The 143771-nt window shown below is 49.3% G+C and overlaps 1 protein-coding gene across 1 annotated transcript; it reads right to left on the bottom strand.

Moving 5' to 3' along the window:
* Positions 1-81572: 81572 nt before the first annotated feature.
* Positions 81573-143165, bottom strand: WNT7A (Wnt family member 7A). The gene is made up of 4 exons (XM_030801733.1): positions 142792-143165; positions 138008-138234; positions 117999-118270; positions 81573-82938 (listed from the first exon to the last, which is right to left on the bottom strand). The coding sequence occupies exons 1-4, from the start codon at positions 142860-142862 to the stop codon at positions 82459-82461; spliced, it is 1050 nt and encodes a 349-aa protein (XP_030657593.1). The 5' UTR covers positions 142863-143165; the 3' UTR covers positions 81573-82458.
* Between the last annotated feature and the right edge of the window lie 606 nt (positions 143166-143771).

Below are 143771 nucleotides of genomic sequence, written 5' to 3'. Positions count from 1 at the left end.
GTGTTTGAAAAAAACAAACATTTTGTACTTGTAGATGCAATGTTGTATGTGTTAGGCAAATCTGTTTCTTGTAGAAAGCATACAGTTGGATGCATATAGGATCATATTTGTATCTACCCTGCCGATTGGTCTTAATTTACATTTAATATAATGCCATTTAAATTTAATGTAATTAATTATTGCCTGGTAAGAGCTATGTCTGCCATTTTCTTTTCCATTTTTTCCCTCTGTTTCTATTTCTCCATTTTTTCCTTCATTTCCTGTGGTTACTTAAACAATTATTAGAATCACATTTTGATTTATCTACAGTGTATTTGTGTATATCTCTTTGTATAGATTTTTTGTGGTTACTATAGATATTTTATGGTACATACATAACTTATCAGAGCCTATTACTATTGACATTTTACCAACTTGAGTAAAGTGCAGAAACCTATCTCTCTTCACATTCCTTTGCCCTCTCTCATTTATAATTTGTCTAAATATTTGCTCTGCCTACATTGAGAACTACATCAGATAATTTTAAAAGTTTTGTTTCAATCTCCAACAAAATTTTGAAAACTCAAGAGGAGAAAGAACATCTACTGTATTTACCCATACTTTCATTCTTTCTTCTCTTTCTTGATGTTCCACAATTCCTTTTTTTAAATTACTTATTTTCTCTTTCAAGAACTTCCTTTAGCCATTATTTTAGGTTAGGTCTGCTGGTGACAATCTCTTAGTTTTACTTCATCTAAGAATATTTTGATTTTCTCTTCGTTTCTGGAGAATAATTTTGTTTGGTATAGGATTCTGAGTTAAGCGTTCTGTTCTTTCAGCACTTTGAAAAATGTCATGCCAATTTCTTCTGGTCTCTATGGTTTCTGATAAGAAATCTACTGTCATCTGAATGGTTTTCTCACATAGGAAAGTGTCATATTTCTCTCACAGCTTTCAAGATTTTTTCTTTGTCTTTTGTTTTCAGGAGTTTAATTGTGGTATGTCTTGGTGTGGATATCTTTGAGTGTATCTTATTTGGCATCAGCTCAGCTCTTGAGTATTTTCAGTCATTATTTCTTTGGATACTTTTTCATCCTCACACTTTTTCCTCTCTCCTCTGGGGACTTTGATGACATGTTAGATTTTTTGTTTGTTTGTTTGTTTTGATAGTCCCATAGGTTGCAGAGGCTCTGCTTTTTTTTTTCTGTTTATTTTCTTTCTTCATGCAGATAAGGCAATGTCTATTGTTCTATCTTCAAGTTCATGGATTCTTTCCTTTGCTCCCTCCATTCTGCTGTTGAACTTATCCATTGAGTTTTTAATTCAGTTATGTATTTTCCAGTTATAAGATTTCCATTTTGTCCTTCTATATGTCTTCTATTTCTTTGTTGAAATTTTCTATTTTTTCTCTTATTTCAAGTATGCTTATAATTGCTAGTGGAAGAATTTTTATGACGGCTGCTTTAAAATCCTTGTCAGATCATTCTAATTTCTGTGTCATCTTAGTGTTGACATTTGTTAATGTCTTTTCTCATTCTAGTTGAGTTTTTCTTGGTTCTTGATGTGATTGTATCCTGAACATTTTGTGTGATACATTAAGAAGCTCTGAATCTTCAATTAGGAGTGGAGGTCCAGGTTTTTTTTGTTGTTGTTGCCTTTTTTTTTTTTTTTCTTGAGACAGAGTCTCACTCTGTTGCCGGGCTGGAGTGCAGTGGTGTGATCTCAGCTCACTGCAACCTCTGCCTCCCAGATTCAAGAGATTCCCCTGCCCCAGCCTCCCAAGTAGCTGGGGTTACAGGTACACGCCATCATGCCTGGCTAATTTTTTGTATTTTAGAAGAGACGGGGTTTCACCACATTGACCAAGATGGTCTCCATCTCCTGACTTTGTGATCCGCCCACCTCGGCCTCCCAAAGTATTGGGGTTACAGGCATAAGCCACTGTGCCTGGCCGGTCCAGGTTTTTTAATAGGCCTCTGTAGACATCCCCCAGAGCGGACAGTTTGTTACTGCTGGGCGTGGAAGGTCTTCAGTAGGCCTCTGCCAACACAATATGGCTTTGAGGGAGAGGGACACTTTGTTACCTCTCACGTGGCTTCCACTGACATAATTGGGCAGGTTTCTCATTACCACTAGGCAATGGTGAATATCTTGTTTTCCACTTGGCCTTCTCTGACAACACCCAGAGGGGAGAAGGAGGGACACCTTATTATTACTGGGTGGGGACAAATGTCCTGGCTCCCTACTCAACTTTTGCTGATAAGAGTGGGCCTGAGTACACAGGTTTTTTTGTTTTTTGTTTTTGCCATGTAGGAATAGGGCTGTTTGGAGGGCAGTTATTTTCTTAAAGTTTTCTGTCTGGCTAGGTCGCTTCTTTCCTGATCCTTTGGCTACAGAAATCAGGCTTTAAGAAGGACTTTAAAATGTCTATAACCTTTGGTGTTTCTGGTTTTTCTAGCACACAGTCCGAGATCTAGCAGGCAAAAGGACACTTCAGGGAGTACACTGTTATGTTGCCCCTTGGGTCTCAAGATCTTTAGCTGGTCTGCTCTCTTCTCTCCACTTTCTGGCTTCCTACCATTGTTTTACATATGAAATGAGGTTTTTAAGCTGTAGTTAGAGAAGAATAGGCCAAATTGCAACTACTCCATCTTGTCCTGTATGAAGATTTTCATTCTTAATTCAATTTCTTTATTATAGTTGTATTCAGATTTTCTATTTTTTCTTTAATCAATTTTGTTTATTTGTGTCTGTTGGAAATTTGCCTATTTCCTCTAAGTTGTCTAATTTGTTGGTATAAAGTTGCTTATAACATTTTCTTATAATCCATTTCAGGGTAAGTAGGAATGTCTCCTGTTTAATTCCTGATTTTGGTAATTTGTGCCTTCTGTCTTTTTTTCCAGGTCAGTCTAGCTGAAGGTTCATCAATTTAATTAATCTTTTCAAAGAACCAAATTTCGGTTTTATTGATTTACTGTACTATTTCTTATTGATTTCTGTTCTAACCTTTGTTATTTTCTTTCTTCTGTTTTCTTTGCATTTAGCACACTCTTCATTTTCTAGTTTCTTAAGATGGAAACTTTAAATGTCCTGCTAAACACTAGTTTAGTGCATCCCATACATTTTGATATTAAAAAAATTAGGTCAAAATATTTTCTAACTTTCTTCGTTATTTATTTTTTCACTCATGGGTTATTTGGAAGTGTGTTAATTTCCAAATAGTTGAGGATTTCCCAGGTTTCTTTCTGTTGTTGATTTCTAATTTAATTTCTTTGTGGTTAGGGAACATATTTTGTATGAATTCAATTTTAAAAATGTATTGGGACTTGCTTGTGGCCTAATATATAGTCTATCCTGAAAAATGTTCCATGTGCATTTGAGAGGAATGTATAGTCTGCTATTGTTGGGTGGAGTGTTCTATAGACGTCTGTTAGATCTAGTTGGTTGTTCATGTCTGCTATTTCCTTGTTAATCTCCTTCCTGAGTGTTCTATCCATGATTAAAAGTGGAGTTTTAGGTCCAGCTATTGTTGACTTGCCTATTTCTCTCTTCATTTCCATTAGTTAAGGTTTGTGTATTTTAGGGCTCTGTTGTTGGAAAAAATATGTTTACAGTTACATGTTCCTGATAGAATGACCCATCTATAATCATAAAAATGTCCTTCTTTGTCTCCAATTATTATTGTTGAATTGTCTATTTTTTCTTTCAATTTTATTAGTTTTTCCTTCATTTTGAGGCTCTTATTAGATGTCTGTATGTTTATAATTTTAAAAGTGAGGCAGTTATATCTTTCTGATGTACTTAATTTTTTCATTCTGACATGTCCTTTTTGTCTCTAGCAATATTTTTTAGCCTGAAGTCTATTCTGTCTAATGTTAATGTAGCCACTGTGGCTTTGTATGGTTATTATTGTACAGTATGGATCTTTTTCCATCCCTTTGCTTTCAACTAATTTGTGTCTTTAACTCTAAAGTTTGTCTCTTATCAACAGTTTATAGTTAGATCTCACTTTTTTAATGCAATCTAACAATCTGTGCCTTTATATTTGGGTATTTAAATCATTTGCTTAATGTAACTATTAATATGGCTAGACTTACATTGGCCATTTCGCTATTGTTTTCTGTCTCCTGCTTTTTCTATTTCTCTGTTTTTCCTTGACTGCTTTCCTTCATGTTAAGTGAATATTATTTAGTGTACCATTTTAATTTCACCATTGATTTTTTTCTATATTTTTGATTATTTTCTTAATGATTGTTATAGAGATTTCAATATGCATCTTAACTTATCACGGTCTACTTCAAAAATTTTTTAAAATTATACTTTAAGTTCTGGGGCACATATGCAGAATGTGCAGGTTTGTTACATAGGTATACACATGCCATGGTGGTTTGCTGTACCCATCAACCTGTCATCTACATTAGATATTTCTCCTAATGCTATCCCTCCCCTAGCCCCCTATCCCCTGACAGGCCCCGGTGTGTGATGTTCCCCTCCCTGTGTCCATGTGTTCTCATTGTTCAGCTCCCACTTATGAGTGAGAATGTGTGGTGTTTGGTTTTCTGTTCTTGTGTTAGTTTGCAGAGAAGATGGTTTCCAGCTTCATCTATGTCCCTGCAAAGGACATGAACTCATCCTTTTTATGGCTGCATAGTATTCCATGGTGTATATGTGATACATTTTCTTTATCCAGTCTATCACTGATGGGCATTTAGGTTGGTTCAAAGTCTTTGCTATTGTGAACAGTGCCGCAGTAAACATACATGTGCATGTGTCTTTATAGTAGAAGGATTTATAATCCTTTGGATATATACCCAGTAATGGGATTGCTGGGTCAAATGGTATTTCTGGTTCTAGATCCTTGAGGAATCACCACACTGTCTTCCACAATTGTTGAACTAATTTACACTCCCAACAACAGTGTAAAAGCATTCCTATTTCTCCACCTCCTCTCCAGCATCAGTTGTTCCCTGTATTTTTAGTGATTGCCATTCTAACTGGCATGAGATAGTATCTCATTATGGTTTTGATTTGCATTTTTCTAATGACCAGTGATAAAGAGCTTTTTTTCATGTTTGCTGGCTGCATAAATATCTTCTTTTGAGAAGTGTCTGTTCATATCCTTTGCCCACTTTTTTATGGGGTTTTTTGTTTTTTTCTTGTAAATTTGTTTAAGTTCTTTGTAGATTCTGGATATTAGTCCTTTGTCAGATGGATAGATTGCAAAAATTTTCTCCCATTCTGTAGGTTTCCTGTTCATTCTGATGATAGTTTCTTTTGCTGTGCAGAAGCTCTTTAGTTTAATTAAATCCCATTTGTCAATTTTGGCTTCTGTTGCCATTGCTTTTGGTGTTTTAGTCATGAAGTTTTTGCCCATGCCTATGTCCTGAATGGTATTGCCTAGGTTTTCTTCTAGGGTTTTTATGGTTTTAGATATTATGTTTAAGTCTTTAATCCATCTTGAGTTAATTTTTGTATAAGGTCCAGTTTCAGTTTTTTTGCATATGGCTAGCCAGTTTTCCCAATGCCATTTATTAAATAGGGAATCCTTTCTCCATTGCTTGTTTTTGTCAGGTTTGTCAAAGATCAGCTAGTTGTAGATGTGTGATGTTATTTCTGAGTCCTCTGTTCTGTCCCATTGGTCTATATATCTGTTTTGGTACCAGTACCATGCTGTTTTTGTTCCTGTAGCTTTGTAGTATAGTTTGAAGTCAGGTAGGGTGATGCTTCCAGCTTTGTTCTTTTTGCCTAGGATTTTCTTGACTTACAGGCTCTTTTTTGGTTCTATATGAAATTTAAAGTAGTTTTTTTCTAATTCTGTGAAGAAAGTCAATAGTAGCTTGATGGGGTTAGCATTGAATCTATAAATTACTTTGGGCAGTATGGACATTTTCATGATACTGATTCTTCCTATCCATGAGCATGGAATGTTTTTCCATTTGTTTGTGTCCCCTCTTATTTCCTTGAGCAGTGGTTTATAGTTCTCCTTGAAGAGGTCCTTCATATCCCTTGTAAGTTGTATTCCTAGGTATTTTATTCTCTTTGTAGAAATTTTGAATGAGAGTTCACTCATGATTTGGCTCTCTGTTTGTCTATTATTGGTGTATAGGAATGCTTATGATTTTTGCACATTAATTTTGTATCCTGAGACTTTGCTGTAGTTGCTTATCAGCATAAGGAGGTTTTGGGCTTGAGACGATGGGGTTTTCTAAATATACAATCATGTCATCTGCAAACAGAGACAGTTTGATTTCCTCTCTTCCTATTTGAATACCCTTTATTTCTTTCTTTTGCCTGATTGCACTGGCCGGAACTTCCAATACTAGGTTGAATAGGCATAGTGAGAGAGGGCATCCTTGTCTTGTGCTGGTTTTCAAAGGGAATGCTTCCAGTTTTTGCCCATTCAGTATGATGTTGGCTGTGAGTTTGTCATAAGTAGCTCTTATTATTTTGAGATACGTTCCATCAATACCTAGTTTATTGAGAATTTTTAGCATGAAGGGGTGTTGAATTTTGTCAAACACCTTTTCTGCATCTATTGAGATAATCATGTGGTTTTTATCATTGGTTCTGTTCACGTGATGGATTACATTTGTTGATTTGTGTATGTTGAACCAGTCTTGCATCCAGGGGATGAAGCTGACTTGATCGTGGTGGATAAGCTTTTTGATGTGCTGCTGGATTTGGTTTGCCAGTATTTTATTGAGGATTTTTGCATCAATGTTCATCAGGGATGCAGGCCTGAAATTTTCTTTTTTTTAATTGTGTCTCTGCCAGGTTTGGGTATCAGGATGATGCTGGCCTCATAAAATGAGTTAGGGAGGATTCCCTCTTTTTCTATTGTTTGAAATAGTTTCAGAAAGAATGGTACCAGCTCCTTTTTGTACCTCTCATAAAATTCAGCTGTGAATCTGTCTGGTCCTGGACTTTTTTTGGTTGGTAGGCTATTAATTACTGCCTGAATTTCAGAACTTGTTACTGGTCTATTCAGGGATTCGACTTCTTCCTGGTTTAGACTTGGGAGGGTGTGTGAGTCCAGGAATTTATCCATTTCTTCAAGATTTTCTAGTTTATTTGCATAGAGGTGTTTATAGTATTATCTGATGGTAGTTTGTATTTCTGTGGGATCAGTGGTGATATTCCCTTTATCATTTTTTGTTGTGTCCATTTGATTCTTCTCACTTACCTTCTTTATTAGTCTTGTTAGTCGTCTATCTAGTTTGTTGATCATTTCAAAAAACCAGCTCATGGATTCATTGATTTTTTGAAGGGATTTTTCGTGTCTCTATCTCCTTCGGTTCTGCTCTGATCTTAGTTATTTCTTATCTTCTGTTAGCTTTTGAATTTGTTTGGTCTTGCTTCTCTAGTTCTTTTCATTGTGATGTTAGGGTGTTGATATAAGATCTTTCCTGCTTTCTCTCTTGGGCATTCAGTGCTATAAATTTCCCTCTAAACACTGCTTTAAATGTGTCCCAGGGATTCTGGGACGTTGTATCTTTGTTCTCATTGGTTTCAAAGAACTTACTTATTACTGCCTTAATTTCGTTATTTACCCAGTAGTCATTCAGTAGCACGCTGTTCAGTTTCCATGTAGTTGTGCAGTTTTGAGTGAGTTTCTTAATCCTGAGTTCCAATTTAATTGCACTGTGGTCTGAGAGACTGTTATGATTTCCATTCTTTTGCATTTGCTGAGGAGTGTTTTACTTCCAATTATGTGGTCAAGTTTAGAATAAGTGTGATGTGGTCCGGAGAAGAATGTATATTCTGTTGATTTGGGGTGGAGAGTTTTCTAGAGGTTCAGCCATGCACTCCACTTTGGGGTAGTTTGGCCTCAGTCAGGAGAATCTAAGACTAGAACCCCCACCAAGGCTGTGTTTCTACACTCCCCAGGCAGCCTTCATGTAATAATGGCCTCCCAGGCAACTCATGGCACTGAGGTCTGCAGTCTATGTGATGAGCCGAGTGAGAAGGAGCATGGACTTTGGAGTCAGACAGACTGGAGTCAACTTCCACATACAACTTGAACTTGCTGTGTCGTTAATGAACTTGCTGTGTCATCTCAGAAAGTTACTTAACAAAAAAATAAATAAACAAAGGCAGGGTACGGTGGCTCACGCCTGTAACTCCAGGACATTGGGAGGCCAAGCCACACAAAACAATATTAACCTTAAATGTAAATAGGCTAAATGCCCCAGTTAAAAGACGCAGACTGGCAAATTGGATAAAGAGTCAAGACCTATCAGTGTGCTGTATTCAGGAGACCCATCTCACTTGCAAAGACACACAAAGGCTCAAAATAAAGGGATGGAGGAAGATGCACCAAGCAAATTGAAAGCAAAAAAAAAGTAAGGGTTGCAATCCTAGCTCTCTGATAAAACAGACTTTAAACCAACAAAGATCAAAAGAGACAAAGAAGGGCATTACATAATGGTCAAGGGATCAATGCAGCAAGAAGAGCTAACTATCCTAAATATATATGCATCCAATACAGAAGCACGCAGATTCAAAAAGCAAGTTCTTAGAGACCTACAAAGAGACTTAGACTCCCACACAACAATAGTTGGAGATTTTAACACCCCACTGTCAATATTAGATCAATGAAACAGAAAATTAACAAGGATATTCAGAATTTGTACTCAGCTCTGGGCCAAGCAGATCTTAAGCTCAGAGGTTTGAGACTAGCCTGGGCAACATAGTGAGACCCTGTTTCTATTAAAAAAAATAATAAAATAATGAAAAAAATAGTTGCTTAATCTCTCTGAACATCATCTGTAAAGTGGGCTTATGATAATACTGACCTCATAGGGTTGTGAGAATTAAGTGAAATAATCCATGCAAAACCCTCACGACAGTGCTTGGCACAGAGGACGAACTTAGCAAATGAAAACTATTATTATCAATTTCATTATCTGGAGCCTGGTCTCTCTGTTTCTCATTGGGAGTTGTTGCCATCTGGTCAATCTGAGAATGAGGCACTCCAAAGATGAATATTTGAGGTTCTGGTGGGCTTTGTCCTCTGGTGAGTTTCCTCTCAAGGGACTGATTATTTTGTTGGGCATCTCCCAAATATCAGTATGTTGAGATTTTTCCTCTGGTTTTTCTCTGAGTCTGTTCAGTTTTCCTGAAGAAAGATCTTTCAATTTCCTGTGTGGAAGTTGTCCTGCTGATGTCAGTGTGGGGCATGGAAAGGGGACAAGTGTCTGACCATCTTTGTGCTGCACTGTAATTAAGCTCTTTTCAGTTCTCTGTCTTCTGTCACCTGAGGTCCTGAGCCCCTCCCTGTCACCTGCTCCAAGGAGTAAAGCTCTATTCTCCTGTCCGGATGAGGCCAGGGGGGTGGCAGTCAGGATAGATGGGCACCTGGTTCCTGGGGTCTCTTGCAGGTGTTGGGGACACAGGTAGATTATTCCAGTGCAGAGACCTTCAACTTCTCCTCACACCCCACTCCCATTGTCTGCTGGATCTGGGGCTCCCACATCCTGAGGCTCCTGGGGCCTGTGGGGGAACCGGTCCTCTTTGGTACCCTCCTTCACAGGTACTTGGGATTATAGTTTCTCTGTCCCATTGAACTTCCTTCCATCCGTTTTTCATCTCTTTCAAAAATCTGTTGAGGTCTCTTGCCTGTTCCCTTTCTCCTGGTGGAGATCAGAGATGGGCACTGGAGTCTCAAGACTTTGCTTCTCTGTGCTGAGCAGGCCTCACTACCTTAGACCCTCCATGAGATTATCAATCCCCACACATCCCTGACCACCTTCTCTGGACACTCTTGGTCTATTCCCGGGCAGGGCCTGGAGCTAAGCACAGGATTTGGAGGAAAGTTTGAATAGCACAGACTAGCGAAGGTCCCTCCTCTCTTCTGGGCATCAGATCTTTGTTAATGCAATTCACATATATAGTTTGCTTTTTGAACTGGTACCTCCCATGGGCTAGTTAGTATGAGCCAAGGGGAGGCGGGGCAGCACCAGGGGTGGGAGACCATAGGACAGAGCCAACACGAGCAGACTTGGCAGGGAGGGAACCACAAGGAGCAGCTTCCAATTTAGTGTGAGAAAGAGATTCCTTCCCCTGGAGCTGTCCAGGGAGGATTTCCCAGGTGGGAGGAAGCACTTTACCATGGCAGGTGGGGAGCAGGGTTTGGGTGCTGGAGGAAGTGCAGGGGGGAATTTGGGCATTTAATGGGGTATGAGAGGCAGGGAACTGGATTCCTTTGAAGGCCTATGAGGTTCTATGTCTTCCTGGCAGAAAGAATTCCATCTGATTAGTGAGAAGCTCCCCCAGGCTGCCCCTTGAGAGCACAAATGCCATTTGTGTCACCTTAGCACTCAACCCATTGCTGTGGGAAACTCATTTCCCAGCAAAGGGAAAGGCATTCTTTTTAATTTTAATTTTAGATTTAGGGGGTACATGTGCAGGTTTGTTATATATTACATCATGCTGAGGTTTGGGCTTCTATTGACCCCGTCACTCAGATAGTGAACACTGTACCCAATAGGAAGTTTTTCAGTCCTTGCCCTCTCCCTCCTCCTTTTGGAGTCCCTGCTGTCTACTGTTGTCATCTTTTTGCCCATGTGTACCCAGTGTTTAGCTCCCACTTATGAGTGAGAATGTATTATATTTGGTTTTCTATTTCTGTGTTAATTCACTTAGGATAATGGCCTCCAGCTGCATCCATGTTGCTGCGAAGGCCAGGATTTTATTCCATTTTATGGCTGTGTAGTATTCCATGGTGTACATGTACCACATTTCTTTATTCATTCCACCACTGATGGGCACCTGGCTTGATTCCATGCCTTTACTATTGTGAATAGTGCTGTGGTAAACATACCAGTGTAAGTGTCGTTTTGGTAGAACAAGTTATTTTCCTTTGTGTATATGCCTAGTCATGGGATTGCTCGGTCTAATGGTGGTTCTATTTTCAATTCTTGGAGAAACTTCCAAACTGCTTTCCACAGGGCTGATTTACATTCCCACCAACAGTGCATAAGCATTCAGGAAGGTAATTTTTTCTTTAAATGAGGCGCAGGACAAGGATCCTGGCTGTTTCCCTCAAGGCCAGCTACCCCATTGCCCATCTTGCCAGCCCCTCCACCTCCCTGAGCTTGGCTCTAGCCTGTCTTTGATCTTTGCACAGCTGGGCTTGGTCCAGCCTCAGGGCCTTTGCACCCGCTCTTCTCTTGCCTGGGGTGCTCTTTCCCCAGTTCCTCACAGCTCTCGCCTTGAATGTCATCTGCTCCTGGCCACCCAGTCTAAGGTGGATCTCCTTCATTCTCCATCACAGCAACCTCTGCTAGTTCCTCTTTTTTATTTCTCAAATCCTCATCTGCAATTATTTAAATTATGTAAGTATTTGTTTCTGGTTTCCCTCTCCCTTTATAAAAGGAAACCCCACAGGCTCAGTGTATTAGTCTGTTTTCATGCTGCTAATAAAAACATACCTGAGATTGGGTCATTTATACAGGAAAGAGGTTTAATGGACTTACAGTTCCACATGGTTGGGGAGGCCTTACAATCATGGCAGAAGGCAAGAAGGAGCAAGTCATGTCTTACATGGATGGCAGCAGGAAAAGAGAGAGCTTGTGAGGGAAAATCCCCCTTATAGAACCATCAGATCTCGTGAGACTTATTCACTGTCACGAGAACAGCACGAGAATGACCCACTCCCATGATTCAACCTCCCACTTGGTCCCTCCTACAACACCTGGGAATCATGGGAGTTACAATTCAAGATAAGATTCGGGTGGGGACACAGCGAAACCATATCCCTGGGAACGTGTCTATCCTTCACATCGCACTGGGACTGCTGCAGAGCTAATACCCATGCTAACAAATGCAGAGAGAATGGGTAAGTGAATGAGGGAGGTAGAGAGGGAATGAATAAATGAGTCAGTGAGTAGTGCCTGTGATCTTAGAGCACCTTGATGTAAAGCTCCTGGGTGGGGGCAAGAGGAGGGGGCATTTGGGCCTGCACCCTGCCGAGAACCAGGGATTCACATGTGTGTAAACCCAGGCTGTGTCTAATTGCCCAGAAAGCTTTATTGGGGGCCTATGATGTGCTGGGAGTGAATCAAAACTGACTGAATTTCCTGATGCTTTGGCAAACACAATAAATAACTCCATTATATACTGTCATTTAATATCCTCTATGATAAAACAGCTCCTCTATGTTAGAAATAAAACAGAGAGAGGGAGAAAATGCTGGAAGGACCAGCTGCAATTTAAAATCATGTACATGTCTCCCCAGGGTTATTACAGAAAAATAAAATATAAAACATTGCACGTCATATTCATTCTAATATTACAGACAATATATCCCTTGTTATATTTACATGTTATAACACTGTAATATCATGTAATACAGTAATATGACATATGATACAATATGTTATATGACAACATGTAGGTAATTATAACATAATTATATGATATAATAAATTATATGTGATGATGATATATAATGATATATTGTATTATGTGCTCTATTACTTATATTCATATGGAATTCTGACCTCCTGCAGGCAGGCTCAAGGCTGACTTCCATGGGAACATGGGGAGTGCCTTAGGCCCCCTAAGACTAAGATACCAGGTAGCCTCAGTTCTGGTCCCGTGACCATCATTGCATGTCTCTGAGACTCAGCTGCTCACCACAAGGGTTGTGGGGATGATTACATGAAAAGGGATGAGGGAATTATCCTTAATAAGCACCTACTGGATGCCAGTTAATTTTCACACCCAGCAGAATGAGTCTTCCAACATTGCAGGCTGACATTCCTTTTAACTTATTATGATTATTATTGACATGAAAAAAGAACTGAGAATTGGAGGGCCCAGCATAATCATTATACAGACACGAACTCTCCAGCACCTCTGCCCCAGCAGCAGCCATTGTTGTCCCATTCTGCTGCTCTCATTTCATCCCAAAGTCTTTAGGTGTGTGTGTGTGCACGCGTGCGTGTGCCTAGGGGGAGGGGCTGGAATGTTTTCAAGGAAATCCTGGACTTTACAGATAAGGATTTAAAAAAAACGTAACCACGAAACCCTTATGGCATCCAAAAAAAATTGACAATAATTCCTTGCTATCTTCTAGCTTAGTCCATGTTCAACCACCCATGGTCCTCTCAAGGGTGTTTTTTCACACCCAGTTTATTCAAATCAGGATCCCCGTAAGATCCATATAGTGCTTTTGGTTGATAAGTCTCTTAAGTGTCCTTTATAACATGTGCTTCCTCTGCTTTTCATTTCCATGCCATTTATTTCTTAAACAAGCAGGGTCAAAGTGTGTCCTATGGACATGCTTTGGAAATGCATGATAGCTCACACTCATTCTCTTGGGGCATCTTTGCAGGAAAAGTGGACAAGTTTTGAGTTCAACCTGAGGCCTCAAGGATGTGTGCAACCCATGGTACTTGAATTTACTTATTGACTGTTTTTTTGGAAATCCTTATTTCCCAAAACCTGTGGAAGGAGCTGGCTTCTGGCAGGAAATGTGGAACTGGCAGCGTGTTGTGCAAGCATCTGCAATCCCAGTCCTGAGCTGGACTTCTCAGAGAGGCTGGGCATTATTTATGGAGACATTGGAGTGACAGGGGGAACTTCTGGCCAGGAACTGCCGGTGGTGTCATATCCTTAACCTGGCTGACATCGGAACACCCTGGGGGGAGCATTTCTCCAGGAAAGGATGGTGGGTCAGGAGCCCCCATGGTGTCTTTTCAAAGCAATAATAAAGATATCAGAAGGGCAATCTGTCAGGCACAGACACTACTGGGCCTTGCTGAAGCTGGGCAGATGGTGCAGAGGAGAAGAACAGGGCTGGGAACCAGATGTTTCATTTCCTGAAAATAGACATGTCAGGTCTTCAGGGCTGTCAGATGCCCCCTCATTAGCCCATCAGCCTAAATGGAGCCATTGAGCACTGACATCTCACTCAGCTGTGGCACCTGGCAGAGGACCCAGGCCCAGAGCTGTCCAGCCTGGGGCCCTGGCCTGGGGTCTGAAAAGGCTGGGAAGGGGGCAGCTACAATGGACAGTCCTTTCTCCTCTACAGATGAGGAAACTGAGGCCAAGAGAGGGGACGGTGCTTCAAAGAGTGGCAGTGATTCAATGGCAGAGATGGAATGGACCAGGTTTCGGCTCAGGGGTTCATAGAATTTCAGTGCTCAGAGTCTTTGGGAACCCACACAGGAGGGCTTCTGGTTGGTTCAGATGCTCCTGAATTGTTCTGGAGCTGCCCTGCCCCTTCCTATTTTTGCCATATCCTTGGGAGACTTGTCTTTGGGCTCATCTTACTTCAAGCACACTCACGTTTTTCCACTTAAGCAAATGGAAACTTGATAAACCACCTTAAACAACAACAACCCCAAACCCAGCATCATACACCATGCATGCAAGGCAGTGTGTGATGAACACACTGAACAATGAACCCAGTGATTTCTAAGGAGTGGTGACGAATGCTGGTGAGCATGTGTCTCAGGATGCCAAGCCTGAGGTCCGTTCCCTTGGCTAATAAAGGAGGTGGGTGGACATTGGAGGGCACTAGAGACAGGCTGGCAGCAACCGAGACCTTCCCTATGCAGCAGTCAGCGGGAGGAGGAGATCATGGACCTTCTTGTCAGGCGGGCTCACATTACTTAGTGTTCTGGTCCCATCTAATGGCATATTTTGGGAAACTTGGGGAACCCAGGCCCAAAGAAGAGGGGGCAAGTGCTTGAAGACCCACAGCAGGAGGCTGGTTCTGAAAGACTCATGGCTAGGGGGCTGGCTCTGCTTTCCAGAGACCACCAGGTGCTGGTGACCACACAGAGAGACACACAGACAGACACACAGACACAGACACACACAGACACAGTCACGCACACACAGAGACACATCCACGGAAGCACACAGACGCACACACATGCACACAGACACAGACACACACACACAGGTACAACCAGATGCACAGACACAGATGCACATGGACACACACACAGACACAGACACATGCACACAGATGCACACAGATACACACACAGACACACAGGCACACAGACACACACACACACCACGTGACCGTGACCCTGGGAGAAGCGCCTGCCCTCTCCGGGACTCAGTTTTCCCATCAGTACAATCGGAACAATAACTCTCCCTTTTCTAGGTTGGTCGTGAGTTGTCATTGGGTCATTCAACAAATACTTGCTGGACATTGGATGTGAGGCATGTAGTAGGTGCTCAACACACAGAACCTCCTTCACCTCTCAAAAGAGGCTCTGACCTATGAAGCACCAGTTATTAGCACCCACTCTACAGCAGCACGTGGCCAAGGCTTTGCCTGCCTGTGCTCATTTGTCTGCCACTCCTTATGCTGGGTGCCTTCTAACCATCTAACCCATGAGGAAACTGAGGCTGCCAGACCTGAAGTCGTGTGCTCAGGCATGAACAGGCGCTCTGGACAGTAAATAAGCTGGAGGCTCCTGGCGGGCAGAGGCAGCTCTGAGACTCAGACCCGGACCTTGGGACCCAGGAAATAGAGGCCCAGAGAGAACAGCCTCGCCTAGGGCCACCTACCCTCTATGGGAGCATCCAAGCTGCCTGCTGGTAATTCCAGATTCAGGGAGCTGAATTTCCAGCCCTGGGAGAAGAGCAAAGCCTGTCTCCGAGCCCCTTGGGGGAGAAGATGTGTAATTATTTCTGCCGATTGAATACTCTGACAAAAAGAAAGAGGGAGGAGGGAACAATTAGCCCCGCTTTGCAGGCCGCTGGTATTTCTCTTGCAGTGAGCACTGCAGCCCGAGACGCTGTAATTAGGCTTTGGTAATAACAGGCTCGGTCGCTCCCGCGCCCTGTCAGGGAGAAGAATCCATCTTACGGGTAATTGTAGGGTTGGCGGTCTCTGAACGTCTCTTTCCGCTAGCCTGGGCCTTTCCTGGTGGTGGCTGGCAGGGCTTTCTGAGCGAACACTGCCTGGGCCGGGATGCAGGGAGGGGTGGGGGTGGGGACAAGTCTGGAGGAGCCTCCCTAAGAGTTGGGATGAGGGGCTTCCCTGCCCCACTCCTGGTTACCTCCTGGTAACCAGGTGAAAACAGGTACTGTTTTCACCATTGGGGGTACAGCAGTGAACCAGCCAGACAAAAACCTCTGACCTCATGGAGCTGACAGCCTTGTGGGGAAGAAAGTTATGAGTAAAATATATGGTGAGTTAGGGGTGAGAACTACGAAGGCTGAAAATAAGACAGCCGTATATTGAAACACAGACACTATTCTTCAATGCAAACACATTTTTAACTTTTCAACAAACTTAAAATGGCCTTAGCAGAATTTGATACTAGCAAAATCATGGATAGATATAGCAACTCTAAAGTATTTAGGTTTTTTTAATTATTTTTATTTTTCAGAAATTTTATTTTGTTGATTAGGAAATATAACATGGTTCCTTCAAATTTTAGGTGGATAAATTATAAAACAATATGCCCTTTGTTTACTTTCTTTTTTGTTTGAAGGTTTTTTTATTATTATACTTTAAGTTCTAGGGTACATGTGCACAACATGCAGGTTTGTTACATATGTATACATGTGCCATGTTGGTGTGCTGCACCCATTAACTCATCATTTACATTAGGTATATCTCCTAATGCTATCCCTCCCCCCTCCCCAGTATTTAGGTCTTTAATTGCCTAGAGTCCCTCAGCGAAGGAGCCTGGCCTTGGTAAACCCTTTCCTCCCTCATTAGTGCATTATAAATAATTTTTAATTGGGCAAAAGGGCATCCTGCAGGTCCCTTGATGGGAGCTGTCAATAATAAAATAGGAACACACTGAAGAAAATGGGAGCCTGGCACTTGGTATCATGAGAACAGTCTGAGCATACTCCAGAGTGATTTGAAGTTTTTCCACGTGATTTTTTTTTTTTTTTTTTTTTTTTTTTTGAGACGGAGTTTTGCTCTTGTCACCCAGGCTGGAGTACAGTGGCATGATCTTGGCTCACTGCAACCTTTGCCTCCTGGGTTCAAGCGATTCTCCTGCCTCAGCCTCCCAAGTAGCTGGGATTACAAGCACCCACTACCATGCTTGGCTAATTTTTGTATTTTTAGTAGAGATGAGGTTTTGCCATGTTGGTCAGGCTGGTCTTGAATTCCTGACCTCAGGTGATCCGCCTGCCTTGGCCTCCCAAAGTGCTGGGATTACAGGCGTGAGCCTTGGCCTCCCAAAGTGCTGGGATTACAGGCATGAGCCACCATATCCGGCCTCCGAGTGATTTTTAAAATGACTTTATGCAAAGCACTCATTGCATCTGTGATGATCCTGACAGTTTGACTGAAAACATTTCTTAGGCTTTCACAGCAAATATGATTGAAACAACATTGCAAAAGAATACTTTGCCCTTGAAATCTTGTTCTAAGTGTATTTACACTTAGAGTACTTACAATATGAAACACTCAGTGAACAGGACCTTTAAAAATCAGCCCCAAATCAGGGCTTTGGCATCCTGGCTTTCTCTGGAGTAACGGGCAGGCTTGGATGATGCAAAAAATTTCTGTGACATCATCAGAGCCCATCAAAATTTTGGCCAGGCGAATTTGGGATGTGGGAAACACGAGGTTTAAAAGATCCTTTTCATGTAGCTCGTAGGAAGACAATAATATTATTCTTTAGGCATTGATCCACGATTCCAAAAAAGTCCTGTCCACCCTTTCATTCAAATGTCTTGTCCAACGGCTGTTACATCTGAAGCAATTTGTCTTTTCTAATATTTTCGAAGTCTACCCGATGCTTTAGGTCTTCAACATGCTGGAGAAATATACATGCAGCCTCTTTGCACCTCAAAGAAATCAAGGCAAGCTACACTCTTCCTGGATGATCTGAAGAGGAGTTCTAGCTCTGGGACATTCAGGGTGAACTTGGCTGTCCAGTGGCTCATGGATATAACCTTCATAGCAGTTGTTCTTTGTGCCTTTCAGAAGAATCACACAGTGAGCCCACTATGTTGGGATTTGTAATTTCCACCTTCAGAATTTCAGATACAGGAGGTTTGGAGTGGGGCCCTGAAATCTGCAGCTTATCCCAAGTCTCCTAGTGATTCCTAGACAGGAGGCCCGCGAACCACACTTTGGGAAACAGCTATTTGCCAACTCCTGTCTATATTTCCTTCAGTACTGGGTGTGTTTAGCCCATTAAAGTTCTGGGGGAGGGGTCTTTAACATACTGCACCACTGACAGGATGATTGATTACTCTGTGGGTCACTGGAATAGAGATGCACACAAACATTTGTGGAATGTCATCAACGGTATTTTCAAGAAGGCCCATCGGAAATGAAAATATGTGCAGTAGCGTGATAATACCATTGCCGGATTTTAACGAAAACTCAGGCATCGCTATTTTAATTACAAGAGTTTTAGAACACATTCTGATATCTGATAAGGCAAGCCTTTAATCTTCTTCAGGTATGTCCTGTCCTGTTTCTTCTTGTCATATGTATATGTATATGTATGTACATATATATGTATTTTTATATATGTAAATGCTATATAAAATATATATAAATAAAATTTTATATATGTAAATACATATATGTATTTTTGGTATTTATCCTTTTTAAAAAAATTGAGATATATTACACAATTCAGGGGCTTTTAGTATATTCACAGGATTGTGTAAGCATTACCACAACCAGAACATTGTCATCCCAAAAAGAAACCCTGTCCCTATTAGCAACACTCTCCATTGCTCCAAGCAACCATAAATCTATATTCTGCCTCTATGGATTTGCCTATCCTGGACATTTCACATAAATGGAATCGTACTACATGGCCCCTGTGTCAGGCTTCTTTCATTCAGCATCATGTTTTCAAGGTTCTTCCTGGTCACGGCGTGTGCCATACTTCATTCCTTTTCATGTCTGCATAATATTCCAGTGTGTGGATAGACCACATTTTGTTCACCTGTTAATCAGTTGATGGATATTTGGCTTGTTCCCACCTTTTGGCTATTGTGAATAGTGCTGTTATGAACATTTATGTACAAGTTTTTATGTGAATATATGTTTTCATGTCTCCTGAGTATACACCTAGGAGTGGAATTGCTGGGTCGTATGACAACTCTAATGTTTAACTTTTGAAGAGCTGTCATATTGTTGTTCATAGCTGTCACACCATTTTACATGGTCACAAGGAATGTATGAAGGTTCTAATTTCTCTACACTCTTGCCAGCACTTGCTATTATTTGTCTTTTTTATTGCAGTCATCCTAGTGGGTGTGAATGGTATCTCATTATGGTTTTGATTTGCATTTTTCTTATGACTAATGATGTTGAGTATCTTGTTATGTGTTTTTGACCATTTGTCCTATTTGGAGAAATGTCTATTCAAATTGTTTGCACATTTAAAATTAGACTATTTGTCTTTTTATTGTTGAATTGTAAAAGTTTTTTATTTATTTATTCTGAATACTAGACCCTTATCAGATATGTGATTTACAAATATTTTCTCCCATTCTGTGGGCTTTTTCACTTTTTTTCTTTCCTTCTTTTTTGGGGTAGGGGAAATGAGGCCTTGCTGTATTGCCCAGGCTGGCCTTGAACTTCTGGGTCCATGTGACCTTTCCACCTCAGCCTCCCAAGTAGCTGGAACTACAGATGTGGGCTGCTGTGCCTGGCTGCACTTTTAAAATGGTATCCATTGAGGCATAAAAGTTTTAAATTTTGATGAAATCTAATGTGTCTATTTTTTCTTTGGTTACTTGTGCTTTAGGTGTCACATATAAGAAACTGTCATCTAACTCAAGATTGCCAGAATTTACTCCTATGTTTTCTTCTCAGGGTTTTATAGTTTCAGCTCTTACAGTTAGGAATTTGACCCATTCTGAGTTAATTTTTGTATATGGTGTGAGGTAGGGGTCTAAATTTATTCTTTTGCTTGTGGATTTGTAGTTACCCCAGGACCATTTGTTGAAAAGACTGTTCTTTCTCCATTGAATTATCTTGACATCCATGTTAAATATCAATTGATCATAGATGCATGAATTTATTTCTGGGCTTTTAATTTTTTCCTATTTATCTATATATCTGTTCTTATGCCAGTACCACACTGTCTTGATTACTGTAGATTTATAGTAAGTTTTGAAATTGGGAAGTGTGAATTCTTCAACTTTGTTATTTTTCAAGATTATTTTGGGTCCCTTACGTTTGTTTGGGTTCCTTACATTTCCATATAAATTTTGGGATCACCTGGTCAATTTATGCAAAAAAGGAAGTTAGAATTTTTATGGAATTGTGTTGTATCTGTATATCAGTTTGAGGATTATTTCCATCTCAACAGTATTGTCTTTTGATAGATGAACATGGGATGTTTTTATTTTTTTATTTAAGTTTTAGGGTACATGTGCACAACATGCAGGTTCGTTACATATGTATACATGTGCCATGTTGGTGTGCTGCACCCATTAACTCTTCATTTGACATTAGGTATATCTCCTAATGCTATCCCTCCCCCCTCCCCCCACCCCACAACAGGCCCCGGTGTGTGATGTTCCCCTTCCTGTGTCCATAACATGGGATGTTTTATGTTAATTTAGGTCTTCAATTTCAACACTGTTTTATAGTTTTCAGCGTACAAGTCCTGTACTTCTTTTATTAAGTGTATTTCTAAGTATTTTATTCTTTTTGATATTATTAAAAACAGACTTGTTATCATATTTTCATTTTTTGATTATTCTTTGCTAGTTATAAAAACATAACTGGTTTTTGTATATTGATCTTGTTTCTTACAATTTTGTTTAACTTGTTTATTAGCTCTATTTTTTTGTTGGCCAAGTAATATTTTGAATCAGCTTGCTAAGGTCCCCAAATAAATCTGTTGGGATTTAATTGGAATTGTATTGGATCTATAGACAGTTTGTGGTTACATTGACATCTTTGCAATATTATATATCCCTATTTATGGTCATAAAATATCTCTCCATTTATTTAGGTCATCTTTAATATCTTTTAGCAACATTTTAATTTTCTGCATACAAGTGTTGCACATAGAAATTTTTTCTTAGATTTATTCCTAGGGAGTTTGTATTTTTTCTACACATTTACAAATGTGTCTTAAAAGGCAACTTTTAAAAACCATTTAGTTTCAGGGGCACATGTGCAGGTTTGTCATATAGTGTCATACAGTTACGTGTCACAGGGTTTTGGTGTACATATTATTTCGTCACCAGGTAATAGGCATAGTAGCCATAGGTAGTTTTTCAATCCTCTCCCTTCTCCCACCTTCCACCCTCAAGTAAGCCCCACTGTTATTGCTCCCTTATTTCTGTCCATGTGTACTCAATGTTTAGCTCCTATTTATAAGTAAGAACATTTGGGATTTGGTTTTCTATTCCTACATTAGTTCAATTATGGTAATGGCCTCCAGCTCCATCCATGTCCCTGCAAAGGACATGATCTCATTCTTTGTCATGGCTGCATAGTATTCCATGGTGTATGTATAACACATTTTCTTTATCCAGTCTACCATTGATGGGCATTTAGGTTATTCCACATCTTTGCTATTGTGAATAGTGCTGCAATAAACATATACATGTATGTGTCTTTATGGTAAAATAATTTATATTCCTTTGGGTATATACCCAGTAACAGGATTTGCTGGGTTGAATGGTAGTTCTGTTTAAAGTTCTTTGAGAAATCACCAACTGTTTTCTACAATGGCTGAACTAATTTTTATTCCCACCAGCAGTGTATAAGTGTTCCCCTTTTCTCTGAAACCTTGCCAGTATCTGTTATTTTTTTGAAAAAGATAATGTTTTGAAATGTTTTTTGTTGGTATACAAATATAATTGCCTTTTTCATATTGATCTTATAGTTAGTAACCTTGCTAAGCTTTTATATTATGTTTAGTAATTTATCTATAGACTCTTTGAGTTCCGAAGAATTCAGGATTAAGATTAACCAGATTCTGTGTATTTGAGAATAGGACAAAGGGAAAGAACCAAACTGATGTCAATTTAAGTAAAATATTATTTGTTTCCTGATGGCATCACACTGAACTTAAACACAGTAAGCCATGCAATAGCATGATCTATGCTATTAAAACCTTCATCTCTATTGGTTCTTTTATTGATCATGGGCTTGGATGTAATTCGAGAGGTGCAGAAGCTTATCCTCATCATGGGTGGAAGCAGAGTCTACAGAGGGCAGAACAGGAAGAGCAGAATTTCTGCTCTGTCCTGAATTTCTCCTAGTAAAAGTTGAGGGGGGCAGTTAATGGAGTTAGACAGGAACTGTCATGGCACCATGCAATGGAGGATTCATTTTGTGTTTGCACTCAAGCAGGAAGAGACTACTCCTCAAAGCCACTGAACAAACCTATTTCCTGGTACAGAGATTTCGGGGGACACAGTCCACAGGCATGGGTGAGTCTGAGTGAGAAGACAGAAGACATAATCCTCCACTCACCAAGCCAAGACCTAGAGCACCCTGAATTTGGAATTAAGGCCTGAACCGAGGAAGTATGTAGGGCTATTTCCTTGCATAACTCAATCTGGATACACAATCCACATTGCATTCTAGAATTACCATTTACTGGGCACTTACTCTGACCCAGTCCTGTTCCAAGCCTTTTACTCCAAGGGCTTATCTCATCCTGCCCACATCCTTACTATTCTATTATATTATCCCTGTTTGTGTAATGAGCAAACTGAAGCTTGGAGGAATAAAAGGGCATATTTAAAATCGTCATCTAGTAAGCAGCAGAGCAGGGGCAGATTCTAGAACCCTGGCTCTCAGTGGCTGTACTATATGACTTCCCAGCCAGGAATAGAGAATATGAAACAGAGAAAGCCCCAGGGAGAAAGAAAGAGAGGGGCTCTGTCCGGATTTCCCCTGAATTTCCAGGTCTTAGCTCCTTTCACTTCTCAACCATTCTAATAAATCACTTTAAATTACTTTTTCTTTTTTGAGACAAGGTCTTGCTCTGTCACCCAGGCTGGAGTGCAGTGGGGTGATGACAGCTCACCGCACTCTGGAACTCCTGGGCTGCTCAAGCAATTCTCCCACATTAGCCTCTCAAGTAGCTAGGACTACAGGTGTGCAACACCATGCCTGGCTAATTTTTTAATGTTTATTTTTTTAGCGATGGGGATCTCGCTATGTTGCCCAGGCTGCTCTCAAGTCCTTTCTTGTCCATACCTCTTCATGACGCTGTCTCCTCCATCTGAAAAGTGTCGCCACATTTCTCTTGCTGAAAAACCTACTTCAAAATCTGGTGTACCATGGAACAGAATACAGAGCCCAGAAATAATGCCACACACCTACAACCACTTTATATTCTACAAAGGTGACAAAACCAAACAATGGGGGAAAGGACTCCCTATTCAATAAATTGTGCTGGGAGAACTGGTTAGCCACATGCAGAAGATTGAAACTGGACCTCTTTGTTACACCATATACAAAAATCAACTCAAGATGGATTAAAGACTAAATGTAAAACTGAAAACCATAAAAACCCTGGAAGATAACCTAGGAAATACTACTCCAGACATAGGCAGCACCAAAGATTTCATGACAAAGATGCCCAAACCAATTGCAACAAAAACAAAAATGGACAATTGGGACCTAATTAAACTGAAGAGCTTCTGCACAGCAAAAGTAATTATCAACAAATAGACAACTTACAGAATAGGAGGAAATATTTGCAAATTATATATCCAACAAAGGTCTAATACCCAGAATCTATAAGAAACTTAAACAAATTAACAAGAAAATAGTGAACAACCCATTAAAAACTGGGCAAAGGACATGAACAGACACTTTTCAAAAGAAGGTATACTCGTGGCAAACAAGCGTATGAAAAAAATGCTGAACATCACTAATCATCAGAGAAATGCAAATCATAATCACAATAAGATTCCATCTCATACCAGTCAGAATGACTATCACTAAAAAGTAAAAAAAGTAACAGATGCTGGTGAGGTTGCAGAGAAAAGAGAATATTTATATATTGCTGGTGGAAATGTATATTAATTCAGCCATTGTGGAAAGTGGTGTGATGATTTCTTAAAGAACTCAAAACAGAATTACCATTCACTGGGTATATACCCAAAAGAATAGAAATCATTCTACCATAAAGACACATGCACTTGTATGTTCATTGCAGCACAATTCACAAGAGTAAAGACATGGAATCAGCCTAAATGCCCATCAACAGATAAAGAAAATGTGGTTCGTATACACCATGGAATAGTACACAGTCATAAAAAGGAATGAGATTATGTCCTTTGCAGCAATATGGATGGAGCTGGAGGCCTTCATCCTAAACAAACTAACACGAAAACAGAAAATCAAATACCAATTGTTCTCACTTATAAGTGGGAGCTAAACGTTGAGTACAGATAAACACAAAGAAGGGAAAAATAGATACTGGGGCCTATATGAAGGTGGAACGGGGGAGGAGGGAGAGGATAAAAAAAAAACTATCTATTGAGTACTATGCTTATTACCTGGGTGATGAAATAATTTGTACCCAAAACCCCCACAACACACAACACCTATATAACAAACCTGCACATGTACCCCTTAACCTAAAATAAAAGTTTAAAAAAAGTCTGGTGTATTCCATTGAGTCTAAAACGTCACTGATTGTAAGATGCACCTTTATTATATACACATCTGAGGAAAAAACATTCTGCCACTTAAACTTTGATGCAATGATTTCTTTTGAAAGCATTGGCATAATGCTTATCTTAAAAATTCACTTGGAATTTTTATTTCATTAAAGAGCTCTTATAGACATAGATTTTTTCATTCATCCCTCTGGTGCATAAAAAGAAAGAGAGTAATACATTGGTTAGTTAGTCCTAAAGCTTTTTTACACTCAGAGTCTGAGTGTTTTGAATAATTTTTGACTCAGTCGTTGATGTCTGGTTTTCTATATAGTATTGTCCTCTGTGTCATCAAGGTCATTGATGCTGCAGCGTTTTTAAAAACCTCTGACGCCCATTCTGCAAGTTCCCATGCTGGTGTTTTCTTGCCTGGTGTGTGGTGGTCAACCAACTCACATGGTTCAGTAACAGAAGATGACAGAGCTTTGTCTATTTGTGGAGATCTTCCCTGTTGGGGCCTGGTAAAGTACTTGGTGGTCACTCTTCAAGAAAATATGATGATTCCTCCTATGGTAAACATTTGCTTCACTAATGTTGCCTTTATACTCTATTTCCAGAGGCAGTGGTAGCCACACTCCACATATACCTGGTGATGAGAATGGTGAGCTGCTGAGGTTCCTTCTCAGAGATGTTAGAGAAAAACAGGTGCATGGCAGAATTAACAAAATACACTGTCAGATGCTGCCTGCTGCCAGAAGGTGCCTGTGCTGGCTGGCATTCTGTTGTCTTGTGGCTGTGTGTTTACCTGATGAGCCCTCTGAAGATGGTGAGCTCCTGTGGGCAGGTGATATGGCCCATTTTTCCTGGTACCCCCCAGGGCCTGGCCCAGGGAAATGTTTTGGGGCAAATAGATGAATTGAGTTAGACACACAGTAGCTGAGGGCAGAGATGGTGTAGAAAGATTCCAGAAAACACTACAAAGCAGATGTAAGAACTCAAATCACAGAAGTCTGGGGCCAGGTTGTGTAGGGTCAACATGCCCACTTTGCCTGAAATAGACTCTGAAAGTGTCACAGATTTCCAGCACAGAAAACAGTTGGTAATGAGATAAAGGCAGACCTGAGAGGCTCTGAAGAGATCTTGTCGAACCCTCACCAGATAATTTATGGGGGATCCAAGATTCAAACCTAAGTGGGTCTGGCTCCAATCATGGTGCCACTGTTCGCCACCTCTGGCCAAGCAGGGCTGCCTTGGGTAGCACCCAGCTCCCTGACACTTGAGGTTTACAGGTAGTGGCAGGAAACTTGGAAACTGGACCGAGTTCCACCTTTGGCAGTAGACAAAGAAGGCTATGAGATATCCAGCATTTCGAAGTCTTATCAAATAAGTTTAGCCCAGATTGAATGTTTTATGGATGAGAAAATGGGCTCAAATATCACCTCCTTTAGGAAGCTTCTCCTTCCTCTTCCAAACACCCTTCAGTGCCCCAGGCCATTTGCCACTCGGTTGGTGGTTTGCCTGTTCCTCTGCCATAGTGTACCAGCCATTCATGTCTGAATTTCTCTCCCTGACTACATGATAAACTTCAGTAAAGACCCCATCTCCTTAGAATGGCCACATGATCTGGTGGAGGGAGGGTTGACTTTGAATCACTTACACAGCTGTGTAATATTGGGAAAGTCACCCATAATATCCACGCCTCAGTTTCTCCCATCTGTAAAATGGGGACTAAATGAGTGGACTAAATGAGATTAATAGTAGGAAAATGCCCCAAAGAGTGCAGGCATTATGAAGTGAGTTCTCAGTAAACGTGAGGTTTGAGTCATCATCACCCTCATCATCATCACTATCATCATCTAGGCTTTCTCCACAGTGTGAAGCAGGTGTTTGTCTCTGCAGCACCCATTACTCCTACTCTGGCATGTGTCCCATCTTCTTGTGTAAATTCACTCCTCTACATACAGTGGCTAGCCCCCAGGCTCCTGGTGGGTTCCGCCCTAGCTCAGTGGCTCTGGCCCCATACAATCTGTGCATCACTTCCTCAGCCACAATGATTGGCTCAAGGATTATCACATAACTGAGGTCTAGCCAATCGGAAATTACAACAATTCTGGTCTTTGTGCTGTCTTTGCCCCCAGGGACTTTGAGCTGGGAAGATGTAGTGTTGACACCTCTACAGTCCTTCTTTCGCCCCAAAAGAGGAGCCTGCCTGAGAATGGAGCCAGTGCAGAAGGTGTAGACCCCATAGAAGGAGTAAGAGACATCAGTGCCAGTGACATAATTTGACCCTGAAGGCAGATCTATACCTTTTAAATTATGTGAGCAAAAGAATAATAAAATAAAATAATTAAAACTTGTTAAAAATCCCTTCTAGATTAGGTTAGGTTTTCTGTCACATGCAACTAAAAGGGTCCTACACAATAGTTATTCTGAGTCCGTATGACAAATTTACATATATTCTAATTGAATTTTTAAAAGAACTTATGCACATATGTAAAATACAGTGCAGTCAGTGTGGAGATCACAAGATACTTGGCCTTTGACTGGCTTATACATACAAATGCCTGGCTCTGTGCCTGCCTGGAAACCTGGTCGCCTGCTTCCCTCCACATCCTCCACAGGGTCTGAGCTGCAACCAAGCTGTCTTGTGCTAACACTGCTACCCTGTGGCCAAGGGCTGACTCAATGTCCTTCCCACACCTTTCTTCACTGTGTCCCAGGAGGAAATTATCATCATCTGTAACCTTGTAGATCTTTTTATATATAGTCATCTCAGCTCAATCCAGGCAATTTGGTAAGTTGTGGTTTGCTTTAGGAGCTCCCTTCATCTTCTCCCATCTCACCTCTGCCCGTACCTGTTCCCTAGACAGTGTCACTTTGAGCCACCTTCTGGGCTAGGCTCCCATGGCTTAGAGCTCAAACTGCCATCTCCCTTTCAAACAAGTATATTGTAATGGTTCCTTTTCTCTCCAGAAATCAAATTCATGCATAATATTATCTACTTGCAACCCATAATTGAAACAAATCAACATAATTCCCTAGTTGTCTTATTAAAGTGAAATAATAAGAAAAATAACCCGTGAGAAAATAACATATATTTCATTATATAAATGCTTGATTAAGACTACCCCAAAAGGGAGGATAAAGTTGTCAAATGACTGCGCCTATTTAATAATGAATACATGTAGATTTAAGAGAAATAAGACTCTCTAACTGAATAATGTGACCCTTTGAAATAAAGGGCTAAAAATATACATTTATACATATGCATAGAATTCACCATGAATACAACAACTGCAAACACAGACAGACACAGGGGTGGTTCATTGGTTACTGAGGGCTGCAGGTGATTTTCTGAAAGAGTGAAGCATTCTTGGAAAAGTCCGAGGAATAGAAAGCATAGCTATCCTTGGATACCTGATATCATACCTGGTAAGTTCATGTGCATTAATAAACCTTGCAAATAATAAAGCTACTCTGTTTAAATGGAAAATTGAGTGAAACTCTGGACACTGGTCACCATAAGTCCAATGTCCAGCATCCCAGGATGCTCTTTGCAAACTGGGAGTAGCTCTACCTGCCAAACACTGGTCGACATAGACACCCCATAAATGTCCACATGCCCCTGGGGCGATACAACTGCCTTTGAAAAGCTCTAGTCTAGGAAAGAGTCTGACAGCTGCAGGAACCAGGGTGGACTCTGTGTAGCCATGGGCCGACAGCTCCCTGCGCCTTGGTTTTCTGCTCTGTAAAGTAGGGCTTTTTAATGTCAGGTAAGATGGTGCATTCACACCAGGCAGGCACTCAGCAGACAGTTCTCCTCTTGTCTGTTCTGTGGTCCTCAGCCAGGCCCTCCATCCCCCACCCTTTCTTGCACTACAGGATGCTGGGCATCAGGCCCTCCTAGCCCTGCCTGCTTTAGCAGCCTCCGTGGGTTGCCCCACATTGCATCTAAGCTCCCTCATCCTGGAGGATGAGGAACTGAGCAGGGCCCTGAGGGTGAAGAGGGCTTAGATGTGGAGCTCTGAGAAGGACATTCTGGGTAGAAGTGTTGGAGCTAACATCTGAGAGGCTGGAACATGGAAGGGAATGGAAAATCACTCTGCTTACTACCTGCCTGTTTCAGGTGATAACCACTCCGATCTGCACTATTGCAACAATGCGTCCTGGCCCCAGCTGTGCCCCTCCAGTCCAGCCCCGACACCTTCTGCCAAGAGGAAATAGTCCCTAAATTCACGGTTAACCTTGCTTGTCTAGCCCCTGCTCAATCAAACCCTTAGTCGCTCCCATCTCTCGTTGGACACTCAGGTCCTTGGTGCCTTGGACGCACTGATTGTTCCAGATTCTACCCCATTACTTCTTGCCCTCACCTGCTAGTTTATTCATTTCTTCATTCAACAAATACTTACTGAGCACCTACTGTGTGCCAGACCCTGCTCTAGAGGCCAGGTATAGAGTAGTGAATCCGAACAGAGAGATTCCCCGTCTCATGAAATTGATACTCCAGTTGGGAGATAGAAGATAAAGCAAACAAAAAAATATAAGATGACGTGGAGTTAAGAGCAGATTAAAAAAAATATAGCAGGATCAGGGAGCAGAATGTGAGAAAAGAGGTTTTAAAAATGTATATTTTAAAATGTAAGGGTTGATCAGAAACTATTTTGTTTTTGCTGGTTTAAAGAATACAGATTGGCTGGGTGCAGTGGCTCACGCCTGTAATCCCAGCACTTTGGGAGGCTGAGACGGGCAGATCATCTGAGGTCAGGAGTTCAAGACCAGCCTGGCCAAGATGGTGGTGGAACCCCATCTCTACTAAAAATACAAAATTAGCTGGGCGTGGTGGCAGGCGCCTGTAATCCCAGCTACTTGGGAGGCTGAGTCAGGAGAATTGCTTGAACCTGGGAGGTGAAAGGTGAAAGTTGAAATGAACCAAGATCATGCCATTGCACTCCAGCATGGGCAACAGGAACGAAACTCCATCTCAAAAAATAAAAATAAAAGAATCCAGATTTTGTTGCTGTGACTGTTTGGTGGCTAATTCTGAGAATATATTCTCATTGGATTTGGCTGATTTTGGCAGGCCCAGTCTCCTTTGCGAGGGATGGGTCCAGGGATGGTCACGAAACTCCGCTTTGGCCAATAGGGCTTAAGGGAAAGACCTCCAGGGGTTCCTGGGAATGAGTTTCTTAGAAGGGGACATGTGTGGAGAAAGCCCTTTTTTCTCTCCTTACTTTTTGCTTTGAGCTGCTATCATGCAATGATGTTTGGAGCTATAGCAGCTATCTTGTGACCATGAGGTCTTGTGATATCATGGCATGCAAAGAGTAGCAGAGTGTGGAATTAGAAAGACTTATGTCCTCAGGGACAACACTGAACCCCTCAACAAGCCCAGGGACCTTATCTTGGAACTTCTTATTCGGTCAACACTAATGTTTTAGACAAAACTTCCTAACCAGTGGGTGACAAACAGCTTTTAGTGTACAGACAGTCCTCAACTTATGACGGTTGAACTTAGGACTTTTCAACTTTCCAATGGTGCTACTGAAAATGCATTCAGTAGAAACCATACTTTGAATAACCATATGACCATTCTGCTTTTTACTTTCAGTACAGTATTCAGTACATCACATGAGATATTCCACACTCTATGATGAAATAGGCTTTGTGTTAGACACTTGTGCCAACTGTAGCTAACGTAAGTGTTCTGAGTGTGTGTAAGGGAGGCTAGCTAAGCTACCATGTTTGGTAGGTGAGGTGTATTTTTTATTTATGCTGGGTTTATTATAAACCATGGAGCATTTGTACTGAGTTGACTCCAGGTAGCTGGAGGGGGCCAAGTGGCCTCAGTGCCTTCTATTTCCCACCAATGATGAGATGAGCCAATGCATGCCATCATCTCTCTGCACACCATGGTAGGACGGGGTGAAAGCTGGGAAGCACTGCTTGAGGCCCCAAGAGTTGCATGCCCCACCATGGACAATCCCTCCCCATCTTCACTCCCTCCACTCCTCCTGCTTCCCAGACACCTCAGACTCTATCTAACTCCATGTTTTTGCACTTTCTGTCTTCTCTACCTAAATGCCCTCCCTATCTGCTCATATCTTCCTGGCAAACTCCTACTTACCCCTCAAAGCCCAGGTGTTGCCTCTTCTGTGAAACTCCTCTGAGCCTCCAAGCCTCCGAGCCTCTGCCCCATCTCTCATTTGTGCTTCCTGCTGCCCCACTGTTCATTCCCACTGACTGATGGTCTATCCTGCTATAGACTGGGCCCTCCCCAGAGCTAGAGACTGGGTTTCATTGGTGTTTGTACCCCCTGTTCCTAATGCAAGGCCTGGAAGGCTCAGACCAGGGGCTAACCATTTTTGTTGGTTAGCTAAATGAGCAAGGTGAGTGAATGAATGAGCAAATGTTTTCAGCTGCCAGACCTAGGGCAGAGGCCAGGATGGTCTCTCCCCTGAGCAGGGCACAGTCCAGAGGTGGTGCTGGCACAATGGATGTTCCAGTGGTGGAGGTGACTCTGCAAAGGTGGGCCAAGTGCCTGCTGCCGATGGGCGGGTGGAGGCCTGTCTGCTCCCAGCCCTCCTGCTTCCTCTAATCCCGCTTCTCCCCCTGCACCTCGGGCTGCCTCCTGGGGGCCAGTCCCACCTTCATTCCTCCCCCAGGCTTCTGCCAGCTGAATTATTCTCTCTGCCATCTCCTTCCCTCAGATGTGCTTGGGGGCTGGGGTGGGACACTGGGGTAGGAGACAGGTGATAGCCCTCACTGCTCTGGGGAAAATTAATTAGCCTGGGTTCTGCAAGTCACTTTGAAGACAAGAAAAAAAAAAAGAAAAGAAAGGAAAGGAAAGAAAATACTCACATGGGCCAACTATTATTGTGAGGTGAGGCTCATCGCTCCCCTATGCTAGGGCAGGGTACACACCCATCATTCCATTCCATACCTGTTTTTTTAGAAAATCCATCTTCTGAATCTCAGCTCTCTGGCGCACGGTGAAAAAAGGCACAAGGAAAGCTGCACTGGTGCCCTCTCTGGGCAGGCCCCACCTGCGGAAAACTGATTCCCAGTTGCTGCTGGGATCCAGAGCTTCAGAGCTGGGTTAGAATTCCCAGCCTCCTGACGCCTGCCTGGGGACCGGCCTCTCTAAGCCTCAGTGTCTCAGCAAAGTGACGACCTCAGTGCTTCTGGCATACAACAGGTGCTCAATAAACAGAGCTCCCAGCCTCCTGTCACTGTCTTGGGATGGAGCCGACAGCATCCGCACAGCTCAAGGCTGTGCCTGCTGTCAGGTCAAGGCTGAGCCTGCTATCAGGGCCTGGTTTTCCGGCTGCCTCCCTAGGGACCACCCAGCCAGCCTGCCTGCTGCACTCCACTCCAGCTCAGAACCGCAGAGCAGCTGACAGCCCTGGGCGTGAGGATGCCAGCTTCCTCTCCACAACCGGGAAGGCCTCGCCAGGCCACGCTGGGCCAGGGCAGACCTCAGGGTGGACCCTTGGCATTAACACCCCCAGACTGGAGTTGTCTCCTTGACATACCCTGGAATGCTCTCCCTGCCCTTTCCCAAGGTGGAAACTGAGGCTCGGAGGGGTCTGGTCTCTGGTTAACAGATACCCAGCCGGGCTTCCGGGCTTCCAACCCCAGCTGGGCTGGGGGAGGGGGTGGCTGACAGGCAGGCAGGTGAGGTTTGGCAGAGGGAAGGTCTGGGAGCTTTTTAGGGCTTCAGAAGTTTGGCATAGGGAGCTGGAGGTGAGCGACGCTTCCTTCTTGGGACCCTCCTGCTCTCTGGTCTTGGCAAACCTGCCAGGCACAGGTGGGCCTCAGAACCAGCCCGTTTATGGCTCCAGGTGAGCGCTCATGGGGCCCCCCACTGAGGAGTGGGGGAGGAAGGCCGGCCGTGGGCTCCAGATGAAAGGCCAGAGGCGCCTCTGCTATCTCCGCTGCTCCTCACCTGGTGTTCCTGGCTGGCTTCATCACCTGGAAAACCAGAGGGCTTCTCTTTTCTCCACCCCTACCCCCACCCGGGCTCCGCCCTCTCCAACTGAGTCTCCTTTGCCTTGGAAGATGTATTACAGTGCCCAGTAGGTGCCAGGCCTGCACAGGGCACTGCAGGGGACCCTTGACAGAAGGACTGGGTTGGTGGGCTTCATCTAGAGCAGGCCCTTCACCCCTTCGAGCCTCAGTTTCCTCTTCTGTAAGGTGGAGATAAGAGTCGCCTCCCTCACAGAGTTCCTGGGGAGACAAGAGAGAGAAATAGCTGAGTGGAGTTGTGGCCCTATCTTCAGGGGACCCCCAGGTGTTGGTTCCCAGCAGCCATGGGCTTGACCTGTGCAAGGCACCTCAGATAAAGAGAGGAGGGGGCCTTGGACTCTGTCTCTCGTGGGAAGGCAAGATGGCTGTTTACTCCTTTGTCTGACAAGTAACTCTCGGCACCTACCTGGTGACAGACCCAGTCTGAGCTGGTCTTTGCCTTAGAGAAACTTTCAAAGTGATACAGGAGATTAAAACATGCTGATGCTATGGGGAGGGAATAACAGTGACCAGCATTTATTAAGCACTTACTGTATGCCAGGCCCTGTTTCCAGTGCTTTTCATGTTTTAACTCATCTAAGGCTCTCAGCCAACCACAAGGTTGGTATTTTCACAGGCTGAGGACACAACACGCAGCTAGGAAGTGGCAGACTTAGGATTTGAACCCGGGCTGTTGGGCCTGAGAGCGCCTTTCAGAGAAGGCTGAGGATTTCTAAACTAAAGAAGTGTGACTGCAATGCCATAAAGGAGAATGGAAGAGGAACTTGGGAGAGGCCTTGCTGTTCCTTCTAGGCCACCACCCTCTCCTGCTCACATGCCTTCAGTGACTTCCCAGTGCCTACAGGACCAGTGCAGGGCCTGGGGCTCCTGACCCCATGCCCTCCGCTGGCCTCACCCTTCACCACTGGCTGTGCCCTTGCCTCCCGCACAGGGCTGTCCTGCCTTTTCTCCCTTTCCACAGGCCCTGCTCTGGTGTCCAATCCCAATCTCCCAGCTCCCTGGGTTAGGGTCAGTCTGAGCAGTGGCACCATCTCGTGAGTTTCTGGTCCTGCCAGCCAGACGCACTCATGCCAGGAGGTTCAAGGGGTGCTAGTTTTTTAAAACTGGGATTGTCTTATCACATTTTATTGTCTTTCTTGGTTAAACCCTTGAGTATACAGTAGATATATATGCATAGCAGAAAACCTGGAAAATAGGACAGTAAAAGACTAGCAAAGACTCAGAATCCTGCAGCCCTCCCCAAGAGTTAGCTGCTAGTAAGATATGGGATCTGGCCAGTGCACCTTTTCTTTCCTTTTTTTCTAGTAATGCATATTTTCAAAATGCATTTTCCTTTCCTATTTCAGGGTTTGTTCCCCAGGTGATCAGTGAGTCCTTCTTGCTTCTAGCCTAAAACTCTCGTATGGGGTTTTCTCTCCAGAGTGGGGAAGCCCCGAGAAGATGCCATTCTGGGTTGCAGGGTGGGCAAGAAGAGGGTCTTCCCTGACATGCGGTCAGAGAGACCAGGGGTTCTGAGTATCCCATGAAATGAGGACTAGGGGGTCGCTAAGTGACCTCTACAACCTGGAAGGCCCATTCCACAGGGCAGGTGCCTCTGTCTGTCTCGTCCATTCCTTAATCCCCGTAGCTACAGCAGTGTGGGCTAGGAACAGGCACTCACTAAGTATTTATTGAATGAACAAGGCCGTGCGTTCTGTACAGAGCAGAGAATATGCAGACCAGAGGGGAGAAGGCCTTGCCCATGGCCCTATGCTCAGGAGTCAGGAATCAGAGGCTGGGTTGTCCCTGCACGATGGGGTGGGGGTCGGGAGCCCTAAGGCCAGGATAGGGTGCTGCAGCTTCCTGGTGGGGTCAGAGGCCCTGCCCAGCCCCCTCCCACCATAGGGCAGAGGAAGTGGAGGCTGCATGTCAGAATGCCTGAGGACAGCCTGGCTGCAGAGCCATTTATCACCTGCAGCAATTCCAGGAATGTGGAAATAGGCCAAAGTCAGAAAAGCTTGGAGGGTGGGAGGCCAAGGGATCCCCCCAACCCCTTTTTTCAAGAAATAGAGAAGCCTAGAGCCTTGGCACCTGGGATGTGTGTTCCCTGAAGAATCAGACTCATGGAGCATGGGTTAACTTTTGCTTTTAGAGGATACCCACCATGTGCCTGGCACTGTGCAGTGTACTTCACACCTGGTCATCTGGGGCTAAAGCTTGTGCAGTGACGCCCTGTGCTTTCTTCAAACCCAAGCCAGGCTGGGGCCAAGCTGTCTGCCTAACACCCTGCATAGCTCCCGGCTACTGAGAGGAAAAGTGGAATTCTCACAGAGGCCACAGTCCTGACTGAGCCAGGCCTCCTCCAGTCTCCTTCCTGCTCACTCTGCTCCAGCTGCCGCCCTGAGCCTGCCTCAGGGCCTTTGCCCCTGCTGTTTCTTCTGCCTGGGATAAGTCTTCCCCATTCAGCTGCTTGGTTTATTCCTTTGTTCCCAGGGCCCTGATCAGAAATCACTTCCTCCGAGAGGCCTTCTCCAACCACCCTTGTATGAGAAACACCCCTAGCTGCTCCCCAGTTGCGTAGACCAGCACTGTCCAATACAGCAGCCACAAGCAATGTGTAGTCTTGAGTACTTGAAATGTGCCCAGTGACAATCCAGGTGTGCATAATGTCCAGTACGCACTGATTTCACAGATATGGCGTGAAAAAAATAACTTATTAATCATTTTTTACATTGATGGCATGTTGACATGATAATATTTGGACCTAGTAGGTTAAATCACCTATATTGTTAATATTAGTTCCATCCGTTTCTTCTTGCTTTTGTTCAAGCAGCTATGAGAAAGTGTAGAATTACACAGGTGGCTCACACACTGGGGCACCATCACCTGATCTGGTTTTCTTCCTGACCCTCACCCGTCTGCCACCTCGCAGGTTTACTTGTTCATCTGTTTATTATCCACCCTCCCCCGGAAAACGCCAGCTCTGTGAGGGCAGGGATTTGTGCCCGTTTTGTGGCTGCTGTACCCCACACATGTAGAGACTATGAATGAATGAAGGGGTGCCCTGTGCCCGCATTGTGCTCAAGTGCTTAACCTTGAGGGAAGGTGGGGAGGAAGGGAGGCGTGAGCCCACGGTGGGTGGCCAGAGTACTACCGGGAGATGAGACCTGGTCTCGGGTCCAGACACTGCCTCTGCCTATGGGTGGCAGAAGCCTCAGTTTCCCTGTCTGTCCTATGAGGGTCTTGCTTTCTGCCTAAAGGTTCAAATGGGGGGGTCCTCCATGAGGCTGTCTTGGGAGCTCCAGCGGGCAGGGGAGCTGGGGACAGCCCTCTGCTGACTCGCACCAGAGCTGGACAGCGGATGAAAGGAATCGCCTCCAGAGTGAGCCCACTGTCTTCATCATTCCTACGGAGGTGGTGGGAATGCAGGAGCTGAGACTGGCTTGGGCAGGAAGTCTCCATGCCTCAGGGTGGGGGTGGGGGCCAGAGGGGCTTGGGGACACAGAAGTGGACATGGCACGGTCCAGGTTCTTGAGAGAGATGTCAGATAGCTCCAGTGAAGCGAGGTGGATGATGGGAGGGTGTCAGAGGGGCGCTGTTGGCTTCCAGGGCAGGGGTGGCCGCTGCTGGGGTTGATGGAAGAAGGACTGATTCCCAGGGGCAGAGGCGTTCCCACTGGTGAGAAGTCTGCATGGGTGTCTGCAGGGCAGGGCAGCCCAGGGGGAGAAGAGCTGGGCAAAGGTGTAGCGGTGTTTGGGGCAGCAAGGAGGCCGATGAGGCTGGCAGCTGGGGGCCCTGGGTAGTGGTGGAAGCTGGCAGGAGGGCTTCTCAGGGGCCTGGCTGCTCCCGAGTGGATGTGGCCTTCCATAGACTCTGTGGTCATGGCGGGCATGGTGGCTGCTGCTCCCAGTGTACTCAGAATGGGGCCACCTGGAGTGATGAGGAGAACAAGGGACCCTGGGTATCCCTGCTTCAGGGGTGCTGGAAAGTCAGCCAGCCACCAATCCAGCTAAGATAGCACCCCCCACCCCCCCGCAGAGGATGGCTGGCCAGCCCCAGCTTGCACACCTCCCAGCACGAGGCAGTTGCTTCTTCACGGCGGCTCAGGATGGAGATAGCTGTTCTCCACAGGGCAAATTGAGTTTGTCTTCCTGTGACCCTGCCCCTTCCCAGGCCAGGGCTCTGTCCTTGGGGACAGAGATGTAAAACAGCCCTACAGGGACTGGGGACCATGATGAATTATCCAGCTGCTCCTTGAAGCCTATCTCCAGCCTGGTTCCTCCTCCGGTGACTCCCTGCCTGTCTCTGCTCTTTCTGCTGGGAGATGCAGAGGGGGAAGAAGCCCCGTTCTGCAGAACCAGGGGGTGGGGTGCCCCAGATTACCTGTGACTTTGGGCATGTCACGGCCCTGCTCACAGCCTTAGTTTCCTGCTCTGGGAGGTGGGTATGAATCACAGAGCTTCCCTCGCAGGGTGAGCATGAGGCCCTTGCAAATGGCGCCAGGCCTGGCCCCATGGGATTGCTGGGCGTGCTCCCCTGCTTTCCTAGGGAGCTAGGTTTTGAGTTTGGGCTGCCAGGCGGGCAGGCAGGCGGGCAGGCCTGGCCCGTTACAGGGATTAATGGGTGGCTGGCTTTGGAATGATCACCCCCCATACATGGGAGGTAGGGTGGGGGGCAGCCAGGGAGCCAGGAGTGATTTCACACCTGCACATAATTACCAAAGGATCTGCCTCCTGGGAATTATTTTTATCTTAATATTTTATGTGGTTCCAAAAATTGAAAGAGGGTTGAGCAGGGCCTGGGACACAAGCAGCAGGAGTTGCTAGGGCACCAGGAGGTCACTGCCCCTCATGGCCACCTGTCCAGGTACCTGGCACTGGAGTTTGCCTGCCATCGGGAGAGGATGCCCAGCTGCTCTGGGGCCTGCAGTTCATCCAGGAAAGGCGAGAGCCCATTGAAGGCAATGGAGGCCCTGTGCGGCTGTGGCTGGGAGAGCACGTGTGTGCACACATGTGTGTGCAGTATAGTGGCTGCACACTGTAGTGGCTGAGCGGAACTGGATGTGTGAGTGAATTTAGATGGGACATATCTGAGCAGGTGGGTGTGCGTCTGAGTGTGCTAAGTGTGTGTGTCAGGGCAGTGTGTGCCTGCGCATCTGAGTGTGTCTTGGAGGAGGGCTGGGGTTGATCTTTAGTGGAGGTTGGCTGTGGGTGCGCGTGCACCAGTGTGATGGTGTGTGTCTGTGCTGTGGGGTTGTCGGTGCATTTGGTTTGGGCGTGTGGCAGTGCTAGGCTGTGAGTGTGTGCCTCAACTGGGCAGCTACTGGAAGAGGTGGGGAGATTGTGTGTGGGGTGGGATGTGTACACGGTGGGTGCTTAGCACCATAGGGAGGTGCTGAGTCAGTGGCAGTGAGGGAGAGAGCTGTAAGTGCGCAGGGGTGAAGGTGTGAGGGCTATTTGTGTGTGACTGGGTGGGTATGAGTATCTATATTTGGTCTGAGCCCAGATAGGGTATGTGTGTGTGTGTGTGTGAGAGAGAGAGAGAGAGAGAGAGAGAGAAAGAGAGAAAGAGAAAGAGAGAGATGAATATGTGTGTGGGATGAGTGGGTGGGTGTATTTACATCTGTGCAGTTTTATGGTTCCTACCTGGGTTGAGGGACTGGTGGCTGAGTGCCTGTGCGATTGCCTGGCTGGGGCTGACCACCAGTGGGTGTGGGATCGCCCAACCAGTGAGGTGCCTGTAAGTGTTTAGCAAGGGTGCGATCTGGGCTCACTGTGACCTATACCTCCTAGGGTCAAGTGATCCTCCTACCTCAGCCTCCCGAATAGCTGGTACCATAGGCATGCACCACCATGCCTGGCTAATTTTTGTATCTTTGTAGTGTTGGGGTTTTGCCAGGTTGCCCAGGCTGTCTGGAACTCCTGGACTGAAGTGATCCACCCGTCTTGGCCTCCCAAAGTGTTGGGATTACAGGCGTGAGCCACTGCGCTTGGCCGGATTGTTATAAACTTAATGAGATGGTGGCTCAATCGTGGCAGCTGCCTCATGCTTGTTTGCTTGTTTTTAACGTAGAGTAAATCAGTATAGCCCCTTGCAGCTGGTGGCACCTGCTTTCTTTGCTCTCCTCATTCAAGGGGCCCTGGAAGGCTCTGGCTGCCATCTGGAAGGGCAGCAGCACTCCTGCCCTTCTTGCCCTCAGTGTTCTAACAATTTACCAGCCCTCCCTTGAAATCCAGAGCACTCAGCCATCCTGCAGGCCACCATGCTGGTCTGCTTCATTGATGACATGCCATTTGGTCCTGGGAAATGAGAACCATGAACATCTTAGACACCTTAGTCAGATCCATGTTGTGAGGAGATAGGAAAGAAGCCCCAGAAAAATTCAGGAAGCTGCCACCTTGGTGAAACGTCTAGGGGTCCCATAAGTTGAGGCCTGTCAGGGTATCCCTTCCTGGGTGAAGACGGCTAGATGGCTGCACCTCGCTCCTCTTGCCACTAAGGAAGAAGCCATGCCTAGTGGGGCTTTGGATTGTGAGGACAATGTTGAGTGTGTGGCTGTCACCCAGATTGCTGCCAGTTTTGAATGTGACTCCAAACAAGAAAAGGCTCTGCAATAGGTCCAGGTTGCTGTACAAAAGGCCTTGTCACTTGGGCCATATGACCCAGCAGACCCAATGGTGTTTGGAGTGGCAGCGGCAGATAGTGAAGCTACATGGAGCCTTTGGCAGCTCCTATAGGTGAATTGCAGGGAGGATCCTTGGGGTATTGGAGCAGAGCCATATGATCGTCTACAGAGAATTGTTTTCCCTTGGAGAAAAAGTTTCTGGTTTGTTACTGGTAGAGCTGGGAGAGACTGAATGCTTGATCATGGGCCACAAAGTTACCATACCGCCAAGCTGCCTGTCATGGCTTGAGTGCTGTCTGGCTCACCAGGCATAGGGCTGGGTGAACTCAGAAGCATCCCATCTGAAGGTGGAAATGGCACATACAACACTGGGCTGGAACAAGTGCTGAAGACACAAGTGAGTCGTATAAACAAGCAACTCAGACTCCCGCATCACCTGCTTCTCCTCTCGTCATACCTATGTTTTGTGGGGAGATTGCTACGACTACTTGGCGGTGGAAGAAAACATTCACCCCAGTTTACAGATGACTCTGCATGATGTGTTGACACCACTCCACAGACAGCGACAGCACTATAGCTCCACTCAGGGTGGCCCTGAAGGACAGCGGTGAAGAGAAATTCTCTTTGTGGAAAGAACTTGAACAGTGTATCTGGATGGTCATTTTGCCTTCAGGGAGAGATAAAGGTATGGATCTACATAGGTTCATGGGCAACGGGCTAATTATTTGGCTGGATGATCAGGAACATAGTAGGATGGAAGGAACACTATTGGAAAATGAGTGACAAGGAAGCCTGGGATGAAGTATGTGGCTAGACCTTTGCAAATGAGCACACACTGTCAGGACATTGGTGTCTCATCATTGTGCCCACCAAAGGGCAAGCTCAGCAGAGGAACCTCCCAGCAATCCAGTGGCAAGATGACCTGTTTTGAGGATGTCAGTCAGCCTCTTTCCCCAGTCACATCTGTCATTAATGGCTTTATGAACAAAGTGGCCATGGTGGCAGAAATTGAGGTTCTGCTTGAGCTCAGAAAAACATGGATTTCCACTCATTAAGGGTGATCTAGCTGCAGGCACTGCTGATATTCCATCCCGCCAACAGCAGACACCAACACTGAGCTCCTCTATGCCCTTATTGGCATAACACCAGCCAGACACCTAGTGGCAGGTGGATGACATTGGACCACTTCTATCATGGAAGGAGAATGATTTGTCATCACTGGAATTGTCACTTTTTCTGGATATGTATTTGCCTTCCGTCTGCACTGCTTCTTCCAAAGCCATCATCTGTGGTCTACAGAATGCTCAACCCATTGTCCACAGTATTCTACACAGCACTGCATATGGCCAGGAGAACTCATTTTACAGCGCATTAAGTGCAGCAACAGGCTTGTGTTTGTGGAATTAACTGGTCTTTACATCTCCCCATCTCCCTGAAGCAGCTGGCCTGATAGAACTGTAGAATGGTTGCTTAAAGACTCCTAACTGCATGACAACAATTTGTGGGGCGGAGGGAAGTCCTACAGGATGTGGCATGTGCTCTAATACAGTGACCAATGTATCTGTGTGGTTTCTCCCACAAACAGGATTCACAGATCTGAACATCAAGGGCTAGAACTGGGAGTGGATCTTCTCACCATGATCTCTAACATCCCATTCACCAGTTGCTTGCTTCCTATCTCCACGACTTTATGCTATACTGGTTTAGAGATTTTGATTCTCAAGGAAGAAATGCTTCCACTAAGAGACATAAAAAAATCGTTCCATTGATTGGAAGTCAAAACCACCACCTAGCCCTTCATACCACTGAACCAATGGGCTTAGAAAGGTGTTTTTCTAATGACTGGGGCAATTGACATGGATAATCAGAAACAGAGGGCAGGCAGAGGGGAGTATAGCTGGTACAAGTGTTCTCTGGGGCACCTCTTGATACTCCTGAATCCTGTTGTTACTAGAAAACTATAGCAGTGTGGTATAGGCAGAACCATAAATAACATCATCCTTCCAGGAATGTAGCCATCAGCCTAGGAACTAAGCTGAGATGAGGGCAAAGGGGATACGGAATAGGGAAGGAAAGATGGAAGTTACAAATACAGCCATGTGACTAGTTGCAGAAACAGAGGCTGCAGAATTTGTGTGTGTAGTGTGTTTCTTGCTTTTCTATGCATATACCTGTATAGATTCATCCACCATCTTTCTCTTTCCTTCCTCTCCTATTTCCATACTGTTGAAATACAAAGTAGATGAATAGTAATGAACCTGTATCTTTGCATTAAAGTTATACACATCAAAGGGGGCATGTGCCTCCGCTAGCAGAGGGGAAGTGACATGTGTAACATGTGTCTCCTCTTGGGGGAGAAGGTGGTTGCTTCCAGTTGGTTGAGAGGTAGTTGCATTGGCTTAGACATAAGTGCAGTGTTATGGTCTTCATTCAGAGGTTAAATGTAGTTAAAACAGGTGTGCGGGATGCTGACTGGACAGAGTGTGGTCGTGTTGGATCATCTGTCATTCAGCTTGGCACACTACAAAGGCTGGGAGCAATGTTTTCATGGATCCCTTCCTGTTTGGTCCAGGGAAGAGTTTTTCCAATGAGTGGTATCCATGTGAGGTTGGGAGGTAGAACAGACGTGGCTTGGATGTGGCAGGGTCAGATGCTGTGGCCTGGGCAGACGTGGTGGCTTCCACGAACCTCTGCATGAGCTCTCATTTCATGGCCCCCTCTTGGGAGGCAGACCCCACAGGTTATCAGATTTCTTGACTTTTCCTATATGGAAATGTATTGATCGGCTGACGTGTGATAAATGCCTAGTGCTATGACCTGAGTATTTGTGATCCCCCGCTGAAATTCATATGTTGAAATCCTCACCCCGCAAGGTGATGGCATTAGGAGGTGGGGCCTTTGGGAGGTGATTAGGTTATGGGGCAGAGTTCTTATGAATGGAATTAGTGCCTTATGAAAGAGGCCTGAGAGAGCTCCCTGGCCCCTTATGCCATGTGAGGACATAGTGAAGGAAGCCATCTGTCAACCCCAAAGTGGGCCTTCACCAGACACCCAATCTGCAGGCTCCTTCATCTTGGACCTCCAGCCTCCAGAACTATGAGAAATAAATTTCTGTTACTTATAAGCCACTGAGTCTATGGTATTTTTTTTTTTCCACAGGGTCTCACTGTGTCACCCAGGCTGGAGTGCAGTGATGCATTCTCGGCTCACTGCAGCCTCGATCTCCTGAGTACAAGCGATCCTACCAGCTCAGCCTCCTGAGTAGCTGGGACTATAGGCGCACACCACTGTGTCCGGCTAAGTTTTGTATTTTTTTGGTGGAGACAGCGTTTCTCCGTGTTGCCTAGACTGATCTCTAACCCCTGAGCTCAAGTGGTCCACCTGCCTTGGCTTCCCAAAATGCAGGGATTACAGGCGTCAGCCACCATGCCTGGTCTTATGGTATTTTGTTATAGCAGCCTGAGTGGGCTAAGACACATCTACAAGCTGCTGAAGGGACAGAGGTATCTCCACATGGGTGGGGACCCCAACATTGCAGAATTGCTAAATTGGTAGCACCCAAGTCCTCACCCCAAAGCTACTAAATAGGCCAGAATTTCTTGGTGCCAAGAAATCTGCATTGTTAGCAAACTACATCCCTTCAGGCAATTGTGGAGGCTGCGCAGACAGGCTGGGAAACTGAGACAGAAGCCTCAGACCTTATCTCCTAATCGTGGTCAGCATACCACACTGAAGAAAGATCGAGCCATCCAGTGAAGAGTTCTGATGGTTCTGATGACTCTTTGAAAACAACGGCAGTAATAATCATCAATAAACCAAAGCAGCACTTTGCACTCAAAAAAATCCTAAATAACAGGGGTATCCAATCTTTTGGCTTCGCTGGGCCACATTGGAAAAAGAAGAATTGTCTTGGGCCACACATAAAATGCACTAAGACTAATAGTAGCTAATTTGCTTAAAAAAATCACAGACAAAAAATCTTATAATGTTTCAAGAAAATTTATAAATTTGTGTTGGGCCACATTCAAAGTTGTCCTGGGCTGCATGCGGCCTAAGGACCGAGGGCTGGACGAACTTGCTAAATAATATAAAGCAGTGTTGGTCAAAAATGATATCTGTAGCCTTGGAGTTCATTGAGACAATTTTAGGTGGCACAGGGAAAAAAATATTTTCTATTTTAGTAGCTGTAGCATGTCAAACCTATCACAGTTTGAGGGATGTTCTTGCTTATGGTTACATTAAATCAGGCAGCAAGTTTAAAAGAAGAGGGTTGGTTTAGGCAAAGACTAGGTGACAGGAGAGGTGGGCAGCAGTAAGACACACCATTGTGTACACCCCTGTGCAAGGCCTTGGGAAGCACCCCACGTCACTTCTGTGACATTCTTGCCAAAAATACATAACCTCTTTCTGATCATGAGTAAACATCAGACAGATCCAAACTGAATCCAAACTCTACAAAATAACTGAGCTGTGTTCTTTAAAAACATAAAGTAAAACATAAGTGACCAATCGCGACTGAGGAACGGTCCCAAGTTGGCAGAGACATGACAACTAAAGGCGATATGGGATCTGGATCTGATTTGGGACCAGAAGAAGGACATTTCGGGAAAATTGGCAAAATTCAAGTAAGGTTTTTATGTTGGTTAACAGTATTTTATTCATGACAATTTCCTGGTTTCAATCATTGTACTTTATTGTGCAAGATACAAACATGGGGGAAACTGAGTCAAGACTATACAGGAAAACCTTGTGAGTCTAAAATTATTCCAAAACAACAAATTAAAAAGGAAGATAAATGGTATCTGATTGAATTGAAAAATGAAAGAAAAACAGTAGGGACTATGTGGAGTGGGCAGAAGTTTTGCAGGATGTGTAAGGGTGTCTGACTCAGGAGAAATTCACTCAGAAGTGTCTGCTCATTCGAAAGTTTGAATAATTCTTTAAAAATCAAAACACTTGGAAGTTCTAAGGATTCCAAACATTCTCCCTTCCCTCCCAAATCGAATATTCCCCAATTCTAAAGATTGGAGAATCAATTATTGCAAAGTTCTCAAACTGCCAAATATTCTACAATGTTAGAAGCATTGCCTTTTTTAGGCAATGCTCTTCAAACTGGAGGATGCACGGGGTCACATTGTTTAAAATACAGATTCATGAACTTTGTCTCCAGAGATTTGGAATTGGTAGGTCTGGAATAGGGCCCAGGAATCTGCGTGAATGCCCCATCTGTGAGCTTGTTGTAAGCACCCCAGAGGCCCCTCTGAAATCTCTGCTCTAGGGGTCCCCAGCTGCCCTCCAGATCAGCCCAGTAGTAGGGACCAGCCCGACTGGGAAGGGGTCTGTGTGGAGCAGAGGATGGAGCATTCTCTGGTGGGTACTGGACAGCAGCCCAGCAGACCTCACCTGTCCCAGGCTTGAGCCTGGCTGTGCCAGGGGGATGGGGAGATGGGGTGCGGTCTCTGGGGACTCAGGGTTCCTGTCCCCTCCTGATCCTTGTCCATCTGCTGCCTGGGAAGCCAGGCCACTTGTGGGGCTGGATGTGTGGGGCAGACAGCCTGACTGGGTTGCCACAGGTGCCCTGTATCTTGGGGATGAAGCAGGCATGCTTCCTGCCACAGGGTCAGGAAGGAGCCAGGGAGGGAGCAGGGGGGCCTGCAGCAACAGGCAGGGTGGTGACACAAAGACCCATTCACCATCTCCAGGGCAGTGGCGACTCTCAGGGGAATCTCTCAGTGGCTGAGGGTGGAGAGAAGCCAGTTCCCAGCAGACAGCTTCATGCCTGTGTGGTGTGACATCTCTATTTCCTCCCGAGATTCTAGAACACAGGAGCCTGCAGCTTAGGCCCCTCCACCCCGCCATCCTAAATAATGGTGGCAGGCGCTATTCTCAACATCTTAGCTGCTTTTACTTGCTGAATTCTCACAACAACAGAGATCTCATGGGGAGGTGAGTAGAGGGACATCACTGGGTAAGGACGTCATGGATCAAGGGCTCAAACCCCAACCCTGGGCTGCAGTCTGCTCCCCAGCACCTCTATGCAGGCTGTCCTGCTTGCACCCCACCCCCAATACCATGGCTTCCCATTCAGTCCCACACAGCTCTGGCAGTGAAAATGCTCTTTCTTGCAGGGAGCTAGAGTCTGCCTCCCTGTGAGTTTCCTTATGGTTCTGGCTCCTCCCAGGCTGGAGTCTCCAGCCCATCTCCTCCTCTCTTCTAAATGTACCTAGGATATTCCTGCTTCTCCTCAAGGGTAGGACCCAGTTCTTTCCAGAAGACTCTGCATTGTACAGAATAAAACTGAACAATCCCTCCCTTATGCTGGGTATAGGTCTTGGTTAATGTGATCTGAACTACTCACTTCTTTAGAGAAGCTATCCCACTGTTGATGCCAATCAGTTCTCTCAGGTAGGCCTTAAAGTGTTAATGTTTTTCACTTGGCTTTACTATGAAGTCTGCATTCTGTGCATTTTCCTTTTGCCTCTTTTTAGCTCCATCATGCTCAAGGGAATCATGGGGCATTCTTGCAGGGCCTGACTCTGTGCCCTCATCCCGGCAATAACCAACACCAATAGCACCCACCACATACTCACCACTTCACGCAAACCTGCTTTCCCCCACTGGTATCTCACGAACACCTTGCAAGCATCAGGAAACTGAGGCTTGGAAACATGGAAGGACTTGCTCAAGGTCACACGGTGGAGAGGAGCAGAGCTGATGACAGCGCTAATGACCACTTTTTAGCTTTGCGGTGTGCTAGATATTGGGCGGGGTCTCTCTTACAGCGACCTACAGAGGTAGACTCCATGCCACCTCCTTTGTATAGGTGAGGAAACAGGTGCAGTGTGGTGTAATCACCCATCTGCTGCTTCGGGTGCACAACCAGTGTGAGATTTGAACCTGATGGGCAGGTTTGGGTCTATACTCTTCATTCCTGAGCTGTTCTGCCTCCCAAGGCTGTGAGGCTTCCTCAACCATGCCGGGCCCCTCTCAGACTCTTTCCTCACTGTGATTTGGGGAGAGCAGTGGCTTCCCCATGGGCTTAGGGGCTGATGTGCATCAGCTGACCTCCCTCCCCACACAGAGCAAGTGGTCAGGGAATGAGCGTTTATAATGAAAGGAAAAGGAAGGAGTATTCAAAAGCCTTTTCTGATCCCTGAATGGAGTTAGACTGCCTCTCAGGTTCCCTCCAGCTCCCCCAGTTCATTCCTTTGACAAATATTTTTCAAGCACCCACCCAAGTCCCTAGTGGCCTATAAGGCCCCTGTGATCTGGGTCCTGTGACCTCTCTCACTCCATTCCCTTCACCCTCCTGCAGTCACTGCACTCTGGCCACACGCTCTCAGCTTTGCCTGGCATTCTCCTGCTCCAGGCATTTGCACTGGCTGTTTCCTCTCCCAGAAATCTCTTCCCCCAGATGTCCGGTTGGCTCACTGCCTCAGTTCCAAAGACCTTTCATTTCTCAGGGAGATCTTCTGTGATCACTGTGTCTAAAATTTCCACACCTGGCCCACGCAGCACGTCTCGTCTCCCTTCCCAGCGTCACGGTTTCTTGTTAGTATTTATTGTGCTCCCCCACACCAAATACCTTCCTCATGTTTGTGGTTGTTGCTGTTTGACTGTCAGCTCAACTGGGAGGGGACTGTTGCGTGGTATACTCACGGCTGTAACCTCAGCCCCTAGCCAGTGCCTGGCACCCAGAAGGTTCTCCGTGAACATTGATGGGGTGAGTGCAGGCTGTGTGCCTGGAGTAGATGTGTGAGAAGCAGATTATTCTTCAAGGAGCTACACCTATCTTTGTTCATTTGTGAATATTTCTTGGACATCCTCTGTTTCAAATTTCACAGCCCTCCTCATTTTGTTTTGGTGATCACGCAGTGTCCCAAGGCATGGATGGATGGCTCATGACTTATTTAGCCAGCCTACTGTTTCTGTTGGATATTTGGACTGTTTCTGATTTTCACTGTCACGAGCTACAAACCCCCACACTGGTGGCCACCATCCAGGAGGTGGCAAAGCCCCTGCTGAAGCCAGCTGAGGTCCTCAGAAGAGCTGAAGCGGACCTTGGGCCCTTGGCTGGCTAGGAAAGGGCATCAGAGTTGGGGGAGGGGCAGAACTTACAAATTTGCCATTAATACCTCAGGACCTAATTCATAAAGGCATCTAATTATGGGGTGCCAGTGTTTAATTGTAATTTTGGTAATGACCTGCAACTGCATACAAATTATAGGGTAATCAGCTCAAACGTGCTGACAGCTGTTATAAATGCCATTTAATTTGACGTGGAGCACCCAGCCAGTGTCTCTGGGACTCAGAAAAGGGCAGGGTGTGGAGGATGGTCTGCATTCGGCTTATAATACCAAGACAACGGGAATGGCATAAGGCCAGACTGCAAACACCAGCTGCCACACAGCCCCTGCCCATGAAGTTTGGCCCGGGAAGGACTGCAGCAAGAGTTCAAACCCAGATTGAACCTGGAACGGTTTGGAAGGTGGAAGAGGAAGGCTGCCTCGCTGGGCTGGCTTGGGGCAGGATAAGGAGCTCAGAGACTGGGGCATGGCAGAACTGGCTTCCTCTGCACCTTTGGCAGGGGGTTGGCCAAGTCGGAGTTTAGAAATTGGTGGCCGCTGATGTGTTTTATCTGGCCTCATGTGCTCTGAAATAATATATCTGGAAACCTTAGGTGAGGCACATGCTGCTTTTTAACCACACTCCCCACCATTCTCTATCATCTTCCCTGTAGCCTACTCTCTTCCACTTTCACCTTTACCACCTGGGTCCTGTTGGCATTGAGCTGCCAGCACCTTTCCAGAGATAGTGTCTGTGGTCGGGGAACATGGGCTTTGGAGCTGGACACGCAACTTTAAAGTCTGCACTCTGTCCGTTGCCGGCTGAGGGGCTGTGGGCAAGGAAGAGATCTCTCTGTGCCTTTCCACGTGACAGAGAGAGTGTGCACACATGTATAATGCCCCACTTGAAGGGTTCAGTCAACAAATTCTCCAGCTGCGAGGGTAATGTAGCGCAGTGTGGGCTCTGGTGCAGACTGCCCAGGTTCCCATCCCAGCCCAGGCACCAGCAAGCTTCTGGAACTTGGGTTAGCTGCTTCAGCTCTTAAAGTCACAGCTTCTTTATCTGTAGAGTAGGGAAACTAATAAAGAGTGCTACCTACCTCAGAGGGTTATGTTGAGTTCACGAATATGAAGGGACACAGCTGGCACTTCACAAATGGTAGCCAACACTGATATATGCAATGTTGGCTTTTGACATCTGATGTGTCTGACACTTGGAGTACATCTCGATAAGTACCTACCATCTGCTGGGGAATTGAGGACAGGGTGAAGGACAAGACAGACAAAGACTTTCACATACACACACCATCCTCTTTTCCTCTCCCTCTCTTTGAAAACTTTTCCTTATTGATCTGTCCTGCAAACTCATATTCATCCTTCAAGACCCAGCTGGTTTCTCCCCCTTTGCCCAGTCTTTGCTGCTACCCTCCCTCCTCTGGGGCAATATCTGTTGAGCACTGGCTGCCTTTGTGGCATTGAGCTGAGGAGGCCATTGGCTTGTCTCTGTCTCTGAGTGGGGGTGTTTTGGTGGCTGGATTATGACCACACTGAATATGGCTCTCTAAAGAACTTGCTCAATATGGGTTGAACTGATCCTATTGAAATAGCAAGTCAGGAGGACTTTAGAGGACTTCTGTGCCAGGGCGGTTGCCTTTCTACTAATTTGCTTTAAAAGGAAATTATGTTCATAGGGTAAAAAAATCTATTACACTAAAGAAGTACATAAGGTACAAAGTGAAATTTTCCTTTTCAATCTTTTGAATTTTTTAGAGATTACCGATGTCAACAGTTTTTTGTGCTTCGTTGCAGACATTCTCTATGCATCTCCACACTGTCTATTTCCCCTCTAAACACACTCATCTGCACTTTTCTTTGTTCATTTGCTAATATTTCTTGGACTTCCTTCCATTTCAAATTTCACAGCCCTCCCCCATTCATTTTAGTGGCTGTGAGGGGTCCCAGAGTATGAATGGTTGGTGATTTATTTAGCTGGTCCCCTATTTATGGGCATTTGGGCTGTTTCTGAGTTTTGCTATCCCGAGCCTCACTGTGTGAGTGTTTTGGTATGAACCTTCCCATGTGTAATCTGCTGCTGGTGATATACTCAGCGGGGGTGAAGTCCCCTGAGTGAGCTGGCCCGTCCTCTATTGTCGGGCCTCTCGGTTGCTTTCAGTCCTTTTGTATTTCACACACCTTTCAGGGGCTGAGTGCTGCTACTAAACCGCTTTAGAAACAGCCTTATCCCATGGGTCCCTCCATGGTTCAGGATCTCCAGAATTTTGCTGGGAAACACCCCGAAGGATGGACAGACAGGCACATCCCTGCCACCCTCTTGTCCTGCCCCCACCCAAGTGGGACAGCTGTGCCTTGTCCTGTATTGCATGCATTTTTTACTGTCAACTTGGAGTTTCTCAGCTACAGAACTAAGTCTGAAGGCACTCATTTAGTTGGGAGCCTTCCTCTGCCTCCCCATTTCAGGTCTAGGGAAGCTGAGGCCCAGGGAGGGGGCTATGTGCCCCCAGGTCATCTGGAAACCTCAGCTGCAGGTTTGAGGCCTGCCTGGTCTGGGTGGGCAGCGGCTGACACCAGCCTTCCCTGGTGTGGCCCCCCCAGAGGGGCCTTCAGCCCCGTCCTTGGCCTAATCCCGTTTTCTGCCCAGCTGAACAGCCGAGAAGGCTTATTTCTCGTCCCATTTTAATGCAAAGGAGGCTGCCTGGCCTGGCCTGGCTTGTTCTGAGTGCAGTGACAGTGGCCGTGAATGGGGACCCCAGTAACGGGGACAAAAATGTGACAGGGCCCTCCATCATGGCATTGTACGACAATCGGGACATTATGGTTGCTCCTGGAACCCTCTCCAGGAAGGGGTGGGAGCCTCCGCCTGGTATGCTAAGCAGACAGAGGCCAGGCCTGCCTTGGGCCCCCGGCCTTGGCCTGGTCAGTGATTCCATTGTGTGAGGCGCTTGGACCTGAGCAATTCAAAGGGTTCTCCAGCTGCCTCCCTCCCTCCCACCTCCTGTTACTGAGGCCTGGGCATCTGGGGTGTGGGTGGAGGGGCTTTCAGATCCCACTGCTGGTCCCACCATCTTGCTGTGTGTCCCCAGGACAGCTGCTTCCCTCTCTGGGCCTAAGCTGGTAATAACAGCAGCAGCAACAACAACCACGTAACAGGGGACATTTGAATGTTGGCCATAGCGCTTGACACGCATTCCCTCTACCATTCCCACTGCCTTCCGCTGATTGAGGAGGCCATCGAGGCCCCGTATGTTAAGTGACCAGGTGTGAGAGGCACAGTATGACATAGGGGATGGGCCTGGCTGTCCCACAGAAACACAGGGCAAGCTTCACATGTGATTTCCAACTTCCTGGAAGTTACGTTAAAGAATAGATCAAAAGGAACAGGTGAAATCAAATTTAATTATCTAATTTACATAACTTAATCTACCCAAAATATTATTTCAACATGTAATCTGTATTTCAGCTACTACGAATGAGACATTTTGCATTGTTTTTCATGAAGCCTGGTGTGCATTTGACACTTAGAGCACAGCTCAATTCAGCACTCACCACATTTCAAATGCTCAGGAGCCACACGCGGCTGGTGGCTGCCAGGCCGGACAGCGCAGCTCTAAAGGGGACCAGGACACGTGCTCACTTCCAGCCTGTGCTGCTCACTCGCTCCATGATGCCAGGCAGGTCACTCTGCCTCTCTGAGAATCAATTTCTGGGTGATGAAGAGGAGCAAAGTAATCTCTGGGGTCCAGGCTGCTTGGGGACAGGTACCCTGAAAGGGGCTCTCTGAGGCCCCTGGGTCATTCTTCAGCCCCTCTACCCACAGGGGTTTTCCTCCCAGACCGTGGCTGGGGTGATCTCTCTTCCATTCAGGCACCAGCAGAGCCCAGGCACCTTCAGTACGTTTTGTCCTGGGATGGGGGTCAGGGGTGACCTATATAGGTCCTAAGTCAGGGAGAGGGTCCCCAAAAGATTGTTTCCCTATGTTAAGCCTCCCCACAATTAACCCATTTTGCAGCAGTGGAAACAAAGGCCTCTTCACCTAAAGACACATAGGGAGGGAGTGGCTGAGCAGGACTTTCTCCTGCCTCTTGTCAAAACTTTAGCTAGGAGCGTTTCCCTGTCCTCAGGTCCCTCAGGGCTCCATGAGATTCTCCCACTGACAAACGGAAATGCTCCTCCCCTGGATGAAAACCAGGGAAGAATTTTCCACTGGGAATTGAGGCTGCCCCACCTCAGCTCTGGCTGGGTCTATCTGCTGAGCAACTTCCAGTGGATCGTTTCCTCTCTCTACCCCAGTTTTTGCGTGGGCAGGTCCAGGGTCCCTGCGGGGAGGGGGGGGTGCGGAAGGGGGGTTGGTCAGGAACCCACCAAGGGCGGGTTCCAGGTCAGGGGTTGGAGGCCAAGACAGGGGCAAGATGTGGCTCTTTCCTCTCCCGCAACAGCATTCTCCCCAGACCCCACTGATCAGAGGAGGCTCCCATCCTCAGAACCACAGACTCGCCTGCTCTGCCAACCCCTGGCGCCTTTCTATTTGTGACTGGACAACTTCCAGGGCCGGAGTTGGGATAGGCGGTAATGGACCACAGAGTGATTTATGGAGCCGTGCAAGGCGACCTCAGAGGTAATGGGGACTGGGTTGCAAAGGACACAGTCCCAGGGCCCCCATGCAGCTAAGGGGTGGTGCCCCACCTGTCCTTACTCCCTCAGCCCCCAGCTCCTCCCCTGCGCCTAGTCCTGTGCCTCAGCTAAGCCTCTCTCCAGCCCTCCTAGGTTAGCTCGATGGCTCCATTGTCCAGAATTGGGAACTGAGGCCTGGAGGAAGAAGGAGCTTGTCCAAGGTCACATCGTAAGTGAATCTGGAGTCCAAGGCCCTTCTCCCCCTGGTCTGGAGGTCCCAGCAGCCCAAGCCATGGGCCGTCTCTCCACCCACTCCAGTGCTAAGGGGTCCAGCCTGAGGCTCCCAAATCTGTTCTTTCCCTGCCTTGGATTGGCTCTGCCTGCTCTGGGATGCTGGTCCTGCTGCTTCCAACCTTTATGTGTTGTGGCTTTGGCCAGGTCACTTCTCACTGAGTCTCAGTTTTCTCACCCATAAACTGGAGACAGGCACCCTGGTAGGGCCTCTGTGGGATCCCTGGGTCACAGAGTAGTCAGGGACAGTGTGAGAATTACCTTGGACATTCAGGAGATGCGGGAAGATCCCAGAGGATAATCAGGAGCTTCGTATCAGCCTCATTATGTTGCACATGCATGTGAGACCCTCAGTGGACAGGACAATGGAGACAACAAGGCAGTAATCCCATGGCTGGGCCAACTTGAACTCAGGTCCAATTAATCAAGGTCTACGCCAAAAGTGAGGGAGGTGAATTTTGTGCTTTACGCTGCTTAGACTTTTCCTGGATTTTGTCCTCGGGGCTGGTTGAGAGAAACCGAACATTTGGCTTCTCCATTTGGAGAATGTACTCCGAATGGAGAAGGGGTTGCTGGCAGTCACTGCAGGCTGTCCTAGGGCAGGGGAGGAAGTAGGGTTGTGGGTAGAGAGGGTGGAGTTGGGCTCCAGTGGCCAGAGCAAGAAAGGTAGGCTCCAGGTTGTCGAGAGGGAAAGCTTGCTCCCAGGCAGGCCCCACAGGGCTGGGGCAGGCTGGCCCAAAAGGAGGTAGCTTCCTATTCAGGGAGCTGTGTGAGCTGTGGATGGACAGCTCTGCATGGAGGGGGATGCAAAGGGTCTCAAGCATTGGATCGGGGCTGGACTCTGGGATCTGCAGGGCTCCTCCTGTTCAGAGATGCAGACTGGGAGCAATGTTCCCAGGGAGTAGCAAGAACCATGGCTGATTACAAATTGCTCCATGATTTTCTCCTGTTACCATGGTGACAGCTGGTCTAGCATCTTAAGCAGCAGCAGGATGCAAGTGGATATTTTAAAGCCCTTCAGGCTTCTTCATCCTCCCTTTCCCCTTCCCCTCCCTGCCTCCTTAACACTGTTGACTCACGCCCTTATTCGCCCATGATTACTCACCCTCTCTGTGCTTGGCATTAGGAATCACATATTTCCTGCTCACCTTCCCAATCCTGTACTTTCTCCTTGTAACTCATGCCAAGGCTTCTTGCTCACTTATCTGGGCCTCAGTTTCCCCATCTGTAGAACAAGGAGGGCATGAGCCTGGGTGACCCTATCTATCCCCACATGTTCAAATACAGCTCACCCTTGGCTATCCAATGCCAGTAATTCCTCCTCTAGAAAGCCTCTTGATTTCCCCAGCCTGAAGCAAACTCTCAATCATTCATTCATGGTTGCATGCATTCATGAGCCTGCACTATCTCATATGGTAGCTGCCAGCCATGTGTGGCCACCAAGCACTTGAAATGTGGCTGCTGCTGGGTATTGAAATACTATTTGGGGCATATTGGATTAAATAACATACTAATATTATTAAGATTAATTACACCTGTATCTTTTTTGCTTTGTAGACAATTTCAAATTACCTATGTGACCTGTATTTTATTTCTATTGGCAATGGCATTAAACTAACATTTGAGAATGCATACAGGGTTGCAAGGACAGTAGCAGCTACTGTTGACAGAGTGCGGTGACTCATTTCATCCTGACAAACCCTGAGAAGTGCATTCTGTGAGTATTTTTATTTGACAGGTAAGAAAAAGGAGGCTCAGAGAAGGGGAGTGGCTTGCCCAAAGGCACACAGCTCTGGATTGTGGCAGGTGCTCTAGTCTAGAAAATAAACTGGACAGCAATATGGTGTAAGGAAGAGACCTGGCAATTTCAAAGCTGGGGGTGGCAGTGGGCTCAGCTCCTGCTGCAGGCACCCAGGTTAGTAGTGGCAGCCAGTGTTCTCCAGGAGTCTGGGGTGTCAGAAGGTGGTAAGCCCCACCAGGGTGAGAACCAAGCTGGTCACGGCACCCTGAAACTCCAGCTTAATTTCATCCTGTGCTTGGATCTAACATTCAGGTCCCACCTGCCATTCTGCCCACAGGTGCAGTGATGGTGGCTGAGCCCCACACCTATGCAACTTCATTGCAGTTTCGGTAGCACACTGGCCTGCCAATCATGCTTGTCCCAAAGTCTCTGAGGCCACAGTCACCAAGGGGAAGCAGCAGGGCCACAGCCCACCTTAGTGTGGAGCTGTCACCCAGACCTAGTCTAAATGGCTCCACAGAGCCAGCTGGGCTGGCTACTTTTTACCTACCCACCTCCAGCCCTGCCCTCCACACTGCCTGCCCTGCACCCAGGAGGCTGACCTCCCGAACCATCAAGGCCTCCTGCCCTCCTGCTTCCCGTTGGGTTGAGCCTCCCAGGGTCCCAGCTCTTGCTGGGTTTTGGAACCTTCCCTCCCCTCCCCCTTCAGGCCCAGGGTGGTGGTGGCTCCCCACTGCTCCTCACTCCCCACTGCTCCTCACTCCCTACTGTGCTGGCCCTGCTCCTTTCTGCGTGGGATCCCTGAGCCTGGCCCACACCCCTCTAAATAGCACTCCCCACAGGGCTCTTCAGCCACCTCTCCTGAAGGAGCCGTGTGCTGCCTGTCTGGTCCCATCTTAATCCACCCACTGCCGTTCGTGGCCTGGAATTCGGTTCTCCCTCCTGGTAGAGTCAGCAGTGGCTTCCCCTCCCAGTCTCCAGGGCCCTGAAACCACCTTTCTGTCTGGTGTGCAGCATGTCTTGCCTCTGAGCATGGCCAGCTCCCGTGAGTCTTGGCTTCCTCACAGGCTTTGAAGGCCTGAGGAGGGGGTCCTGGTTTTCTCCACAGCTCTGGGAACACCATGGCTTGATGCCGGGGTCTTTGGTGCAAAGGGCTTCTCAGACACCATTGTTCTGTGCCCAGTTCTTCTCTCCACCTCCTTTTTCCTGGGGCCTGGGACTCGGCTGACCTCAGGGCATTTTGTTCAATGACTAAGTGAAGTAATAATCCAGGACATCCACGAAGTCTGGAAACACAGATGGATATGTGTGTGTGTGTGTATGTGCATATATGTGCATATATTATGATGTACATGGCTGTTACACATATTATACATATATGAATATAGTTAATGTTGTCTAAGACATCTGTGGCTTGTAAAACCATCTAAAAATGTCATGTAAGTATATATCTAGACGCTCTGGCCATCCTGCAGGTGCTGATCGGATAATGTGCACTTGCAGTGGATGGAGGAGAGAATGCCTTCAGCAGCCTCCAGAGTTGTCTGGTTCACCCTGTATCTGCAAAGCATCTAGCCTGAAGCCTCCAGCCTACTCAGCATGAAGAGCGTTTAGTAAAGGGATGGATAAGCGCTTCCTGGATGGAGGCACTTTATCCTTGTGACTTGGCATCATCTCTGTGGCCAAGGCCAGGTCTGAGGACTGGGGCTGGTCCCAGGCGAGCTGGTGGACAGATGGAAGCCTGCAAATGGGTAGGTACGTGTGCTCTGTAGGAGCCCGGCTCCAGTTTTGTGGAGACAGCTGGCTGGCTCTTCCCTGTCAGCCCCTCCAGATCCCTTCTTAGTCCTTCACCCTTCTCCGTGCCCTGGGGGCTGACCCTGGGGCTGTGTCCACAGGCTCCCAGCCTGCTGGCTTCTGTGGGCCTGAAACGGGGCTGGAGGGTGAGCAGAGCTCCCGCACCGCAGGGTTGCAGGTGGCTGGGGCTGCGTCCACCGAAGCTGCAGCTGTGGGCGGCTGCCTGCTTCTCTAGCCTCAGCTCCCTGAGCAGGTTCCAGGAACGGCTCTATTCCTGTGTCTCAGGCCTTGGGAGGGAATGCTCCCTACTGCCACCAGCCCCAGGGCGCCTCACCATTTCCCTTAACCCTTCATGCGCCTCTGTGACAGGTCCCTTTTCTCATCACCCATTTGTGCTGCTTCCTGCCAGGGCCCTTCCTGATTCACCAGGAGTAACCACCTTAAAGGGCGGTTGAGCAAGTTAAGTGAGAGAATCCACCCAGGAGTCCAACTGGCTCATTGCTAGTGCTCAGTAAATGGCTGTTACTAACCGTGCCGTGGAGGGCAGGGTAGGGTAGAGGTTAAAACCATGGATTCTAGAGCCGGATGGGTTCAAATCCCAGCTCTGCCGCATCCTGGCTGTGTGACCCTGGGCAAGTTGCTCAACCTCTGTGTGCCTCCCCCGTGGGAGTTACCGTAACACTCAGCACACGGGGCTGTAGTGAGGATTAAACACTTTAACATCACTAAACACGTTAACAGCAAGCGCTGGCACCCACTCAGTAAACCTTAAATAAGCACTCAGTCCACCACCGTCACCTGGCGGACTCACAGTCCCCACGTGTGCTGGTTAGAAGTGGAGTCTCAGCGGCGTGCTGCAGCCAGTACCTCTGAGATTTACCCTTTGGGGATCGGCAGGGATGGCAAAGGCGAGAGCTGGTTCCCAACGCGGCTGGAAACCTCCTGCCCGCTCATCTCCACTCTCCACTCACAGTTTTATTTCCCCATGTTCTCCTCAACTTCCCCTTCCTTTCGGAAGTTGGACACAGTCAAGCAGTCCCAAAAGTGTGCTCCCAGCCCCTCCTTCCGAGGTGAGCTCACACCTGGGGGAAGGCTCACAGGGCCGTGCCCTCTTCACACCTCACATCACCTCCCAGCCTCGTTTGTCTCAGCTTCTCACCTTCTCGCTCCGCTGGCTGGCTCCCTGTCGCCTGCCCTGGGCATGCGGCAGATGGGGGCACGTCAGCCGGGCCAGCAGCTCCGTGGGCCCTTCCCAGGGCTGGCGCACCCCCCTTGCCCGGCCGGCCGTGTAACTGGAGCTGCAGGCACTGGAACTGAGTCCCCCAGTGGCCAGATCGCACAGGTATCAGCTGACCGCCTGTGTCCCGTTTTCCTTCACACACGGCGCAGTTAACAATGGCCGACAGTCCTCACAGGGGGCTCGGGCCCCCCCGCAGGGAGAGGCCCCGGCATGCTATCGGGCCACATGATCTTGCCCCTTAAAAGGCCTGCCCTCCCTGCTGACATAGCACACAAATAGGGCCTTTACTCGCTGCCAGCGACCGTCTGCCGCCCTGGGAGTGTGAGCCGGAACCCGGGCCCCTGTGCCAGCCAGGCCCGCGAGGCTCGCTCTCTCCCTCCATGTGAACCTGCTCTCGATACACCTGACCATTCTTCTCCCCTCGGCCTGGATTACACCCCGTGAAAGCCCTTTGTTCCTCGGCCCTGGACGAAACTGAACCTGGTACCTCGGGGGGCTCTGCCAGTGTAGCCATCTGCCCTGACCCACTCTTGGTGGAACACCAGCTCCGGGCAGGGAATCAGGTTGGGGGTGGTGAGCAGGGTGACGGGGGTGCTGCTATTGCCCCAGATAATCCTGGTTGGTCTCTGTGGCAAGATGCTGGGCTCCTTGGCTCTAGAAGTTTCTCTGCAGCAGCACACGGGAGGTCTGGGTTTGTCGTCTCGTCTGGCCTCTGCTTTCCTGGGGCACCTGGAGAAGCAAAATGGCATAATAATGATTCCTGTGCACACCTGGCTCCTAGCAGTCCCTCAGTTAATGCTGGCCATGGCCAACAGACAGGAACAAGAGTGGGGCTGTCAGGGATGAAGATTTCTATGCAGGGATGGGGAGAAGGACTGGGCCCAGGTCCTAAAACTGGGATTGAGACCTTTACAAATACACCTCTCAGAAGGGGTGGTGGAGTGTCGTGGGGAGGTAACTTGAAGAGGCTCCAGGGATTTGGGGTTCTGGAGAGATCATTCTAAGCTAAGACCCGCCCTTGGAACTGAGTCTGAGTCTATAGAGAGCCCAGGTCCTGGGAAGATGCTAGAGCTGCTCTGTCCAATGCTGTAGCCACTAGCCACAAGTGGCTATTTAAATTTATAAAAAGAAAAATGTAAAATCCAGATCCTCAGTTGCATCAGCCGTGTTTCAAGTACTCAGTAGCCACTCGTGGCCAGTGGCTGCCACACTTGGTGGTGCAGAATACGATATTTTCATCATCATAGAAAGTTCACTTGGACTGTGCCACTCTGCAGGCTGTGGGGGATTACTTCAACACAAACTGCTGAGCGCCTCCAATATGACATGTCACATGAACGTGACAGTCACAGGAGCCCTCTGAGCTTCCATGGCTTGCTCCTTCCATGCTCGTTTATTAAACATGATGGTGGGGTGGGCTGGCGCTAGAGGGAGGGGTGCTGAGCTCTGCCCTCAGCAAGCTTGCAGGCAAGCATCCCAGTCATACAAACCTGCATGTGCAGGCCAAGTGCTGGGGGCCCGGTGGAGGAGAAGTAACCCTAGGTAGGGCCAGGGATGCTTCGGTGTTTCCAGACAGGATGCAGATGAGTTCCCAGGTCTTCAAGTTCTGAGTTAAGCATCCAGAAGCTTCACTACCAGGGTTTCCAGTGGCCCCAAAATGTGCCTATAGACATCTTGGAAGGAGGAGATCATTACCTCTGCTTCAGCAAAATGCAACCTGGCTCAGCTGTGGTGGGCAGGATAATCGGCCCCAAATATGTCCATGACCTAGTCTCTGGGACCTGGGACTATGTTACCGTATATGGCAAAAGGGTCTTTAATTATGTGAAGGAATGAAAGCTCTTCAGATGGAAAGATCACCCTGGATTATGCACAGAGCCAGGCATAGTCATGGCATAGTCATGAGGGTCATTACAAGAAGGACGTGGGAGGTCAGAGTCAGTGAAGAAGGGGCAGTGATGATGCAAGCATAGAGTGGAGCCATGTGCTCTGCAGGTGGGGAAGGAACCTCAAGCCAAGGCGTCCAGGAGCTGAACAAGGCAAGGACACAGCTTCTCCCCTCGGAGCCTCAGAGGAGCTGACCCTGCCCACACCTTGACTTCAGCCCGGTGAAACTGATGACAGACTTCTGGCCTCCAGAACTGTAAGAGAATACATTTGTGTTGTTTTAAGCCAGTGAGTGTGTGGTCATTTGCTTCAGCAGCGAGAGGGAAGTCATGCACTAGCACAGAGGTGACAATCGTGGGTTTTGGCAAGAGATAGAAACAGGTTTGAATCCCAGCTACTCCCTTTTCTAATGGGATAGTCTTGAGCAAGTGGCTTCATCTCTCTGCTCCTCAGTTTACCTTATCTAAGAACAGGGGAACATAATGATACTCACCTAATAGGGTCATTATGGGACTTGAAGGAAATAAACCAAGTGGATTGTTCCGAAAACGCTCCCTGCTGGCCTCAGTATTGCTATCTCTTGGTTTATTGAGCGTAGAATGCCCAGAGCCAGACTATCTGGGCTGTAAAATTACTCCATCCTGCCTCAGTTTCTTCAAATTAGGGTAATAACAGAGGATATAATGATCACCAAATGAAATAATCTGCACGTGGCACTAAGAATAGCGCCTGGCCTCTGGTAGGCATTTTGTCAACACTGATTATCACTGGTGTCATTTTATTCCCAGCTCCAGTACCCCATGCTGAGGCCCCGCACAGGCCTGTTCCTTTGACAGAAGGGCCCGAGGTTCAGGGTTGGGCACGTGGCCAGGAGGGCTACCCAGCAGTGCCCTGAAGAGGAGCAGGGCAGGAGGGGGCTGGGCTGGGCCTGGCCAGGCCTGGCTCTCAGCGACTTCACTTTTTCTGCCCCCGCACCCCTCAAGCTGTGCAAACACCAGCCAGGCACCCAAGGAGGACTCCCGAGGATCAGCCCTGGGAAAGGTTGGCTGTCTGCAGCGTGCGGTTGGAGGAAGTGGCCCTTGTTTGCTTTCCCGCAACCCTAGGAGCTTCCTTCCCTCTGCGTGTTTGCTTTGCTTTCTTGCGGCTGCCTGCTGTGGAGGGCTAGCCGCCCGGTGGACATGGGCCCTGGGGCCCCGGATGCTTCCGAACCTGGAGAAGCACCCAGAACAACAACTCTGTCCCGGGCCTCTGCTCCCAGGATTGACTCTTGGACTCATCGCAGTTGAAGCTCAGGACAAAGCCACCAAAGCCAGCATGAGCTGCACACCCACTGTGTGCTGGACCCTGCTTCAGTGGTCCCTGAATGCTCTCATGACACCACGAGCCCAGACATTCTCTCCCCATTTGCAACCCAGGAAACCGAGGCATGGAACTGGCAGGCAATGTGCCCAGGTTCTACAAACTACTCAGAGTTAGACTTGGTCTTCAGTAGCCTCACTCCGAAAACTCCTGCCCTGTGGGGCCGCCCTGAAGCTTTAACATAGAATGAGAGGCTCAGAATCACCAGATTAGAGCACTGAAAAACAGAATCACAGAATCCAGGAATCTGATTATGGAAATTCTCAACAGTATTACGGGATCTTGTAATGAAATCAGATTCTTAGATTCTCTGGCTCATCACATTTCATCGTCAAAAGAGACCCTAAATGTTCTATGGTCACCCCTCCTTCTCCGCCCCTTTGCCAATGCATTTCCTTGCAACCCCCAGCACAGGGCTTCCCCCAGCCCGCCCATCCTATAGCGCTGTGGTTAGAATTGTCTTCCTGCCTCCTCCACAGCCCCCCTTCCATCTTCCAGCCCCCTCTGCTCATCTCTCCTCTTCCTACTTGCCTGCATACATTAGCACCCCAGCCTCTGAACATCTGGTGACAAACAGTGGCACTGATTCTAAAAGGCTGTGTATTTCTTGTATGGATTTCACAGGGCCGTCTCTGAGGGATGGATGGGGAAATTTCATCTTCAAGCTGTTTGTTTGGCTCAGGGTTGCTCTAGTTCCCCCAAGCAGGCTCTGGGAGAGGGACTTCAGCTGCGAAGGAACCTCACGCAGCTCTCAGCCAGGATCGGCCCCTAAAAGTTTCTATGAAAATAAAATCTGCTAGTGGGAACAAATGACAGGTCATCCTGGGCACCCAGCATTCGATGGAGAAACCCTGCCTGCAGCATCCTCGTGGGTGGTTGTCTGAAGCCCCTTGCATCCCTCCAGCACAGGAAAGCTCACTACCTCCCAGGCTCTATGGGGTTTATCCAGGGCCATGGTATAGAATGCACAATGCTCCAGCCCCCAGGTGCTGACACCCTCTGTTGAGTAGAGTCAGAGGGGGCATCTGTTTTGACAGGGAATCTAACAAAAATGTAAAAACCACCACTCTCTGGCCCCAAGACCCCACTTCTAGGAGCGAATCTTACAGCAACACTTGTGCAAAAGATATGTTCAAGGATCTTTGCTACGACGTCATTTGTGATGGTGGCAAACACATGGAACCTTATTCAATGTCCATAAATAGGAGACTGATGAAATACCTTTGGATACCCTCAGGCTGTGAAATACTCTGACTATTAAAGAGAATGAGGTGTGTTTACTTGTGCTTCTTCTGACGTTCAGAAAACAACTTGTAAAACAGTCATATAATGGGAATATATATGTATATGTTTATGATTCACATAGGCAAAACTGGTCATAGTGGTTACTTCTGGGGAGCAGGATTTTGGAGGAGATGAGTATATTTTAACCCTTCGCTTTAGATACTTCTGCAGGTTTTTAAACTATGGAACATGTGTTACTTTTGTTAATAAAAATACAAAGGATATGGCTGGGCGCGGTGGCTCACCCCTGTAATCCCAGCGCTTTGCGGGGCTGAGGCAGGTGGATCACTTGAAGCCAGGAGTTTGAGACCAGCCCGGTTCGAACATGGTGAAATCCCGTCTCTGCTAAAAATATAAAAAATAGCTGGGTGTGGTGGTGCGTGCCTGTACTCCCAGCTACTCAGGAGACTGAGGCAGGAGAATCACTTGAACCCAGGAGGCAGCCATTGCAGTGAGCCAAGATTGTGCCACTGCACTCCAGCCTGGGCAACAGAGTGAGACCCTGTCTAACAACAACAACAATAATAACTATACACACACACACACACACACACACACATATGGATATTACTTCTTTACACTGGAGGGAGCACAGAGAGGCAAGGGCTGGCTCAGTTCATCCCATCTATGGGTTCACTCACTGAGATCGCTTGGGCACTGGCCTACTCTGGTTTCCTCCTCCAGCGAATGTGATGGACCTGCCTCAATCCACGTTTTAGTTGGTTATTCCAGTTGCGGCTAAACCGAGGTATCCTGGTGGCCTAACACCATGGAGGTTGGTTTCTTGTGTTTCAGCAGCCCAGGAGGGCATGCAGGAAGGGGGTCCCCATGGGCAAGGTGGGTCCCAGCCTCCTGCCACCTGTGGCTCCTCTATTAAGGTGACTGTCCAGAATAGAGGTGGGCTAGGTCCACCGGCTTCTCTCCACCCAGGTCTGGCTGTGGTGTGTCTCCACTCCTGCTCGCAGTTCCCTGAAAAGAAGCCGTCCTACAGAACCACTGTCTAGGTGCACGGGGCTGGGGGTGGGTGGGAGATCCATGCTGGGGCCTGCAGGAAGTGGCTGTGCTCTGAGGAGGTGCAAGCACAAATGCACTTGGCCTGTCTGCCTCCACTGCCAACATCTTTTCTGGTGCTGATTAAGCCGCCAGGCCTTAGGAGCAGCCAGTGGAGAGGTATTAGGTGGAATCTCATAAATACCACAGTTTAAACAGCCCTGGGCACTACGTCAGGGCAGGGTGGGGAACGCACCCGGGGGCCTGGGCTCCCGTATAGGGGCTACACTTTTTATTATGGACTTGGCATTCATCAGCTGCCTCACCTCCAAAAACCCACAGAACATGCATGACCTAATGACCAGATTGTGTAAGGGCCAGGAAAAGACAAAGCTAGCTCAGGGGGTGGAGTGGAGGCAGGTATCCTTGCACTGGTACTTCAGGCAGGGAGGTCAGGGAAGGCCTCTGGGAGGAGGTGACTTGTGACTTTTTTTTTTTTTTGAGACAGAGTTTTGCTCCTCTGTCACCCAGGTTGGAGTGCAGTGGCACGATCTTGGCTCACTGCAACCTCTGCCTCCCAGGTTCAAGTGATTCTCCCGCCTCAGCCTCCTGTGTAGCTGAGACTACAGAGGCCCACCACGCCCGGCTAATTTTTGTATTTTTGGTAGAGATGGGGTTTCACCATATTGGCCATGGCTGGTCTAGAACTCCTGACCTTGTGATCCACCCGCCTCACCCTCCTAAAGTGTTGGGATTACAGGCGTGAGCCACTACGCGCGGCTGGGAGGAGGTAACTTCTAAATGAGGGCCTGCCTGGAGGAAGGGAGGGTGGGCAGGAGCATGGCAGGTCAGACCCAGCCAGGAAGCCCAAGGGGCTTAAGCAAGTGAGCAGGGACATCAAGAGTGCTCAGAGTCAGCTGGGCCAGAGTGGACCCTCTGGCCGTGGTAAGGAGTTTGAATTTTATCCCAGTTGTGAAGGGAACCCAGTGGGTGAATGAGTGAGGCAGACAGGTGAGCAGGGGTGAGGATGCAATGCAGTCCCTGCCTCCGGCTGGGGAGGTAATACCCAGGGAACTATGGGAGTGCAGAGAGCTCAGGACGCGATGGGTTAGTGCAGGCTTCTGAAGGAGCCAAGGAGGCTGGCCAGATGGGAAGCTCAGAGGAGGTTTTTCAGACAGTGGACCCAGTGGAAAAATGCACCAAATGTATAAACCAGCAATTTATAGAAGTGGAAACAGAAAAGGCCAAACAGCTCAGAAAGAGATGGGCAAACTCATTAGTAACCAGAGAAATGCAAATTAAAATAACAATGAGCTATCACCTTACATTGATTAGACTGGCAGGAATTAGAAAGCTGGGTTATGCCAAGTGCTGGCATGGGTGTGGCATAAAGAACCTCTGGTGTCCTGAGTGGGAGTGGTCACCAGTGGAACCAATCGAGAAAGCCATCTCCTAATCTCCCGGTTCTTATACACATGAAGTCACACACCAAAGAAGATATTTCTCCTGAGACATTCTCTCAGGTCCCTTAGGCCACATGCAGTGTGTGAGGATGTGCCCTGCAGGCACCTGGGTGCCCAGGACTCAGGTGCAGACGGACCTGTTCTCACCAACCATCACTTGCTGGGTGCAGGGCAAGGCACATGACCTCATTCCTTCATTGAAGAAAGAATCCCTTATTAATCCCCATTTGACTGCTGAGGAGACAGACTCCTTGGCAGGTAGAAGCCCTGGCCCAAGTCAGGCAGAGAGTCAGTGGCTAAGGTGTGTGACTCTACCTCATCAAAGGCAGCCAAGGTCCCAGAGGAGCCCTGTCCTCAGTGGTTTTACTATGCTCCCCATTAAGGGGGCAGGTCCTGCAGAGATGGAGGCTGTAAGTTTGAGTGGAATGTGGTCTTGCAGCACACACCCTGGCTATTTTTGGGAGCCCAAGTCTGAATCCTGGCTCTGCCACTCAGCAGCCAGTGCTTGGCAGGCTCAGGCTTCCCACCTGTGAAGTGGGCCCTCATGAGACCCGCCTCAGAGGCTTTGGTGAGGTTTCTTATACCAAGCTTCTGGCATAAGAAATATGTTTCTTTCCCTTCTCCCCACTTCCCAAGTTCAGGGAGAAATCAGCCATCACCACCCCACATTTAAATGAGGAAGACTTCTCAGATGGGGTGTGTCTAATCATGGAAGCCAGTTTTGCAAAAATGAAATCTGGGCAAACTGAGCGCTTGTGCCTGCCGTGCAGCCTCTGCTAAGTGCCCATCCATCTCGGGGCCTCCAGCCCACTCACTGTTAAATGCAGGGGCTGGACCAGCTGGTCCAGGTGAGTAGATACTCTATGACCCAACCAATGCTACTTGGTCAGGGACCAGGAGCACTGGATGCTCTTGAAGAAATTGCCCAGAGTGGGGAAGAGGGGAATCTCAAAGAAGCGTGGGATGATCTACACATTGACTCATGTGGGACATGTTGAAGGGTTCCAGGCAGCCAGAGGCTGCATCCTGGTGCCTGCTACACTTCCAGCCCTGCTCTGACCCGGAGCCCCTCTCCCACATAACCCCCTTAGCAAAGCCGGCTGGAGCCTAGCATGCCCTGCCCTCCACCTGGGCCCAAATATATCCAACAGGGAAGCCTGGCACTGAGCTGCAAGCCTTCCTTGGATAGCAGGCTGGAAGCTGGGATGGGAATGGCAAGAACCTGAATCGTGAGAGAGGCAGAAACACAGAGCCACCTGATGTGGGGCTCACTTAAAAGAGTCCAGGCCCTGGAGCTAGCCTGCCTGGGGTAAGTCCTGGCCCTGCCATCTCACAGCTATGCACCTGGGCAAGTCCTCTTGCCCCCTATGCACCTCCAAGGGGACAATAGCAGTAACTGCTCTCTGGATTGTGCTGAAGATGAAGTGGGGCAGTTGCAGAATGGTCTACACACAACACAGATAAGCCACTGTTACTGTGACACCTGCGAGGCCACCCTTCCCAGTGCCAGGGGTGGGTGGTGGGGGCAGCAAGCTCTCAGGGTAACACATAGACAAAAATTGCAGATTCAGATCTATCAGGACCAAAGAGCTTATTCTGTTGGCATCAGTCAGGAGAGGCGAGGCTATGCTGTAGTGACAAAAGGCCCCAAATCCCAGTGGCTTAATACAACAAAAGCTTATTTCTCATGCATGCCACATGTCCAAATGGGCTAGCAGCAGCTTTGCTTTGTGCCATCCTCACTCGGGGAGCAGGCTGATGGAGCAGCCACCATTGGGAACACCGCCAATCTTTGGGCAGAGGGGAGAAGAGAATGGTGAGTCACACACTGGCTTAACAGCCAGTTAAGTGATGGTGTCTCATCACTTCCCCTTCCGTTCAAACTGGCCGAGGTGTGTCACATGATGAACCCCAGTGGGGCAGGAGGCGCAGCTCAATTATATGCCTGGAAGTTGGACAGACAGAATATCTGTGAGCAGTTCCAATGACTGCCACGCCGCCCAACCTCCTTTATTACGTTATTGTTGTTGCTATTGTTGTTCTAAGGATGAGTATGCAGGAGCTCAGAGGGATTGAGGAGTTGGCCCCAGACCACAGAGCAGTCAGCACAGAGCAACAGCCATTTTCTCATTCAATAAGTATTTATTAGACACTCATGTTAAACACACACTGTTTTAGGCACTGGGGAAATTACACAAAACAAAGATCTGTGTTGAAGACAATTGTTATGCTGGTGGCAGGTGGGACACAGACGATAAGTGATAAACATAATAAGCAAGTGAAAGGGATCGTAAGTGGGAAGGTGGGAACAACAAAGCGGCAGGGAGGGGAGGTTGGAGTCCTGGAAGGAAGCAGTTACTTTCAGTTCCAAATAGGGTGGTCGCACCTCTTTGACAAGGTGACATTTGAGCAAACACTTGCAGGAGGCAAAAGGGAGAGCTATGGGGATGTTTGGGGGAAGAGCATTCCAAACAGAAGGCCCATTATGTTATTCAATCAGCAAACATTTATTAGGGTCTGCTCAGGCAAAGCCAGTGCTGAGAGCTTGGCACACAGAGCAGAATAAAAGAATCTTTCACTTTGAATCCTTGGAGCCCAATAGGGAAGAAGAAAAAGATCTGATCATTAATGAATTTGTCATTTATTAATTCCCTCATTCATTGAATTCATTGACTCATTCACTAAGCATTTATTGGTATCCACAGTGTGCCCTCCCTGTATGGGGTGCTAGGGCCTTGTTGAAGGATCAGATATGGTCCCTGTCCTTGAGGAGCCCCCAGTCTGTTTGGGGGAGGCAGGAATAGGTAGGCAGCTACTAGCCAATGGAGACAGAGAGGGGCACAGCGGTCAGAGGAGCCCGGAGAGGGACTGTGGCTTGGAGAGCTGGGAGACCTGGCCACATTTTGGGGAAAGACTGGGGAGGCCTGAGTAGGTGATGACAGTGGGGTTAGAGTCGGGAGATTTGGGAGATGGGATCAGCTGGACTTGGTGACTGATTGGATGTGCGTGCTGGGAAGAGAAGGGGGAACCAAGATTGACTTTGAGAGGGGGAGATCCCACCTTGAGTTCTGAAAATCTGGAGAAGGGACCATTCTCTGGGATCACAAATAGGGAATGGAGAACAATTCTGGTAGAAAATGCTGAGTCCAGACTCGGCCACGTGGGGAGTGAGGAGTCTGGTGGGAGAGTGTGCTGCATTATAGCAGGGAACGGGGTTCAAACCTAGGTCTGCCCTTGCCTGGCTATGTGATCTGGGACAAGTCAGAACTCAATCCCGTTCTGGGTCTTACTCTATCATCTGTGACTGGGGAACGACGAATATCTGCCTTGCAGAGTGCTAGGGGGAGAGGGCAGTTCTAGGGAGGTCAAGTAAGTGCTACATCTGTGGTCACCTGTCCCGGCTGCTCCCAGGCCCAATTCAATCCCAGTTCTGGGATGGGGCTGGGTTCCGGGTATCTGTCTTCCCCAAGCTCCACTGCGATGCTGGTGTGCAGCCAAGGTCAGGGACCGCTGTGGCATCTGCTGTGCCTGGTGCACCCAGTGAGCCTGATCGGTGGAGCTGCTTTTTTATTTTTATTTTTGATGCAACTATTTCTTGTACTATTATTCAGATGGCAACATCTAGGAGGCAAGTAGAGAGCTAGCTCTGGAGTGAGGTCCTGCTGGTGGCTGCAGACCCCTGGTCTCCCGCCATGTGGGCCACAACATTGCCAAGTGGGAGTCACGCTGCCTTGGGGCTTCTTGAGAAGGAGGCTCTGTGGACACCTGCTCAAAAATGGGTAAGAAAGGAAATAGATTGTGAAAACAGTTTCCACAACCCTGTGAAACTAGGGATTTTATTCTTCTCTAGGTAATTTAAATTTTTGCCCCAAATCAGGATGAAGTAAAATTACAAAATACAGGCCAGGCGCGGTGACTCACGCCTGTAATCCTAGCACTTTGGGAGGCCGAGGTGGGTGGATAACCTCAGGTCAGGAGTTCGAGACCAGCCTGGCCAATATGGTGGGTGGTGCACGCCTGTAATTCCAGCTACTTGGGAGGCTGAGGCAGGAGAATTGCTTGAACCCGGGAGGCAGAGGTTGCAGTGAGCAAAGATTGCACCACTGTACTCCAGCCTGGGTCACGAGTGAGACTTGTCTCCAAAATAATAATAATAATAATAATAATAATAATAATTATGAAATACAGATAAGCAAAAAACCCAGAAAAGTCATAGGCCCACCACCTGGAAAAACCACTGTATACACCATTCCAGGCAAATTTCATGTAAATAGATTCATTACCTAGGCATATATATATATGCACACACACACATACACATATACATATATATGTGTGTGTATGTGTGTGTGTATGTAAGTATATCCACTCACAGCTGACCTTTGAGCAACACGGGTTTGAACTCCTTGGGGCCAATTATCCTCAGAGTTTCTTCTGCCTTTGCCACCTCTGAGATAGCAAGACCAACCCCTCCTCTTTCTCCTCCTCAGCTTACTCAATGGGAAGATGAGGATGGAGACCTTTATGACGATCCACTTACACTTAATGAATAGTAAATATGTTTTCTCTTTCTTGTGATTTTCTTACTGAAATTTTATATTTTCAAGCTTACTTTACTGTAAGAATACAGTATATAATACATATAGCATACAAAATATGCGTTAACTGAATGAGGATGGAGACCTTTATGATGATCTACTTCCATTTAATGAATAGTAAATATATTTTCTCTTCCCTGTGATTTTCTTACTAGCATTTTATATTTTCAAGCTTACTTTACTGTAAGAATACAGTATGTCATACATATAACATACAAAATATGCATTAACTGACTGTTGATATTATCAGTAAGGCTTCTGGTTAACAGTAGGCTATTAGTAGTTAAGTTTTTGGGGAGTCAAAAGTTATACATAGATTTTCAACTGCAAGAGGGGCCTGTGCCCCCAACCCCCACATTGTTCCAAGGTCAACTGTACTTATAACTATTATGTTTTTATTTCCACCAAAAATGAAATGAAACTCTTCAAGCCTGGATTCACATCCACCACACTGTGCAGCATGCGATTTACCCTTTCTGTCTCTCGTTCTCCACATTTAAATGATAACCTCTGCAATAGGCTGGTATTTTTGTTTAAACAGTCAGATGTGGTGGGGCGTGCCTATAATCCAGCTACTTGGGAGGCTGAGACAGGAGGATCCCTTGAGCTCAGGAATTCAAGACCAGCCTGGGCAAAATAGTGAGACCCTATCTCTAAAACTACATTTTTTAAAAAAGTCAATTCTTGAAAGATATTTAAATAATATAAAAATCATCTTTTATGTCTCCCCATGGAATTACCATTGCCAATGCTCTTTGTTCCTTTGCATAAATCCAGGTTTCCAACTGGTGTCATTTTCCTTTTGCCTGAAGGACATTCTTTAGAATTTCTTGTAGGTAGTGTAGGTCTGCTGGTCACCTTTTGTGTGTCTATAGAAGTAACATCTTGTTTTCCTCTGGCTGCTTTTAAGATTTTCTCTCTTTCGCTGGGTTTTGGGCAATTTGATTATGATGTGCCTTGGTGTGGTTTCTTTCATGTTTCTGTGCTTGGGGTTTGTGGAGCTCAGGGCTCTGTGGGTTTATAGTTTTCCTTAGATTTGGAACGTTTTTGGCTATTAATCTTTCAAATACTTTTTCTGTTCCGCTAGCCCCTTCTCCTTCCCAGATCCCAATTCCTTGCATGTTAGGCTGCCTGAAGTTGTCCCACAGATCACTGATGCACTCTTTTGTTTAAAAGTTACACTTTCTCTGTATGTTTCATGTTGGATGGTTTCTATTGCTCTGTCTTCAGATTGCTAATCTTTTCTTCTACAATGTCTAATCTGCTGGTAGCCCTGTCTAGTATATTTCTTCATCTCAGAACTTGTAGTTTTCATCTTTAGAAATTTCATCTCTAGAAAGCTTTTTTCATATTATAAGTATCACAGCTTAACGTTCTGAACATATGACAACTGTTAATGTCCTTCCCTGCGAATTCTACTGTCTGTGGCAGTTCTGGCTTGTTTGGGGTTTTTTTGGTGGGGGGAAAGGGGAGACAAGGTCTCTCTCTGTCATCCAGGCTGGAGGGCAGTGATATGGTCATAGCTTACTGCAGCCTTGACCTCCTGGGTTCAAGAGATCCTTCCACTTCAACCTCCCCAGTAGCTGAGACTACAGGTGCAAGCCACCACCCTTGGCTAATTTTTGTATATTTTGTAAAGACAGGGTTTTGCCATGTTGCCCAAGCTGGTCTCAAGCTCCTGGGTTCAAGCAGTTTGCCCACCTTGGCCTCCCAAAGTGTTGGGATTATAGGCATGAACCACTGAGCCCGGCCCTGGGTTGGTTTTGATTTTTCTTATCATGGTGTTTTCCTATGCATGCCTGGTAATCTTTGATTGAATGCCAGACATTGTGAGTTTTTCCTTGTTGGGTGCTGGATATTTTTAAGTTCTTGTGAATCTCCTTGAGCTTTGGGGTCTTCTCTTTCAGGGAAGTCTGAAACCTCTTCAGGTGCCCAGGCTAGGACTAATCATTCCCCACTACTGAGGCAAGACCTTCCTGAACAGTCTACCTGCTGCCCTGGCAATTGTGAGATTTCTCAGTCTGACTGGTGGGAACATGTACTATCCCCAGCCCTGGAACACTACAGGCAACCTTCTCTCTAATCCTTTCAGATGATTCTTCACTGGCCTCAACTAGTTTCCTCACACACACGCCCTGACCAGTGCTCTGCCAAATACTCAGGGGGACCCTCTGCAGGTCTCCAGAGCTCCCTCTCTCTTCACTGGCACTTTGCTCTCTGAACCACAGCTGCCCCCGTCTTCCTGGACTCCCAGGAGTTCTCTGGGCTTTGTGTAGCCCCACCTCCCCGGTCCACCACCTGGAAGCTCTCAAGGCCATAACTGTGTGGCCATTACATTCTTTGTTGCCTGAAATCCAGTTCCTTTAAAATCACTGTCTCAGGGATTTTGTCTGCTTTGCTTGTTTGTGTCATGTAAGAGCCTAATTTTGGCTACCATGACTCCATCTTCCCCAGTGATTCTGTGCCTTGTTCACCTGAATTCAATTCAATTATCCTCCTCTCCTCCGTCTTCCCTTCTGCAAACTGAGGCTGATAGGTCCGCTGGTTCAGGCCCTCCACTGCGCCTCAAGGGAGGCCACAGGAAGGCGGAATCACAAGGTTTGGAGAGCCTTGGACATCAAGGGTCCCAGCAACTCGGAAGAAAGAGGAATGACTCATATGGCAGTGCTGTCCCAATGCCCAGTGGCATATGCTTAGGGGGACATCTGGGAGCCCATCGGAGCCTGGCAGCAGACATCTGGGGAAGGATTATTACCCAATCTGAGAGAGGAATGAAGTCTCCAACCCCCAGGCCACAGAGCCATGAGAGATCAGGGCTGCATTTGAACCCAGGTCTGGCAGACCCTCATACTAACAGCTAACAGGTACTGTTCCAAATACTTCATAGGGCTTATGGCATTTAATGCCCAGCACAGCCCCGCTAAGTATGACTGCCTGGCTCAGTTTTGAGCAGGCAATACTGCAGAGTGATTGAGAGTGGCCTGGGTTTGAATCCTGCCTCTAGCTCCCTGATGTGGATGACCTTGAAGCCACCACTTTGACTTCTCTGCCTCAGATTCCTCAGCACACCCAGGTGTTATGGGGTGAATTGTGCCCCCTGCAGAAAATTCCCAAGTTGAGGTCCTAACTCCTGGTACTTCAGGAAGTGTCCTTATTTGGAGATAGAGTTAATCAAGTTATTTAGAGTTAATCTAGTTAAAATTAATTTTAGAGTTAATCAAGTTAAAATCAGGTCATTTATAAGGATATCAGTCATAATTCAATATGATTGCTATCCTCATAAAAGAGGAAATGTGGACATAGAAATGCACACAGAGGGAAGACAATGTGAAGAGATGAAGACACAGGGAGAAGGAAGCCTTCTGCAAGCCAAGGGTTCTCCCTCACGGCCCTCAGAAAAACCAACGCTGTCCAACCTTGATTTGGAACGGTGAGGAAATAAATTTCCATTGTTGAAGCCACCCAGTGTGCAGTACTTCATTACAGCAGCCCTAGCAAACAAATGCACCAAGGCTGACAGTAGTGCCTCCCCCGCGGTGTTACTGTGAGGATTACAGCAGTGCATATGTGCAGAATGGTTGGGGTAAGGCCTGGCACGCCCTAGCATGCAATCAAGGATGAGGGGGCTGAGGTCCAGGGAGGCTGAGTGGCAGTGTGTGAATCACACCACACGCAGTGTGTGAGCCCTGATACTGTGCTCCTGGCCACTCTGCTGCTCTGTCTAGACTCTAGTCCCAGCTCTCTCCTGAGGACACTTTGCCAGGATCCCTGCCACCTGTGCCCTCCGTGCCCTTGGTTGGTGCTCAGCCATGTTAACTGAACATCCTTTCAGAGATCAAAGGAAAAAATGAAATAGCAGAGAGAGGCCCAGGCTGGCGGGAAAAGGATGTTACTCAAGGAAGTAATTACATATTAAGTGAAAAAGTCCACCTGAGTGCTCACTGATTCTCCCCCCGCATCCCTGATGGATGTGTGACCCTGGCTGCCTTCCAAGGGCAACAGCTATGTCAGAGCGTCTGCCACGTGAACTCTGCCGCTGTCCAGGTGTGCTGGCCTGCAGGTGGGGACCAGCAGATGTCCTTATGGAGAGAAGGGCCCACCTGGCACCTAATTAAATGCTAAAGAACACATCCTGGGAGCTGAGCCTCAGTTTCCTCAGCTGTAAAATGGGTGTCACTATTTTACAGATGGGGAAACCCTGGGACCTGCAGATGTTCCAGATCCTGTTGTCAAGTGGAATCTCCACAGCTCAGTCCTCCTGGAGAACACTTGTGCCCAGAGAGGGTCAGAGCCGGGCTGCAGAGCACACAGCTCTCCTTGGTCGCCCAGGGTGGGGAGGCAGAAGGAAGACAGAGGTCACTTTTGGGGGATGGCAGAGGGGAAGGAGGTGGGGTATGCAGATTCCACAGCTCTAGGGACAACCTCTCAAAGCAGGCGTCACTGGCTATGAGGGGAGCCTGAATTTAGGGGAAAGTGTTACCAGAAAAAAAAGTGCCCAGAATCACCACAACATCTAAGCTGCCCACCCTGCCCCCATCTCCACCCTAGAGAGAGGGGCCAGAATGCCTCCCTCTGCAGCTCAGAGTGGTGGAGGCACTGGCTTCAGGGTGCACAGCTGGAAACAGCTGGGCAGTCCTGCCTGGACCAGAAGTCTAGGAGACAGGGGCCTGCCTATCTTATTCAGCATCCAGAGGAGCCTGGCACAGTTAAGGTTGCCAGATTTAGCAAATAAAAATATACGACACCAGTGAAAATGGGAAGTTCAGATGAAATTCAAATGAAAGATTTTTAGTATAGGTATGTCCTGTGTAATATTTGGAACATGTTTATACTATAGTTTGTTATTGTTGCTTATCAGAAATTCTAATATAACTGGGCATTCCTAGGCACAGGGAGAGACAAGAGCTGGTGGGGTTTGAGGTGGGGTGGGAGGGGATGGCCTCACTTCAGACTGCCTTGGTTTGAGTCCTGACTCTGCCACTTCCAAGACCATGACCTCATCAAGTTGCTGGAAACTCAGTCTTGGTTTCTTCTTCCGTATTTTTTTTAAATAATAAATTTAATAGTTTCTATTTATTTATTTATTATTTCAATAGGTTTTTGGGGAACAGGTGGTGTTTGATTTCATGAATAAGTTCTTTAGTGGTGATTTCTGAGATTTTGGTGCACCCATCACCCGAGCAGTGTACACTGTACCCAATGTGCAGTCTTGTATCTCTCACCCCACTCCCTCCCTTTCCCCTGAGCCCGCAGAGTCCGTTGTATCATTCTTATGCATTTGTGCCCTGATAGCTTAACTCCCACTTATTAATGAGAACATAAAATGTTTGGTTTTCCATTTCTGAGTTACTTCACTTAGAGTAATGGTCTCCAATTCCATCCAGGTTGCTGCAAATGCCATTATTTCATTCCTTTTTATGGCTGAGTAGTATTCCATGGTGTATATATCTATATTACATTTTCTTTATCCATTCGTTGATTGCTGGGCTTGGACTGGTTCCATATTTTTGCACTTGTGAATTGTGCTGCTATACACATGTGTGTGCAGCTATCTTCATAGCACCTACTTTGCACGGCTGGATTCCGTGCAGTAACTCTTCTAATGCCCTCAGAACAGGGCCTGATGCACGGGGAAGACCTGAGGATGTCCTCCTTATTTTTATTATTTACTAAATTAGGGTGATCAGGGAACTATAATTACTTTCTACCAGTGTGTCTAAGGCAGCAATTCTCAAGCTTTTGGATCTCAGGACCCTTTAACGTTTAGAAAAATTAGTGCAGGCCTTGAGCTCTTGTGTATGGGTCTGTCGTATCTATCCATGTTTACAATAGTAGAAATTAAAGCTGTGAAAAAATTATGTATTAATTCACTTGAAAATGTTAACGAATCTATTTTGTTTACATAAATAATACATTTTTCATGAAAAATAGCTCTATGTTTTAAAACCAATAAAATAATATGAAAATGAGAAGTGACCTCATTTTACATTTTTGCAAATCTCTTCACTGCCTGGCTCAATAGAAGTCAGCTGGACTCTCACATCTGCTGTTGCCTTCATTCTGCTACAATATCACACCACGTGTAGCCCTGGGAAACTCCACTGTACACCTGTGAGAGCATGAGTGTGAGAAGGCAAATATCTTCCTATTGCTATGAAAATAGTTTTGGCCTTTTGCTCTCCTGATCCTCTGAGAGACATCTTAGGACCTCACTTTGAGAATCACTGTCTAAGGTCTATTTAAGGCAGGGGCCTCTCCAGCCCCTGATGCCCTCCTGGCACCTGCTGGGCCCGGGGCTGAGTCCAGGCTTGCAGAATCTAGTGGTGGCGGTGTGGTTAGTTGATGGTGTGCATTTGCAGCTGCTCTCTGATCCAGTAGCACTGTGGAGGCATGTGTGGGACTTCCCTGCACTTTACAGTGAGGACACTCTGGCTCAGATGGTGGAAGGGCCAAGAGTGGGGACTGTGCAGGGGGCATGCTGCTCTGCGTGAGGCAGGAGGGGGCCTCAGAAGGGTGCTCTCTTTGGCCTCAGAGGTTGTCTGTCTTCATGCTCAAGTACCTCTTGCCTCATATGGCCTCTTAGGGGAGTTGGCATTGGGTCTGTCTCCAACCTACACATCCCCAAGTCCACCCTATCACCCTGCACCCAACACACCCTCACCTGCCTGCCCATCAGCCCCCCACAATCCACACACTGGGGCCTGCTGCCAGGCAGGTGCGGGGACTGCAGGTGAATGATGAAGGTCAAGCCACGGGTGCCTGGGTGAGACAGGTTTGCCCGGGCCTCCCTGAGCCCTGGTCTGTGGCCTGGGTCTGGACGGGTGTGCATTATGTGCATGTGACCTCTACCCCTGGGGGTGGCCCGTGTGTGTCTCTGAAGCCTCTTGCGGGGTCTGTCAGAGCTTTGTCCCTCCTTTTGTGAGCGTCTGCTCACTCCCGGGGCTGTGTGGCTCCTTCTGGGTCTCTTGCTCGGTGACTCTCTCACTGTCTCTCTCTCTCTCTCTCTCTCTCTGTGTGTGTGTGTGTGTGTGTGCACTGCACATGCGTGGTGTGACACTTTCTCTGGGTCAGGGCAGCTTGCCATTTCGGGGGCTAAGCTGAGGAGTGGCTGCAGAGCTCTCCCTTTGTCTCCAGCACATTCTTCTAGGGCCAGAAGTGTTGTTGTGGCAACTGGTGGCTGCCCTGTCAATGGGGCAGATGTGCCTGTGACCACGTCGAGGGGGCTTGATCTGTGTCCACTCCCCCACTGGCCCCTGGGCAAGCAGGCGGCCCTCAGGACAGACCCTCTGCTTGTCCTCCAGCTCCTCCACTCAGACGCCTGCCCAAGCCCACCTCCTCTAAGCCTGGCTGGGCCCAGGCAGGGGGCCTGGCGAGTCTGGGAACAGGCTCCAATCTCATTCATTCTCATTCAACAAATATTTATTAACCCCAACTGTGTGCTGGCACTGGGAACCCAGTAGCCACAAAGACAGACAAAGTCCTGCTCTCATGAAACTTAATGACCATATTAATACGCAAAGCTCACACTTCCACACCCTCACGGCATGCCAGGCACTATGTTTAGCAACTTACATATATTAACTCATTTAGTCACTGTGATAATCCCATTACTCTTCCCATTTTACTAATGATGAAGTACAGGCACAGAGATGTTAAGTTATTTGCCCCAAACCACACAGCCAGTAAATAGAGCCAGGAGTGAATCCAGGGCATCTGGCTCCAGGGTCCATGCTGTTAATCACTATACTGTATAGCCTCTAACAAATGAGAAGTGTCATTTCAGATAGTGGTAAGAGCCACAAAGAAACAAAAATAGCGGGTGAGGGGATGCTGGGAGCCAGGTTGGTTGTGAGTATATCCTGAAGTGCTGGCATTTGACATGAGCCCTATTAACAAGAAAGAGCCAGCCATGTGATGACCAGAGGGAGCAGCCTGTGCACAGGCCCAGAGGCAGGGTGGAAGCTGGCTTGTTAGAGGAACAGAAGGAGGAGGGATAGGCTAGATCCTGGATAGAAAGGGGCTCAGTGCTGTACCAAATGAACTGCCGGATCCCACAGCCGTGTATTTCTTGCCTGTGGATATTCCTGATCAGCAGGTTGACTTTCCTCCGGGTGGCGAGTCAGGGACCCAGAGCCCTTCCTTCTGTGGCTTCACAGTTGGCATCCCATGGCCCACATAGGTAAGGAGTGTTGGGGGTGTTGATGGGCCAGGAAGTGGAGTGCATCGCCTCTACTCCATCATCCAGAACCCAGTCACATGGCCCAGAACAAGAGGATCTGGGAGTGGCAGAAAGCCAGCCAGACTCAGCCCCATAAATGGCTGGTTGTTGTGCAGACAGAGAGAGCTCAGATTTGGGTACAGTTTGAGGTTGAATCAATGGGACTTGTTGATGGATGGAGTAGAGGAAGACAGGACCCATGACTAACTCCAGGACTGTACAACTGGCAGGGTGAGCAGCTGAGGCCCAAGGGCTCCACACAGCAGAGTGGCTGTGTCCCCACCACAGCATCAGTGCTAAGGAGCTCACCTTCTGTCCCATGGTTGAGTTCTGGGAAATCATTCCCCTCCCTGTCCCCACACCCTTTTCTATGTAGCTGGGCAGGTCCTGCTGGTAAGAGGTGGCATCTGCTTCCCTACACCTTGGATCTGGGCTGGCCTGGACTTGCTTTTGCCAGTAGGACATGGAGAACTAATGTAGTGATGGTACTGAGCCAGGGCCTCAAGAAGCCTTGCAGCATCTGCTCCCACTTTTGGAGTCCTTCCCCTCTAATGGAAACCAGCTTGGGCCAGCCTGCTGGAGGATGAGACCATGTGGAAGAGGCCCTGGTTGTCCTAGCAGAAGCCACCCTAGAGCAGCCTATAGACAGCTGACCCCAAAATATGTGGAAGATTCTGCTAAGCTCAGCAGCGCCACCTACTTGACCCACAGCTGACCATAGGTGTGTGAGAGAGCCCAGTTGAGACCAGAAGTGCCCGGTGCACCCATGGACTCATGAACAAAGTTCAACCCATAGTGTCTGGAGGCAGTTAGTTTGGGGGTAGTTTGTTATTCAGCCATAGCTCACTGACACAATTCCCCAAGCAGGAAAGGAGCCTGGTCATCGAGCCTGGGACATGAGTTCCAGTCCTGTGCCTGTCAGTGAATTTTCATGTGGGTGGGCCCTGTAGCAGGCTCTGGAGCACCATCAGGGAGTGTGGTTCTAATTCTAGCAGGCCAGGAAGAGAATGTGGGCAAGGGCTGCCTGTGGGTGGCCCTGGGTCTCATCCTCCCTGCAGCAGCATGAACAGACTTTTCAGAGGAGTCTTCAGAAGAGTTTGTCAGGTGGGGGAAAGAAAGGTGAGTGCTCTGGGCAGAGGAGACAGCAAAGGACAAGATGTACAGAGAAATGGGACCACAGTAATTCTGTGCGGGAGACAAATAGGGCGTGGTGATGAAAGAGAGGGCATGAGAACTGCTAGAACCTCGTCTGGCAGCGTGCTTATCTCGTAAGTGGCACCATTGCTACTGCTGTGCAAAAGGCTGCCAGCATGGCAGGTGCAAGGTCACTGTGGGATAAGGAACTTGGACTTTACCTACAGGACAATGGGGAGCCATGGCTGGTGGTAGGTATGGTTTGAGTTGGTCTGGCCAGAGCTTGGAGGCTGGCTTGATGGGGTATGAGTGGAAGCAGGGAGACCTGGAAGAGACCTTGGCATTCTTTCAGATTCTCACCTGAAAGAGACAATGGTGGCCAAAGAAGGTGATGGGCAGTGAGAAAACTCATGAGATGCCCCAGGGAGAAACTGCCAGAGCTTGGCAGCCTGTTGAATGTGCCTAGTGATGGGGAGGAAGTTGACAACAGCAATCTGCGTCTGGCATGGGCAGCCTGTGTGGTCCACAGCCTGAACCTTTTATCTCCATCTTCCTCAAGCCTCTGTTTGAGGTGGTGGAAGGCTCAGGTGATGATGGCTCAGATGTGACAGCCCAAACTATAGCCTTCCTTCCCTTTCTTCTGGGTGGTGGAGCCTTGAAGAGGTAATTTGTCTTCCCTGAGACTGGTTGTCATCTGCGAGGTGGGAGCAAGAGGCTTCCTAGGGTCTCAGGAAACATGTCTTAGACTTGCCTTGAAGTGTACAGGGGACAGCCCCACCTCATGTGGGAAAAGCCTCCACAGGACTGTCCTGACCTCAGGTGGGAAAAGCTTCCCCGAGGGGACTGTCCTGAACTTGGGCAGAAAAACCTCCCCAGGACTGTCCTGACCTCCAGTGGGAAAAAGCTTCCCCAGGACTGTCCTGACCTCAGGTGGCCCTGGGTCTCATCCTCCCTGCAGCAGCATGAACACACTTTTCAGAGGAGTCTTCAGAAGAGTCCCCAGGACTGTCCTGACCTTGGGTGGGAAAAGCCTCCCCAGCTCTGTTCTGACTCAGGTCTTGCTGAGGGGCTCCCTTGCCAAATGGCAGGGCACCCTCTGCAGAGAGGTTCAGGCACTGGTTCGTCTCCTCATGGCCTTTGAGAAAGTCCAGTTCCTGCTCCGTGAAGCCCTGAGCTAGTTTTAAACTCAAGTCCAGAGGCTGTGTGTGTGTGTGTGTGTGTGTGTAGGAACTTTATCCCTCTTAACCCTTTCCCTCAAATTATTTTGCTGCCTCCATTGGTGCACTATGTTGGTGCAAGGCCATCCCCGGGAAACACATGTCCTGGACTTGGTTTTCTCTCTGCCAAATTTGCTGTGTGGCCTTGAGTAAAGCCCTGGCCCTCTCTGGGCCCCAGTTTCTCCAGTTCTAAAACAAGAGATGGGTCCAAGTCAGAGACTGTACGCTGGTGGCATGAAGGCCAAGTTCAGCCCACAGTCATGTTTTGCTTCATCCTCATGGTGTTTGTCAACGTACTGAAAAAGTGGGATATTTTACTTAAAAACCTGGATGTTTGTCCTTTCTTGAAAAATCAGAGGATCTGACTATGAAGAGGCCCACATTCCCATGTGGCAAAAATGCCCTCATGTTGAACAGCTTACTTTCTGAGACTGGGTTCCTGACAAGACCCCAGGCATCTGGCTTCTCATCACTATAGTCCTGGGCTTTCTGATGTTTTTGGTTCAGTCTCTAATGATTTTGGCCTTTGTAATGTAAGTTTTGTTGAAAAGCCACTTTAGGAATAGACCAAAGGGGCTGGTGGATACCTCTGCCCAACACAGAACCAAATATTTATTACCATAAGCCGTGTTTGAAGAATCCCATAGTTGTGGAGAGAATCGTGATAATAATAATTAATAATAATATTTAGCATTCATCCATTGCTTTGCAACTCAAAGTGCCATACAGTCATTACTGGGAGGATCCTCACAACAGCCCTGTGAGGTAGGTGTTATTATTCTGATTTCACAGGTGGAGAAACTGGGGCTCAGAGCACAGCTGAACAGGGCACCAGAGAGAGGGCAGGCCCCAGAGCTGAGAACCCACAGTGAGGGAGGACACGGGGACGACTCTTCTGAGACTGTGTTTACATAACTATCATTGAACACTCATCTGGGGAGGCTGGTCAGAATCTCCCCCATTCCCAGGTGCCAAGGAGGCCAGAAGCAGAAGGGTTGCAAGGTTGGGAAGCCATCCTGCTCATGGCAGATCTCGTAGGTTTTCCAAAGCAAAGATAAAATGTGACCTGTGGACTCCCAAGAAACTCCTCACTTACCTATCTGTAGGTGTACCTACCTCATCCACCCACCCACTTTCCTATCTATTCATCCATTCATCCACTCACTTATCTATCCATCCACCCATCTGTTTATCCCTTCATCCATCCATCTACCCATCCATCCATTTATCCATCCACCCACCCACCTACTTATCCATCCACACATCTACCCATTCACCTACCTACCTACTCACACATTCGTCCATCCCTCCATCCATTCACTCCATGGCCCCTTCACATGCCCACTCCTCCAGACACCCAAGTAAAAGAAAAATGGAAAAAAAGGTCCAAGGGAAGAAACCATGCAACCATCCAGTCACTTTTATTTGCCCATGCTGTGATCCAGGCTCAGTGTGGACATTGAGGAGTCAGACACAGCCTAGATACTGAGGGGCTCCCAGCAGGTGGGGCCATGGGGCTGTGCTGTGGTCTCAGAGGTGTCTGGTTTTCACCCATGGGTGTGGGGACAGAGTTCAGAGGTGCCATCTCTTGGTGGTTCAACACAATCACACACAATCTCTGCTGTCTGCCTCACACCACCAGCCCTCACATGCAAGCAGAGACCCTGGGGAGCAGCAGATGCAAAGGCATGCAGCTCCATGCCTGAGACCTGATCTCCCAGGCACATGGAGAGAAACAGATGCTTGGGTAGCACTGAAACACAAAGACACATACACACACGAGTATGGCGGAGGCGCTGCAAGGCACAAAGTCACGTGACTACCCCCAAGTCCCTAAGGAGATACAGTACACACACACACACACACACACACACCGGAAATGCAAGCAGACACATATTAGAACACCCCCAGCCTGCTGGAGGACAGCTTTCTAGGCTGAGGCTCTGGGTGTAGCTGGACCCAAAGCAAAGTGGCCTCGCCCGAACCTCTCCCTGCTGCTTGGCCTTGGGAGTAGGATATCCAGGAAGCCTCGCTGGGCCCGGCTGTTCATCGGCCCCTCACCCCACCTACTTTGGGTCCCATCATCTGAGGACTGCATCTCACCTTCCAGGACATGCAGGCAATGGCTAGTGTTTTGGTGAGGTGCGGGGCTCCCTGAACTGGCCTCTGCTGCATGATGACAGTCAAGTCCCTGTGAAGGGCATGATGACCACCCACCACAGTGACTCATTTCGAGGCCACCACTCAGTGACCCTGCTTGAAAGGCCTGAGCTGAACAGGCTGAGGCTGGGGATTTGATTTCTTTCCCGGCTAACATGGATGAGATGATGCCTCAATCCCAGGCATCCAGGGGCAGCTTGTGCCCACTTGGCACACAGAACTCAAGAATCCAGCTGTGCAAGGGGCCCTGTGGGGCCTGACCCCACAACCAGGCATCGCCCCTCCTTACCCCAAAGTGAGTACCAGAATTAAGAAGAAGCACAGGCCGTGGAATGATACAGCAGACTCCATATAAATAAAATATTCATATAAAAATAGTTTCTTACAAAATATTCTCTCTTATCCGGTGGCTCACTTTCTGAAAGATGGAAACTGCTGGGAATTTATTATTATTATTCCTCTTTCTATATATTCCAAACTGGATTTTTCTAATGGTGAAGTTTGAACTGGGGAGGGCAAAAGGATGGGAAACATACTCTGGAAAAAATGTCTCCAAATCTGGACCAGCTTAAATTTCTGGATAAGTAGCAGCAAACAGCAAAAAAAATATAAATGTGTGTGTGTATATATATCTATATATGTATAAAAGATGTCTGCTCTTGTACTTAAACATCTAGCGCTGCAAGGGGGGTACTTGCAAAATCAACTAGTAGAAATTCTGCATAAAGAATAGTTATGTACACTTCTACATGGCTCCTTGTCCTAGCAACAAAATCATCCTGCTAGGAAAGCAAGCAGTCCACTTTGATTGCAGAAAACGGATCCCGACGAGGTGGAAGAATTCTTTTTAATTAAATAAATTAATATTATTTTTATCAGAATAAATTGTTAAATATTGCTATGATGAGGCCCAGGGGTCCAGAGTTCCTGCTGCAAAAGGCTTCGCTCCAGCCGCCGAGGGACCTGGGCTGTGTCTGGGGGAGGGTGGAGCAGCATTGGGTGTGGAACAGAATAGTTGAGGGCTCTGAGAGAGTTTTTTTTTCCCCCCACAGATGCCTGCAGGAAACCCAGGAAAAGTACCCTCCTCAGCAGAAAAGACAAGCTCAGCATTCCTGCGGTTCCCTGTGAAGATCCAGGCAGTGATCTGCCAGGGAGCCCGCAGCTTGGAAACGGTCCGGTCCTCCCAGCAATCCGACTTGCAGCGGGAGGGTGGTGTGCACACGGGGCTCACTTGCACGTGTACATCTCCGTGCGCTCGCTGCACGTGTTGCACTTGACATAGCAGCACCAGTGGAACTTACAGTTGCACTGCCACACGCGGGCGTACTGGTGGGTGTTGTAGCCACGCCCACAGCACATGAGGTCACAGCCGCTGGCCTGGGGAGCCGTCTTGTTGCAGGCGCGGCCCTGGGTGCCCACACTGCCGGTCACCGGGTCCTCCTCGCAGTAGTTGGGCGACTTCTCGATGTACACCAGGTCCGTGTCCATGGGCTTGCGGTACGACAGTGGCTTCTTGATCTTCAGGAAGGTGGGCCGCTTGTTGCGGCTGGCACGCACAGGCTCCACGTGAACGGCCTCGTTGTACTTGTCCTTGAGCACGTAGCCTAGCTCCCGAAACTGTGGCAGTGTGGTCCAGCACGTCTTGGTGGTGCACGAGCCTGACACGCCGTGGCACTTACATTCCAGCTTCATGTTCTCCTCCAGGATCTGCAGGGGAGGGCGGGGAAGAGCACAGCACAGGTCACTGCACTCCAAGGCCAAGTGCAGCCCCCAGCTCCCCCCCACCCCTGCCCCACCTATCTGGGTCTGGCTTTAGTTTTTTCTTTCTGGTGTAGGAAACTCAGACCTGGATTCCAGACCCTCTCACTCCAGCTTTTGTGCTGTGCAAGCCACTTCAGCCCTCTGTACAGCAGTTTCCCCATATGTAGAATGGGGATAACGATAGTGCCTAACTGTACTCATACAATGAAGTACTACACAGCAAGGAGAAAGAATGAATTGCTCACACATGCACAAAGAATGGATCTTTAAGAGGTAATGTTGAGTGAAAGAAGTTGGACACCAAAGAGGACATACTTTATGATTCCATTTATATGAAGTTCAAGAATTGAATAGCAGATGTTTTTCATTTAAACTTTATTCACCTACAAAGACAGTGGACTAGAGTTGGGCCATGAGCCATATTTAGAATAGCCCAGCAATAAGAGAAGGCAACATTTTACCCAACACCCAGAGTACAGCATATTCGGGTTATTTTCAGTGTACTTTAAAAAATCGTTTTTATTTCTTTCTCTCACTTTTCTTCCTTCCTTCCTCCCTCCACCCCTTTCTTCCTTTTTCAACTATAAAGAAATATCTTTGGGTCTAAAGCTTCTCTTCCTTCTTCCACCATCCTAAGACACGAATTGAGCTCTTACTGTGTACCAGGCACAGAGATGGATTTCCCGGTGAGCACAGTTGCTGGGTCACCGTGTGTGAGCATTTTTATTATGCTTCATTCAGATTGTCAAATTGCTTTTGCCTGTTATAGCATGAAAGAATGAATGGAGGAAGGGGTAAGTGAGTGGACATTTATTAACCCCCTGCACACACACTGGGCCCATGCTTTTATGTATGGCATCTTACTGATTCCATGAAGCTAGTATGATTGGCTCCTTTTTACAGAAAAAAAGCCTTGAGGCTAAACTAAGTCTCAGAGCTGGTCTGTGAGACATTCTGAGGCAAGGGGCTTGGAGCTGAGGGGCGAACTGAGTGCCTGCTGTCCACTTAGTTCCCATGTGATGCTTCTTCTCCGGGTCTCAGTTTCCTTAACTCTAACATATAGTGAAGACCATTCCATCTTTTCTGAGAAAATCAGGGTGCTGGAAGAGAATCAGACATTAAAAAAACTCACTAGTATTGCCTCTGGCCCTGGGCCTGTTCAGGATGCTGGGGATACTGAGGTGACAAGATTAAGTCCCTGTCTCTGAGAACTGGGTCTATGTTCAGGGTCCTCCTAGCCCTAAGAGCTCTGTTTCCAGGAGAGGTGACCAGTGTTTGGTCAACAGAACCACCAGGGAGGGAGAGCCGCCATATTTCAACCTCAGTATCTGCAATCAAATCAGCCAGTGATGCCACAGGCATCCAAAGTGTTCAGGAACAGGACTGGCTGGTTGAAGGCTCTGGTTGCAGAACACCTGGCATCACAGAGTACCTCCTGTAGGCAGCAGTCTCCCAGGACCCCTCCACATGCAGCCCATGCTGGATGAGCAACCCCTTCAAATGCAGGCTGCGTCCCACAAATCTGTGTCCCCAAAACAACACAGATATCCCTTTTGGTTGTCAGTGAGGGGATAGTTCCCAAATCTCCAGCCTGCCTTTCTGCCTTGGCTTAAGAAGTAGGACAAAGAGCAAAGGCTTGGAGGTGTGATGACACAATTGGGGGCAGAGTGAGGCAGGTGTTTCTGATGCACTCAGGCCCAGTTGGGCTGGAGGCTTTGACACAGAGATACCTGGGGGGTGCTCAAAATGGATTCTGACATTACTGAGTGTTGGCGAGCATACGGAGCACCTGGAGCCCTCAGACACTGCTGGAGGCATGCAAACGTGGTACACGTATATTAGAAACCCGTTTTCCAGTATCTACTAAGGCTGAGGATGCACATGCCTATGACTCAGACCTTCCATTTCCAAGACACATACCCTAGAGAATCACACTGTGTGTGCAAAGGAAACAGGTTCAAGAATGTCCACACAGCAATGTTCATAATCGCTCTGACCTGGGCACCATCCAGATGACCATCCACAGTGAGTGGATAAACCACAGCGTGTGCATTTCAATGGAACACAATAGGGCAATGACAATGAACAGCTCTAGCAAGCCACACTGACAGGGACTAACTCAGAAACATAGTGTGGAGGGACAGAAGCAAGCCAGAAATGATTTCCACAGAGTGATTTCATTTGGATCAAGGTCAAAGGCAGGCAAAACTGGATAGTATTGTTTAGGAGCCCATCCACCAATATCAAGACAAGGTTATTCCCGGGGCAGGGAGGGGCTGTGGTTGGCCAGGGGCACCCAGCTGTCTTCTGGGGGTCCTGGCAATATTCCACTCCTTGATATGGGTTATGGTTACATGGATCATGCTTTGTAACTATTCTTTTAAGTGAACAGGGATGGTTTGTGTACCTTTTTCACATAAGTAATATCTCAATTTATAAAAGTGCAATGGATACAACCAATGGCCAACAAGCACATGAGAAGATGTTCAGCAGCACTGGTCCCCAGGGAAAGGCAAATCGAAACCACAACCACATGCTCCTTTACACTCACTAGGAGGCTAAGACAATAACAAGTGTCAGCGAGGGTGTGGAGCCATCAGAACCCTCCTGCACTGCTGGTGGGCATCTGAAACGAGGCAGCCACTCTGGAAAACAGTCTGGCAGCTCCTCAGAATGTTAGACACAGAATGTGTGACTCAACAATTCCACCCCTAGGGGTATGCCCAAGAGAAATGAAAACATGTCCACAATAAAGTGAGTACATGATTGCTCATAGGAGCATTATTCACAACAGCTAAAAAGTGAGGGGAATAACTCCCTCAACTATTAATGGATAAACAAAATTAGGTATACAATGGAATGTTATTCAGCCATAAAAAGGAATGAAGTACCAACACATGCTACAACGTGGATAAGCCTCGAAAACATTATATGCTAAGTGAAAGTAGCCAGATGCAAAAGGCCACATATCATGTGATTCCACTTATATGCAATGCCTAGAATAGGCAGATCCATGATGACACATGGGAGATTAGTGGTTGCAGAGAAGAAGGGAAATGGGGAGTGGTGGCTAATGGGTACAGGTTTCTTTTTGAGGTGACAAAAATAACGTAAAATTCATTGTGGTGATGGTTGCACATATCTGCAAATATATATTAAAAGCCACTGAATTGCATACTTTAAGTGGTGACGCTGTATGGCATGTGAATTATACCTCAGTAAAGTTGTTTTCTTAAAAAAGGCAATGGGAAGCCCCTGGAAGGTTTTCGTGGGAAAGCAATACCAAGGCTTACACGTATTTCCACGTCTGAGATACTGAGGGCTACTATTGTGGTGGGCCCTAAGCAATGGCCCTAGTGCAGAAAACGGCTCCTGTGTCTTGGATGGGGGTCACTGCTCCTTCTGCCCCTCTTGGACCCCTGAATGTGGCCTCCCTGTTCCTCTGAGGCCACTGATGGCCTGACGCCATGGTGGTATTGAATGGGCCCCAATCAGGTGACATCCAGCCTGCTAGCCCTGCACACTCTGCATTTTGAGAGCTGCAGTGACTGCATTATGTCCACATTAAGCCAGGCATAATCACAGCTGCCTGGCCAGGGCTGGTCACCAGACACGCACCCAGCCCTCTCCCTGAGGCAGGGGACAACAGCAAAGGAAGTGTGTGAGGGACAAAGCTGCACTCTGCACCCTACTGCTTGAGGCCAGGCTTCCGAGCTGCCCGAGGGGACTTCTGAGCTCACTTCCCCACTTGAAGAGCCTGGGCTCTGTGCTTCAGTGTCAGGAGGTCTGAGGGCTTTCAGGCTCAGGCTCTAAGATGACACGGCTCCATGCAGCTTCCCAGTGCCTGGCACATAGCAAGTGCACAGAAAACGCCCGAAGGTAATTCACCAAGGAGGTGCATTCAAATCACTCCACAAGCAGTATGCCCTAGGCCCGAGCAATTGTCAGTTGAATGTTCAGGGTCCCACAGGCCCTCCCAAGCTAGCCAGGCATCAACCCTCCATTGCTGGATATAGGTGAAGTCGAGAGGATTCAAGGAAAAGCCATGGCAAAAGTGGGGAACAATCGAGGGGCTTGGAGCAGCTGGCAGAATGTCAGTATTTTATATTGGTGGCTGCACCATTGGGTTGCAGGTTAAAGACCAACTGCATGAAACTGCTAGAGTTTGCCATTTTGCCATCTTGTGACGCTGAGATTTCACAATATTTGAGAAAAATAAATGAGGAAATAAATCTGTGAATCTGGGGTCTGGACTCAGTAGGCCCTTCCAGATGGTTTGGCCAGTGGAAGGTACTGGCAGGAAATCAGAGGGCAGGAGAAAAGTTCTGGGAGTTATTCCCCCTGGTTGCTCCCTGCTGGGCCCTTCAGGATGTCTGCACACCCCTATCAAAGGTCACAGCTCCTGCTGGGAAGTCCTCTCTATACAGCCCCTGGATTCTAGCAGCTCAGCCTCCCCTGTCTTCAGGTGTAAGGAGTAACCGCTCCCCAGTGTAGACAGCCCCAGGGTGCTGCACCAACTCTTTGAGTTCCTTTAGTTTTGTGCTCTTTTATTAGCAAACTCTTTCTTTTTTAAAACAGCTTTACTGCAGTACAATTCACATACCATACAATTCTCCCATCAAAAGTGTACAATTCAATGGTTTTTAGTATATTCAGAATTGTACAACTGTCATTACAATCTAATTCTGGAACATTTTAGTCACCTCCCAAAGAAACTCCATACCCATTGCAGTCATTCCCCATTTCCCCCTTTCCCAGTCCCAGGCAGCCACTAATCTACCTGCTGTCTTTGTAGATCTGTCTGTTCTAGACAGATCTATTCTATAAATGGAATCACACAGTATGTAGCATTTTGTGCCTCTAGCTTCCTTCACTCAGCATAAAGTTTTCAGGGTCTGTGCATGTTGTAGCATGTGTTAGAATTCTTTTCCTTTTCATGGCTGAATAACATTCCATGGTACAGGTATGCCACATTTTATCCACGCATCCATCGGTCATTGGACAGTGGTCTCTTTCTAAACTCCTTTAATTTCCCAGTCTGAATGTGCCTGTGGCATCCAGCCACGACCACAGTGGATACACCTGGCTCCTCTGCGGCAGGGCCGAGCCGAGCCCCACCCTCCTGGCCCCCAGGCCCGCGGCCTCTCCACAGCAGCTGCCTCCGCTTGAGCAAGCTCACCCCTTCCATGCCTCTTGGCCCTGCACATGCTGTTCCTTATCTGGAAGGCCAATCTTTATCACCATTACAGACGATGGCCCAACAATTCCACTACTGAATACATACCCTGCGGGGAGGCTTGTGCTTGTGCAAAATGTCAAAGAGCCTCACAGAGACCTTATCTGAAATATCCAAAGGCCAAAAGAATCTGAAGATCCACCAGTGGGGACTGGTTATGTAAATTACGGCACATCTATGAGTTGGAATGCCCTATAGCTGCTAAAGAGAATGAGATGGCTCTTACTCACTAACCAAGGACACTGTGCAAGGTCCATGGTTAAGACAGCAAAGCAAGGTGTAGAAAGGCTTGCAGCGTGGGAGCCTGTATGTATGAGAAAGAAGACTCAAACATGTATGCTTGTAAGATCACAGGGTATTTCCGGAATTATATGAGGGGAATTGGTAAGAGCAGCTGTCTCTGGGGAGGACACCAGTGTCAGGGGACCAGGTGGACAAACAGGAGTCTTACTTTTCATGGGATTGTCTTTTGTAGTGTTTGAATATTCTGCCATGTCAGCAAAAAAGTCACCTCCTCACAAAGCCTTCCCTGATTGTCAGGATAGACAGTGACTCCCTCATGGTTTCCATGGCTGGCCTGTGCTGTTAGAATCCTTGTCTCCTTAGCACTGTGATGACCTGCCTATATGTCAGCATTCCCCCAGGCCAATTGCCCTCCAAGGGAGGACTTGCTTCATAGCTACAAGTAGTGGTATGTTGCTCAAACTGGCTTTCGAAAAAAAAAAAAAAAAAAAGCCCTGTTACGTAGTGTTTCCCAATTTCTGAGGAATAAATTAAACATTCCCACCATGGCTGACTTTAAGCTACCAACAGTTAGCTTAAAACTTTAAGCTACCAACGATTGACAAATACTGAATATTTAGTAGTGGGTCTTCCAGCTCATAGGAGTGGGTTCCAACACACCACTGGCCTGGGAGTGTGATTAGCACATAGCCTCCAGCTGTCAGATCCTTCAGGGTGTGGGGCCCTGCATCTGGGGACCAAGTGAGGCAGGGGTATAAAGGTCTGGCCATTTTAGCCAGAGGCAGTCCAATGTAATGGGCAGGACTGAGTCCAGCGCTCCCCATCAAGGCTTTGCTGAGCCAGCATCCAAGTGTGAGTCCTCCATCTGCCCAAGCCTGCTCCTCCTCTTCCCCTTTATTCCTTTATACAGATCCCCAGTAAACAGCTGGGACCTGAAACTCCATCTCAGCCTCTGCTTCCAGAGAACCCCACGGGCCACACTCCTCAGGCCAGGTCATTCACCTTGAAATCCCCAGCCTCTGATGAAGAGCCTTGCCTGCAAGCGGTGCTGCCTGGTGTTTGCAAGGGGAACAGGACCTAGGGCGTGTCTGTCCACGTATGCATTCACTCATGCACCTGTTTTACAGTGAGGACCTACTGTGTGATTTTGGCATCACCCCTGCTGGGGAGTTCCTAGGAAGACTATGATACACGCAGGTGCTGCTCTGGTTTTCTCTGAGCTTCCGGTCCCTACCTTCCCTGAGTTTGCAGTCCTTGCCACCTCTGAGCTTGTGATTCCAAACCAGAAGTAGCTGTGGAATTAATAATTCCCCTGAATCTAATCATACATTGGTAAGTGCTATGAAGGAGTGAAAACAACAGAGAAGGAAACTTGAACCCGTGAGATGCTCCTGTGTGCATCTCAAGGAAGCCTCCCCCAAGAAGGCCAGGGCTGAGCTGGAGTCAGATAACAGGAGGGATAAATTAGAATCGGCCAAACCCAGGGAGATGGGGAAAAGGCATTTCAGATCGGGAAACAGAGACAGAGAACTGGAAGAGGGAGCAGGCTTAAGGAAGAGCACATGTTGAGCACATAATAAGGACATTTCAGGCATGGTGAGTGGCCAGAAAGAGGGGCATCTGGGGAGTAAAAGGGTCTTTTGGTGCTACCGAAATCAGACTCCAGTCAGCTCAGGCATCTACAGAGGATAATGTGAGTGAAGTGCCAGGCAGACTTCAGTCCCCTCCACAGAATAAAACAGTGGCTGAAACCAGCCAGAAGAGGGCTAAACATCTACAATTTTTGATATCTAAAAAATTGATTGGAAAATCACAGTATGGGAGAGACTGAGAAAGACTGAAATTGACCACAAGTTCAATATGAGCTATGAGGCTACTGAAAAGCCAACACTCTGGGGCCTAATGCCCACAGTAAAGGAGGGGATGGTCTTCCTATACAGTTTTCAGAACTGGACTGTGCCTCAGCAGATGGAAAGAAACAGAGCACGTCTAGAGGAGAGGGCTGGAGGACCCACAGTGAATGAGCCGGAGCTGCTCAGCCTGGAGAAAGGTAGTTTCTGGGATCCCTAGTCACTACTCCACAGGGTCTGCAGGCCTGACCCAGGACAGAGTGAGCAGGAAGGACTGTGTATCCAGAGTGCAGAGCTGGGACCCCAGTTGATGGTGGGAGTCACAGAGCAGTAGATTCCTGCTCAGTGAGAGGCCAACCTCCACAACAAAGCTCACCAGGGCTCAAGTGGGTTGCCAGTGAGGTAATGAGCTCCCTGTCCTGGAATGTGTGCAAGCAGCAGCTGGGGTCTGTAAAGGGGACTCCTGCACCAGGTTGGGTGGGGCTGCAGTCCAGAGCCTTCTCTGCCTCCCAGCCATGCCCCAAACCTGTCTGGAGCAGGAGGAAGGATTTTCTGCACCACTGGAGGGAGAAAAATCAATCTCTTTTTGACAGGTCCCCCAGGAAGTGCCAACAATGTACCAGGTGCTGCCCAGAGCCCGGAATTACTCAGGGTGAGGTTCTCAGGCCTGGGAGGGGACTGGGGAGAAACTTGGCTCCAGAAAATTCCTTGATTCATAATGCCAAATAGATACTATCGAATTTGGCGCTTCTGGGCCTGTCCCAGACCCTCGGGCTGCCCAGGGGACCTGGGGGTGAACTTCCTGGAAGAAGGAAGGATCCTTGGGAGGGGACGTCAGACAGCAATCTCTGGCTCCCACAGGGTCCATGCCACATGCTGCTTCTATGACTGGAAGTGTCTGCCACCCTCCATAGCATTCTGAGGGGCATCTAATTTTAAAAACCAAAGGCTTCCCAGCATTGAACACACTGCTCGCTGTCATCCCTGCCCCCAGCACCCATGGCAGGCACTCTGAAGCACTGGGTGCTCCAGGATCGATCCTGCACTGCCCTACTCCAGGAATGTGTCCCCATTCATCTCCGCGGGCCCAGCCCAACCCAGCCCTCTACAGGCCTCCACAGTGCCACCTCCTCTGCAGAGCCACCTGTCCCAGCCCCACCCGACCCCAGTCCTTATCTTGGTGCCTTGTTTTCTAGCAAGCCCAGTGAGACCTTGGAGGTTTGCAAACAGTGACTCCTCAATGAGGCCTTCCCTAGCCCCCGAAACTGAAGTAGCCCCACTGGTCATTGCTAAGGATGGGTGACTCAGACCAGTCAGGGCCAAACTGAAGTGAGTCCTGGGGATTCTGTGCACACAGAAGACAAGAGCTGTTGATTATCTCCCACCAGACACGAACAGGAGGGAATGCAGGGGCCAGAGCTGTGGACAGGCATCGTGCAACCACATGGGGCAGAGAATGGCATCAACTAGGAAAGCAAAGCTGAGAAATAGAGAGGGGGCAAGGAAGGGGTGCATGCGGCTGGGTCCTGGGAATATCATTTGCACCCTGGATCAAGCCAGACCTGAATTCATTAACCCAAGACCACTGTGTTCCAGGAACTAATGAATACCCTTTGCTCTTAAGCAAGCTTGAGTTGGGTTTCTATCCATTACAGCTTAAAGTACCCTAACTGGAATAGAAATCCTTTCATCTGGGTGGTGGAGGTGCCCTTTGTAAAGCAGATAGCCAGCCCCTAGTTGATGGGTTTTAAGCCACACATGGCATGGCGCAGGTCTGGGGAGCCAAGGACTGGTTTCCTAAAAAGGCCTTTGGAAGGCCAGGACCTCGAGGGCTGGAGCTCGAGACTCTGGATTCGTTGAGTATCTGCTGCTTCCTCCCCTCTGGAACCCCTCTGAGTTTGGCCAGCCTGGCTCCTCTGCAGGGAGTGGTCTGTTCTGGACTGCTTGTACCTCAGGTTACAAGCAGTGATCTGGGCAATCAGAGTCAGTCTCCATGTAAGCATGATGTGGCCAAAGGCAGCCTGAAGCAGAACAGCAGGCACTGTGGCAGAGTCAGGTCACCCAAGAAGCTCAGTTCAAATCCCATCCCTGCCACCACATGCTGGTGATGGCAGAAATGGCCCAAGGGAACATGGCACACTCTCTGGCTCTCCATTTCCTCATTGCTGCTGGCCTACCTCTGACCACGGAGGCCGAAAACACAACACATCGCCTGAAAAAAACAGAGACCCGGAAGAGCAACTTCTCCCTTTCTATCTTTGGATGCTGTGGTGTAAGAATGTGATTCCTGGAGCTTAGGCAGTCATCTTGTGACCATTAGGCAAGACCTATGAGGCTGACAAGGTGACAATGGCAGAATGGAAGGATGAAAAGAGCTGGGGCCCAAGAAAAGACGGTTGAGCCTCTGAAAGAAACCATATCCAGATTTTTATTTTGCAGGAAAAAAACAAACTCCTATCATCAAAACCACTTTTGGTAATAGTAAGGCATTCTGTTACTTGCAACCAAATGCATCCTAAGAGATTTGTTCCTTGCTGTAAAGTAGGGACAGGTCCTCTCAAAGGGAACAGTGGGGATTAAATAGGAGAAGGCTCTTTGGGGCCTGGCACCATGTATCTCACAGAACTGGCACCCAGCCTGTGGGAACTTTTCTCATTTTGAGCAGTGGATGCTGGGATGAGCGTGCACAGGGCTGGAAGGGCAGGGCAGGGAGAGTGGCGCTGTGGGGCGGAAGGAGCCGTCGGATGGAGGTCCCGCTTCTGTCTGTACACTGCTGTGTACCTACAGGCAAGTCCCTTTCCTTCTCTGAGTCTTAGTTTTCCCTACCAATGAAGGCACCACAGGGGGATCTCAGAGAGAAAAGACGGGGACAGAGAGAGACAAGGAGGGCAGGGGGAGGAGAGAAGCAGGTTGGCTGAAGTTGTCCACACTCTCCCAGATGTCCCTGGAGTGAAAGCCCATTTCTGTGCAGTGCAGCAGCTGCAGAGATGAGAGGAAGTGACCATTTCCCCCAGAGGTCATTAGGAGTTCCTGGGAGCCCTGCTGTTGAAGCCCCAGCCCTTTGTCCTTTCTCCTGCCTTCTCCCACACCCAGGTCAACTCACCCCAGAACCCCTGTCCTATTGCAAACACCCCCCCAATGCCGGAAGCGTGTCTGTGCTGCTGCCGCCTGGCATGGCAACCCCAGGGCATCTTTAAGCAGCCCCTGCAATGGCTGCCTTTGTTCTCCCCTCACACGATGCGCTCCTGGTCCCCGCAGCGTCTTCTCCCACCCACATTGCTGGTACTGCTATCTCCCATGCTCAGACCCCAGCCACCCTCCCCTAAGCAAGAGGCTCATTCCTGAACCTTCTCCAAAAAGGTCCAAGCCAGCTGGATCACATGGTAAAGGTGGGCCCCGGTCAAAAAGATGCATAGAAAGCAGGTGGGAGCTTTGCTGGATGTGGAGGCCCCTCACCCTCAGGCTGGAGGGCTGATGGCTTAGTTTTCACAGAAGGCCATGCCTGGGTCAGACTCCAGAGACCTGAGGCAGGAGATGGTCACCAAGTTCCTCTGGCTTCCTCTCCTTTGCCCCATGCCCCCATCTGTTCATGTTTCTTGTCTCCAAGCACCCACCCTGCACCAACCAAGTGAAACATGGGTCCGTCATCCTCTGTGTGTGGTGGAAGGTGTCCCTGGCTGCTGCTCACCCCTGCTCTGCCCCGGGAGGCTGAGCTGTGTCCCTCCTTGCCCTCCAGCTTCCCAATGGGGGATCCCACAGGGACTGGAGGGCAGGAGAAGATACAGGCTAAACTTTTACACCCTGGACTCCCTGTCCATGGACCACATGGCAGCTGTGACTGTCTCCCTCTACCTAGAACCACAGCACCTGCCAGGAGGCCCCTTTCCCCAAGCCACACTTTGTCCGCTAACACTGCCCTCCAGGGCAGTCAGAGCTCCCCACTGTTGCCAGCCCTAAGACTTTTTTAGAATTCCCTAAATCCTGCCCACACCCCTGTAGTCATCCTTTAACTAAACTTTCCTCTGTTACCGCTGACTACGCCATCTCCCAGACTCTGGCGGGCACACTGGGTGAGTGAGTCCCTCCTTGAGCCCCAGCTTTGTCTCCTCATGACATGGGCTCAATGGAACACACCTGGTGATGCAGCATCTGGGTTAAATGACCGAAGGCGGAGTTCCAGGGGAAGGAGGCACTCACAATCACTGCTGTGATTATGTAGGATTGTGCCATTGTTCAAGGCTCTACAGGAAATGTTGGTGTTGGTGTCAGGATCAGAGTGAGGACAATTTCTCGGCCTAGGGTTCAATGCTGGCCTCAAGCCCAAGCTGCTCAGTGCCATTTCTTCCTATGTGTATGCCTGAACTTCTCAGCAGACTGAGCGGCACAAGGGCAGGATCCATGCCCACCTCTAATAGAAGCCGCTGCCTCCGAGGTAGCTGCAGTGTCCAGTGCCTGACATGAATGCACACAGAAACCTTATGAGGAAGGTTGACCATCATCAGCCTATTTCACAGATGAGCAGACTGAGGAGCCAAGGGGTGGCAGTACGGGCCACAATCACACAGTCAGGAAGCTTGGAACTGGTATCAGAATCCAGCAGTCTGGCTCTAGAGCTGTGATGCGGCCAAACAGAAGGAAGGTGGGTGGGCTGGGATGGCCTTGCCCCCTCGGTGATGTTCACCTGGGCTGGCTTGTGTAATGGACACTGCCACATGCCACCGGGATCTGTCCTTCAGGACCAGACACTCCCTCTGCAGCTGCTGGGAGTGTTGCTGCTGATGGCTAGCAGCTGAGTTCCTCCCTAGGCACTGCCCTCCCCTGATGGGAGCTGTCTCACCCAAGGCCACTCCCCCTCCCTGGGCAGCCCCCCAGCCAAAGACTTGTTGGTGCCGGGTACAAAGGCCCATCTCCCTGCCTCCATGGGGCTAACCCAGCTCCAGGTTTCTCACGGGACCAGCATAAGTCCCTGTGGCTGCTGCATCACTGGCCAACTTCTCTCGATGCCCAGGGCTGCCTTCCTCACTGCCTTATAGGTGTATCTCCCCAGAGTCCTGCCCAGGACCCGTCCTGCTTGCAAATGTCCAAACCAGGGACCTTTTCCAAGGCACTGAATGAAGACAATGTGGAGGTCAGTGGGCAGGCAGCCTTGGACCCCCCACCCCAGGAGACAATGAGTGTGGATACCCACACCAGGATAGGTGCTACAGGCTCCCATCCAGAGCTGCCACCACCTGCTCCCTTCCTGTTCCTGCCCCTGCTTCTCCTGCTCCTTATGATGTTCCTCCTCCTCTTCCCCCTCTTCCTCCTCCTTAGGCTCCTCCTGCTCCCCCTCCTCCTCCTCAGGATCCTCCTGCTCTTCCTCCTGCTCCTCCTTCTCCTTCTCAAGCTCTTCATGCTCCTCCTTCTCCCCTTCCTCCTCCTCTTGCTCCCCTCCTCCTGCCCCTTCTCTTTCTCTGCAGGCTTCTCCTCCTCCACAGGCTTCTCCTTCTTCCCAAGCTTCTCCTGCTCTTCCTTCTTCTGCTCCTCATCCTCCACAGTCTCCTCCCACTCCTCCTCCTCACAGGCTCCTCCTCCTTCTCAAGCTTCTCCTTCTTCCCAAGCTTCTCCTGCTCTTCCTCCTCCTCCTCCTCCTCCTCAGGCTCCTTCTACTCCTTCTCCCGCTCCTCCTCCTCCTTCTCAGTCTCCTCCTGCTCCTCCTCTCCCTCCCCATGTCGATCCATCTTAGCAGAAAGCTGCATTTCAGCCAGCTGCAGCTGTATACCTCTGGGCGACTCAGATGAAAGAGCAGAAAAAATGGCTTTTTTTCTGTAAACATTTGAGGTATTTTCTTTTTGGTGCATTCTTTGAGTCATTCTGGATGCACTGACTTCAAGCAAATACTCCTGCCTGACATGGAGGGGATGGCAGGGAAAAGGTGCACCCCATAAGACAGGGCCCCTGGAATGCAGCCTGGGAGGTGCAGGAAGAGAGGTTTCCACTCAAGCCAGAGAGAGGTTTTCTGGTCTATACTGGGGGCCTTCTGAAACTCAGTGTTTGCCAGGTTACAACTGCTCAGATGCTGTCTATAGCTCCTAAGGTTAAAGCCCAGATTCCTCTGCCTGGCTTTCAAGGCCCTCCATGAACTGGTCTCTGCCCAACTTTGGGGTATTGTAGGAGTCCGAGAACTGTGGACACACATCCCCTAACCCCAGACTCATCTCTTTCTAGGCTCCTACCCCCCGCCATTAACCTGTGCGGCCTGCACACAGTCACCCCCACCATGTGCTTACACACACACAACCTCCCCAGGCATGGCCCCATGCAATCCCCCACAGGCTTACACCCTCACACTCATCAGCACACTCAAAGCACACACTCTTATGCCTGTGCACACACTCACACACTCCCTCACAGGTATGCATGACCCATATGCTCACACACAGGTGCTTCTCATGCTGTCCATCCCTACACAACATATGCACAGATAGCCCTTCACACACACTCCTGCCCACATACTTCCTGGCACACAAGCTCACACACACACACCCTCAAACATGAAGGGAGCCCAAATGGTGGTGGCTAGCAGATGGACCCACTGCACACTGGCACGGGGGGCCTGGGGCCAGGCCGCAGCTTTGCTCCCCTGTAAACTGTGGCATTTAAAGTAGCAAACCCATTTAGAGGTGGAATAGTCGAGCCCCACACGGTGCAGCCCTGCACAGTGCAGCCTCTCCTAGATGCATTCTGGGTGCCTCTCTCTCATAAGTGACTTCCCTGCAGGCTGCTAGGTTGACTACGGGGCAGGGGTTGCCTTGGGCAGGCCTGTCCCAGAGTCTAGGTTAGTGGGGATTGTGGCCTGTGACCTGGGGTGAGGCAACTGGGTGATCCCAACCACAGCATGAGGGGCAGGGAGGCTGACAGCGGGCACATGAAGCCACTGAACCTATTTGCTTCTCCCAACTGCTGGAGCACCCTGAAATGGCCTTGGCAATCAGTCATTCATTCACTTATTCATTCATTCACTCATTCACCTTTCCACTACATGCTAACTTAATCCCTTCCCTGGCCAGGCGCTGAGGTTGGTGGCCAGGTGGGCAGAAAGAGGCAAGCCCCTGACTCCCTCGAAGCTTAAGCTCTGGAGGGGGAGGTGGCTGTGCTGTCAACTGTCACACGGGCGTGAGGCTGATACCAGCTTCCACCAATGTTGGCCCTGAAGGAAAACGCAAACTTGCTCCCGTTCCTGTGGTCACATCTCCCAGAAGTTTCCCCCACAGCCTGGCTGGAAAATGTTTTTAAAACAATTTGAGAAATCTGAATCAGGCAAGGTATTAGACAGCATTGAGCAATTGTTTATTTCGCTCAGGGTGATAATGGCACCGTGGTTATTTTTTTTAGAAGTCCGTATTGATTTGAGATACACAGTCATGTGTGGGTGAAATAACAAGTTGTCTAGGGTTCTCCTTAAACCCTTCCAGTTGTGGGCAGCTGAGGAGAGAAAACGAGGTAGAGAACTTGGACCACAAGCTGGGGTTGCTGATGCTGGGGGTCAGGTGCACACTGGGGGTCAGGGGCACACTGGGGGTCAGGGGCACGCTGTGGGTCAGGTGCACGCTGTGGGTTGGGTGCATGCTGGGAGTCAGGTGCATGGGGCTCCTTTTACTGTTCTTTCCATCTGTCCTCCAGGCATCCCCTGCTGCCTCTTTGACTTCATCTCCTATGCCCTCATTCACTCCATGCTGGTCACAGGGGGTTCCTTGCTGTTCCTCCAGCACCCCAGGCATGCTCCTGCCTCTGAGCCTTTGCACCTGCTGCCCCTCTGCCTGGGGGTACTCTTCCCCACTCTCCACATGGCTCCCTTCCTCAGTGCTTCTAGCCTTTGCTCAAATCTCATCTTCCCTGTGAGGCTCTCCCTGACTTTTGCCCTGGTCTTTCCTACCCCTGCCCTGGCTTGTTTGGCTCCCTAGCTTGCGTCAAATGTGACACAGCACACATTTTAGTTGTCGTGTTTATCATGTCTCCCTCCAGAATGTAAACCGCCCAGGGGCAAGGACCTGGTCTGTCCATCCCCTGCGGTGTCCCCAGCAGCTAGACCAGGAACATAGCTGGTGCTCAGTAAATACTTGCAAATGAACGACTGAGAGCAGTAAGAAAGAAAGCGACTGGAGTGATCAGGTGAGGAAGTGACCTTGAGCTGAGAACCAGATATTGAAGAGGAGTCGATGAGATAAAAAGGGAGGAAAGGGCAGGCCAGGCAGAGGGAAGAACATGGGCAAAGGCCGAGGGCAGAAGGAAGCAGGGAGCAGTGAGGAAACAGGAAGGAGGGCAGTGGGCCAGGCTGGAGGGCCGGCGGGGTCTTTGTCCTGATGGTTCTCACTGGGGTCAGAGGAGCACATGTGGAATGGCATTGGAGAAGCTGTCTCAGGCGTCCATGCAGAGGACAGACTAGAGACCTGAGCAGAAAGGTCCTGCGATGCAGGAAGACGCAGGGTGGGGGCTCAGTCAGGCAGAACCAGAGACAGAATGGGGAAGCACACAGAAACCAGAGGACCGCCCGCCTGGCCAGCTCCCAGGGCAAGACTGCCGTGAACCCCTTTGGTGGTAAATCAGCTACAAACTGTGCATCTGATGAGGGCTGAGCCAGCATCCACAGCTCCTGCTGACCTGCCTGACTCTGACCAGCACCATGAGGATGCAGAGCAATGGGACACAGAGCTAGAGGACCCAGAGCATGGGCCCCCTACATCAGTCCAGACCCTCCTCTCTTGGCCAGAGACCTGGGCTCTGTCAGGGACAACCCTAAAGGTGGTGGACTTCAAAGAGGGATGGGACCTCCCCACGAGGCTGGGGGAACAGTAACACCAGAAACACACTCACACACAAACTTGTCCAGGAATGTCAATAACAGCATTATTCATAATAACCAAAAGGTGAAACAACTCAAACGTCCATCAATGGATGAATGCATAAACACAATGCCATCTTTCCATACAATGGAATATTATTCAGCCATAAAAAGGAATGAAGTACTGACACATGCTGCAACATGGATGAACCTTGAAGACTTTATGCTGAGTGAAAGACGCTGGACACAAAAGACCACAGCATGTATGCTTCCAGGTGTATGCAATGTCCAGAACAGGAAATCCACAGAGACAGAGAGCAGAGGAGTGGCTGCCAGGGGCTGGGAGAGAGGGAATGAGGAGTGACTACTAGTGGGTACAGGGTTTCTTTGAGGGATGCTGAGAAGTTTCAAAATTGATTGTGGTGACAGTTGCACAACTGTGAATACACTAAAAGCCTTGGACTTGTACACTCTAAGAGGATGGATTGTATGGCATGAGAATTATATCTCAGTAAAGCTGTTTTTTTTAAAAAAAAAAAAAAAAAAAAGACTGGAGACCCCGTTGGGCCAGTGTCCCTAGGGACTTGGGCCGTGGAGCACAGCTGCTCATGCAATGACAGGGGCGTCAGCCCTCGTGTGGGCATGCAGGGCTCAGCCCTGGTCTCCAGATGGGCACAGCAGCATCCGTACGCTCTCCCCAGGCTCTGCTTCAGAGTCACCTGCAGAGTCCCAGGCTTTTAGAATCTGCTGATGCCTGGACCCCACCCCAGAGGTTAGGATTTCACTGGTCTCAGGTGTGGCCAGGTGTCTGCTATTTTAAAAAGCTTCTCAGGATTCTCACATGTGACCAGGGGTGGAGAGCCCTGGTCATGTCCTCCATCCACTCTGGCAGTCCTGAACCCTCCAGCGGAACCTCCCACTGCAGGGCCTGTGCTGGGTGCCAGTAAAGTGAGGGTGGTTGGACAAAGTCTCTGTCTTCAAGAAAAACCCAGGTAGTCAGGGAGACAACCAGACCGGTAGAAGTCTGGTCCAAAATAAAGGCCTGTATATACTGCCATGGGGCCCACGAGCAGCTGGAGGAGGTGACCTGTGGGGTTTGAAGGATGAAGAGGAGTTCACCACCGGAAATTCGAGGGAAGGGTGCCACCTGTGCCTGAGCAGGAGTGCAATACCCTGGGGCTGGAAAAACCAAGGGAGCGGGTGTGGGTGCAGAAGAGAAGCTTGGTGCAGCAGTGACAGCCCCAGGTAGGAAAGGAAGGCAAGTTGGGACCTGAAGGGAGGCCTGGATGGAACTGCCATGAAACTGAGTGCTGAGAGCCAGAGGCCTTGCTCCTCCTGGCTGGAGCCCAGCACACTGCAGGGAATTACTGGGGGTGTCTGGTTGTGGGGGTGTGGGCAGTTACTGGAGGCCAAGTGGTAGCCTCTGATGAGAACGCCATCCTCTGCCCTGTCCCCTGAGGCCCCAGGGCACCCACTGCCTTTCAGCCCCGCCAAAACCCTTCTGTGAACACTTAATGTCAGGTATTCCAGGACCACACCAAGCCCATTCCTGCCCCAGGATTCCACAGCGGCTGATCCTTCTGCCTGTGACACCCTTCCTCCAGTTTCTCAGCTCTGGCTCAGCAACGTAAAGCCACCCTGGATGGCCCCCTCTCCACAGTGCCCTGCGTCAGCCCCTCTCACATCCCCTTGTCTCACATCCCCCCGTCTCACATCGCCCCGGCCACTCGGGGTACTTTGGGATGACTTGCTTGCTCTCCCCTCCCCTCCTGAATGTCAGCTCCAGAAACACAGAGCCCCCATCTGCTGTATTCAGGAGCATCTAGAGGAGGTCTGCCTCTCAGGAGACACCCAGCAAGCATTTTCTGAATGAATGAATGAATGAATGAATGAATGAATGAATTCACCCTTGCAAAGGAGTCTAGATAGCCATTCTTTCATGACAGGTTCTTGTAGAAAAGGCCCTGACTTAATCCACAGAAGATCAAGGCTGAAGCATCCCGGAGAGTCTCTGGGGCAGGGACACAGGCGACAATGCTCCAGAACATGGAGGAAGGACCCAGGAGCCGGGTCACACCTGGCTGAACATCCTCTGTGCCCTTGACCACCTCCATCTGAGCTGCCTGGGCCCCAGCAAGGCCCTGCCCAGGTGGCCAGCTACCAAAGAAGCCCTATGAACTTCCCATCCCAGACAGGAGCTCCCTGAGACATGAGGAGCAGCTCTGGCCTCTCCCGACTTGTGTTGGCATCCAGCATGCGGGAGCTGGTGTCCAGGAGGTTGGACTGGCCTGAACCAAGTTTCCACGCCGCCCTGCAACAGCCCCAGGATGTGTGTGAAAAGACACCTCCTCTGAGATATTCTGTTCCTGCCTCTGGTGGGGTAGAGGTTTTCCAGCCTGGCAAATGGAAATACACCCCGGTTGTCTCTATGCATCTGCAATTCCCAGCTGAGGGTGCAGTGGGGCCTCTTCCCCTGGGCAGAGCAGGTGGGGGCCATGGTTGAGAAATAACAAATTTCTCAGTGCTCTGAGCTACAAGGAGCTGCTGCAGGAGTGGAGACCCAGGGCCCAGAGGGATGTGGGTTTCTGTCTCAGCTGTGTGGCTTCGGGTCCTCACCCTCCTGCTGTCCCTGAGGTTCTGTTAGCACCATCTAGGCCTGCTGGCTGGTGCATGTGCAGGAGCAACAGTGGACCTGAAAGGTCTGAAACCACGGTGTGCGGAAGGAACTAAAGCCTCCCACAGCAGACGAAGAGGTTTTAAAGTCCTTTCTTCAAGCCCCAGCTCTGCCACCTGTTGGCTGGGTCACCCTCAGGATACCACTTAACCTCTCTGAGCCTGGTTCTTCAACAGGAAAATCAGAGATTATGAACTACCTAAAAAACCATCTCAGGGCTGCTGTTGGGGCTGGCTCAGGCAGAGAACGGGAGGTACCTGACTCACAGGAGGGAGCTGGGAGAGGGCTTCAAGGGGACCTGGTTGGAGCCTCCAAAGTTTTGCAGGACTGATCTGGGCCAAGAATGCCAACTGGCTTAGGGACCCAGAGAGTAAAGCTGGGTCTCCCCAGCTAGTCTCAAAGGGCAACTCTCAGCTCAGTTTCTGTAGGTATGGAGTAGACTTTCCAGAAGGTAGCAAGCTCCCTATCACCAGGGTATTCAAGCTGGATTTAGATCTGCATCCTCCAAAACGGGAGCCATGAGCCATACGGGTGCTTCAACTGTGGCTAGTCTGAATTGAGATGTGCTATGAGTGTAAAACAAATGCCAGACTTCAAAGACTTATTACAGAAAAATTAAAAAGTATCTCAGTATTTACATATTGATTACATATTGAAATGATATGTAATCAATATCAGATAGATATTTGGGATATCTTAGATGAAATAAAATATCTTATTAAATTTAATGTCACCTCCTTTTATCTTTTCGATGTAGCAACTAGCAAATGTCATATGACCCATGTGTTTGGTATTATATTTCTACTGGACGGTGCTGGGTGAAATCCTTGCTGCTCAAAGTGTGGTTCCTGGACCAGCACCATCCACATCATCTGGAAACTTGTCGGAAATGCAGAATCTCAGGCCCCGCCTCAGACCCACACATGGAATCGGGAGCTGCATTTCCACACAGTCCCCAGGTGAATTTTGAGAAGCTCTGAAGAGCCTGGGGCTGGGGGTCTCAGAGGGGAGCCCAGATAGGGGGTGGGAGCACATGGCCCGAAGCCCAGCCCGTATCAGGTGAAATGTTAAGTCACTGATGCCTTTGGCCCTTAGTCATACCCTCAGCCTGTGGCGTCCTTTAAACCTAACCCTCACCAGGAAGTGCACACAGCTTTTAAGGAGAAGGGGGCAACTTTGCAAGGGATTCGGCTCTGTGGCTTCGCAATGAACGCTATCAGGGAATACACCAGGAGCTGATCCCCCTGTGACTTTTTAAAGCCTGGGAAATAATCTCAGAAAACAACCGAAAAATACATCTGCGTGTTTTAAAAACAAACAAACAAAACTTAACCGACCCCTTCCCCACTCTACCACCAAATTCCTCCTTCTTTTTCTCTCTGAAAACTTGGCCAACAAGCATTAAATGGCACTAAATATAGAAATGGTGAGCAAGTAAATCACTCAGAGGTGCCACATGTTGCCCAGGGCCTGTTTTACGGTTGAGTTGTAAACCATTGAGAGCGTGGAGCTGTAATTAAAATGCTGACAGCCTCCCAACTGCCAAGCAGCCAGGAGGCAGCAGGGCTGGGAACCAGCAAGCAGGGGTGCAGGGAGGGTGGTGCCCTTCCTAATGCTGATCAGCCCAGGTTCAATGTCCTCCGCAGGCTTCCAAGACACAGGCAGACCCTTCTCTCACAGGGAAGCAGGGCCCTGCACTCCTCACTCTCTAACACATCTCTCTGTGACCTCCTCTCCTCCCTGAGAGCCACACTGGCCTCTTTGCCTCTGGGCTCTGACCTTGCAATTCCCTCTGACTCAAATGCAATTCCCCAGATGGCTCATTTCCTCACTTCCTGTTCAGAACTTACCTTCTCCAGGAGGTCTCTCCTGATTGCCTAACATAAAATGCCCCTGCTCCTGCCATCTGTGCCCTCTCATCCTGCTTTGTTTGTTCATCATAGCATTTATAACTCTCTGACAATAGATTCCATATATATATTCTATTATTTGTTTGTTGTCTCCCTTCCCCCGGAATGTCAGCTCCATAAAGGCAAGTACCATGTCTAATCCCAGAGCCCAAAACAGTACCAGATGCATAAATAGGTGCTTAATAAATATTTGTTGAATGAATGAATGAATGAATGCATGGATTTCCATCCTTTCTTTCAGCTGGTCTGGTGATCTCACTGGGAAAATGTCCAACTTTCCAGCAGTGAACTCAGCTTTTTACTCATCCATTCACCCAACCATCCTTCCAAATAGCTATCCATCCATCCACCCATCCACCCATCCATCCATCCATTCACCCATTCAGCCATCCATCTATCCTACTACCCAAACATCCATCCAACCTCCTGCTAAGATCTGTCCGTTTAACCATCCATCCATCTATTCATTCATATTCCATTCATTCAACCAGCCTTCCCATTACTATCTATCTGCAAATATCCATCCATCCATCTATCCATTCGTGCGTGCATGCATGCATCCATCCATCCATCCATCCATCCATCCATCCATCCATCCATCCATCCATCTATATATCCATCCATTCATCCTACCACTCAGCCATGCACTCATCCAAACCAATCCCCAAATGGTTAGAGCTCCTATCCTGGGGTCCCATAGTCCCCTACACACTCCTCTACTAAATCCAGTTCATGTTGTCATATTTACATGCAGTAATTCACTCTTCTCCCTCTGTCATTAGAATGTAATCCCCCTCAAATTCAGAAATGGTATATTATTTATCTCAGACCTCAGTGCCTAAAACAGAGCTGGCATATAGGGATTCAGCTCTCTGGCTTAGAAATGAACACGATCAGGGAATACACCAGGGGCTGCCCCCCTCTAACTTTTTAAAGGCTGGAAAATAATCTCAGGCATCAGTGAATCGTTGCTGAATGAATATGGTTTTCCTTTTCCCTTATTTACTTGTTCAGCATTTCCAACTAGACTGAGCTTCCTGATGGCAGGAACCAGTTTTTAGTCATCTGTTGGTCTCTAAAACCTTGCATCTAAGGCAAAGAAGACACTCTATAAATTCTTAATGAATGAATAAGTGGATGAATACACAAAAGAGAGGAAGTAGAGCAAGAGTGCAGCCTCTGGAGCTGGACTGCCTGAGTTCATATCCTGGCTCTTTGCTTACCAACTGTATGACCTTGGGCGAGTCACTGAACCTCTCTGTGCCTCAGTTTCGTCATTTGTAAAAGGGAGACAATGCCAGGCTGAGCTCACAGAGTTCTTATGAGAATTTTAGGAATTCATGCGTATGAAGTAATTAGAACAGTGCCTGGAGTAAGACAAAAGCTGTACAGGTATAAACTATTCATGTGCTGCTGGCCCACTGGAACAAATATCGAAGGCACAGAGGGAAAAAGGTGGGAGGGAAGCTTCTGTCTGGGCCTGTGCTGTTCCCACAGGAGGCCTTCTAAGCAGGCACTCTAACTTTTCTCAGCCACACTGGGATCACTTGGCAAAGTACCAATATTATGTCAGGTGGCCATGAGTGCTACACAGAAAAACAAAACGTGGAAGGGAACAGGAAGCAGCGAGACAGATTTGAGGGCGAGTTCAAATATGGTGGTCAGGAAAGGCCTCCTTGAGAGGTGATATTTGAGCAAAGACTTGAGGAGGTGAGAGGGTGAGTGTCTGCAGGGAAAGCGTTCCAGGCAGAGGGAACAGTAAGTGCAAGGGACCTGGGGCAGGGACATACCCAATGTGTGTGAGGAGCTGCAGGGAGACTGCTGCAGGGGGACAGAGAGAGCGAAGGAGAAGGAGACGGAGTGAGGGAGGGGCCTGTGAGCCACTGTGAAGGCTTCTGCGTCTACTCTGGGTGAGATGGGAGCCATGGTGAGATTATAAGTGAGGGAGGCAGGGTTTAACCCACATTCGAAAAGCCTGCAGGGGCCCACGTTAGTAGGCTGGTGTGTTCCTACAGGGAAGAGACGCTGATGGATAAGACCCTGGGGTAAGGGGACTGTCATGCCACTGCAGGGAAGAGATGCTGGTGGATAAGACTCTGGGGTAAGGGAATTGTTTTGCTACTGCAGGGAAGAGATGCTGGTGGGTAGAACCCTGGGGTAAGGGGACTGTCGTGCCACTGAAAGGAAGAGATGCTGGTGAATAGGACACTGGGGTAGGAGACTGTTGTGTCACTGTAGGGAAGAGATGCTGCTGGCTTGGATCATAAGCTCGGGGGTATAAGTTATTAGGTGACACACTCTGGACAGATGTTGTAGGTGGAACTGACATGTTGGATGTGGGGTGTGAAAGAAAGAAAAGTGTCATGGCCAAGGCCAGGGCCAGGGTTTGGTTTATACAACTGGAAGGATGCAGATGCTATTTACTGAACCAGGGGATGGAGACAAAGTCACCAGCAAGTTTGTGGGAGAAAGATCAGGAGTTAGGTTGGGGTAGATGCGTGCTCATGGGCCAGTGGACGTCCTGGAGCAGGGAGGCAGGGTGGCAGCTGGATGCACAGGACTTGTGCTTGGGAGGCAGGTCTGGGCTGGAGACTGGACTTTATGGACAACTTTAAAGGTCTTGGAATGTGGTGTGTACTTGGGTATGTGTGTCATGGGGCTGAAAGGACAAGGGCAGAGGACCCCTCTGGAGGTGGCTGCTCACAAGGACTGAAAGACCTAGGTGGACATCACCTATTTTGGATAAAGGAGGACCAGTGTGGCCTTGCCATGGCTTGGTGTCCTGTGGCCCTCCCTGCTCAGTGCAGCAAAAAATCTCAATGGCAACCTGGACCGCTCCTTCTCTTGAGTCTGCTAGCACACTCTATAGCCAGCAAATGGACAAAACAGAGTTTTAGAGCTAGAACAGTCCTTAGGAATAAGATGTAAGAATTAAAACTTGACCGTGGCTTTAAAATCACGACTACTACTGATACTAACAATGATATTCATAACAGCAATGACTGCTTTCCAAGCACTCATCGTGCCTGAGAGTGTAGGACAAGGCACTCCAGGGGCATTATCTTATGCAATCTGCACAACAGCTCTGACAAGTACAAATCCTCACTGCCTTTTTTCAATGAGGAAACTGAGGCTCGAGAAGGGTGACTGCCCAAGGGCACACAGCAAACAAGTGGCACGGTCAGGGCTCTGATCGGAGCTCTTTCCACATCCAGGTCATTCACACCTCCCCGCATGGTCTGGCCAGGAGCTCCTGACCTGCCTCGCATGCAAAACTCTCAGCCCAGCAGAGAACACCTCCGGGGAACTGAGCAGTACCCAACCAGAGCCTCAGCTGCCTCACCTGCAAAATGGACACAATTACACCGCTCACCTGGAGGACAGCTGTGAGACTTGGCCAAGAAAAGATGTTGAAAAAAAAAAAAGGTCTTGCAAATCATAAAGTGTTTTACCAATGTCATGTTGGAATATATATATATATTTTTTTGAGATGGAGTCTCACTCTGTCTCCCAGGCTGGAGTGCAGTGGTGCAATCTCAGCTCACTGCAACCTCTGCCTCCTGGGTTCAATTGATTCTTCCACCTTAGCCTCCCAAGTAGATGGGATTACAGGTGCCCGCCACCTTGTCCAGCTAATTTTTGTATTTTTAGTAGAGATGGGTTTCTCCATGTTGGCCAGGCTGGTCTCAAACTCCTGAACTCAGGTGATCCACCCACCCTTGGCCTCCCAAAGTGCTGGGATTATAGGCGGGAGCCACCATGCCTGGCCTTGTTGGACTCTTTATTATTTCAAAATGCTACCAATCCATCCAGGTCCAAAAATACACATATACCCGCACACACACACAATTGAGAGTTAACAAGAGGCTGTACCAAGGATGAACAGAACTTGGGTTGCAGAGTTGGGATGGCTGGAGGGAACCCTGGCTCGGATGCTTTTTACCTGGGCAACCTCAAGCACACCACTGAACTGCTCTGTGCCTTCAGTTTTCTTCATCTGTTAAGTAGGAATGACAATAGGCCCTTCCCTGTGAGATCATTTACAAAGAGCACTTGAGATGGGACCAGCACACGGAAGGGCAGGCCTTGAGAGGGGCACACAGTGCCTTGCAGTGAGCAGCTGAGTGCTGGCCTCACTGCCCATGCCCAGCTGGCCGGGAATATGTCCCTTCCCCACCATGGCCTGGGGAGGCCCTGAGACCCTGAGTCCAGCTCTCCTGCCCAGGAGCCTGGGATGCTGCTCACATTCACTGCCCGGACCTCAGCTGCCCATCTGAGAAATGGAGTTACCAAGGGTCCCCAAGGATGTTGGGCCAATCAAATGGAGTAACCCCGGGAAAGCACCTAGAACCCCACCTGGGACAGAGCGAGAGCAAGTGCTTGCCACTGTGAGCAGCCTTGACAGCGTCTCAATGCACACTGAAAGGAGGTAATTTAAAGAAGTGCCTTTGTCAGGCAAGGAGTCCTTCCTAGGGATACAGTTGCACCTGGATTTCTCTTCAAAAGACACAAGTGTTGAGGATTAGGAAAAGTGACAACTGCCAGCTCCTGGTGCCAGACCCTCCAGAACACCTCGTTTCTCCTTCCCTCTAGGACCACTCCTGCCCCTCTCCTCACCCACCTTCCTCCCATCACTTGGCTCCCCTCCCTCCCTCTTCCCGGCAGATTCGATAACACCCAGGAGTCCCAGTCCCCCTCCCGAGGACAAAGGCAGCAATTGTCCCCGGTGGGCGCCTTTTGACTTGGTCTCACCGTGGTGTAACTGAGCCCCTGACTCTACCTCACTTAGGGGGCTCTCAGGGCCTCACCATGCTGCCCCCTCCCCATCTCAGGTGGGTTTCAAATGAGTTCCCAGCTGCAGGGCCAGGAGCCACACTGGGAATTCCTTCCCAGATAAATCAGATTAGATGGCCAGCATCTGAGACCCCCTTGGGCTGGCGGCAGGCCAGGGAGGTGACAGGATGAGCTTCCACCACAGCTGAGACCTTTTCAGGCCCCTTAGTAGTAGTACCAACGTCTCAGCCCTTACTCCATGCCCGCCACTGTAAGACAGCGATGTCCAACAGACCTTCCTGCCACCACAGAATGGTCTAGTAGGAAGCCACGAGCCACAGGTGGCTATCAAGCACTTGAAACATGGACTGTGAAACAATTTTTAATCTTATTTATTTGTAATTCATTTAAATTTATGTAGCCCCATGTTGCTTGTGATCATATTGGACTGTGCAGCTATAAGCAGTTTAAATTCTTTTAATCATGTAATCTTCATAATACTCTATAGCGCTATTAAGTGTCCCTGGAGAAACTGAGGCACAGAGAGGCAGAGTAACATGGCTAAGGCCACATAGTTAGCAAGCAGCAAAGCCAGGAGTGGACTCCAGAGCCCACCTCACAGCACAGGGAGCACCTGCCTCTCGCCTGCCCTCTGTGCATGCCTGGGAATGAGAAGGCAGGGACAGATGCACCCAGCCCTACTGCCTGCGGTGCTGTGGTGGCTGTTTGTGACATGGCCTAGGATGTGTGCCACTTTATGTCACCAAGAGTATGCCAGGCCCAAGCTGGGCTCTGGGAGACACCAAGGCGAGTCTCACAACTGCCTGGAAGGATCGGGGGAGAAGTCTCTCCTCCCACTGCCGTTCATCAGGCGGACCAAGTCCAGAAACTCTGCTAAAACAGGAGGTGCCCTGGTCCCTGCACCAGGTGTGGGTCTCTGTCTGGCCATCTCCTTGTCCAGTCTCATCCTGAACCCCCATGGCAGCCTGGGGCCCTTCACCTGCCAAGGTGGCACACAGAATCCCCTCTTCTCACTCACAACAGGGTTCCTCCCTCGCCCTGATGTGTCCTCTCCCAGGCAGAAGGTGGTGGCTCAAGGACTGCCCCAAGGCCACAGTGACCAGAGTAGGAGAGGATGCACGTGTGCTTGCCTGGATAACCCACAACCCAAATGACCACATAGCGGGGCCTTCTGGGGGCTGAGGACTGTAGTCTCCAAATTCCTCAAATCAGAGCATCTGTGAATCTTAGGGTAACATCTTGGAATCACAGGGTTTCAGGATCAGGAGACTGTGGGGATAAAAGCATCTGAGTCCAAGACTCCTGGGGGTGGTAGCATAGTTTGAGGTTAAGACCTGGATCTGGAGCTAGGGCTGCTTGTGTTTAGATCCCAGCGCTGCACCTGCCAGCTGTGTGGCATTAAGCGACTTTCTTAACCTCTCTGTGCTTCCGTTTTCTTATTTGTCAAACGGAGAGAACAGAGAATGCTAATCTCATAAGACTACCATGGGGATTAAATTAGTACATATATTTCAAGTGCTGATATTAGAATCATGTCCATATTCTCCCAGCAAATGAAAACCTTCCCTCCACCTGTACCACCTGCTCTGACAGGGACGGCATCCCGCTTCCTGAGAGTAAGTTCCTTCTCACTTGAGCTGCCTTTTCCCCATATTCTTCCATCCCATGGGTCCTGGTCCTGCCTGCCACCCTCCCAACCACACCACCCCCAGTCCTCAGGGACTGCAGGATGGTGACACCTTCCTGAGGCTGCTCCACTCACGGCTGAGCCACCTGACTCCTCCCAGGACTGGGTGTTCAGCGCCTCCTCAGGGCCTGCCCCGGCTGCCCACATCCATCCAGGTTGGGGGTGGGGTGGTCTTACCAGCCCAGAGCAAAGTGGGATGCTAGGGACCAGACCGCATGAAGCTGGGGTCACAGACGTTTCCAGTCTCCGTGGGAAGGGCTGCCCCTGCCCCTACCCGTGTGGCCTCTCTTATCTCATCCCCTTCCTCCCCGGGTACTGCTCACTGCTATCACTGTGGCATCACTGACAAGACCTGGCTGGGCCCTGCCCTTGCTGTGTCATCGGAGAAAACTGGCAAAACCTCAGGCCTCGTGGGCACCCTCCGCCCCAGCCTGGGCTGGTCCCCCTCCAACCCGTCCTTGGTAGCTTCCTCTCTGGTCTTGTCTGGGCTCCTTTCTCTGGGCCCAGACACCCCGGCCTGGTCATCCCACTAAGCTTTTCTCAAGCCCACAACGGACCTCCTGGCCCCTACCTCAGCCTCTCATCCAGCTCAGCTCCCCGGCCCTGGCCAGCTCCAGGGAGCTGAAGGGAGGTCTGAGCCCGGAGCCAGGCCCTAGGTGCGGCTCTTGCTTCTCCACTTCCTTGGTGTGCGGCCTTGGTTGGGCCCCTCCAGGTCAGGGTCTCAGTCTCTCATTGATTAAACGCCCACAGAAGAGAGAATCTCTAGCTCTAAAACAACCCTATAGCTTTCCTTGGTACTGTCCCGAGGCCACCGTCCTTGACAGTGGAGGCTAGGGAGGGTTCCCGGATGTAGCACATAAATAGGCTGAAAAATGAACCCCGACCTAAACTTACACCTCATAGAAAAGTTAATTCCAAGCAATCACAGAACCTTTCAGACATTACGCTAACTGAAATAAGCCAGACACAAAAGGACAAAAACTATATGATGCCTCTTATGTGGGGTGCCTAGAGCAGTCAGATTCAAAGAGACAGAAAGTGGAAAGGTGGGTGCCAGGGGCTGGGGTGGGGCGGGGGGACATGGGAGGTGGTTGTTTAACAGGGACAGGGTCTTCGTTTGGGAAGATGGTAAAGTTCTGGAGATGGAAGGTGGGGATGGCAGCACAACAGTGCGAGTGTGCTTAATGCCACTGGGGTGCACACCTATGAATGCCTAACATGGCAAGTTTCAAGCTAACTATATTTTATCACAATTAAAAATAAATAAAAACGTAACATACAATTTAAAAAAGAAATTTTTGTTGATTTTTTTAAATTAATGAATTTAAAAAAAAAACAGGTCACAGAGTTAAATGCTAAACATAAAACTTTTAGGAAAAAAAAAATAAGGCAAAATCTTTGGGATCTAGGGCTGAGCAAAGAGTTTTTAGATGATACTAAAGGTACTGTCCATTCAAGGAAAAATAGATACATTGGACCTTATCAATTAAAACTTATCAAAGTTAAACACTTTTGCTCTGTGAGAGACCCTATGAAGATGATAAAAAAGACAAGCTACAGACTGGGAAAATATATTTGCCAACCGCATGTTTGACCAAATACTGGCTGCTAGAATATATAAAGAAATATCCAAACTCACCAGTTAAAAAAGTAAACTACCTACTTAGAAAATAGGCAAAAGACATTAACAGATGCTACACTGAAGAGGCTATCCAGATGGCAAATAAGCACATGAAAAGATATTCAACATCATTGGCCATTCAGGAAATGCCAATCAATACCACAATGAGGTATAACATACATCTATCAGAATGGCAAAAAAATTTTAAAAACAGTGATGTCATCAAATGCTGTGAGGATGTGGAGCAACTGTACCACTCACACATTGCTAGTGGGAATATAAAATGACACAACCACTCTCCCACAAAATGGAAAGTGGTTTGGCACTTTCTTATAAAGCTAAACATACAGCCACCATACATTTGTGCTCCTGGACATTTATTCTAGGGAAATAGAACCTTACATTCACCCACACAAAAAAACCTGTACACACATGTACACAGCAGCTTTATTTGTAAGAGTCAAAACCTGCAAACAACCCAGACATCCTTCAACAGGTGAATGACAAAACAAACTGTGGAGCCTCTGTGCCCTGGAATACTATTCAGTAAGGTAAAGGAACCAGCTACTGATACACACACAACACTTGAAGAAGGCTTGAGGGAATCGTGCTGAGTGAAAAGAAGCTCGTCTCGAAAGGTTATACTGTAAGACCCACCTACGTAACATTGTTAAAATAATGAAAGTATACAAGTGGAGAGTAAATTAGTGCTTGCTGGGGATTCGGAAGGGGAAGGGAAGTAGAAGTGGCTATACAAGGGCAACCTGAGGACCATTGTGTGTTCTGCATCTTGACTGTCCTAACATCAGCATCCTAGTTGTGACATTGTCCTACAGTTTTGCAAGCTGTCACCATTGGGGGAAACTGGGCAAAGGCTACACAAGATCTCTTCATATTCTACAATTGCATGTGAATCTACAATTATCTCAATATCAGCTCAATTCAAAAACACAAACTCAGTTGAATCTGAATTTGAGATAAATGGCGAATCATTTTTTAGTATGTCTTGTGCAATAGTTGGGACATACTTTTATTTATCTCAAATTCAACTCTAAGTGGGAGTCCTGTATTATACCTTGCAACCCTGCTCCTGGAAATCCCCCCAAGAAAGAGCAAGCACTTGCCATATCATTTGTTCACTCAACAAATATTTCTTGAGCACTTACTATGTGCCAGGCACTGTTCTAGGTTTAGGGGTGAACTTAGGCCATCACTACCCTGTGGTGCTGATCCTGCAGTGGGAGGCAACAAGCAATAAAGACACAAAGAGCTGTGCAAATGAAATCATTCTGTGCAGTGGTTTCACATGCAAGTAAAGTAGGATGATGGAGAGAGATGAGACAGACAGCGGGGGAGGGAAGTTAGGGAGGACTTCCCTGTTAAGGTGACATCTGAGCCGGGAATTGAAGGAATACAAGGAGCTAGTTCTGCAACGATTCAAGGAAAGAGCTTTCCAGACAGAGGAAGTGGCCTGTGCAATGGCCCTGAGGTGCAAACAAGCTTGGTTGACTGCAGGAGTGTGTGGTTGGAAGGTGGTGTGTGTGGGAGAGAAGCTGGAGACAGGGTTGGGGTACAATGGTCCCAAGAACCCCATGTCATTCCCCAGCCCACATGTCAGACCTGGAGACCGTCCTGGGAGTAAAGGAAAGAAGCTCCTGCCATGGAAGAAAACAAGGCCCTGAAGGGCTGAGATGTGTCCAAGATCATTCCTGCTCCAAGTCCCCTGAGTCCTGGCTGCAAGCCTTTCCATTCGCCAGGGCGAGAACCCACACCTGTGCCCAGGGGCGGGGCAGGAATGGAGGGCACGGCAGACTGAGGATGCCTCCTCCCAGCCTGGCCTGGCCAGTCAGCTTCGGGCTGGGCGGGGCCTGGCTCCTCAGGCCCTCGACATGCCACCACTGGCCACTCTATCTGGTCAAATATGCAAGTGGCCCTGAGGAGAGCAGAGAGGAGCATAGCTGAGCAGGCCTTATCTGGGCTCCGCCCCAGCTGCCAGGGGCTGGTCCCTGGTGTCCCCTGACTCACAGGCCTGCCTGCGGCCAGGGCAGGGGTGGGAATCCAGCTCCCAGGAGCACCCGGACCAGACGGGGCAGGGCAGGAAGGGACAAGACCGACACCCCTCCGTGTGCAAGAGGCTGGGCAGGGACTGGGAGGTGACTTTTCACTTCGGTGGAATTCCATCCCCCTGAGCTCACCTCCCTTGGAGCAAGCGGCGCATTCCAGCAGGGGCCAGCCCCATCCCAGCTGGGCCCCCATCCCCAGGGCTGCCTCTCCTGGGCTCAGTTACCACACTCTCATGAAAGGGTTGCTGAGGGCCTCCACCCTCCCCCAGGCCCCCGGAGCTCTCTGGTGCACTTCTCTCTCCGTACGGTAAGGCCTCGAAAACCTGGCCTGCCAGGTACAATATTATCATGGAGGCTCGGAGACCCCTGGCCCTTCGCTGGGTTTCGCAGCTGCTCGGGCTTCTCTGCACTCCTGCAGGGGGATGTCTGCACGCACTCACAAATGCACCCAGAAGGCCCAGGTTCTCCTGGTTCTCCTCCAACCTCCCTGACTGTCCTTCCCTTCCCATAGCCCTCCTGTCCCAGTACCCATTTGCCCAGGCTGTGGCCCAGGCTCTGTCCTGCTTTCCCCCTTTAACCCTCCCATCAGGCAATCCTACAAACACCAGGGCTTCCGTTACGACCCTGCTCCTCCACGCCAAACACACCTGACACAGCTCCTACCTATTATGCTTCCTAAACAGCCTCCCCAGCCATGAGCCCCGAGGCTCCTGCTGGGTTTAGGCACCAACCGTGGCCACAGCCCCTTCACTGTGTACTCCACTCTATCTCAGACAGGGCCAGAAACCTGCCCAAGCACTGCCCCACCAAAGCCTCTTCTGCGCACCTCTGGCCTAAGACAAAGTCCCACTCCTTGTTCTGGCATTCAAGGCTGTGTGTTAGGATCTAGCCCCCTCTGCAGCCTCGTCACTTGTCCTCCCCACCCTCGGCCACACGGAGCCCCCACAGCATGCTTTGTTAGGACTTCATGCTTTTGAACATGCCTGTGCTGCCTGAACTGCCCTCTTCCTTCCTGATGCCTCGTCCACCTGGACTCCTTATCCTTCAAAGCCCTGCTAAGAATTCCCTCTTCTGCCTAGCACTCTTCAGACTTCAAGAGGAAACAAACCACTCTTCCTCTGACCTCTTTTCTTCACTTTCTATATCACGTTTCTCCTACAGTGTGTAACCCTAAATCACAATTTTTGCTTCTTGTACCTGATTCTCTCGCTAGACTGAGCATCTAGTCTTGAGGGCAAAAACTGTGGGTAGTTAATTTCCTTGCTGCCCAAAAGGCTGGAAAGAAATTATTCAAAGCCACAAAGATTCTACCATCCCAAGATTTCAGCATGATGCTTCTGACTCTCCCCTTCCTCCCAACTGAGGAACCTATGATTCCACACATCACACGCTAGGATGTGAACTTCATATTCTAGGACGCCGACCTGAGGGGCCACTGATTTCAATCCAAAGTACAAAGGCCCCGAAATGCCAACAGGGGAAACTATAATTCTAAAATCACCTTGCCAAAAGATATTGGCACCTAACCATTCTGATTCGGCCTGCAGACCACACAATTGACGAGACAGTGAGGGAAAGGGGGGGATGCCCCGAAGCTTCCTTGCAGTGCTGCCCCTGCCCCATGGCCCACACCCTGCTGGGCTCAGACTCAAACTGGGGACCTGCAGGACGCCTCTGCAGCATTTACTCTCCCTCATCTGCCAGGGGAGTCAGGGGCTCCCCTGCAGCCCTGGGGCAGCCCCTCATCAGGTCTGCAGAAGCCACATGGTGCACCCCCCACCCCGGCCTCCCCGCTTCCCCTTCTCTCACACCAGCTGCCAGCAAGCCCCAGAGCCCGTGGTCAGGTTGAGTCTTGTTTCCTCACGGCAGGAGTGAGGGAGTGGGTGATAAACACATCTGCGAGCCTTTCCGACGCGCTCAGCCAGGAGCAGCAGCGGGCTGGCCCCTTTGCTCCTGTCGGTTCCCCAGCCCTGCCATGTGTGGGGCCCATGGCAGCCTGTTGGGAGGGGGGGACTTCTGGGGTGGGGTCCCATGCCTTCGAGTAAATGGCGTGTTGCAAAATCCTGGGGAACTGACTGGCACCGGTCAGAACAAGGAGTGGGTCATAGTCCCAATCGACAGATGTGGAAACTGAGGTCGCAAGAGGGGCTGGAACCCACAGCAGCTGGCGGCTGTCTTTGTTCCTGCCCTCGTCGGGGCCCTTGAGGTGTCCCATGGCAGCAAATGAGGGTCTGGCCACTTGGGGCTAGGCCGGAAGACCACCTCGCGTGCTCTGGCTGAATGGTGTCTGTGGTCACTGACCTAAGTCCCCACGGGTCAGTTGGTACCCTCTCTGAGCCTCCATTTCCATCCCTATAGCACAAAGGGGTGGGGTGGGTGTGACTCAGGCCTTTCTCTGCATACCCCAGGGAGTCCACAGTCCCACCTCTTCGCTCAGGAAATACATAGTGTCTGTAGAAGTGCTTTTCTAGAAAGCCATCCCCAAGGGTCCTCCCTAACCAGAGAGCGCTGGGCAGGCAGGAGGATGTATGGCCCTCCACTCGGCTTTCCTGAGCTGTGAGGGCTGTTCCTGCTCAAGAACATCAGGTCAGGCCCGGCCTGCACTCCACTCACACCCAGCTCCTGACCCCACTCAAGGTAGCCCTCTGCCTCCCAAGGGTCTATGACTTCTGCCCCTCTCCTGCCCCAGAACTATCAGAGGCTCCCCAGCAACCACAAGGCACTCATCTATTTACTCCATACATATTGGTAGAGTGCCTACTGTGTGCCACGCTCTGGAGTGCTGCTGTGTCTGAGACAGCCCAGGCCTCTGTCCTCAGTATGCTTACAGTCTAGCGACGGGAGAAAGCCACAGAACAAGGCAACCTCGGAGAAAAGGCTAGGAAGGAATGTAAAGGGAAACCTCTCTGGGGAGAGGACATCATGGCTGAAACCTGAAGGACAAGGACACCATGGCAGCCACAGGCAGATCTGGGGGCAGAACACAAGGCTGCATTCTTCAGCCCCATCCTTCAGGGGTTCCCTTTTCAGGGGCTCACAGACTAGCCAGTGTGGTCCCTAACTAGCCCCCTGTCCCTACCTCTGGGCCTGTGTCCATTCCTCCCCCACTCACCAGATCTTGGCTGCTTCCACCTCCTTTCCCTGCCTAGCCAAACCTTACTCATCTCTTGGGGCCTGTCTCCTCCAGGAAGCCCACTGAGATTGGTCTCATAGCCTCTGACAGTTCCCAGTGTCTGTGTTGCCCACGGGCTCATGGCAATATGACAGAGCAACAGCCACAAGCCTCATGCCCAGTGGAGCTGTATGGCTCACAGAACACACTCCCACGGGATCCACCCTGACCCTGACTTGCTGCGGGCCACGTGCTATTCTCTCCTTTAATTCTTACCATGGCCCAGCCAGGGAGCCGTGGGTGAGGAAATCGAGGCTGGGAGAGGGAAGCCATGTGTCCTCCTCCTATCTGCCTCGAGGAAGTGGGGGCTTCAAGGCAGGAGGGAGCCTGGGACCTGGGACCTGCAGGGTGATCTGACCACAAAAACAGGGAGGAGGGAGCAGCTGGGACCACTGCAGGGATGTACCACCCTGGGCAGGAGCTCCCAGCCATGAGACTAGACAGCAGGGCCTGGTAATTTCCCCCAGGACACCATCCTGGGGCAGACCAGGTGAGCAATTCCCCTGTGTGACTCACCAAGGCCACCTGGGAGGCTCTGACACACAGGATGTGGCCAGAAGCCTGAGAAGAGGGAGGAAGGGAAGGAGGGAGGGAGGGAGAGAAAAAAGGAGGGAGAGAGGCAGGAAGGGAGCAAGGGAGAAAGGCTAATTTGGTCCCTCCCAAGGATAGTTCACATCCATCCCTCTTTCCATCTTGCTGAGTAACATTCAATTCATCTTAAGGGAGACTCAATTATCCAACCTCTTCAGTAACTGACAAGCTTTGTGCCATACACAAATCCTGACCAGCCACAAGCTGATGCCAGCACCAAGCAGAATGAGGCTGAGGGCAGAGCCCTGTGGCTCCTCAGCAGACACCCAGCACCAGATGTTACAAACAAGCCATTTTGCAGCATCTCCGCGAGCGCTGCCCAGCTGCCCTCCCTGGCTTCCTACCTTTCGGCCTGCCTCGTTATTGTGCAAGTTCATGAGAGTCCGGGCATTCTGCTTGATCTCCCGGGCATCCACAAAGACCTTGGCGAAGCCGATGCCGTAGCGGATGTCGGCAGAGCAGCCACCCCACTTCCAGCCCTCGTCCCGGTGGTACTGGCCTTGCTTCTCTTTGTCGCAGCCACAGTCGCTCAGGTTGCCCTGGGTACAGGCAGCTGTGATGGCGTGGGCCACGCCGGCGGCAATGATGGCGTAGGTGAATGCAGCCTCCCGGCTCCCTGCGAAGAGGAGAGAAGAGGAGACAAGTTGGGGTCAGGTCCCAGGCATCTGAGAGGAGGCTGGGCCTGACTAAAAGAGTGAGGCTGAGCTCAATGCAATGGCTCTCCAAAGCTCGACTGAGTACCCATTCCTGACTTCCAACAAAGCTCCCTCTTAGGGTGATGAGCTGAGCACCTCCCATTATGCACACATCCATTCAACCCCAGAACCTGGGGAGTCAACTGGGCAGTAAAGGAGGAAGGTATGTGGGCTGGTTGCCCAGGATCTGGAAGGCCAGATGTGGGGGATTCCTCTAGCCCATCAGTCCCCACTCCCCACTCCCGAGCACACTTGACGTAACCATGTAACCTGCACACATGCATAAAGCTCACAGCATCGTAAAGTAGCATTTCCCCAACACCCACAGAGGGCACTGGCTCTGGGGCCGGAAGGCCTGAGTTTAAATCCCAGGAATATCAATCCCTGGCTCTGTGACTATTGGCCAAGGACTACCCCTCCCTGCACCTCAGTCTCTCTGGCTGTAAAATGGGGACATATCATTGGTACCTTTCTCATGGCAATGAGGGAGAACAAGAGTTTGTCCATGGAAAGCTCTTGGCCCCACGTTTCGTTCATGGAACCTGACTGCACCCTACCCCTTGCTTTCGTGGCCACTACTACTCCTTCTGTGTGTCACCTGCTATTTCAGATGTCCATCCCCTCCCTTCTTCTGTGGCCTCCTCACTGGACTGTGAGTATCTCAGGGCAGGGTCCTGAGCAGCTGGGGTGCAGGAGACAGCGTAGGACAGGCAGTTGCTCAGAGCTGGTGTAAATATGGTGCTGCCACTTAGCCTCTTAGCCTCGCTGAGCTTCAGTCTCCTCACCTGCAAAATGGGTTCAAGGGCTACGTCTGCTTTACAGGGTGAAGACTGACCAAAGCAACCTATGGGAAGCCCTGTGTGTGGTATAAGCCCTGAGGAGCACTGGGCAAGTTCACTCTCATGTAGCCTGGGTGGGTTTCAGGGAAGGCACCTGGAAGAAGAGGCCCTGGAACCCAGAGCAGGCAAACGGGGGCCAGAGAAGGTGTTTCAGAATGCCAGGATGGAGATGGCTTAAGCAGTGAGTGAGGAGGTGGATGACTTGCTCCAGGTTGCTTCCAGCCTCAGGTCACTCTGTTCCATGCTCAGGGAGGTCCTTTCCCCACCCACCTTCTCATTTGCCTTGGGATCTCCCTCCCCAGGAGGGAGACAGACACAAACAACTTGTCCCCCCACCCCATCGCTGCCCTCCCACCCTGCAGAAGGTAGGCCTGTCCACCTGCCGGACTGGACAGCTTCCCTATGCAAGGGCTGGCTTCGCCGTGGCGTGCCATGCCAGCCCACCCATGGCGTCCCTCCTAACACAGAGGCTCTGGAGCCAGAATGCTTGGGCTCAAGTCCCAGCTCTGCCACTTACTGACTGGGACTTGGGCGAGCTCCTTCTCCCCTCCACACCTCAGTCTGGAGAGTGCCAGCGCCTACCTGACAGGAGCTGCTGAGAAGGTACAGGAGAAGGGGGCATGTCAAATGCAGAAATGCATAGCCAGCGCCTGGCTCCACAAACATGAAACTTGGCACCAAGGGGAATGGAGCCCCTGGGGAACTCAGCTTAACTTTGGGGGCCGGGAAAGGATATTATTTTAGCACCTACCGGGCTCACAACTCTGTGCATTTGTCATTTTCTTAGTATAGAAAACATCTCTGAGGGGGCCAGGCATGGTGGCTTACGCCTGTAATCCCAGCACTTTGAGAGGCTGAGGTGGGCAGATCACTTTAGGTCAGGAGTTCAAGACCGGCCTGGCCAACATGGGGAAACTCTGTCTTTGATAAAAATACAAAAATTAGCTGGGCATAGTGACACATGCTTGTAATCCCAGCTACTTGGGGGACTGAGGCAGGAGAATTGCTTGAACCTGGGTGGTGGAGGTTGCAGTGAACCAAGACTGTGCCACTGCACTCCAGCCTGGGCGACAGAGCGAAACTCCATGAAGGAGAAGAAGAAGGAGAAGGAGAAGAAGAAAGAAAACATCTCTGAGTAACACATGCCCATCAGAGGGACTAGACAGGGCAGCAAGGACAGGGGAGCCATGGGGCACAGGCACAGGCTCGACTTCTGGTCCAGCAATAAAACCCAACAATGCTTTTGCTGCATGAAATCAAGAATTGCTGTGTAAGATCTGCATGCTGGACTGGGCCACAGGAGGACAAGGGAAGCTGTCTCAGCCACAGGTTGAAGACAGAACTGCCAGCAAGATAGGTGGGAATAGACACATGTTGCTAAGCTCTGCCAAGGAGGGAGCTTTGGGATTAAGCCCACGACATGTCAGGAGACCAGGCTTTGAGTGCTGCTGAGGCACGGCCTTGGAAAAGAGATAGAGCCTCATGGATAGATCCTCGGGCAAAGAAAGGGCAGACAGACAGGAAAAGTCTGCACCTGTCCCCACCCTCCAGCAAGGCTAGACAGGCATGCAGGTCCACCCCAGCCAGCGCAGGAGGTGGGCAGGTGGGGTTGGAGGAAGCCAGAATCTCCTGGAAATTGATTGCCGCTTCCTGCATTTGCATAGATTTGAGGCTCAAATATATCCCCCTGCATGCTCCAAGGGCTCCAAGGCAAGTGGGAAGACTCACCCCTGGTCCAGTGGTTCCCCGGGAGCCTAGAGGAGCAAAGAGAAAGCTCTCCAACCCCAGGCACCAGCTCACACTCGAGAGTATCAAACTCACAAGAAAACCAAACCCTCAGGGAGACAGTCAATATCAAGAATAGACACTCAAGGACATGAGAGAAAAGGACAATCAGATGGAGGGCAGGGAAGAAATCTGTTCCACTGCTTTCTAGCTGTGTGACCTTGGGTGAGTCACCTAACCTCTCTGTGCTCCAGTTCCCCCACTGTAAAATGTGATGATAAAAATTAACAATGGTAGAGCACTTAGCACAGAGGTTGGCATGAGAAAGTGGCCCCAAATGCTCCAATTATAACAATTCTTATCTATGATGGAGGTAACAAGTCTCTACAAGTACAAGAGGGCTGAGAGGTAAGGAGCAGGGCTTTTCATTTACAACTGAAGACACAAAGGCTTTTGGCTCGCCTGGGACACCCAACATGTGGGCAGCAGAGCTGAGCTGCAGACCCGGCCTCTGGGCACCCCATATAGACCAAGAACTGCCTCCAGGGATGAAATGATTCCCAGGTGCATTGGGCAGGCTCCAGCCGTTGACCGGAGACTGTGTCCTCTTTATCAGACCAAGAATGGAGTGTGTGAATCGAGGCGGGGCAGACAGCCTGGCCTATCCTCAAAGACTGGCCCCTCTCCCTTGGGTTCTCCCTGGGGGAAGGGCAGGTGGCAGAGGAGGGGGCTGCCAGCCCAAGACTCCTGTGGTAATTTCGTGTGTCCTCTGCTCTACAGCCCAGTGGTGACCGTCCCTGGGTCTCTCAGTCTCTGGAGCAGTGCACGATGGTGCAGATGGTGAGAAATGGACAGCTAGCCGCAGATGGCTTCCACCCACTCACCATTTCCATCCCACCCCTGAGGTAGGGAAGGGCAGCTGCCCCTTGGGGCGCATTTCATCCCCCGGAACTCCAGATGGAAAGCTTTCTTCCCCACAGCCCAGAGCGAGGTCTCATCAAGTGCCATGGCCTTCCTCTCCCCACCAAGCTGGACTTCCTCAGCACCCACTGCCCCTGAGAAGCGAAGACTGTAGTCAAGGCGCCGGTGAGGGCCAGTCATTCTTGGCTTCAGAGCTCTCAGGGACCCAGGTACTGGCTGGTAAAGTCCAATCCTTCTGGATGTGGAAGAGTCACTTTTGATTCTTGCCATTAACTTTGATGTTGGCCTTACCCGCCCACATTAGACTGGGATGATCCAATCCCACTCCACCCCACACTACCATGGAGGAAACTACCCTGGGCATCCAGCTGGCTGTGTGACTAACGTCAGGGCTGTTCACCTCTTTGACCCTTCACTGCTTCCTCTGCGAAATGGGTACAATTACACAGCACCTATGTGTCTAAGTGAACTGAATTACAAAACAAGGGGTGCTGAGCGGTGCTGAGCAGTGTCTGGCATGTCGTGAGTGCTCAGTAAACATCAGCTGTTGCATTGTAGTTTTGTTGTTTTTACTGTCACCGAGTCCCATTTCACAATGTCCTGAAGGTCACAACAGAGAGGCAAGTATGTGAGGCTGATCCAGTGTTTGTCTGCCCAGCCAAATTTAAGGTTTACAAGATGACAGGGACCATGTCTGTCACTCCCACTGTCTCCAACCTCCTCCAAAATGTGTGAGGGATGAGACAGACCTGAGTCCCAATGTCAACCCTGCCAAAAGCTGTGTGACCTTGGGCAAGTCACTTAACCACTCTGAGCCTCCATTTCCTCATCTGTTATTAGCACCTACCCTGTAGGAAGAGGTAGGCATCACCTGGCACCTAGCAGGTACTTAAACAAATAGTAGTGAGCATTATAATTATAATAATTGATGAAATTATGGGTGCCACTGGGTGGTACAGAGAAGAACTTGCCCTGCATCTGTTTTATCCATGGCCCTTATTGCTCCCTGCCATTTTAGACTTAGCTGCTGATTATCTGTTCCCCGTACCAGCCCTACCACCATGACCCCTGCCCCTCTAGGATATAATTGCTTTGAAGATAAGCACTTTGTCATGGCCCTTGCTGTGTCCTCGGGGCCTGGCACACAGTAGGTACCCAGTAAATAGCAGTGGAATGAATAAATGAATGAAAGAAAGCTCTGACTTGGTCTCCACAGACTGTGTGCCTTCAACCACATGGTCTTTCTTGGGTGCTTTTTGTTTGCCAGACTCCATGCTCAGCATGTTAGAAGAGGATACCCATCTATTCCCTAGGAAAACAACCCTCAAGGGAGGTAATAACAGCCTCTCTGTTTTACAGATGGGGGAACTGAGGCTCCAAGGGGATCTAACCAGGCAGATGTGGAGCCTGTGATAAACTCCAGCCCCTTATAGGCCATCTCCTAGCCCATTCATCAAAACAAGACTGCCCCAAGGCATCAGCACAGAGTTAGCCAGACACTTGTTTTTTTTTTTTTTTTTAAGGAAGAAGGGAAAGAGTAGAGAGAAGGTAACATTTATTGGGCACCTACTAGGTTCCGGACCCATGCTTGGTCCTCTGTGAAGTGTTTCACAACATTTCCCAGTGTAGATGTTATTCCCCATGGTTTTACAGTTGAGGAAATGGAGTCTCTGAGTTAGAGTGATTTGCTGAGGTCACCCAGCTAGAAACTGGCCAGAACTGGGATTCAAGGCCCAAGTTGGGCAGTGTCCTTCCTCAGCCCCCCACCCCAGCTCCCTTCCTGGCCCACCAGTGCATGGAAACCCCATGGTTAGAGATTATTCTGGCTTAAGACATCAACTCTTGTCAGAATGCACTTACTTCTAAAACAAGATTTATCAATAAATAATTTATCAAAACCATTCAATTCAGATGGCTTGCTGAGCTGAGAACAGGGTTTGATGGTAGAAAGTAGAAGTCTCCTGGAATCTTAAAATAAATCTCAGACTCCATCCATGTCTGCCTCCTTTACTCATCTTAGGTAAGGTAGGGAAACTGAGGCTTGGGGAGATGAGGTGACTTGCCCAGAAAGAGTTAGGATACAAATCTGGAGGTCACCTGCTGTGCCTAACCACTCCAGAGAACTCCCTTGGACCCTGGTCATGCTCACTGCTCCGAGAACAGCCCTTCTCTCAGCTGTATGGGGAAGCCCCTTCATTCAGATGGGTAATTTCCCGAATGCCATCTCATTTATCTTAGGAGATACCTGCAAGGGTGGTCTGTTCTATTGCCGTGGAAATGGGATGAGATCATATGTCCAATGACATATAGTACATAAAAAGCTGAGCAAAGACATACAAAATGTTTCTTATTCACCAGGCTCTGTTCTAAGCACTGAATATAGATCTACAATATATGGCAACAACGTGTGAGGTGGGGGCTGCTATTATCTCCATTTTACAGATGCGGAAACTGAGGCCCATGTGATACAACCTGTAAGGATTCAAACTCATACAGCCGGCCCCAGAGTTTGACCCACTCCCTTGCCTCAAGGTCTTGATAACCATTCCAGTACTACTGACTCCAGGCCTACATTCTTGCCCAGATCATCCATGTGGAGCCTGTGAGTGAACCCTGGGCTTGGCCACCATGGCCTGTGTGCCCTCCAGGATCAGATCCTCCACCCCTGGCAGTGGGAACAGCCTGCTGTGAAGGACCTGTCTCTGCCATCTGTTCCTTCACTCATCAGGTATTTCTTGAGCATCTATTATGTGCCAGGCACTGTTCTAGGGCATGAGGAAACTCAGATGAGGAGTTCAGACATGGCTTTGCCTTCGTAGAAGGACAGGCAGTAGGATCATGCCACTCCGTGGCAGCTGAGGACTTTGAAGAAGGTGACACAGGGCAGTGATGGGAGTGGGGGACATCTGGGGTGGTGCCTTGAGTGGGGAGGTCATGAGGCTCTCTAGGGGCAAAGAAGGCATCAGGCCAAGGGGTAGCCTGACTGATGGCCCTGATGTGGTGTGGTCAGCTAATGGCGGGAGCAGGTGAGCCAGGGCGGCACCGGAGGAGGTGAGGCTGTGGGCGGGTGTGGATTCTGCCAGGCCTTCCTCTCCCCAGAATCAGAGAAGAGATTTCTAGAGCCACAGAAACAAAGCCAGGGGGCTCCTACTGGAATGACAGCTTCAAGGAGAATGGGAGACTTGTTCAAGGTCACCAGTGACTCAGCAAGACCAGAAGATCCCCTGGCTCCCTCACCTCCCCCATGCCCTCCTTACCTCTCAATCCACCCACATCTCCAGGTAAAGTTTTCATCCAGAAGCCCAGAGACCTTCCCTCCTGGGATATCCCAGGTGACTTCAGCTCAGAACTCAGATAAGATGAAATCCGTCAGCCCCTCCTGTCTACTTCTCATTCACTGGGGGAGCCCCAAGCAAGGACTCTGCCTCTCCGGGTATCAGCTTCCCCATCTGTGAAGTGGGAACCCTTAGGAGGACATTGCCAAGTTGTGAAAATTAAATGAGACCTCTGTGGAATGAAGCCTCTATGGAGCTCCCAGAAGGCGCTGGATAAAGAACGATACATATTATCACTGAGATGAAAATGGGGAGCCCAGCTGACGCCCTCTGTGGTTCCAGCTCCATAACGATCCCGGCGGGTACAGAGGAAATAAACTGATGTCCAAGCCTGCCCAAAAGATTCCATTCCACCGCCCTGTGCAGCCACTGTAAATGGTTTGCACCGGAATATTATCTGGGTGTATTTACGGTATCTTACTGGAAACCACAAAGTGCATTGTATTTTTTTTCTTTTGCTATTTAAAGCCAATGGGTCAGAGAGCAAGCAATCTGCAGTGACACAAGCTGAAATATATGATTTGGAAAATATACAGATGGAAAAAGGTTGTGCTTGCCAGCCCCATGGCATGGCAGTTCATAGCCCCTCTGGGCTCAGAATGCCACATGGGGCTGTCTCATCAAGAGGAACCAGGGAGCCTCTCAATGAATAACTGGAAGATTTGGGGGTGCAGGGAGCTATGTCTGGGCAGAGCTTGGTAAGGTAACAGGCCCACAGCTAGGGAAACTGGGGAGGGGTGTGTGCAAGCCCCAGCCTCTGTCTTTCTCCATCCAAGGGTCTCTCTTCCCACTGAGCAAGGCCAGAGCACACTGCTGACCACTTGCCAATGGTCAGCATCTGCCCCTTCCTGGCTTTACGCCTTTGCACATGCTGTTCCCCCAGGCTGCAATTGTCTTTCTTATTCCATCTGCCTGTTAAGGGGCAGTGAATGTAGCCCTGGAGGTTTAAAAGCAGAGCCCTGGAGGTGGATAAATCTGGGTTCACGTCCTGGCTCCCTCTTCCTGGCAGCGGGACCTTAAATGAGTTAACTCACCTCTCAAGGCCTCAGTTTCCTCATTTGTAAAGTGGGAATAACAAAATTTCTACCTCCCAGGGTTGTTGGGAGGATTAAATTAGCCAATGCACATGACAAGCTCAGCCCGCACTTGGTAAGGGATCAATAAACAGTAGCTTTTACTAGATGCATTATTGGTTAGCACCATATCCATCAAGCCATGGCTCCCAAGTTCCCTACTCTGAGGGGCCTCCAAGATGTCCCCTCCCTCCATTTGTGGCCCAGCACCCTGTCCATCCTTACTTTGTATTGAATTGAATGATCAGTCTCTCTTCGCTAGGTTGTGGGGACCTGGATTATTTATCTGTGAAGCCTCAACAGTTGAATGAATGAATGAATGAATGTGCGTGTGAAAGCAAGTGTGTGTGTGTGTGTGTGTCTGCATGTTGCATGCACACGCACGCCTGCCTGCCTGCCTGTCTACCATATGAAAGCTGGGAAGAGAACATTATAACAAAAGACTCATCTCAGAGAATAGTGTCAGGAGAGCTAAAACTCAGGATGAACTGAGGCTTGCAAAAAAAAAAATGCAAACAAGACAAAAAGTCCTTTGTTAGCTGCATTCTAAGCAAGAATAAGGAAAGAATAGGTCTTTTGCTTGGGCAAGATGGCGCATTGTTAAGAAACGGCAGAGAGAAAATGGAGCTGGCCCGCCCCTTGCTTCTGTCTCTCTCACTGGAAAGGTCTTCAAATCCATCCTTCTAAGCATTCACCAGCTCACCAGACATGTGTTGCACTCTCACAGCCCTAGATGGGTAAAATGATGGAGTCCTTTTTGCAGAGTGTGGGGATCCCCAGACATGGGACCCTCAGCCCAGGCAGTCACCTTGGGGAGAGGAGAGAGCTGCTTAAGTGACTGCCCAAGAGAAGTGGTGACAAATTCTACAGAGGCAGAAGCCCAGAAATGCATCAGAGTTTCCCAGATTGTAGACAGAGGAGGGTGGACTCCAGGGATTGACTCCTAGGTCATTTGTGCCCATCCCTGGAAAAATTCCGGCAGGGGGGTACCAAACAGGAGGTCGTGAGCATGTGGAAAAGAATGCACCCATCCCCAGGAGCACATGGCGGGAAATCACCATTTCTTTGCCGATGATAATGCTGGAGACATAGCAACGTTCTGTGTGTGCAAAGAATTTGATTATCTTCCTACATCCTGTCTCTCCTCTGATTAAATACCTCTGACAACTTCCCTCCCAAGCAAACCCCCTGAGTCTGGTCCCAAAACCCTGCAGGATGCCTGGTCCCACCTCTTTCCCGAGCCTCTTCTACCCTCCCTACCCTACGCCCTGCAGTCCCTCGTGCCAAGCCACTCTGGATCCCAGGGCTCCTGTCTGCGTCGCCCAGCCAAGCCCTTCCTGCTGCCACTCCCCTTCCCCCCCTGGGTTGTGGACGGCCCCTACTTCAGGTGACCCGTGCAGGCAGCTTCTCTGCTCATCTCCCAGTGACTGTTTCTCTTCCACTAGATCCTCAGAGCACTTTTCAGCCTTGACTCCCCAGTTTGTCCCCACCAGAGAGCAAGTGCCCCAGACACAGCCTGCATCCCAGCATTTACTGCAGAGATTCTAGTAAATATCTGTGGGATGAGGACGTGAATAAATGAGTGGACATACAAGGGGCGGGGGGAGTCTTATCCCATGAACATTTAACTTGCATAAATTGAACCAAATGTATGACAAAAAAATTAAAATATTATATACTTATATTGTGGATATATACTCTTCATTCTATACACCATGTTGCCATATATACATTTTACATGTATGTACATGCTTTCCTGCACTTGTATGGAAACTCAGCCATTCTGAATTTTATGCATGATTGAAGGGACTTCCAATGGCAATGTGGATTAGAATGGATTTCACTGCCCATGGCAATGTCCGAAGCGAGGATATGCCTCTTCTGTACCCTTGGGGAAAGATATGGAAATTGGTGGTTGGTGGATATACTTTTTGGTAGATTCCAAGTTGACCTATAAACCACATTCTGAGTATGGTCAATCTGTGAGGGTCTCCAGGGTGATATTCCCCAGTGTGTGTGCCCCTAAGAGCAGCTCCACTGGACAGTCAGTGAGTCCAAGGATGGAAATGAGTGGACCTTCCAGATTGAGTCACCTCAAGCTGCTGTCTTGTCTACAGGCCGTTTCAGCACCTTTAATATGCCGGCAGGCACCCTGACTCTCCAGGAGCAGGGAGTGTAACATGCTGAGTTCCCCCATTTTATTGTCCATGGGAATGTCCTTTTCTCCCCAGGGTAGCTGGCAGTAGGCGGCGGGTGGAGCCTGGGAACTGGTGATTTGCTGAGCAGACCCTGGGTACAGCTCCTCTTGAATCATGCCATAGGGGTCTTTCCTAGGCACTAGACCTAGTCAACATTTTTATCCCATTTTGAGCCAATTCAGAGATGGACAGGATAGCTAACAGGATGGTTGATCAAACTGACATTAAAAAGATCTTGATGAGTGAGACTGCCCAGCTAGAATGGAGCTCAGTGAAAATGTGCAGACATGAACATGCAGTTTTGTATTTGGGGTGAGAAGTGAACAGCCGTCACTCATACAACAGAGAAAATGGAGCACCTGCTGTGCATGAGGTGCTCCCCAGACCCGGCATTCAGAAGATAAACAAGGCCAGGCCTGTCCTCAAGGGCTCAGAGCAACTGGGGCCACACAAAGTAGAAAGGAGCTGGCCTGCCTGGGGGCCATACACTTCTTCATGTGTTCCATGAGGACCCACTGTGTGCCAGGCCCCAGGACAGATGCTGGCGGTCTGGGGAGAAGAGGATCAGCAGATCTGGGCCCCATGGAGCCTCATGATGGCAGAGAAGACTAGTGTCAGACGGGTTCTTGCAAAAGTAAACAAATTCAATTCCAAAAGTGGTAAGTGCTGTAAAGACAACAGTGCAGGGTGCCCTGTCGGGGAAGGGTGGAGGGTGCTGTCTTGGGCAGGATGGTCCAGGAAGACCTCCTGGAGGAGGTGGCCTTTGAGTGGAGACCTGCATATGCAGGAGAGGACAGGTTGCCCACCATCGCTCAGCTGCTTCTCCCAAGCATGCTCTGTGCCATCTCCTGCTGCAGAGAGGAGTTGGGGCAGGGGGCTGCTCTGGTACCTGTGATGTCTCTACATCCACTGAGCACCTCTGCAGGGACTGTGCCCTCCATGTACCAGGCACTGGGTCAGAGGCCCCTGCTCCCTCACAGAGCTGCCTTCTGGCCAGAGAGACAGACAATAATAACAACACAGCTACGATGTATGGAGCACTTCCTGTGTGCCAGGCACAGTTCTGAGTGCAGTAAGTAACCTCATCCTCCTGCCACCTGTGAGAATGGTGCCATTATCACTCCCGTTTGGTCAACGCCCACTGTTGGTAAATGACCAAGCAGGAAGCTTCAGGGCTAAACCACTACACAGCACTGCACAGATGAGCAAGTTAGAGAGAATACATCCTGGAGTAACAAAGTGACATAAAGAAAATGCTACACAGTGAGAGCGGACAAGGACAGGCGGTGTACACTAGAGAGGGGGTAATGAAGGCTTCTCCGAGGGGCTGACAGGTGAGCAGAGGATAGAAAGACAGAAGGAGCGAGCCAAGCTGGCAAAGAACATCCAGGCAGAGGGAACAGTGAGGGAAAAGCCCTGAGGTGGGAGGGACTTTGGCAGAGGTCCATAAAGGAGCAGGGGATGGGTGTGCATTTTATTCTCAGAACAACAGGAAACCGCGGGAGGGTTTTACACAGCAGGATGCCACGCTCAGAGCAACACGGAGAAGATGTCATGCTGGATGGCTGCATGAGTTGCAGGATGAAAGGGAGGAGGTGGAGTGCATTTGGAGGTTGATGTCTTTGTCCAGGCAACAAGTATCTGAAGATGGTGGTTTGAATCAGGAGGTGGTGGTGAAGGTGGTGAAAACTGGACAGATTGGGGGATATAGTTTGGAGGTAGAGTCAAAATGGTCAGCTTAGGCTGGTAAACACTAAGAAAATCTAGAGCATGGGTCCCGGGTTCCTTGAGCTTGTGTTCATATGGCACGGGCACACAGGCCTCCTGGAAGCGGGCAAGGGATGTCATCCAATGGATAACAATGTGCCAGGCTCTTACATCCCATATCATGTAATGCCACTACCACTTAGCAAGGTGGGTGCGTGGCTCCCCCATTCTGCAGACTGTCAGAAAGATGAAGTACTCACTTAAAGTCACCTGCAAGGTAAGGGTGGGGCTGGGATGCAAACCCAGCCATGTGACTCTGATTTCAGTACTCACTTGGCAGCCCCACACCTGCAGCAAGACAAGGGGTTCTCAAATACATGGCAGACTTGAGACTCTCTGGCAGGATCACACAAACAGAAGAATCCCTCTAGCAACGGGGGACTCACAACTGATTTCAGCTCTGCCACAAAACAGCCACATGATCTTGGTCAGCCTCTGCCTGACTCTAAGCCTGTCTCCCAGGAACGAGACGGAGGTGGACACACTTTCTTTCAGGGGTGCCAAGGACCCAATGAAGTGATGGATGAGAAACGGCTGTCTTGGCTCCTGGTCCACACTGATCCTCAGTGAAAAGATACAAGATAGAGTGAAGCCTCCCACAGCCCACTCACCCTGAGGAACCCACTCACCCCGAGGAACCTACTCATCCTGAGGCATTGCCTGGTCTAACCCTGGTTTCCCTGCACTGTGACTACAACCACACTGGCCAAACCCAATGGGAGAACCTACAACCCAACAGAAAAATGGGGAAAAAGCATGAAGAGGTAACTCATGGAAGAGCGAGCATGCACAGCCAGTAAATACAGGAAGAGATTTCCACCTCATCACTTCTCAGGGAAGTGTAAATCAGGATGCTGCTGAAATTGTCTTTCTCACCCACTCACTGGGCAGACATGCAGCTGGCCAGTCCCAGTGTTGGAGCTGTGCCACCAGTGGGGGAGGAGCTTGGCACAATAGCAATTCAATCCAACCAAAATGAAGTCATTTACTTCTGGAGAAGATCTCCATATGATACATTAAACATAAATAAGCAAGGGAATGGGAAACTCAAGATTCAAGATAGGGAAAGCGTAGCCAGGGAGGGAGAGGCAGGGGAGACACGAGGGAGGCTCACAGACGTGGATGACAAGTTGTGTTGGGGGTGAATTTGAGGGAGGTCACAGTATTATTTAAGAAAAAAAATGGCCAGGTGCAGTGGCTCACACCTGTAATCCCATTGCTTTGGGAGGCCAAGGCGGGATTGCTTGAAGCTGGGAATTTGAGACCAACCTGGGCAACACAGTGAGACCCCTGTCTCTACAAAACAACAGAAAAGAATTAGCCAGGTGAGGTGGCGTGTGCCTGTAATCCCAGTGGAAGGACTGCTTGAGCCCAGGAGGTGGAAGCTGCAGTGAGCTAAACTTGCAGTGCTGCACTACAGCCTGGGTGACAGAGCGAGACCCTGTCAGAAAAGGAAAGAACGAAAGAATGAAAGAAAGAAAGGAGGGAGGGACGGAAGGGAAGGGAAGGGAAGGGAAAGGGGGAAGGGAGAGAAAGAAAGAAAGAAAGAAAGAAAGAAAGAAAGAAAGAAAGAAAGAAAGAAAGAGAAAGAAAGAAAAAAGAAAGAAAGAAGAGAGAGAGAAAGAAAGAAAGAAAGAGGAAGGAAGGAAAGAAAGGAGGGAGGGAGGGAGGAAAGGGAAGGGAAGGAAGGGAGGAAGGAAGGGAAGTACAGAGGGAGGGAGGAAGGGAGAGGGGGAGAGAGAGAAAGAAAGAGAGAGAAAGAGAAAGAGGGAAAAAGAGAGAGAGGGAGGGAGGAAGGAAGGAAAGAAGGAAGGAAGAAAAAGAGAAAGAATGGAAGGAAGGAAGCAAGGAAGGGAGAAAGAGAGAAAGAAAAAGAGAATGAGAGAAAGAGAAAGAAAGAGAGAGAGAAAGAGAGAGAGAGAAAGTGAGAGAGAGAGAAAGAGAGAAAGGGAGAAAGAGAGAAAGAGGGAGAGAGAAAGAGAAAGAGGGAAAGAGAGACAGTGAGGGAGGAATGAAGGAAAGAAGGAAAGAAGGAAGGAAGGAAAAGAGAGAGAATGGAAGGAAGGAAGCAAGGAAGGAAGGGAGAAAGAGAGAGAAAGAAAAAGAGAAAGAGAGAAAGAAAGAAAGAGGAAGAAAGAAAGAGAGAGAAAGAAAAAGAAAGAGAAAGAAAGGAAGAGGGAAAGAGAGGGAGGGAGAGAGGGATGGAGGGAGGGAGGGAGGAAGGGAGGAAGGAAGGAATGAAAAGAGAGAGAGAAAGGAAGGAAGGGAGAAAGAGAGAGAAAGAAAGAGAAAGAGAAAGAAAGGAAAGAAACAAAGAAAGAAAGAAAAGAAAAGAAAGAAAGAGAAAGAAAGAAAGAAGGAGAAGCGAGGGGAGGGAGGGAAAGAGGGAGGAAGGGAGAGAGAGAGAAAGAGAGAAGGAGAGAAAGAAAGAAAAAGAAAGAAAGAAAGAAAAGAAGGAAGGAAGGAAAAGAGAGAAAGGAAGGAAGGAGGGGAGGAAGAAAGAGAGAAAGAGAAAGAAAGGAAAGAAAGACACAGCAAGAAAAGTGAAAGAAAGAAAGAGGGAAGGAGGGAGGGAGGGAGTGAGGAAGGGAGAGAGAGAGAGAAAGAGAGAAGAAGAGAAAGAAAGAAAAAAAGGAAGGAAGGAAGGAAAGAAAGAAAAGTCTAGAGGGAAAAGTCTTAGACACCCCCGCCCAAGGTAGCAGTTGGTCAAACTGATGTGGGGCCACACACCCCACTCAAATAATCCCTGGCATTGAAGGGTCTTGACAGCTAGCCTGCCATCTCATAGGGGACTCCCTGAGCCACCGTCTCCTGAGGCTGCAAGCCCCTGCTCACTCCCTCCATAGCTCTCACATGACCATGCCTTTGCTTTGTTGTTTCCTCTGCCTGGGATCCCACTCACTGATAAATTTCTCCCTACCCTCCAAGTCCCAGATCAAGGGCCATCTCTACTGTCCAGACTGCTCCCTCCATCCTGAGGTCTCACTTCTGAGAGCCCACCACACTCCCTATGCCTTCTCCCTAAAGCCTGAACCATGCTGCACTCTGGTCACTCATTGCTATGGACTGAGTCAATACCTCAGAGTGTGACTGCGTTTAGAGACAGGAACTTTAAAGAAGTATTATAATTAAGTTAAAATGAGACTGTTAGTGTGGGCCCTAGTCCTATATGACTCGTGTCCTTACAAAAAAGGAGACCAGGACACAAGAGATTCCTGGGGCACATATACCAGGGGAAAGGCCATGGGAGAACCCAGGGAGAAGGTGGCAAGCCCGAGAGAGGCTTCTGAGAAAGCAGCCCTGCTGACACCTGGATGGCAGACGTCCAGCTTCTGAAACTGGACAATTCATTTCTGCTGTTTATGCTACCTGGTCTGCAGGGCTTTGTTCTGACAGCCCTAGCAGACTAGTACACTCGTGAGCAGTTCCTCTCCCCTGAGAGATGGTCTGGTGGGGCTACCAGACTGGGCCAGCAAAAGCACTGTTGCCCTTGGCCACTGTGATTAGTTTGGGATGGGCACACAACCAAAAGTAAAGCCCCATTAGCTGGTCCAATCTGAGTGAATCTTAGAACTTCTGCAAGTGCTGCTAGAGAAAGGCCAAGGCTCTTTCTGGGGGTACTTGAACCTGGAAGGTGTGGCACTGCTGGTGCAAAGGCCGTCCTGCTGCCCCAAGAGGTGGCCCTGGGGTTGCTGGATGCCAGCGCTACCTCTGGTCCAGTCCATTTCGAAAGTCAGCACCACGCCCTGGCTCTCCAGTTCCTTAGGCATACATAAGTCCCCCTTTCACCAGAGGTGGCTTGAATTGGGGTTCAATTTCTAGCATGCAATGGGACCTTGCCTGGTACATGCCGTTGCCACCCCTCAGCTCTATGCAGGAAACCTGAACACTTAAAAGGGAGCCAGGCATGGGATGAAGAACTCTTCCTCTTCAGTCACAGAGCTCCAGCTGGTCTCATGTCCACTCTGAATACAAGATTACGCTTCCCAGCTTCCCTTGCAGCTAAATGTGGCCATGTGGCTAAGTTCTGGCTAATGATATGTAAGCAGAAGTATGGGGTGGAGCTTTGGGAAGTTTCTCTTTAAAGGCAGACAATGGGTCCTGGTGCTCAAAGTCAGGACTTAATGGCCACAGCTCCAAAGGCCAGATCCTTACCCCTGCAAGACAGCCCTTGTTAGCTGGTCATTCCCAGAAAGTGGCAACCCCATGGGGGTGAGAGCACTGAGGAGGAGCCCAGTGACCCTAAATGTGATGCTTGCTTCTTGATGTCTTGGAACAGGACACCTGTCTATATATGAGGAAACCTAAGCTCAGGGGCTTTTCAGACTCTCGGGGCTCTCATCTTGACTCATCTTCCTCTTCCCACTGCCATTACCCTAGAAGTCCAGACCACAGGGACTCCCTCCTTCCTAGCAGACCTTTAGGTTGTCACCCTCCCTCCCTCCTGGCTGGCCTTTAGTTTGTCACCCTCCCTCCCTCCTAGCTGGCCCTTAGTTTGTCACTCTCCTTCCTTCCTGGCTGGTAGATTTCAAAGCAGGTCTCCATGGCTATCACTGAGGCTGAGCCACCATCACCTCCTTCTTGGAAGACTCAACAAGATTCCAGACTCCCACTGCCACCCCACCCTGCAGTTCATGCTTTGCCCAGCAGCCAGAGTGATGCTGCTAAACCCAAAGCCGGATGCTGTCCCTCCCTTATTGTCTCCCCTCCAGAAGCTCTCCATTCCCATGAAGGGAAATCCAGACCCCCTGCCCTGGCCTGAGGGATGCTGCACCACCCAGCTCCTGGCACCCTGAGCCTTCCCCTTCAGCCTTCCTCACACTACTCCAGCCACCCTAGCCGCCTTGCTGTTCCTTAAGCCACCCCCAAGCACGTTCCACCTCAGGGCCTTTGCACTTACTGTTCCCTTTGCCTGACATGCTCTTCCCCCAGACATGCCCATAGCTCACCTCCCTCACAAATCCAGAGCCATTCCCTGGACACACACACTGGAACAGGAGCCTCCAGCCACAGTGGACACCCAATAACTTGGTGAATGCATGAATAAATCAACAAGTATTATGATGAATGAACTTATACCCACTCTTTCATGAATCTTCTAAAATTCCTATAAGGTTGAATGGATTCCTATTCCTATTAGGGGGTATGGATTCAACCAGAGACCTGACCCTCACTGGGAGTCCTGAATGCAAGTCAATGCATAATATATGCATATCAACATATATTATGTTGCCACTTTTGTGGGCCAAAAATCATTTCATAGTGGCAATTTCATAAGTTCATCCTATCCTCTGGCAGTCACTCCCACACTCAAAATCCTCCAACGGCTCCCACTCAGAAATTCAAACTTGTTAAATTGACCCTATATACCTCCTGGCTCCAGCTCCTATTTCCTTCCAGGCTCCCCCGACCAACTGCCCTGCATCGCTGTCCCAAGGATTTTCTTGGGCACCTCTCTTTGCTGGAATTCCCCCAGCCACCTCTGCCTGCCAAGCCCACTAGAATGCCTCTTGCCACTGGCCTCTGCTCTTTGCTGGTGTGCACTGGCAGTATTCCTCCTCAGCCTCTCTTCTACAACCATGGCCAGCTGGGGGCTGCTCAACAGGAGGGGATCCTTGTCCAGGCACTGCCCTGCACTGCAGTCCTCCTGCTCCACCCCAGGCCTCTGTGGGGACTATTCCAATGCCAGCTGATATACTGACTGTTCTGAGACTGAAAGTTATACTGGAATGAACCCAGTCCTGAGAGGCCCTGCCACTCACTTGACTTGACTTCAAGCAAGTCCCTTTTGAGCCTCAGTTTCCTCATCTATAAGATCTTATATATCAGAAGCCACAAATTTAAAACAATGCTGGAGCCCATGCCTGGGTCCCAGGAATGGTGTGTGTGTGTGTGTGTGTGTGTGTGTGTGTGTGTGTATGTTATCTGAGTAGAAGAAAGCACAAAAACCACAAGTGACAAGCAAGGGGAGGTTCACAAGACAGATTAGGCAACCTAAACTGGAGTCTCAGTGTTGATGTCACTCACTATGTGACCTGGGACAGTCCCATTCTCACTCTGGACGTCTGTTTCCACCTAAAAAGTGAGCCCTGGGGTTGGGAAGAGGGAGAAGCAGGGCAGATGGTGCAACGCAAAAGTCTACACAACAAAGACCCTGGAAAAGGCTTACCTCTGGAAAGGTCCTCTGCCAGCTTCACCAGTGGCCCAAATGTCACCGGGTGTCATTTGGGTCACTGGTTGCTGGTTTGCACCTCTGTCAATAAACTATTGGGATGGTATGGATTCAACCAGAGACCTGGCCCTCACTGGGAGTCCTGAATGCAATTCAGGACTGCATACTGAGATCCCGTCTGCAGTTCTGTAAGGTGCAAATAAGTCACAGAACATGGTGACAAAACCAGGCCTGCTGCAGGGATGGGTAAGGCTGTGCTTCCTTTCAAAAGGCAAGGGGAAGTAAGTGTTCAGTGGTAAGCATGGGAGTAGGGCCCCTGCCCTCATGAAGCTGACATTGCAAACCAGTTCAGAATGGATTCAGACAATGTGAAGTGCTTGGCTGATGGGATGGAGCTTTGAGGTGAGAGGGGACTTTTGACAAGGTCGAAAAGTTGTAGAAGACCCGGACAGGGTCAGGGGCACGGGGCTGAGGAAAGGAGCTAAGGCAGAAGAAATAGCTGGTGTCCAGTGCGGTGTGTTTGGGAAAAAGGACAAGGCTGAGTGAGCAAGGTGAAGGGGGAAGATGACAGCAGAGGTCAGCAGCAGCTAGATGAGCAGTGGGGATTTCGTTCTGATGCAAGAAAGCCTCCAGAGGGGTTTAAGCAGCGCAGTGACATGATCTGATTTCCATGTAAAAGGATGATCCTGCCTGCTGGGTGCAGAAGGGACTGCAGGATGGCCAGGAGCAACAGGGCAATGAGATGGGGGAGCATGGGACAGTCTGGGAGCCCAGATGTGACAGTAGTGTGACCTGAGGAGGAGGCGGCAGGGATACCCAAAGACATCCAAGGCTGACCTGGCTTTCAGGGAAGTTCACAGTGCAGAAGCCAGCCTGTGGCAGTTTCTGGTCCCCTAATGCACACGCACACAAGCCAGAAGACACACAGCATGGTCTCCTGCCACTGACCAGAGCCTCCTGGAGACCAGCATTGCTCTCTCTGACCCTTTTTCACCAGACTTCTGTTATAATTGCTTCAGAAGTCAAATGTGTGGCTCAAAACTCTGTGTGTATGTATGTGTCTGCACGCACCATTCCCATAAAACAGTTGCAAAGTCAAAAGCCCACAGGGGTCAAGCGGATCATGTCACAGGATTGCACAGGCTGGGCAGCGGTAGGGAATGGTGGGGACTGCAGCAGTGAATGGGTTGCCCATTCACTGCTGCAACTAAAGGGGGCTGTGTTCTCAGTTTCAGGTCTTTGCAACCACATGGGCACACATGTAAATTATGAGTAGATCTGCCAACTTTTCAAAAGAAATCAGAAATTCCTATATTTTAGGTGAAACAACAAATTTTAAAATTTGGGCTTCAGTTCAAAACACAACATCAGCACTGTATCAGAGGTTAACATTTGGGTCACTGGTTGCTGGTTTGCATCTCTGTCAATAAACGATTGAGGGAGTATGGATTCAACCAGAGACCTGACCCTCACTGAGAGTCCTGAATGCAAGTCAATGCACCTGCAGGACCCCATACTGAGGGACATTCTAGCAGGGGCAGGTGAGGGAGTTCCAGAGGGCACCTGAGGGTATTCTGGTGTCCCTATAGCCTGTAAGACTCTGCTGGGGTGTTTGGGTGAGCACATACCCACTTTGAGCTCCTTCCCAAAGACGGTGCGCTCTCCCAGTGCAGAGCAGTTCCAGCGGCCATTGCGGAACTGAAACTGACACTCGTCCAGGCCCATTTGCGAGCCTTCTCCTATGACGATGATGGCGTCGGGCCGGCTCTGGCAGATCGCCCGCTGTCTGGGAGCCAGGCCTGGGATCTTGTTACAGATGATGCTTGCGCCCAGAGCTACCACTGAGGAGAAGCCGCTGGAGGGAGAGACACAGAAGATGGAGCATTAGGCCAGCAAGGGGCCATGGCCTGGGAACCCTTCCCAGGTGTCCAGCACTGGCCACCCCACAGCCCCCAACAGTGGTCTCCCAACTTTTTTGATCCTGCACCCCTAACTCATGTCCTTTCGAGTAGAAACCCTATAATTTCTACATAGGCTCTTGTATCAATGCGTATACCCAATATCAGTGTAACACACACACACTTGATTTTTGTTTTAGAAACAGAAAAAGATGATGTATGTCACAAACATTGCGTTGAGTGAAAAAGGCAAGTTGCCTTCGAGTTTATGGTAGGATGCAATTATGATGAAGTTTAAAAACATGCAAAAGAAGCCTTATATTGCTAGGGAATAATCTCTTTGGTAAAATTGTAAAGGCAAGCAAGGAAATGATGACTTCAAAGTTTCATGCAGCAGGTGCCTCTGAAGGAGTGATGGGTGCACAGATGTTCATTTAAAAAATCTGTTTTTTAATGTGTATGTAACATATACTCTCATGTATGTATATGTTTTATTGTTGGTAAAAAAAACTTAAAAAGTAATTGCAAGTAGAAGTCCTGGCATTTTCTTCCTGCTGTCAATGGAGTACACGTATCCCACTCCAGGCAAGACTGGCCTAGAGGATGTGTGTGACTATTACGAGGAGAATTCCTATCTTCCTCAACTATTCACTGATTTATATCAGATACCCATCATGTGCCATGTGCCATGTGCCATGCTAGGACACAGCTGTGCACCTGACAGGCAAAGCCCTGCCCTCAAGGAAAAAGGGAGGGTGACAACACAGATGTCACAAATGAATATGTACTATGAAGAAAGTAAAGGAAGATGCTGGGATGGCAACTGGGGTGTGGGGGTAGTGAGGAAAGTGAGGGCCACTTTAGCTGAGGTGATCAAGAAGGACTTCCTTGAGGACGTGACATTAGAACAGAACAGAGATCTGAATTGTCAGGAGGCATCTGTGGGAAGATCTGGAGAAGGGTAGTCTATGCAGAAGGAACAGAAAATGCAAAGTTCTGGGAGACAAGTTCGGGGTCTTCAAGGAATAGAAAGAACCCATGGAAACTGCTACAAAACCAGAGCTTGAGATGCAGGGAGATCCTGGGGAGAGGAGATGGCCGAGAGCTGGCATTTTCTCAGGTGCATCAGGCAGCACCAGGAAGCACTGAAGGGTGTAAGCAGGACACTGACATGACCTGGTGGTCCCAGCTCCATGTAGGAAAGACCTGTGGGGTGCCAGAGCAGGAGCAGGGGGACTAGGCAGGTTAGGGTTGGTGGTGGCTTGGCTTGGTGGCAGTGGTAGGGCTGCAGGTAGAGCCACTGGGCAAGTACCTCGTCCTGGGGCTCAGCTGTGGGCAGTTTTCTGGAGTTGCGATTTGTTAGAGCGAGGTTCTCCTGTACCAATAACTCGAGGAGGTGACATGGACCCATGCCCTCCAAGCACACAACTGATCACTCCTGCTGTTTCCCTAGGCTCCTGCCACATGCCAGCCTTCTCCCTGCAGTAGGCACTCTGCCCTTGCTGGCTCCTCTCCCTGGAAGCGCTCTCACCCCTGATCTTCACAAGCTTGGCTTCTTGCCATTATTCACATGACCTCAAGGGTCACCTCCCTGACCAGCCCAGCTAAGGGAGCCTCCCTCCCCTCCCTACCCCTAATAAATTCCCATCACAATCTCTGTTTTGTTTACTGGATATTCTTGATTACTCATGGTCTCCTGAAATGTTTTCATGTATGTGTTTTTAATTTGCATGCTCACTTGATCACTTGTCTTCCTCCTGAGAGGATGAGCTCCCTGAGGGAAGGGAGGCTGTCTGCTGGTTCACTAAATGACTACTGAATAAATGGATTGTGGCACTTCAAAGATGTGGCTCCAGGTGAGTACCTATTACACGGCAGGTGCCCCCAAATATGCATCAAATTCATCAGTAAACTTGGGCAGTCTCCCTACTATGTGCCAAGGCAGTATGGTGGGTGCTGCCACAAACAGCAGCTCATGTGACCTTTCCACACAGCCCTGTGGGGCAAGAATCATCACATCTGTTTCACATATTTGAAAACTGAGGCTCACAGAGGTTGGGACCTGGAGGAAGGTTCTCAGCTAGCAGGTGTTGGAGGTGGGACAGCCTGGCTTTGCATCTGCATCTCAGCCCTAAACCAGAGCCTAACACACACTAGAATGCTGGGAATGTCTGAGGAAGATGCAGCATGAGAAGATTAAGTGGAGATGTTTTGGCATCATTTGTCAGGAGGACCCTCTGAGCACCTAGCTGGCCACCAGGAAATTTCTACACCAGCAGAGAGTGGACGGGTTGGCATACTGGGGCCAAAAATTCATAGGTGCAATAGACTAGCCCCTAAGGGTCTGGCCTAGGTTCTCATCTAAGCTTCCTTCACTTATTAGTTTTGCGATCTTAGGCAAGTTTCCTTCCTTCTGCACTTCAGTTTCTCCACGGCTAAATTAGGGTATTGATAACTAGTCCCCATCTCATTGGCTGCTGTGAAAACCAAATGTGCTAGAACGTGGAAAGTGCTTAGAAGGTGCCAGGCACATAGTGAGTGCCCCATAAATGTGGTGGTGGTGTTGTAATTATCATTATTCTTATCGGATCTGATTGTTGCAATAGGCTAGTGCGGAGTCACCTGAACTATCCGAGTAAAATAAGAATACCACAGATGCCCCACCATCAGCCAGAAGCGGGTAAGGCCCAGTCACATCCGGGGAAATGGAAAAACCTTTTAGGGACGTTGAGACTTCACCCCTCATGCCCACTATACAGATGAGTAGCCCGAGGTGCAGGGAGCAGCAGGGCCTGGCCCGAAGTCACCTGCAACTCTCACCTCCCCGATCTGGACCTCTCCCCACCCCAGAGGGCAGCTTGGGGCGGAAGACCAGCGCTCTGCAGGACTCCCTCCCTCCCTCCCTCCCTCCCTTTCGGGCAGCTGGGCCCCCGCAGGGCCAATCCGGGGAGGCCGCGGCGCCAGCGGGAGGGCGGCCCGGGGGCGGGCGGGGCGGCCAGGGGAGGTTATTTTCTGCTGTTTTCCCTTTCTCTCTCCCCCGCCAACCGGGTCCCTCCTCCCCGTTTCTAATTAAAAAGGAGATAAAGCCGCACGCGGCCCGAGCCAATCGGACCGACTGGCTTCCTGGATGCTGGATGTGCGCGGGGCGGCGGGGCGCGGGCCAAGATGAAGATTAAAGCAGGGGGAAAAAAGAAAAGCCACCCAGACGCAGGCGAATCAATAACACTTAAAACACACCGGCAGGCTGGCGGTACTGGCGCAAGCCCCGCAGCCGCCTCTCCGCCGCTGGTCGGGCTGGCGGCCCCCGGTCGGCTCTGCACGCACCTGCTAGCGGCCGCGGCCCGACAACTTGCGAAATCCCCGCTCCAGAGACGTGGACTGGGGAAGTGACGGGGTACGGGGGTAGCAGTGACAAAACACAAAGGGTCTGCCACACACACCCCCTCGCCGCAGCCCCTGCGGTCCACCCCTCCTCAAAAGGGATGGTAGGGGGTTCACTGCTGGGGCCTGGAGGGGCAGGGTGTGCGAGACCTACCAAGCGGGCCCTTCAGTGCCAGAACCTCTATCCATGCCCAGACCCCCCACACCCCCACCGCTCCGAGCCTCACACGCGTTGTCTTAAGTACAAAGGGTGACCGGCTTTGCACAAGCAGCTCCAGGACGCGTCCCGAGCTGCCCTCTCCCACCTTCCAGCCAGAGCGCCCCCGAGCCCCACCTCCACAGAAACGCTGGGTGAAGCCGGAGGGCTGCTCGCGCGCCCGGCCGCCTCTGCTGCCCAGTTCCAGGGGGCGGGGTGTCCCGCCTCTCTCTAGCGCTTGTCTCCCTTGGTGTCTCAGGCCGCCTCTCGTCCCACCTTTGTGTGTGTTTGTTGGGGGTGGGACGTGCTGTCCCCTTGGCCCGGGAAGGGGCTCTGGGAATCTAAGGGTCCCTGGAAATTGGGTGGTGCCAAGGCTCCGAGCGGCGGTTTATGTTTTTGCCAGCGAATGTCCTTCCTCCCGGGTACCTGTTCCCTGTTTGCACGGACCGGCCCAGCCAGCCACCTGGGGACTGCCCAGTCTCTAGGAGCGGCTGTGCCGCGCCTCCTGAGAGAGTTCCTCTCGGGCTCCGGGGACTGAGCTCCCCGAGAGCGGCTGTGGTCCTGGCTTGATGTTCCTGCTAGACCTGCTGTCCCTATGCCCGGGTCCGAAGGGTCCCCGGGACGGGCTGAACCTTTGCAGCAGCTAGCCCTCCCCCAGAGTCCCTCAGGCTGGAGCGTCCCTACCGGCTCTCTCTGGTCCTGGGGGATTCCAGACTCAGACGTCCTCAGGATGGCCGGTTCCCCTGACTATATCTCCTGGGGTGTCCGCCTGCGGGGGGCCTTTGTGTGTCCACCGCTCCCACACCGCACCCACCCGGCCTCTCAGAGAAGCTGTGGAAGTTGGTGGCCGGCAGAGGCTCGCAGGCGACACACCTCCCTCCCCGGGCCGTGCCAACTTTGCCAAGACACGCGCGGAAAGGGCGCAGGCAGCCCTTACCCGATCCGGAGGTAGACCATGCCCAGGCTGAGAAAGAGGTGGCCCAGGCAGCGCCGCGCTTTCCGGTTCATAGTCCCGGTTGGCCGCCGGGGCCGCGGACCGGGCTGTGCTGATCCCGCGGGCCGGCCCCGGCGGGGCAATCAACATAGCCCGCCTGGGAGGCGCGAGCCGAGGCGTCCCCGGGGCCGTCTGTCGGTGCGCCTGTCCGCGCGCTCGGCGCCTGAGCCTCGCCAGGAGCGCGGGAGCCACAGAGCGGGAGGAGGGAGGGAGGAGCGAGCGCGGCGTGGGGCGACGCCGGGCTGCGCGCGAGCGACCAGTGCAAGTGTGCGAGACGCGGGGAGTGCGGGGGCGCTGCTGCCTCCCGCCCCCGCCCCTCCCTCCTTTCCCCCGTCCCTCTCCCGCCCCCTCCCCCTCCCCCGCCCGCCTCCCCGGAGCGCCCGCCCAGCGCCCCTGCGCCCACGGGACAGGGCAGCTTGCAGTAGGCGCATGCTGGCGCCTTTCCATGCGCGCTCCCGGGGGCCCCCTCCCTGCTCCGGGGTGCAGGTGGGAGGCTGAGGAGCACAGCCCGGTTGCAGGCGGTAGGAGCCCGCTCGCGCCCCACCCGTCACTAACTTGCAGATTGCAGGGCGAGTGGGCGTCCAGAGGCTGCCCTCGGGTGGAGTGGACCAGACTCGGCCGAGAGCCCTAGTGCCTTGGTCTGCTGCCCAGCTCCCTCAAGCCCGGAACAGGGAGCTGGGGCTGACAGGGCACACCCCAGTTCCCCAACCCCAGCTTCAGGGGAGGGCGCCCCCTTTCGCGGAGCGAAGGGCAGACTGGCTCAGCGTGTTTCTTCCCTATTCCCATCTATTCGAGGGTGGCGGCAAGGGATGCCCAGGTTGGGCAGCCTCCTCTGGGATCCTGCTGTTAGCCGACAGACGGAGTCGGGCTGAGGCCCAGTAGCCCCGCGCGTAACAGCAGTGGGGCGCCTGAGCCGCGGGAGT

Source organism: Nomascus leucogenys, chromosome 21 (assembly GCF_006542625.1).
Source record: "Nomascus leucogenys isolate Asia chromosome 21, Asia_NLE_v1, whole genome shotgun sequence".
NCBI classification, from domain to species: Eukaryota; Metazoa; Chordata; class Mammalia; order Primates; family Hylobatidae; genus Nomascus; species Nomascus leucogenys.
The sequence above is the reverse complement of the archived record's forward strand: the minus strand, read 5'-3'. Positions and strand labels throughout refer to the sequence as shown.

Bases quoted from the DNA above. Each gene is read 5' to 3' on its own strand.
- WNT7A (XM_030801733.1), bottom strand. From the start codon at position 142,862: ATGAACCGGAAAGCGCGGCGCTGCCTGGGCCACCTCTTTCTCAGCCTG. The intron at 138,235-142,791 runs GTAAGGGCTGCC...CTCTCCCTCCAG, and splicing joins ATGGTCTACCTCCGGATCGG to CGGCTTCTCCTCAGTGGTAG. The intron at 82,939-117,998 runs GTAGGAAGCCAG...CCTCCCCTGCAG, and splicing joins ATAACGAGGCAGGCCGAAAG to ATCCTGGAGGAGAACATGAA.